The sequence below is a fragment of the Hemitrygon akajei genome, chromosome 16, assembly GCF_048418815.1.
Source record: "Hemitrygon akajei chromosome 16, sHemAka1.3, whole genome shotgun sequence".
In the NCBI taxonomy this organism is placed as follows: domain Eukaryota; kingdom Metazoa; phylum Chordata; class Chondrichthyes; order Myliobatiformes; family Dasyatidae; genus Hemitrygon; species Hemitrygon akajei.
The window spans coordinates 15,170,257-15,292,152 of record NC_133139.1 but is presented as its reverse complement, the minus strand read 5'-3'; the positions used below and the strand labels follow the sequence as shown (position 1 = coordinate 15,292,152).

Sequence of the window (121,896 nt, the reverse complement as noted above, 5' to 3'; positions counted from 1 at the left end):
ATTTTGAATGAAGTATATTGTCTTCAACAGTATGAATTTCAGAGGTAGAGAAACATTCACTGCTGTGAAAATATTCTGTTTGATGTGTCTAACTAGGGATGAATTTCTAGACTAGTAACTTCGTCTCATTCTGCCTTTTCAAAAAATGCTCTTCAATATTGAAATTATCTGCTGTGCAAATGGAATAAATCACTGGTTCTTTTATTAAAAAAAAATTAAAAAAAATACTTAAAATAACCACATGTACCTGTCAAAATTTCAGATGGATAGGATGCTCTAAGAATGAGTTCATTAAGATTCCCTGCTAACTTTAATTCAATTCCACATATAATAACATCAGTTACATCAATCAACACATAATAACCAATCGGCTTCTGGGACTGATGAGGAAGAGCAAATTAAAAGCAGGAAGGGCAAGCACAGTGGCTGTTGACTGAGTCAACATAGAGTGGTAATCTTGAGGTTTTAGATCTTCGGGGCTTCAGCGAAGAGAGGCTTCACTCAGAGAAAGCAAAGAAAAGCTCAATTTTTTTCCTTCTCTTTATACCTGCACAGCTAGGGACAGTAGAGATGCCAGGCAGGATCATGAAATGCTCCTGATGTGGGAGGGTAGGGAGATCTCCAGTGTCCCTGATGACTATAACTGAGAAGTGCATCCAGCTGTAGCTTCCAACAAACAGTGTTAAGGAATTGGAGCTGGAACTTGATAAACACCAGATCATTTGGGAGGCTGAAGGGGTGGTAGATAGGACATGTAGAGAGGAAGTTACACAAAGTGCAGGACACAGGAAACTGGGTGACAGTCAAGAGGGGGAAAGGGGTTAAGGAGCCAGTGCAGAGTACCTCTATGACCATCCCCCTCAACAACAGATATATTACCTTGGATACTGTTGGGGAGGATGACCTGACCAGAGGAGAGTTGAAGTGCTCAATGTGTTTTTTTTTTAAAAAAAGTATTACAGTGAGTAGACAAGGAGGCTAAGCACACAGCCTTGTGGTGCACTGTGCTGATAGAGATCACTGATGTAAAGCAAGACTGATGTATCCAGATTTGCTGGTACAATGACGGGCAGCAAAGTGAGTAATGAGGACAACTCCGAGTCATTAGAATATGGGCAGGAAGATGCCAAAGGGCATCTGATAAAACTTGGTATCAATTTAATTGGCAGTGTTGCTGAAGCAGTGGTTTGTTGCAGCATGCAGTGGTGCATCTTTTTAAAATAGTTCAGTAATTGTCACTTCCACTTGGAGGAGAAAAGATCAAGGATGCATAGGAGTGTTACTAGTGAAAAAGCAACCCATGAAGAATACACGATTGCCACATGGACATTATTAGAATGATGTTTTGGGAAACACACTCTGGAATAAAATGGAGTCAAGCAGATTGGCTTGGAGCTGCTTCCTACCAGGTGTCTTCAACAACTTCTATTTTTTTTTCCCAGCAATAAAGCTCCACTGCCTTACAATTCTTCATATTGAGAGACAGAATATAGCTGTTGTCTTAGTCTCTATACTGTTTTTCTGAATCAGTGGAGGGAAATCTCTTTAGGCCTCTTATCCCACTCTATCAGTGCAGATTGATTTCCGCATTGCATTGTTACAAACTATATATAGCAGATTGTACAAGTTGAGTTGGGTAGGTATCATCTGACATTGCATTGGTGTTACAGTGAATGCGCACACAGTTCCAAAACTTCCAAATGAATTTGTTGCATAGAATAATATCAAATATACAGCACAGAAACGGGCCACTCACTGTAGCTGATCCATGTTCCATTTTACAATCATATACTCAAAGGAGCCACACACAAAACTGGAAGAACTCAAGTCAGGCAGCATCTATGGAGGGGAATAGATATTTTGATTTTTTTTTTTTGGCCTGTTCATATGCATGCTAAAGAACTAATTTTCCAAAAGCTTCATTGGGATGCTCTGAGTTATGAAATGCTTATTGTCTTTCTGGGTGCTGCAGAATTCCATCCCCCACCCCCCAACTTCAGGATTTCTAGTTATTTTCTGCTGGAATCCTTTCTCATGTCCTTAAGCTCAACTTGTATACTGACTGATCGGCAATCCGGGCTTCATCCTATCAAGGGTGTTGCCCGTTGCCCTTTTGCCATTGTCCCTTACTGAACCTTTCTCCAATTGAAAACTGTTTGTTTCCCTTTCCCAGTCTGACAAAACGGTTTTTTAGCTGAGATCTTTCACTTTCCACAAATCACACCAAAGATGGAGAAAGTGAATCAAATTTATGTCACTCAGAATGGGGAAGAAGGAAATATTTTCAAAAAATGTTTGAAATTATTGAAATTCATAAGGAAATCAACCTTGAATTTCTGTTTCCATGAACCTAATGGGGAATAGGTACAGATGATTCATTGGTAAACCTACCTTGCCATAGACAGATGTTAGTTGCACATGAATAACAGCATAGACCTACTTAGCATAATTTTCCCAACTATTCTGGGCTAAACATTAAAGGTAAGCTAGCACTGAACTATTTGCATATATCATTAATCATTTCACTTGGAGAACAGCAGGCTCTAATTCTCCTGTTCTCTGCATAGCATATTTTAAAGGTATATTTCAAACCTGCAGATACTCTCAAGGGGGAGAAAAAGATTAGCGTTACCTAAAGATTAGCTTTTTTCATATTTAGATTGATACATGCAGTGAAATGCAATGTATGTACAAGTATTAAATAAAGGTAAGGTTTCTCTCCTTAAGACATTGCAAAAGGACTGTTGACTATTAAAGTTCTGCCTACTTAAGAACTTCAGAATAGGAGCTAGCTAAGCTATTCAACAATATTGAAGCTGATTGGTTTATTATTGTCACATGTACAGCAAAAAGCTTGTCTTACATATTGCTCCTATAGATCAAATCATTACACAGTGAATTGAGGTAGAACAAGGTAAAGCAGCTACAGTACCAAATGTGTGAAAGCTAACTAAAAAGTGCAGTGCGGTTGCAGGCAAACGATAAGGGGCATAATAATAATGAGGTTATGAGGTCAAAAGTCCATCATATCTTACTGGGGAGCCATTCAATAGTCTTATAATACTGGGGCTGAGTCTGTGCTTGATCCTGGTAATACTTGCTTCCTTTCGGGCTCCTGTGTCTTCCTGATGGGAGAGGGGAAAAGAGAGAATATCTGGAGTGCATGGGGTCTTATTATGCTGCCTGCTTTACTGAGGCAATGAGAAGTCTAGCACAGTCTACGGAGGGGTTGCTAGTTTCTGTGATGAGCTATGTCCACAACTCTGCAGTTTCATGCAGAGCAGTTGACAGACCAAGTTGTTATGCATCTGGATAGGATGCCCTCTATGGTATGGTGCATCATTGAAAATTGGTAAGGGTCAATGAGTACACTGCAAATTTCTTCAACCTTCTGAGGAAGTAGAGGTATTGGTGAGCTTTCTTGGCCGTGACATCAATATGGTTGTACAAGTGCAGGCTATTGGTGATGTTTACTCCAGGGAACAAAGTTCTCAACCCTCTGTCTCCACACTGTAGATGTAGCCAAGAACATGTCTACATCCTTGAAGTCAATGATCAGCTCTTGATTTGTTGATCTTGAAGAAAGATTAAAGTTGTTAACCTCCCTCTGTCCTCCTACTCTCCAACTCATCATTATTTGAGATGTGACCCATTACAGTAGTATTATCTGCAAACTTGTATATAGTGTTAGAGCAGAATTTGGCCAGTCAGTCATGAGAGTACAAGGAGTAGAGCTGGGGGCTTAGGATGCAACCTTGTGATACAGCTCTGCTCTTGCATTTCAACATCATTTTTCTGTTTAATCTCTCATCCTTGATTCTTCTAAAAATCTAGATATTTTTCTATTCTAAATGAAATCAATAAGCAAACACCCAGAGACTCCCAGGGTAGACATTTCCTAAATTTCATAACTTTTTGGGAGAAGCAATTGTTCCTCATTTCATACTCGCATGCTCATACTCCTTATTTTGAGATCATGATCCTTAATTCCAGATGGCTTATCCATGAAACATCTGTGTTGAACCCATTATGAATTTTGTGTTTTTCCAGTGAGATTATTTTCACACTTAAGACCAGCTTACGCAATTTTTCATGTGACAGACGGTGAATCTTTGATTCAAATTTCAAAATTGTATATTGTCACTCCAGTACATGAGTGTAAAGGTGAATGGAATGATTGCTACTCTAAAGCTGATGCAGGATAAAAAATATAAAAGCAATCCTATAAGAATTAATGTACATGTATATACGACCACACTCAATAATTACAAAAGATTAGCATAACATAAGATTAAACTGTACTTAAGTTATATTAGGTGTAGGAGTATCTGAACATAAGGTGACTCTGACAAGTAATGATAAAGTGACTCCTGCAGCTTCCATTGGAAATATTTTTAATAGGCAAGACCAAAATTATACAGAATACTCCTGGCCCTATGTACTTGTAGCAAGGGATGTTTACTCTTGGACTTTGGGACAACTGCAATTTGAATAGTGAATAATGCAAGCCTATATTTTTTTCCAATAGTAAAAGATTGGACTTGTACAATGGTAAGCATAACAACATGAGGAGGAAAATACTAACTTGTTATGAAACAAGTAGTTAACAGAACACTTAAAAAATAATATTGGACAAAGTCAGCATGTATTTATGAAGGAGACATCATGCAGAGAAAATCTAATGGATTTTGAGGATGTAATGAGTAGAACAGATGAGGGAGAACTGAGCCATGTAGTATATTTGGTTTTGTAAAAAGCTTCCATATGTCCTCAGGAGAAAGTAACACCCTGCCATGATTGGGTGATAATCAGGAAATGGGGAGTAGAAATAAGCATCCTTTTCTGGGTGGCAGGTAGCATCTACTGTGGTGCTACAAAGATTGGTGCTTGGGTACTAGATACTCACAATGTACAACAAATAATTTAACTGAGGGATCTAAATGTAACAGTTTGCAGGTGACATAATAGTGAGGAGGAGGAAATGAGTGGGCAAATGTATTCCAGCTATAGCTTTAAATCAGTAAATGTGAAGTTATCCACTCTGGTCCTTAAAAACTGATTGACTGGGTGATGATCCAGATGGCGGAGGATTGGGTCTCTCTGTACACTGATTATTGAAAGGAAGTGTTCAGGTAAAGAAAGCAGATAGGAAGTCAGATGTTAATTTGGCCTGCAATGAGTAAGGGAACATAGGGGCTTGGTACAATTGTAAAGGGCTTTGGCAAGGTCACATCTGAGCATTTGTATGATTTTGGTCTCCCTATCTGAGGATATATATTATCATAAGTCCATCCAAAGAAAGATCTATTCTAGGGTGACAAGACTGCACAAGAGAGAACATCAAATACAAGTTAGATTAATTAAATGAGAGGATATTCCTGATATACATAGGGGCGTAATCTGCAAATGCACAAAATATTTCAAAATGTATAAAATTTTGGAAGGCAACCAGACTATCATAGATAATTCCTTTTACTTCTACTTTTGTATAAGTCCTCAAGTTGTATGTTTGGGGGAGGTTTTTTGCCCTGTGTGAACAGCCATAAAGTATTTGTTCAATTGTTCTGTTTCTTAATCCTCCAGTCTCTCATTTTCTGATTCTAGGCAGAATTTAAAAAGAAATTGATCAGTAGCTTTGGACACATGGAAGTAATACTTTATTATAAAGATGCTGAGTATCTGCAAATTAATTCATCACAATTATAAGACGATAAAACACAGCAGAATTAGGCCATTCAGCCCAGTCTGCTCCATAATTCCATGGTTGATTCCAGATCCTACTCAACCTCATACCATTGCCTTCTTGCCATATCCTTTAATGCCCTAAACAATCAGGAAATGATCAACTTCTGCCTTCAATATACTCACGGACTTGGCCTCTGGCAGTCTGCCAGAACATTCCACAGATTTACTACTCTGGCTAAAAAAAATTCCTCCTAACCTCTGTTCTAAAGGATTGCCTCTCAATTTTGAGGCTGTGCCCTCCAATTCTAGATACACCTACCACAGGAATGTTTCCACATGCACTGTATCTAGTCCTTTCAACATTTGGTAGGTTTCAATGAGATCCCCACACATCCTTCTAAATTCCAGTAAATACATACCCAAAGCTGCCAAACGCTCCTCATATGTTAACCCCTTCATTTTGCGAATCATTCTTGTGAACCTCCTTTGCACTCTTTCCAATGACAACACATTTTTTCTGAGATATGGTGTCCAAAAATGTTGACAATACTCAGTGTGGTCTGTTTGTTTCAGCCATCTGAGTCTTATAAAGGCTCAGCATCATCTTTTTGCTTCTATATTCCATTCCTCTTGAAATAAATGTGAACATTGCATTTGCTGCCTTTACCACAGACTCAACCTGTAAATTAACCTTCTGGGAGTCTTGCACGAGGACTCCTAAGTCCCTCTGCACCTCTGATGTTTGAACCTTCTCCCCATTTAGATAATGGTCCGCACTAGGATTCCTTTTACCAAAATGCATTATCATACATTTCCCAACATTGTATTCCATCTGCCACTTTTTTTACCCATTCTTCCAATTTGTCTAAGACCTGCTGCAACCACATCGCTTCCTCAGCGCTACCTACCTTCGTATCATCTACAAACTTTACCACAAAGCCATCAATTCCATTATCTAAATCACTGACAATGAGAAAAGCTGCAGTCCCAATACTGACCCCTGAGGAAAACTTCGTACCTTCTTAGAGTGGAATGACATTTGCAATCTTCCAGTCCTCTGAGACCTCGCCAGAATCGAGTGATTCTTGAAAGATCATGACAAATGCATCTTTTATCTCTTCAGAACCTCTCTGAGGACTTTGGGATGTAGTCCTCTGATCCAGAGTATTTATCCACCTTAAGACCTTTGAGTTTGCCTAGCACTTTTTCCTTTGTAATAGCAATGGCACTTGCAGGTCTCTGGTGCACTGCCTGTGTCTTCCGCAGTTATGTACCCACTAAGTTCATCAACCATTTCTTTTGTCTCCCATTACTACCTCACCAGCATAATTTTCCATTGGTTCAATATCAACTCTCACCTCTTGTTTACTCTTAATATAACTGAAGACACTTTTGGTATCCTGCTTTATATTATTGGCCAGTCTGCCTTCATGTTTCATTTTTTTCCCTTAAAGATTTTTTAGTTGCCTTTTGTTGGATTTAAAAGCTCCCCAATCATCCTACTTCCCAATCACTTTTGCTACCTTGTATGCCCTTTCATTGGCCTTTTATGTAGTCCTTAACTTCCTTTGTCAGCCCTGGTTGTCAAGCCTGCCATTTTGAGAACTTCTTCCTCTGTGGGACATCTCTCCTGCACCTTGTGAACTATTCCCAGAAACTTCAGCCATCTCTGCTCTGCCATCATCTCCACCATGTCCCCCTCCAATCCACCTGGGCAAGCTCCTCTCTCATGCCTCTGTAATTCCCTTTATTCCATGGTGATACTGATGTACCTGACTTGTGTTTTCTCCCTCTCAAATTGCAGTATGAATTCAATCATGTTACAATTACTGCCTCCTAAGGGTTCTATATAATTATCTATACAAGTTCAAATACAAAATCAAATTGAAGCAAAATTAAGGGAGTAGAAGAACTCAGCAAGTCGAGCATCTGTGGGGGGGGGGGGGGGGAATGGATGGTTGATAGTTCAGGTCGAGACCCTACATCATGATTGAACAGAGAGGGACAATAACTTGCGTATAAAGTTGAGAGGGAAAGATGAGATAAGTGGCTGATAAATGATGGGTAGAATCAGATAAGAGGGATGAAGTTTATTTTTTTCTGCTAGGTTATAATCTCTTGTCTCTAGAATCAAACTGACAACCACCATTATAAAACAGAAAACTGCTTACTCTGTTAACTGGTAGAGGAAAAGTGCAATGAAAGCTTGCAATTTAATTTTTTCATCAAAATCTTGCAGCAATTTCAACAACCAGTATTTGTTTTTTTTTTCTTCTCTCTTCCCCCCCCCCCCCCCCAACCAGGTTCTTAATTCTTTCATTAACAAAGTTCTACTGAAACCTGAACTACATAATTACAGAATGGTTATTAGTCATTTTGATAGCATATTTTTATTACAAATAAATAGAATTTCTCAGCCATGAAATTTTATGTAAGACAAAATTCATTGCAGTTTAAAACAAGAAATGCAACAATTTCTGTCTGAGGTCACAATAGGTTTTAACTAAATTTGTAGTTATGAAAACGAAATGGCCATCTACATTTTTAAGAGTATAATACAATTTACATTTTCTTCAATGCACAGTATATTAGAGGAATAATATCTCAAACCCAAGATCTACAGAAATTAAATGAAAACAATCTAGGAAGCCATGAGGGTGCTCTATGCTACCCCAAGGGACACTCTGCTAAGGACCACCACCCCCCCCCCCCCCCCAAACTCAGATTTTTGTTTCATCACTATGGATATTGTCACTTTATGTTCACCAGGTTACTGAACCATAAATGATGTTACCTACATCAAGGTCAATAATTTAACAATCTTGTCCGGCCTCAAATCAAGAAATGGTACCAGGAATACCATGGAAATAGATTGAGATTACCTACGGAAAGCAGTTTCCTATTGTTCAAATGAAAGCAAACTAGCTTAACTCATTTTTAAGACAGCCAAATCATTTAAATTGCAATTTAGCAAGATGGAATGGGCCTTCATGCACTTGATTCACAGTGCTCCCATAATCAATACCCAAGTGGAGTGTTTGGTCTTCCAAAGGATAATGGCTCCTACTGGCCAAGAATAACCAGTATCAAAGTAAGAATTTAAAAACAAAATGTATATTGCAGCAAAGCATACATAATTACACAATATAACAGATTTTCCTTTACATCAACAATTTATTCCTTGAGTACAAAGGGAGCTCAGCTGTATGGGGTAGTTTAAGTTTCTACTGTTCATATGAGAAATATACAAAGATTTACACAAGTCCACTGTATATTTTTAAAAAAAACCATTTCACTGAAATTACTCCTCAGCAAAGGTCCAATGGGGGGGGGGGGGGGGGGGAAGAGAGGAATTCCACTGGGCATTTAATGCAGATGATGTCAGATGGCTAACCCAGCATTCTTTACGTTCAGCTGAAGAAATAGGTGGACTCTTTTACGTTCTCTAGATCAAATTCACCTGTAAAGGAAAAATGAAGATGATTTGTGAGTCCTGATGCAAGACTAAATCAGGAAGGAAGAGCTGCTACAAATGACTCGGTGTATCAGGGAACAATTTCTGTTTCATAGCTAATCATGGAATGTGGTCACCAATGGCAAGTTCAGCATTTTTTGGTCTTGTCACTCCTGCACTGAGTGCCTTGCTTGGCTATTATATAGCTAATAAGATTGGCTATGTTCCAGTTATAATATGGAACAGGTTCAAACAGCTGACAGGCCACTTGCACAGACAAATTTAATGCCTATATATTCAGAAAATAAAATATTCTAACATGCCTCATTGATATAGTAGACCCATTAGCTTGGAATTCCCTTGTAATGGCGTATGATTGACCGACCACATTTTACGCAGTGTAGATCCATCATTTAAGACTTCTGTGCAAAAGCTGACTTGATCCTAACTGGTTTCCAGGAATAACTTGGGAAGATCAGTAAAAACCTCACCCACAGCATTACTTTTTAAAAAAAAATAAAATTAAAAAAAAGAATTGTCAAGAAGCTCAAACTGTCTCTGATACATTTAAACTATTAAAAATGATCTTGTTATTTAAAAACTCAGAAGAACAATCCACATTCCTTAGATCTAACCTAACAAATTCCTACGTGACTTGTGAAAAACAGGTTGACTATTACTTTACCATTGGATAGAAATAGAGTTATGAGCCTCTGAGGTATTTCAACAAGATTATCCAGTGAAAAGCAATCCACAGGGCTAGTGTGCCCTATGTTCAATCTATATTGTTGATCAGTAAATCAAATTTAGAATAATGGTAGGGGAACATATCTTATCCATAACTTTATTGGCAAGTAGCTAGTATTCTAGTGATCCTTCTGGAGACATCATGCATGAGTTTCAAGTTTTCCCCACGGGAAATGACATGCAGACAAAACTGTCAACATTCATGGTTTAGGTTGTAGAACAAATGGGATCAGTATCTACACAAAAGAGGGAGAAATGAAAAATGATAGTGTTACGTACCCGTGACACGTGACAGTGGTATCCTTGTCACGTGACTGGGGTTGAAGCTATACTGGACTTGAGGTAATGGTCTTGTGATGGTGGAGTGATGTCATTTTCCCGCCAGTAGAGATCATGTGACAGGTTTTTTTTTTTTTACAGGGTATAAAAGGAAGACCCCACCCTGTGAGGTGGGGCAGTTCGTGACTGAATTTGCCAAGCTGACTTCATGTCACTGCGTGATTTAATGTTATGATGCAGTTTAGTTGAAAGATGAAGTTTTATCTAATGCCTAAAGTTTAAAAGGTCATTGCCAGCAGTTTCTTTACAATACTGCTAGTGGAGAGTGAAGATCAGAGTTCGGGAGTTAAAGATCGAGGAGAATCGATTTTCGACAGTGAAACGGGTTCGACCTTGTGTGATCCTCATTCGGAAGGATTTCGTTGACTGTTCTCATGTTAATCTCTGCGGGATAGCAGAAGATTGAGGACAGTGTGATAAAGGAAAGGTCAGTGCCTTTAAGCCGTTACGTTTCATAAAATTCTTCGTGGGAAGAGTTCGACTTTGGAAACTGAAGGAAAACGACGTGGAAGAGAATTTAAATCGCCTTAAAGTCTCTCCTTTTAAATGGACTGTGAGCATTTTGAACTTTTGGCACACCATTTTTAAAGAACTGTTTTTACAACATCGCTTTAAGAACTGTTAAGCTGCCGCACAGCAGCTGATTTCCGGTTACGTTAGTGTTTGTTTACTTTTGGGGGGTTTGTTTTCAGTGGTTAATAAACGTATATTTGTTATAAAAACCCTTGCCTAACCCACATATATTTATTGTTGCCTGAATACGTAACAATAGCAAAAATCATTCATGGAATCTTCATCTAGCAGTTGTTATTGAGTTCTTTTTGCTTTTCTTGAAAGAATTTAATCAAATTTTAATTGCATCTCCTTTTGTATACTCATCTCTTCCCATATAAATACTCAACATACTGTAAAACATTTGACATTAGGAATGCATGTATTATCCCCTTTGTCATTTTGCATAGATTCAAAAGATAACCTAATGCCAGCCTTAAAACAATTTTCTTAGTACCTGTCTTCAGAACTTTGGACAGCACCTGCAGCATTCTTTTGTATTCCTGAAGCTGTTTAGGTTTCTTGTCAATACTGCAAAGATAAAATAGCATTATTTGAACAAATTAATTTAAACTGCTGAAGTGTCTTAACTTTTATGAATGTTTCTTTGGGTGTATAGAATAAAAAAAGTTCAAAACTCACGGAATGTTATAACGATATTTATTTACAAGGAAAGTAGAAAGATCTTGAAGAATAGGCTGGTTGTGTAGGGCAACAAACTGCTCACGGCAAATCTGCAACATGTGCACATTTATTAACAAATCATTCAAAGTCATCAAAAATGGATTTAATGTGTCTAATTCTGTACTGACCACTTGAGCTGGAAAAAAAACTAAAGGAAAATAACACCAAGGGCCATTTAATTATATTTCAGAACTACTAAAAAGGCACAAAATAATTTGAGAATAGTTACCTTGTTCATGATATCAACTGTCATAGCATGTGTCCAGAAGCAGTCGTGGACAGAGACAAATGTTATGCCAGCTCTGGGGGGTGAATAAAATGTAGAAAGTTATGATTAACTTTTCCTATTGGCACAAAGACTTCCAAGATTATTTCTATTTAGTTTGCCATCTAGAAAGCATGGTTTAATTTTCTGGACTTAAGTCCCCAAACTTGCTTAAATTGAAATCAGTATTTTTACAAATAACATTCACCAGCCTGCTTTCTTTCACCCACCAGAAGCATTGTCTAATTCAAACCCTCACAATCACATCTCCTCTCTCAGGGCCACGTGTGCAAATCATCACTTCTGCCCCACAACAATTATTTTCTGATTATTGCTAATCTAAGTTTGTACTTTTTGTTGAATTCCAATTCTTGTTTGTTCACGGGATGAAATGCACTTGACTTTGTATGATTACATAACACTGTAGAAGGTTATGGTATTCCAGTGTTCTGCTTATTCTCAGTTTTGGCCTCTGCAAATTAAGAACATCAATGATTGAAATGATGCCGAGAACTTTAATCAAACAAATCTTGGGATGAGCTTAAAGCAATATAGTTATTTAGCCTGCATAAACACAATCTGAAGGGAAGATTGAAAATTTTCTACAAATGATTAGAGAGTATATTTTAAACTATGTTGGCAGGTTCCAAGGCCATAAATACATTCAAAGACAATTAGAGTCAATGCCAGGAAGTATTTATGCTTGCAGACCATCATTCTCTGAAACAAGCTGAAATTATTATCCTTGATAAAGTAACATAAGTTTGTGAAAGTCATATTTCCAATTAGATGGTTAAATTTCTATTTAGCTGTGACTGCTAAAAGTCATGTGTAACATAGCTTGCTTGGATTGTCTGATGGATTTGAAAATTTACCCTTCAAATTAATCATTGGATTTTAATCTTTATTTGTTTTGTTCCAGTAAACCACTAGTAAGGGTAGCTTGTTGATTGCAGCTTTGATTCAGACCACTGTGAAGAATGAGCCAATTTTCTTAGTGTGGTATTGTGGGAAAGCACTTAGCTTGCACCATGCCATAAATGAAAAATAAATACTATTTAATTCCACTTTCCAGAGCTCATCTGCAAAGCCATTTTACTATTTTGATCAAGGCAAGTCTTTCCAATATTCAACAATCCTATGCTGCCATCAAGTTCAGGGATATTGTTCAACTGTACTTAATGCCATCTGGTTCAAAATTACAGTAAAAGAAATGGAGCAAAGTACTTCATAATGTATTAAACAGGATAGCAAATTAACAGCCAGTTCAAGTTAACTGTGCTGATTCTGGTGGAAATGGAACTCATTAGTTGAGGCCCTCCTTTGGTCAGGGTTGACAGTTTTTACGTCCCAGCTATCTACATGATCTGCAAGCCAGGGCAGGACGATGTGGAGAGCAAGCTGTTCATGTTCCAAGCACCACCTCTCCATGCAGCTAATAACTCCAATGGAATGGCAGTGTCCAATACAGTTTGACACCAGTGGCATAGTAGGATTTGCCAGTTAGCCTAGAACTCAGCATAGGACAGCTTTAGGGACTCCATATCTGGAACTTTCCTTGGGTTTTACTCAGTCTTCGTGCGTGGTGTAGCCGCAAGGCAGAGGAGGTTTGAGATCAGAGTTTTCCTTCTCCTAGATGAACTGTCAACCATGGCCAAAGCAACTGCTTTTAAGGTGCCAGTAAGCCACCTTTGCCCCTTCTGTCAGTGGAAAATGTTCTGCCGGGTTTAGTAGGTAAGTCAACGCGAAGGTCAGGAGCTAGACTTTGTTGTCAGAGGCTATTTGAGACTCACATCCTTAGGAGCATTTGCAAGGTAGTGGGAGGGGCCACCCCCACTATCACCCGGGGCTATAACAACCTTAAGGAACCAACTCATCAGTATAGATTTGAATAAACAAACTTCTGTCAGCAAAAATAAAAGGCAAAAAACCACCTTCTGCAAACCATGACTGATAACAAGTCACTACATTTTTGTTTGTTGGCTGAAACCTGTATAAAGCTCCTTGGAGCATGAAGTCATCAATTTTAATTTTACAAAAAAAATAATACTTCTACACTATGTATGTATAACTTCTGAAGGAACCCACATGACTGAATAAGTCTGTATTGATTTTTGTACAGGGTAAAGTTTGCTTATCTTACTGCAGCAAAATATAGTTATTAGAAGAATGAAAAATGTAAAATTTGTAAGTGAATTTAATAACTTAAGGATTCATAAGTATCAGTGTTTTAAAATGAGCTTACAGAAATGAGTTCAAACATTTCAGCTGAGTAAGGTTGTCAGTCAATACCTTACCTGTAGCAATAGAGTGCTGTTAACATCATATGAGTTGAATCAAGAGAATGAATGAAGTTCGGTGGAAAAGCATTCTTCTGCTTGACTGTGTCAGGTTGCCTGTAGCAAACATCAAAACTATATGGTCAGAATTTATTTTAGACTGTGATCCATTTGATGTTAGAACATGCATTTGAATCAATTCTTAGCAGCAATAAAGTTTGCTAATTACACATATTACCAGACATCATAATCAATAGAATTCAATGCCAATCTTAAATCTATTCATTGTACATGAAAAGGTACATTTATAGCTTTCCCATATGCCTTGAGCTTATTTTCATAAATAGATGTCACAAAAAGATGACCCAAGAAATAAGTATGGTAGTGTAAATGCATAAATATTTTTAATGATGAAAACATTTCACTAGTTGAGTGTGCTAAGGGGCCTCCTAGTGTGTAAATGGATTCTTGACCTCAATCTACCTCATTATGACATTGCACCTTATTGTCTGCCTGCAGTTCATTTCCTCTGTCACACTTTATTCTGCATTATTTTGCCTTGTGCTACCACAATGCACTGTTATATAAAACTGATCTGCATGAATGGTATGCAAGTTCACTGTATCTCAGTATGTGACAATAATAAACATTGAACCAATCATATTCCATGCCTGTAGGAACAAAACACCTCCAAAATGAGAGGAGGCCACAAGTTATCTATCTGCTGTCAAACACTAACATCCCAGCAAAGTGCTGCCAATCTCTAGATCAGGGGTTCCCAACTTGAAATCCACAGACCCCTCAGTTAATGGTAGGAGTCCATGGCATAAACAAGGTTGGATTCCCTGCTCCAGATGCACCATCTATGTGGTAAAACTTGGGCCAAATTCATCATCCTCTTTGCACTGATAAGACACTGGCAAGCTTTTGGATATCATCTTGTTGCGTGCACCACCTTCTTTACAAATGCTGAGGGATAAAGATGAAAGGCTTGTGAAGATTTTTCACAGCATAATGAAATTTTCAAAGCTTGCTAAACTTCAAAATTCTGTATCTAACAATAAAAATATAGTTAGATTTAGTCATTCTAAATAAGCCATGATAAAGGATTGTGAATCCTAAGACTGTCCATTCTCCAACTCACTTGGACCAACACTAGAGGGAAACTGCTTGGGCTCCGTTGAAGAATACAATCATCTTATCAAAGAACATTATTAATTACAACACCATCTTCAGCTTAGTACGATTTAATTTAGAGATAAAAATGTTACCATGTAATCAACTGGGTTTGCAGAAATGTATGTTAACCACAGATATTTAAAAAAAATTAAATTCCCACCACAAATAATAAACCTGACCAATGTATATTCATGTGGAATGAAACAGGTATTTTTAGTTACTCTTATCTAAATGAAAGAGGATGCAAGACAGGAAATGTTACAACCCACAGGGGACCCCAGTGCAGTGATTCATAGTAATCAAAAACAGAAGCACAGGCCGGGGACACAGAAGATCAAAGGACTGAAATGAAATCATAACAATGTGAAGAAATGCAGCAGAAACTAGAGCTAATACAGAGGACAATATACTCCAGTTGAGATTGAAATAAATGAGTACACTATGAAGGCAAAGATTTTGGTGCAAACCAGTGCATATTTTTATAATTGAAAATAAATCACCCTCTATAGTAAACAATTAATCATTTTGGAATTCACACTGGTACTATTTTAGTTGACAGGATGACAATTTTAACCATTAACAATGATAACATCTTCAATGCTAACCATGGACTAAGGCACTGAATAACTCATATTAACATTCCTTTTCTCTGCCTAGATTTTAAGGCAAACCACTGCATTTATATGAAACCATCAAAGTCCAGCTTGGGAAATTGCACTAAATCAAATGGCAGCTACAAATCAAATCAACATTGCTACTTTCACATTTCATGTTACAGCCAAGCAGAAAACACTTCACAAAATTAAGTCACAAACATGAGAAAATCTGCAGATGCTGGATTGCAGATGCAACACACACAAAATGCTGGAGGAACTCAGCAGGCCAGGGGACATCCATGGAAAAGAGTAAACTGTTGGCGCTTGGGCTCGGATCTTTCATCAGGACTCATGAAGGGTCTTGGCCCAAAACGTTGACTATACTCTTTTCCATAGATGCTGAGAGGCCCGCTGAGCTCCTCCAGCATTTTGTGCGTGTTGCTTTGGATTTCCAGCATCTGCAGATTTTCACTTGTTTGTGATTGCAACATTAGTTAGTCACTAATATTTGAGGTGAAGACTTATGACTGTACTGGAGTACAGCAAATACCTAAAACCTAGGTGAACTGAAGGCCAGATCTGTGAGGGAAACAATCATACTCAATTTACATAAAAGGAATTATTTCAGGCATCTGGTCTTCTTGGCTTCTTTTCTGATCTTCTGATCCAGTGCCGAGTAGCTCAAGGCATTCTTGGTAGGTTTTAAGAGTGCACTTAGCAGTATTGATATGAAGTTGTTCTACTCCTCAACAATGCAATGGACATGGTGCAAGTGCAACTGATTCAGAATTGGCTGCACACTGAGAATGGAGTGAAACAAAGAAAATGCACTACCAGCAGGAGGCAATCTCACACTGCTTTAGCTAGGGGTTGGGTTGGATCTCTTCACAAATGAGCTTTGCAACAATGATAAACTGTAATGCAAATGGGGTGAGTGCGGATGTCAAACTTCTAGTCAAATACCATACCAGTAACTTGCAAGAGATAGAAGACCATGAACGTCACTGGCAGGCTTAAGTAAAATGAAGTTAAGTACATTGCTGTGAATTTTTCAGTTGAACATTACAGCCCCATAGGCTTGTACTGACATTTCAAATTTATATTCAATTAGTGGCTGTATTGTGCTGTAGGGGCACATCAAAAAGCTTTTACTTCAGTTATTTACAGACAGCATACATAAATAATTTCCTACTAATAAACATTAATTTGATTTTTAATAGATAAAAATGTTGACTAAAATTTGCAGTTCTCTTCTTTCATTAGGACTGGGAAAGGTGTGTGGGAAGAATTGCAGGAGATTGCCAGTGGCAGTAAGTAAAATAAGACAGAAGTCAAAATTATAGGTGAATACAGAAAATCTTTGAATTTCTTTTGATAATTCAGCATACTTGCTAACTAGAGTGATAACACAGTAAGTTTAATAAATTTATTCACGATTATCATAATGCCAGTGCCTTTATTTAAAAAGTAGATTCTGTTGAAGATTCAACTTGGAAATGAAAATGGCAATCAGATAGAGGTGCTATGGTGGTAGAAAGATACAATTTTACTTTTAATAATCTAGGATTGCTTGATCATCAACAGGAGCTACACTCAGAATTTCATAGACAGAAAATAGCTTTGGAACAAAAAACATTATTTTTGTCTTATTCTTTTCCAGCCCAAGAATTGACACTTGAAAACTTCCTAATTGGAGTGTATTCACATGCAATGCACATCCATATATTCAATCCTGCATAGGTTACAAGAATGTTATAAGCATTAATAACTGACACTTTCCAAACTAGGCTTCAGCTGGAAGTGATTTTATTGAGCTCTACATGAGAAGAATGAAACACAAATTGGAGGAGATGAATCAATACTTTACTCATTGCATCAAGTCAAATATTTCCAGATGTTATGCATTTGCTCAATTTACAAATCATGGAGGATTTCAGAGATTTGCACAATCAGGGTTTATCAAAGTCTCTCAAAATAAGATGCAAACACCAAGACACTTTAAGGGTAGAAGTGAGTGCTGTGCCTAAATTATCAATACAGCAATTAACAATAAACATCTAGTAGAGTTAACTAATTAGGTCTTTGTCAGGAATCAAATGCTTGTACTGAAAGTCAAAGTGTCACGTAACTATTGGCCCTTCAAATGTTTATATACGAATAATGAACAAAACTTATGTTTAGGTGCTTTGTAATAATACAGGCAAAGTGTTAGAAATACCATATTGTCAGCCATTCACTAGCAAAGTGAATTATTAATTCTGAAGGAACATTAAATTTCCCTCTTTTGATATGTAGGGTTGCAAAATATTGAAATGCCCAGCATATCAGATAGGTGTTTCATTATCTAACAATCTTTAACCAGAAAATAGATAAATATACTAATATTTTAATTTACCATCATGTATATTCAAGTATTGAATGTTGCAACAATGTGTTAAATTAAGCATGCAGCTTTAAGAGTGAACTGACCAGATAGGGGCAAAGAGTACCAAATCTTCAATCACAAAGTGTAAGATGATGCATTTAGCAAATAAGGCAAGGGAATACACAGTAATTGGGAGGATACCAGAAGGATAGTGTAACAAAGGGATCTTGATACGAATATCCACAGATCAATGAAATTAGTTGGGCAAGCCAATAAGGTGATTTCAAAGTCATTTAGGACACATGGCTTTAAGTGAGACACAGAATATAAGGAGAGTAAAATTATACTTGAGCTTATCTGAGAAATTGCGCTATAGCTAGAGAGATGCATACAACTAGCACAATATAGCAATATTGTGAAAGCTGCAGAAAACCACCCGGTACCAGATGTACAGATTCAATCCTGATCTCAGATGCTGACTGTGGGAGTTTTCATGATCTCTCCATGAGTGTGTAGGTTACCTCTAGGTGCTTATGTTTCCTCCCACTTACCCCAAAGTCCTGCAGGTTGGTAGGTTCATTGGTTACGGTAAGTTGCTCCTGGTATGTAGGTAGGTGGTGAAATCTCAGAGGTTAGATTGCGGGGAGAACAAACTATGGGATTAATGTAAATGGGTTGATGGGTGGCGCAAACTTGGTGGGCTGGAGGAACTTTTCCATGCTGCTGCTCTCTGTGACAATGAGAATTCTGGGGATGGACAGCTTCAATTATGAGGTGAAACTCTGATCAGGTCGCTTCTTTTGGAATAAAAGAAGATGAGAGGAAAAGTACATGAAAATATCAAGGCTTAAACAAGATTAAAAGGGAATACCAACTTCTCCAAACAGAGGTAAATTATTTTGTGAAATAAAATTGAGGTAATTTCTGGATAGGAAGGAAGATGAGATTTTCTTTTTCACTACCCAAGAATGATAAGCATTTCAAGCTGCCTGCTTGAAAGAATATGATGGAAGCAGAAACTCCCACATGTTTGAAAAATTCCTGGATGAGCACAGAAGTGCCAGAACACATGCCCTGACATCTGCTGTGTACAATGCTTTTTTAAACTTGTGTTCAGTAACTACTTTGAGCATTAACCTTTGAATCTACATGATGGGAGCATAAGTATACTGTCTTACATTTAAATTTAAATGCAGATACAATTAAACCTTCAATTTCTATAACTAAAGGTCTTCAGTAGAAAAAAAGTGAAACACTTACTGAGTTGCATCATGACTTATCTGCATCTTTAAGTTCTGAAGGCTGCTTTTGAGCTGTAAAATGTAATTCAATATTTTTAGAAATTAAAGAATACAATTCCAAAATCTAGAAAATTGAAACTACAGTTTATGTATTCCATTATATTGTATTTAAAATACTACTTTAAAACTGTACTAAAATTGAGCTGTAAACTAATAAACCCAATAGAACCCAAGCTGTAAATCTCTATTTTTGAGGAAAAATCATTAAGTTTGAAAAATTAGTCTATATTTCATTCAGTTTTGATCAAAGCCTTCTAGAAATGAAGATGTGCTTAGATGCTGAACTCTTCCTAAGAAACTGTTGTGACACTCATTCAAGAAGCATTGCTGGGAGTTAAAACAAAATATTTGCATGTATCAGCTGAAACTAGGGAGTGCAAACAAATGCAATATTCTTTTATTTACAAACAGCTCAGCAACACAAACTAGTTTTATACCTGAAGAATGGGGAATTTGAGAGAACAGCACCCAAACAAGTCAGTGGCTTCCAAAGAAAGTGTAGGGATGGAGGAGTGGAATAAAGGAAAAGGGGGCAAAACTGAAAGCTAAATAATCTTGTAAGGAAACATTCAATCATCCTTAGTTACAACAATATTTACAGTAATGTGCAGCAGCCTTAGAGCGCCTAAGACATTTGTACTGTACTCTATTTGTCAATGTGGAGCGGAGAGCAAGGTTGTAATTCTGCTGGGAGGAAAGAATGTTGGGAATAGCAAAGGTGGAGTGCGACAGGAGGGGTACGGGACAGGTGACAGGAGTGCTGAGGTGGTGGGTGGGGTGGTATAGGAGTAGGCACACCCAGCTCTAAGACACCAAGCAAAGTCATTTGATTCCAAACAATTGCTTTATTGATTATTATAGAATGTCTCTCTGGTACTTCCCGTTCCCTCCCCTCTCCCTTCCCTTTTTCCCCAACCACGATTCTCCTCGCCCTGCCCCATTTCCCAGTCTGTAAATAATAGAGACCCATATCAGAATCAGGTTTATCATCATTCAATAATCATGAAATTTGTTTTTTGTGGCAGCGGTATCGTGCAAAAATCTTAGGCTCCCTAGATATGTGCCCAAGACTTTTGCACAGCACTGTACTTTTGATTGCCCATGTTTTAATCAGATAACAAATGATTTATTGTTATATTTAAGAAATAGTTGTTGTTTGGATGTTTTTATTCATTTATTGCAATCTATTCCACTTAGCACGAGTCACCTTCGAGAGGATATTTATAAGCATTTCCTTTTCTTGAAATAGATGTTCTTGAATTTCAAACATAAATAAAAGATTTTGATTTAAAATAGGTCATTGGTTGATGCTGTATCAAATTCTGACAGCAATGTCAAAATATCACACTGATTACATTAAATTCCACGATGCAAAGCTGAAATTTTGTTGCTCTGTTCAGTAACTAGGGGCAACACTCTGGCAAAAGTCCATCATGTACAACCCAATATATTGGACTACACTTTAGGTTAAATTTTTATCATATGGAAGTTAAACACTAATGTAATACAGTCTGCCCCCCAACACCAACCCTCCAAGTGTTCTTAATCTATAACAAGTGAGACTGTCAGTGCACAAATCTCAGCTCCAGTGTTACACACTGAGGGCAAAATCCATAAAACAAATCAATCTGTTTATTATCGCTTAAAAAAATGAGAAAGGTATAAATGTCACCAAAGTGGCCCATGGGCAATAAGATTAGAAGTGAAATGCTAAAGGTCAATAACTTGACTATCCCACCTAAAAATAATCCTAGGTCTGATTTACAATTTTGCTGCATAATAAATTAAACACAAAAGTCATAATCTGCTTTTCTAATTTGCACAGGCCACTATGATTTGACACAGCATGGTGGAGGGATGACTGAGTGATATTACACCTAAATTTGAAGGGTCTCATGATGGGGAAAGAATTAATCTAAGTTTTGCAATAGAAATTATGATGAGGTAAAAAAGTGATCATAATATCAAAGAAAATAAGACATCAATTTCCAAATTGATAATAAGCTGTTCCTTGAGAGGACATTCCATAAAACTGCCAACTAAAGAGAGAAGTCATGGCTGGGGTGTTTTGGAGTGAATTAATTTTTGGTGTTGAGCAATATCTGCTGCTCAAAGCCTCTCTAAAGAGGATGTGTCTTTGCAGGGGAATCTCAAACTAGGGTTTTAAACAAGCAAGTTATCTATTTAAGACAGAAATGAGGCATTTCTCTCTCTCTCTCTCTCTCTCTCAGGTCATGTGTCTTTGGAATACTCTTAAAGCAGAAGATTTTAATATTTCTAAGGCAGAGGTTGATTGGTACTTTAAGAAATATGGAGATGAAAGTTTAATACGTGGGGTTGATATAACAACTGGATCAGTCTGCCCCTCCTCCCAATTCATATGTTTGTATAGTTTACTTAATTTCCTTACTGGAAATAAGATGCTACAAAACCTTACATTTATCAATAAGTACCTGTAAAAACATTTATTTTTACTTTGCATATTTGATCACAGTGCATATTTCCAGAATGAGGTTTATAGAAACATTGGAGGGACTATCTCATGATTCCAGTACAATGAATATGCTAATGCACACATATTGATTAATCATCTCATCTCCAGTGTTATGAAAGCTGGACTGGTGACTGCATTCCCACTCTGTTACCAGAACACGCCCTTGAGGACCCAACTACAGCTTTCTTGAAATCCAGTCAACATTTATTAACTTATCTCAAGAAGAAGATGCAGTTTAGACAGATATACTTGGCTTCTTTGAAATAGTTTTAAAAATCTCAGCTTCAGATAATGCTGCTGCAATAAAATTTGCTCTTTTGGAGCATTAGTAATCCCTATCAACAATTAACATTTTTCATTAAATAATGTGCATCAAACTCCAAGGTGGGTGTTGAAAACTCTCATGGCACTTTAAGGCATAACTGGAAGATTGGGGAAAGGAGAAGTATTAGCTGTTCCTTTTGAGTGGCACGATAGGCTGGAACATCCTATTTTATTTGTATTCATCTTCTGATTCCATGGAAAATGAGTACTTCACTCAAAGGAGGTATTGTTTTCCTTCTGAATATGAGTATGCTGTATATATTAGTAGATAATTGTACTAAGTGAAAGTTAAAGTCAGATCTGTATCTGTCCACATGCTTTCTATTACAGTTAGGGATGGATATACTAGTACATTTTCATCTTCTTAAAGCAATGTTCCCAACATTTTTATGCCATAGACCAACACCATTAAGCAAAGGGTCTGTGGATCCCAGGTTGGGAACCGTCGTCTTAAAGCAAGATATGTGGCTAATTATATACCCTAGTCCTTGATCTGTCTGACTGAGTTAAAGGTAATTCTACACAAAAATGAATCTGGGGCTATCCAGTTGTTTGGTTCATTGGATACTTTCACTGAGCTGAACTAAAGAAGCATTGGGTTAACTGACAAAAGGTCAAATTAAATAATCCAAAATCTGATTAACAATCTTAGAAATAAGGATCTTGAAATGGATTTATTAATGTATGGACAAAAATAGCAAAGTCAAAAGATGTATCAATTTTTGCAATAGAATCATCTTGCCTAACTCAGCAGAATGGTTTGGTAATTCTTAAAGGCAGTTAAAAACATTTCAACAAAACCAATCAACTGTATCTCAGAAACGTGTTGCCTTTAAAAATGACCAAATAACTTGCATAAATAATTTTAACTTTGAAAGTAAGACTTTTGGAAGTAAATTTGTCAGATTATAAAATCTTAATTGGTACTTGTAGAGCTTGGAGCAATCCAAATAGTTCATTCCCCTGATCTTCCCCCTTTGACCTGTAACTTTCCCCAGGTAAATATTTAATTAATTTTTTGAAATGTACCATTATATCTGCTTCAACCATTTTTCAGGCAGCACAATCTAGAATTCACTATTAAAACAAATGTTTTCTTGTGTTGCCCCGGGTACTTGTTTAAATCTGTCCCTTGCATGCAATTTTTTTTTGGCTAATCTATCAAGATGATTGAAATTCTGAATCAAGTCAACTCAGTCTTCTCTGTCCCATGCAGATCAACTCTAGTTTCTCTCAATATGGAAGGTCTCAGCATCCTAAAGTCAGATGCTCAGCATTGAAAACAATGTTGTGGTTGATGACCAGTGTTTTATAAAGATTTAGTCCAATTTTTGTTGCTTTAAACTTGATGTCTCTATTAACAAAGCCAGTATCTGACAATGATTGCATCCTATATGGACAGAATGTCTGAACCAGATCAGATGAAGATTCTCTGCCAATATATGGACCTCTGTCCATTCTCAGTTCTGGTTGATATTGGTTTCCACCATTTTTTCCAACCACTATTAAATTACTGATATACATTACTGTGCAAAAGTCTGAGAGAGAGAGAGAGAGAGACACACACACACACACACACCTATCTATATATATATATATATCTATATCTGGTAAGTCTAAGACCTTTGCACAATACTGTAGTAGTTTTATCCACAAAAAAAAAATCAAAGTTCATGACGTATGTGAGTGATGATGATCCCGATTCTAATATGGATCTCTATCATGGACTGAGTGAGAAGACGGCAGGGAGAGGGAAATCATGGTTGGTGTGTTATGATTAAAAAGCCAACTGTTTGGAATCAAATGACCTTGCCTGGTGGCTCAGAGCTGGGCGTGTCTGCACCCTCACCATCCCACCACCTCTGGCGCTCCTTCTCTGCCATCTGTCCCACACCCAACCTATGGTGCTCCAACCTCACCATTCCCAACATCTCAGTTTCCTGCCAGATTTACAAACTCGCTCTCTGCTCCATGTTGACAAATACAGTACTGTGCAAAAGTCTTAGGCACCTTAGATATTTATATGTGCCTAAGAGTTTTGCACAGTACTCTATATTGATATCTATTTACACTTAAAATGTAGTGACATTGTCTGGACATTGTATCTGGTTTTGGATATCAAAAAGAAACTGCTGGAAAAACTCAGAAGGTCAAAGTGAAGGCAAAGTTTAGGGACGAGACCAAGAATCAAGACCTTAAGATTCTCAGTCCGAAGCATCGGCCATCCCTTTGACTCCATATTTTTTTTGTGCTCCCGATTCCAGCATCTGCAGTCTCCTGTCTTTTTTGGTTAGATACTTTGTTGTCATGCAATGACAATGGTCAACAATCTTCTTGTTGGTTATAGGAATACCACCAGAAGACTGAAATGCTGTTTACGTTGTAGCATGGGTCAAGAAGGGACAAAGATATGAACCAGGAAACTACAGCCCAGATAACCACACTTTGGTGACACAAAAGGCAGCATCTGTAGAGAGAAATGGACAGTGTGAAGGACCAGGGTAACCATAAAACTGGGAGAGCAGGTAAAAGTGAAAAAAAATAGGGGTTTTATTTACCCAAAATGTTTACAAATAGAACTGTTCTGGAGTCCAAACTTGAATCCGCTAAACAGAACCGAACTTGGTTACAACAACATAGTAAATACTCCTCAAACCAAGAGACACCACTCATCTCCTGACTGCGGGTTTATATCCAATGCTGGCTAGTCCATTGTAAATTGCTGGGGAGAGAAAACATTTCTGTCCTTAAAAAGATAAGGCATAAATGAAGCAGCTCCAGAGAACACCCCTCTGGCTGCAGCAGAACGGCACAATCCAATTATCCAGCCCCATCTACTTAGGCTGGTGTAATGCAACAGCTCAGTTGTTTGCCAGATTATCAGGAGCTACAGGAGCTATCATGGTCAGCTACAGGACACTTTAATATGCCCGGTTGATGGTGCGGCTGGTAACTGCAGCTGCCACAGACAATCAGTGCTTCGGTTTGAGACTCTACAGCTGAGTTGGTTCAGACATTCAGCCCAGATAAAGCACCACAGTAGCCTAATGGTTAGCGTGACACTACTACAGTTCAGTTCAGAGTTTGGAATTCAATTCTGACACATCTGTAAGAAGTTTATACAATCTCCCTATGACTAAGTGGCTTTCCTTCCAGTGCTCCTGTTTCCTTAAACAGTCCAGAGAGATACTGGTTAGTAGGTTAATTGGTCATTGTAAGTTGTTCTGTGATTAGGCTAGAGTTAAACAGGTGGGTTACTGGGTGACGGAGCATGTTGCCCTGCAAAGGCCTGTTCCGCGCTATATCTGAAAATAAGTAAATAATATCTCAACCCAAAATATCAACTATTTCATTGATGCTGTCTGATCCACTGAGTTCCTCCGGCATCTTCTGTGTTACCTTTACTTTTGTGGTGGGGAAGTCATGGGAAACCATTTATCAGCATCACATAGATGTTCATTTGGAAGGTATCATCCAATCAAGTAGGTCTGTTAACGGTAAACTGTAGTCAAGTGATCTGATGGATTTGTTTGCTGACAAAATGGAGAAATTTGTTCTAAATAAAGAGGCTGCATTTCATAGAAGATTAGGCCTTCATTGGTTGAGCAGTCCTGAATTTGAGAGCCAAGTCTCAAAACTAAGCCTTTTAGGAGTTTAAGAGTAAACACTTCTACAAGTAGAATCTAGTAAAATCTTAGAACCAATGAAAATTGATGCTGATTCCTTGCTAGTTTTAAATTGTCGATGCTAGACTTCCGTTAACCTCTGACAATAAAAGATGTGAACCCAAGACAGGTTAATGGAGTTATGTCACTGACTAGCAGCGATCTCATTAGATAGCAAAAGAGGCTCAATGGCCAAAAAAGTACTGAAATAGCAATCTGGATTTTTCCAGATTATGGAAGAACAGATTCTTTAAAATATACCATTTACCATACTTGTGGTTAAACAAAGAAATCTTCTAAACTGATTTACAGATGTTATGAACATACTGTACTGTTCAATGAAAAAGGAACTCACTCCTAAACAAAAGTGAAAACAGTTAAAGTTTAAGATTAGGATAGACAGGATAACCTTAGATGTTTAAAATGATGAGAAGATTTAGTTAGGCGGATAGATAATAATGTTGAGTGTAGTACTTACTAATGTAGTTCTGGTCCTGTGGTATGGTTGTACGATTGGCAAACCAAGTGGAGTCACCCACTCTACTGAGCTTCCTGATTGTGCGATTAGTCGGGCACTTTCTGTTAGCCAGTCCTAAAGGCAAAGGAAAAAATTACATTGAAAGTACCCAAAGTACATGGAAGCACATAATTACTAACAGCAACTGTTTTTTTTGTTATATGCCAATCAGCTCCTCGAGCCTGGTCTGTCATTCAGTAAGATCATGGATGAACTTCTCCCTCAATCCATAGTTGCTTGATCTATTATCCCCATATGCCTTTTAATATCCAGAAATGTACCAATCTCGCTTTTGAATATATTCAATGACTGAGCCTCTGCAGTACTCTTTGAGGATTCCCAACCTTTATCTGAAAATAAATCTCAAATAGCAATGATGGGATAGTTGAGGGGTCTGCGCACACCAGGTTGCGAACCCGTCTTAAACTATTCCAAAGAATCGTCACTCTCTGACTGAAGAAATTTTTGTCCTAAGTGGCCTAGTTCTTATCTTGAGACAGCAACTCCTTTGTTCTAGACTCCTTTGCCTGAAGATCATTCTTCCTATATTTATTTTGTTGATTACCTCTGAGAATTCAACTGCAATGCTTTGGAGGGAGTTTTGAAGACGGCATTGATATGAAAAATTAACTTTGTTTGCCTCTCTCCAGATGCTGCATGACCTGCTTTGTGTTTTTATTTTAGTAAACTACTTCACTACCAGCTCATCCTCAGGGATTTTAAAATGTAAAATTTGTCACATAAGATGTTGTATCTAGACAATCTGGGAACACTTACCCACTGCACCTTTCAAGTAAGAAAAAATCCAATTCTACAGCAACCTATAAATCACAGTATGTGTAAGTGACCAACTAAATGTTTGGACTCCTAAAAGAATTTGGCTGTATTGGCAAGCACTATGGCAATGAGGCAATTTGGAAAGGACTATATGCAAATATACATACATATATATATTTTTAATAAAAACTGAATATTACTTATTTTAACATTGTTCGAGATTTTCAGAATGCAGAAACTAAGTGGTGGATTGTTAACAACATCTTATAGACTCATAGAAACATGCAACACAGAAACATTGAAAACCTACAGCACAATACAGGCCCTTCGGCCCACAAAGCTGTGCCGAACATGTCCTTACCTTAGAAATAACTAGGCTTACCTATAGCCCTCTATTTTACTAAGCTCCATGTACCTATCTAAAAGCCTCTTAAAAGACCCTATTGTATCCGCCTCCACCACCATTGCCGGCAGCCCATTCCACGCACTCACCACTCTCTGAGTAAAAAACTTACCCCTGACATCTCCTCTGTACTTACACCCCAGCAACTTAAACCTGTGTCCTCTTGTGGCAACCATTTCAGCCCTGGGAAAAAGCCTCTGACTATCCACACGATCAATGCCTCTCATCATCTTGTACACCTCTATCAGAAATGAGGCTTTTTAGCTCATCTCAGCCAGGCCTATGGTGATGCCTGTCTAAGTTGACCCCACTTGCCTGCATTATGCCTTTCCTGTCCAAGTTTCTGTTTAAATGCCTTTTCAATATTGTATTTGTATCTCCCTCCACTACCTGGCGGTGGCACAGCAGCATAGCAATTAGCACAATGCTTTACAAGGCATTGGATTTCAATTCCTGCTGTCTGTAAGGAGTTTGTATGTTCTCCACATGACTGCATGAGTTTCCCTGATGCTCCAATTTCTTCCCACATTCCAAAGTTGTACAGATTAGCAAGTTGTAGACAGGCTACGTTGGCACCAGAAGCATGGCGATACTTGCAGGGTGCTCCCAGCACATCCTCAGTCTGTGTTTGCCATTAATGCAAAGGACGCAATCCACAATGTGTTTCTATGTACATGTGACAAATAACCAAACCTTTACAACCTTTGACACTGAATTCCGGATCTTCCACCAGGCTTTGTGTGGTACACTTTCCCTTTAGATCGCCCTTCAATTTCACCTCTCAAAGTTGTGCTTTCTCATTCCCTGCCCTGGGTAGAAGTGATTAACCATATAACAATCACAGCACGGAAACAGGCCATTCCGGCCCTCCTAGTCCGTGCCGAACTCTTAATCTCACCTAGTCCCACCTACCCGCACTCAGCCCATAACCCTCCACTCCTTTCCTGTCCATATACCTATCCAATTTTAACTTAAATGACACAACTGAACTGGCCCCTACTACTTCTACAGGAAGCTCATTCCACACAGCTATCACTCTCTGAGTAAAGAAATACCCCCTCGTGTTTCCCTTAAACTTCTGCCCCCTAACTCTCAAATCATGTCCTCTCGTTTGAATCTCCCCTACTCTCAATGGAAACAGCCTATTCACGTCAACTCTATCTATCCCTCTCAACATTTTAAATACCTCGATCAAATCCCCCCTCAACCTTCTACGCTCCAATGAATAGAGACCTAACTTGTTCAACCTTTCTCTGTAACTTAAGTGCTGAAACCCAGGTAACATCCTAGTAAATCGTCTCTGCACTCTCTCTAATTTATTGATATCTTTCCTATAATTCGGTGACCAGAACTGTACACAATATTTCAAATTTGGCCTTACCAATGCCTTGTACAATTTTAACATTACATCCCAACTTCTGTACTCAATGCTCTGATTTATAAAGGCCAGCGTTCCAAAAGCCTTCTTCACCACCCTATCTACATGAGACTCCACCTTCAGGGAACTATGCACTGTTATTCCTAGATCTCTCTGTTCCACTGCATTCCTCAATGCCCTACCATTTACCCTGTATGTTCTATTTGGATTATTCCTGCCAAAATGTAGAACCTCACACTTCTCAGCATTAAACTCCATCTGCCAACGTTCAGCCCATTCTTCTAACCGGCATAAATCTCCCTGCAAGCTTTGAAAACCCACCTCATTATCCATAACACCTCCTACCTTAGTATCATCAGCATACTTACTAATCCAATTTACCACCCCATCATCCAGATCATTTATGTATATTACAAACAACATTGGGCCCAAAACAGATCCCTGAGGCACCCCGCTAGTCACCGGCCTCCATCCCGATAAACAATTATCCACCACTACTCTCTGGCATCTCCCATCTAGCCACTGTTGAATCCATTTTATTACTCCAGCATTAATACCTAACGACTGAACCTTCTTAACTAACCTTCCATGTGGAACTTTGTCAAAGGCCTTGCTGAAGTCCATATAGACTACATCCACTGCCTTACCCTCGTCAACATTCCTCGTAACTACTTCAAAAAATTCAATAATGTTTGTCAAACATGACCTTCCATGCACAAATCCATGCTGGCTACTCCTAATCAGATCCTGTCTATCCAGATAATTATAAATACTATCTCTAAGAATACTTTCCATTAATTTACCCACCACTGATGTCAAACTGACAGGTCTATAATTGCCAGGCTTACTTCTAGAACCCTTTTTAAACAATGGAACAATGGAATGATTGTATCTATCTTTTCCATGCCCCTCATATCACTCTTCAGCTTCCTATAGTTCAGTGAGAATAAACAGAGCATATCTAATCTCTTCTTCTAACAGCTCCCCCATTCCAGGAAACATCCTGCCAAATCTCTTCAGCAGAGAAGAGTTAGATTGATCTCAGAGTAGGTTAAAAGATCGGCACAACATCCTGGGTCAAAGGGCCCGTACTGTGCTGTAGTGTTCTATACTTGTTCTATGACTCTATTGTTAGCCCATCCTTCCTGCAGTGTGACAAGCAGAACTGTCCAGAATAATACAAGAGTAATTTAATCACTACTGGGTGAAAGGGTGGAGATATGTCTTTCCAAAATAAGGTGCAAGGCACTCCTTCCCTCTGCTAGCCTACAGATCACCCTTGGGCAAGGTGTGGCAACCTGTTCAGCTCCGTCACACCACCCCCAATCAGAACTGTGTGAAGCCATAGGAGCAGGTGGAGGATTCGTCACACGAGAAGCTGGTGCATATCACAAGTCCTGGTTATGCGACCACAGACGCCAGGCAGACGATATCTGACGAGTATTGAAATTGGCTGGGTTCATCTGCCTTGTAAAGACACTGCTCAGAAAAAGGCAATGTTGAAAAAAATTTGCCATGACCACGATTGTCCTTGGAAAGACCACAATCGCCTACATCATATGATATGGTATATAAAGAACAAACAAGTCTTATTAATGTTTTGTCATCCAATCTCTAAATTGACATTGAACCCATGAACATGACCTCACTATTTTTAAATATTTATTTCTATTCTTGCACTACTTACATTAACTTAACTATTTAACATACATACATATATATAAATACAAAAATTCAGGATTTAAAAAAATATTTATCATAGTACTGCTGCTGCAAAGTTAACAAATTTCACAACTTATGCCAGTGATATTATATCCGATTCTTATCTTCAAAAATTGGTCCAAGTAAAAACTGATAGAGGAGCTCAAGACACAATACTGTAGTTCAAACAAAACCAAACAGTATGATCATATACTTCCATATAGATCATGAATACTCAGCATCAAAGTTACCTAATTTGGAAAAAAGTTCATTCCTAACAAAACTGAATTTTGTTCTTAACCATTTAAGAGCTGTTTCATTTCTAGCTTTTACATCATTTATTGAAATAATTCTATCAAGAAAGCAGTTTTAAAAGAAAATACTTTCATTTTTGATTAAATATCAAGTTCAATCAAAGTCAATGCTCGTGCTAAAATGTTAAAACATTTATGTTCCATATTGATATATTTGCCTATTGTTTAGAGCTGATCATAGTTATCAATATAACCGTATTTAGTGAAATTACCTGAATTTCCCTGGTACCAGTAAACATCTCCTTTAAGCTGTTAAACACTTGCTGCACCAAGTAATATGAAGCATCCCACACGTATTCCTGAAAGTTAAATTAAATATAATTATTGTAATTAATTTTGCACTTTCAATATTGAAGTCAATACATAGAACAAAAGAGGAGACCCATCACTATTAAAGGAATGTAAAGAATTAGCCATTTGATATTATTTAACAAATGGAATTTCCCCACCATAAATTTAATAAAAGATATTTTGTTTTTTGGATAAAACATTCAAATAAAAATTTAATTGCATTTTAGTTATACAATGTAGGTGTTGCACACAAGATAAAGTGTTACATTTTTATACATTATTTTTCTTACACAGTGCCTGGAGAATGAGCTGTTTCTACTCCAGTTCTGTGGGATCTGACATATTGGGTTGAGCTTGAGCCCCATATTCTACCTGAGATAAGCCAGCTGATACCTGAAAAGACCTACAGGTTCATAGCTTGTGAGGTAATGGGCTCCTTCTGCTGTTCACACTGGGCTTCATGTGCTTCTGACACATAGGGACAAGGCCCTCTATGTGATGCTCAATTTCTCTTCCGTCTGTGAATGGGCCAGGAATTCCTGACTGTCACTCAGGTTTTTGCAACTTCTTAAGAAAGCGTTGCATCTTTGAGAGTAGATCAAATTACCATGTAAATAGAGGAAGGCTTTGGACAGAGCTGAAGCCTAGTGTCAGGTATACAAATGTCACTGCTTGACTAATACAATCAACCAAATGTTACTGGACTACAATGACAGAAATAGTAGCTGGTAGACTGGAGATAGTGTTGGTAATCTTTCTGATGCTTGCTGTAGGCAGTTCTACAATCAGATGCAATTGGGGTTTAGGAACTGAGGTGAACAATAACTGCCACAGGCAATGATGCCGTTTTACTCGACAGACCTGATTTCGGATTGGCTCTGTTGAGAAGAGTTGGTTAGGATCACAGCTTTCAGGCAACTAAACTTGAACAGTGTGCTCCACAGTCCTTTGGAATTAATGTCAAACTATTTTACTGAGATTGAGACAGGTATATATGCAAGTGGTTGATGTTGCTTTGTGCATAGTACATCAAAAGCTATTTTTAGAATCAAAACATCTGTGTTTTGAAGTATTACTTTTGGCTAAAATAGCTTTCTAATTTTTATATGAAATCGGCTCTTATTGATTTAGTGACACAGTGTGGAACAGGCTGTAGGCCCTTTGAGACACATCCCCCGACAAACCTGATTAACCCTGACCTAATCATTGGACAATTTACAATGACCTTTTCAGATCTCTGGTACTTCTTTGGGCTGTGGGAGGAAACCAGAGGACCTGGAGAAACCCTACGCATTCTATGGAGAGGACATACAGACACTCCTTACAAAATGGCACCAGAATTGAACTCCAAGCTCTGGGACGTCCCAAGCTGTAATAGCGTTGCACTAACCATTATGTTACCGTGGCATCTATATAACAATCAGATCAGAAACATGCTTTATTTTTGGAGCAATTTCTTATTTTAATATTCTTTCTAAAAGAGACTGGAAAAATAAAGATAAAAACATACAAGATATATATCCTCCATTCCACAAGGGAACCTTGAAAAGAAGAACGGAATAATACAAAAGGTGCAAGGGTTTTGAAATCTGATTTGCCTTGCAGCTTATACACACAAACTACTGGAGGAACTCCGCAGGCCAGGCAGCATCTGTGGAACAGAGTTAAAAAGAAAATCGATGTTTTAGGTGGAGACCCTTCATCAGGATTGAAAACAAAGATTAGAAGTCAGCTTATGACGGTGGAGATGGAGAGGAAGAAGTACATGGTAGTAGATGATAGATGAAACCGAGAGTGGGGGGGGGGGGGGGGCGATGATGTAAAGTACTGGGAAGTCGATTGGTGAAAGAGATACAGGGCTGGAGAAGGGGGGAATCTGATAGGAGAGGACAAAAAGCCATGGATAAAAGGGAAGGAGGAGTACCCCAGGGAGGTGAGAGGCAAGTAAGGAGATATGGTGAGAGGGGGAAATGGGAATGGGAGGGGCAATTACCAGAAGTTCAAGAAATCGATGTTCATGTCACCAGGCTGGAGGCTACACAGATGGAATATAAGGGGTTGTTGCTCCAACCTGCGTGTGGCCCCACCGCAGCAGTAGGGAAGGCAAGGACTGCCATGTCAGAATGGGAACTGGGTGGCCACCGGGAGATCTCAATTTTTGGGTGGATGGAGCATAGGTACTCAGCGAAGCGGTCTCCCAATCTACATCGGGTCTCACCAATATACAGGAGGCCACATTGGGAGCATCGTGCTTCTTTCTCTCCTTGCCCCACCTTCTTACTCTGACTTCTAATCTTTTTTTCCAGTCCTCAGGAAGGGTTTTGGCTTGAAACGTCAACTGTTTACCCTTTTCCATAGATGCTGCCTGGCCTGCTAAGTTCCTCCAGCATTTTGTGTGTATTACTTTGATTTCCAGTATCTGCAGATTTTCCCTTGTTTGTCTTCCAGCTTATTACCCTGAATGACATCTATTTTAATAGACTGGTAAAGTAAAAGTTAAACAGAGATCACACAAATCGTGCTTTACAGGACATCGAATTATGTGAAAATATAGATGAGAAATGTACAAGCACATTAGTGGTTATGAATTCTCTTCACTCACTATTTTGAATTTTCATCTTTTATCTACACCTCTAGAATTCTTACCCTTTGCTTAATTATGATCTGCTCAAACTATCTGTTTGGTTCATTTCAGTAATACCTATAACTGGCTCAGTGATACTATATTGAGCAAAAAGGGATTACCTAGTAACAAGCAGTGAAAATTCTCATAAATAACATGTTGGCTTGACAATAAAGGCAATGAGTAACTCGAGCATGCAAAAGTCTTCAAGGTGTTCCGCGGGCAAGTCCACAGCTTCTGCTGCCTGAAGCTTTTCTCTGCTCGTGGAATTCACAGTTCCGCCTTGGGGCCTGGAGCTCAAGCGATTCCACCAGCAATCAAAAGGCAGTCTCTCCTCTCTGTAGCACAGCGATCCCCCCAGCGATAAAAAGGCAGGCAGCCGGCGCTCATCTTCCACATTCTCCTTGATGTTTCAATCTCCCTTGTCACTTTAATCGGCGAACAATGGAAGCATTAATCAGTGAAATGGAGTTGAACATTGGCTTGTGCCCCATCCTGCAGCTTTCTTGCCATGAAATTCGCTCACACTGCCTATGCCTTCTGAAATCCTCTTGGAGACTGCGGAGCGCTGAAACATCTGAATGATCGCAAAACTGCAAATCACGGGCTCCGACAGTTCCAGAATCACAATCAAGACGATAAACAAATGTAAAAGACATAAAAGAAGTGAAATATATGGTTTCATGATCTATTCAAAAGATGTCAACCAAAGGAGCGTTGTACGCAGGTGCCATCTTGACCGGAAGGAAATTTATTCAGTTGAAAGTCAACATATTTTGGTTGCTGATTATTAGATTATTCCTCTGCGCATCACAACTGAGAATAATCACAATTCTCATATTTACAATTTAGAAAGCTCTTCATATTCAAAGTTAATTCAGATTAAAATTTATTTTGTGAAGGAAATATTACCATCATATTTAATACCTTTATGATCATTATCTGCTGTAACAATATCTCATTGATAGATGAGTAATTTATGTTTGATGTAGCAAGCATGGATACATCTGATTTATAAGATCAAATTTCTTTTCAGATCATTTATAATTCAGTCATTTTTCAGGATGCTAAAAATCAAACGTTTGTTTATGGACTCGCTTAAACTATATTACCTGATCACTTTGTTTACTTTCACTAAAGCTGAGACTTCTTAGAAATTCAACTTTGAAACCCAAAACCCTTATTAAAACTCCAAGCAGCATTCCACAAGTCTGAAGGTTCAATAATTATTAGGTTCAAACTGAAGTTGACTGAACTGTAGCAGAATTTTATTTCACTTAGATGTTGATTAGTTTGTTGAACGTTTGCATGTGTTTTGGTTTTGTATTAAAATTCACAACTTTCTTTTATATGCCTGTGTACTATATTTCTCACTAAAGATTTAAGAAAGAACATTTTCCCATTTATGTACTGCTCCAAATACTTCCAAGATCTAAATACTGCCAAGTTTCAGCATATGCCACTTTACACCATGTAAGGCTGTATTGGTAGTCTAGCAGTTAGCATAACGCTTTACAGTGCCAGCAATCAGGGTCAATTCCCATCGCTGTCTGTAAGGAATTTGTATGTTCTCCCTGTGACTGCAGAGATTTCCTCTGGGAGCTCTGGCTTCCACCCACATTCCAAAAGAAGTACAGGACAGAAAATTGTGGTCATGGTATATTGGTGCAGGAAGCATGGTGACCTCTTGTGGATTGCCCCCAGCCCATCCTTAGGCTGTTGGTCACTGACGCAAATGACACATGATTCAATGTTTTGATGTACATGTGACAATTAAAGCTAATCACTGTCATATAGTTGCTAATAATATGCCGGACAACAAAATCTGGAATGTGTGTCTAGATTCATCCATTGTGAAATCATTTGTCTATAAAATCAGTTTCAGTTTGTAGAGATGTTTCATCTTACACTGGAGGAAAAATGAAATAAATGCCAAGACTTTGCTCATGAACATAAAACCATTACATTTTTAATACCTTTGGAAAATCTTCAATTTCCTTCAACCTTTTTTCAATCTGGAGTCGCCCACCAAACTGTGTCACACCATATACCACAGTCATCACAGTCTGTTTCACGACTTTACGACAAATGAAACCTTCTAACATTTGAGCAACCTTTACATTTTTTTCAGCATCCCTTTTTCTAAATTCTTCAACCTGAGGAGAAAAAACTCAAGCCGATTAAATAACATATCACAAGAAAATATGCTCAACAATCTGTAGTATTGCAAAATATCCCAAGGCACTTCAGAAAAAACAGATTCCCAGCAGCTCATGGATATATTTGCACATCTGACTAAAAAGCTGGCCAAGATAGGCTTTATGAAGCATCTTCAAAAGAACAAGGCAGAGAGATGGTGCCAAAGACAACTGATAAGAAATGCTTGCCAAGTTCAAGTGTTAAGCAAGACAAATGAATTTACATTTTTTGAGCCATCCTGGTATTCTATTTGATACATAGGGCTTTAATATAAGGTTTGTCCTCCATTAGAAGAGTAATTCTTTTTTTAAATAGTTATTCAAAGCAATGGAAAGAAGCAATTTTCACGTGCTCAGTAAGTATCTTCTGCTTACACTTCTTCACTGATGAAGGAAACTACATTAAATGCCATTCATTGTAATGCATTTTTCCTTTGATCTCCTAAACCCCTTCTAAATAGAGGATCATGGATGTTATTACAAAAGTCTTACAAAAACTACGTAAAATTTGGAATAATTGAATTCTACTTTTGATGGAACATAACTCTAACTATCTAATATTAACATAACAATGACTTGCTACAGTATCAATAATTTATAATGGGGAAAACAAGCTGATCAGTAATTAAATTCTACTTATTTTTTAAATATTTCCAAAAGGTGCAATTGCATATTATCACTGATTTGTAATATTAACATCCTTTTACTTTTATCTAGATTAAAATCTATTAGACAGATTGTCAGATCTCTTTGGCAGCATGTTGCCACTGTATCACCCACCAGGAAGAGTAAACTGTGAATGACAAACAGGTCACCCGTAGGGCACATTCCCAGCTCACCCACTTACCTGCTTTGCCACTCCACTATAGACATCTTGTGGTACCTCACAGGGCATGAGGTTCACAGAGGTTGCACCAATTACATCACGTCCTAGAGCAGCGTAGTGCTGCAAACCATTACAAGACCCGTCCTGGTAAATAATAAAGCAATTCCAATGAATTGATTAAGATTGAATTTTTATTGCACAAGACTATAGAAAATAAGTTTATAAATGCCAAGAATGTCATATAAAACATTTATTTAAAAGGAAAACAAAAATCAACATTATGTATTGACAAATTTGGCTTATTTACCTGCCTCAAAATCATGGACTGTTTGCAAGTCTGTATCTTCCCAGCTTAGAACCTACCACTTATTCTCCCTGTGGTTACTAGCACTGGATATAAATCCTCCAAAAGTTACAGCAGAGTTCTGTTCCTGAGTACTTTCACAACTTGAATAGTTCACTAGACAGAAATGTGACCTACAGCTAAGTTCCCCCATGGCAGATGTTGCCCACAGCTCTGCAGCAGCACACATCCATACTGCCGGTCTCCCAAAGGGTTAGTCATATGTACGGGCTGGACACAACTCTCATTGGCCTAAAGCATCTTGAACACCAATGACAAGGTCTGAATAGCAGTGGGACATCAAGTAACACACCAATGAATCCCAACACAAAAGCTTTAAAAGCAACACGCACAAAATGCTGGTGGAATGCAGCAGGCCAGGCAGCATCTATAGGGAGAAGCACTGTCGACGTTTCGGGCCGAGACCCTTTGTCAGGACTAACTGAAAGGAAAGATGCTGCCTGGCCTGCTGTGTTCCACCAGCATTTTGTGTGTGTTGCTTGAATTTCCAGCATCTGCAGATTTCCTTGTGTTAGCTTAAAAAGCAACTGAAGTCCTATTCTCAGCTCTGTCATTTGCAAAAGCTGATTTTTAAAGGAATTTAAAAAGTAATAAAAATTAAATAATTCAAAAGTTTCCCAAATATTAATTATAATTTATTGAAAACAATTCACTAAACATCCAAAAAGACTAACTAAAAATCATAAACTAAAACGTAGCATCTGTTTACCATCTCTGATCTAAAATTCATAATTGAAATCAATGGGGTCATGGATTCTCATTGTTTCTAATCATTCATTAATTATAGGACTTCTGTATTTGGCAACACTCATGGGCAAGTCCAGGTTATTGCTTCCATCCAGATAGATAGTAAATGCCTGTGCTTCTGTTTCAAAGTGCTGGTGTTCATCAGCACTATCTGGGCCAACACCTCTGAGTAATACCCACTAGTACTAGACCAACACTGACATACTTTTTCAGGATAAAATATAAGAAAATACTTTCCAGAATTATACAAAACTTTAAGAATTATGAGCAGCAATAGGGCCATTTGACAAGATCATGGCCATTCTGCTGCCTTAGCTCCATTTTCATGCACTGCCCTCTTTAATGTCCAGAACCTATCAATTTCTATTTTGAACATATTCAATAACTGAATCTTCGCAACCCTCTGGGATAGAGAATGCCAAAGATTCATGATCCTCCAGTGAAGAAATTTCTCATCTCTGTCCTAAATGGCCTACCCTTCATTCTACAACTATGACGTCTAAGGCTAAGCCTTCTCTGCATCTAGCCTGTTCAGCCCTGTAAAACTTGTGCAAAGATTACCTCTCATTCTTCTAAACTCTATAAACATAAGAAAATTTGAGAAAAGTAATGGATTTAAAGACCTGGAAGGTAATTTCTGTTACTCTTTGTCACAGATGCTGCCTGACCTAGAGCTAAACAACAGGGAAACAGGTTATTTGGCCCACAAGTCCATGCTGATCATCAAACAACCATTTACATTCATTCTATTTTAACTCTATTTTAATCTGCTTCAACCCATCAATTTCTGCAGATACGACCACTCATCACATGCTGGTGGCAATTTGTAATGGAAACCAGAACACTGGAGGAAACCCATAGGGATACAGAAAGAACATGCAAACTGCACAGAGACAGGTCAAGACAGAACATATTTACGCCATGATGCTGTGGTTCTACTAGCTACCCCTCGGTGTGCCACCCACAAAGCTGTTGAGTGTTTCAACATTTTTCAATTTTTATTTGTTTCCCTGATTCTGCAGTTTTCTGAAAATTTGAAAATTAACAAAAAAACTTTTTTGTTCCATCTGGGGAATACAGGCTCAGTTTTTTCTCACAAGACAAACCAAGTACTCAAGTCACTTCCTAATGCCATTTGCTTTCTGAATTGTTTGATGCACTTGTATCTTAGCTTTCAGTCCTTTTGAACATTATTTCCCAAACTACAGGTGTCTCCCCACCTCCTTTACAAAGGTAGAGCATTCCTATGAAACCTTTCTTACGTTGAAATGGCATAAAGCGAAGAACCATTAACTTATACGGGAAAAATTTTTGTAAAAGAGAAAATTCTCTTTGAAATGCGAAAACAGGTTACTAATGTAGGTCTTTTGTAAAAGCGAAGTGATGTAAAGCGAACATTCGTAAAGCAGGGGACACCTGTATTGCCATTTAAAATTGTTTCTCAATGCTCAGTGCATTGAATTGACTGATACATTTTCTTACATTATATTCCATTTGCCATGCCCTCGCTCAATTAGTCCGTGCAGATCCTATTGAAGCCATATTACATTTTCTTCCCTTCTCACAATTTCACCTAACGTTTGCATCATGAGCAGATTGGAAATATTATCTGATGTTCTCAGCTAAACCATTTTCATGTTTACCAACAGCTGGGGCCCAAGCACCAATCCTTTTAATACGCAAGTTGTCAGCCCACTGACATGAGTATGACCCATTATTACTTCCCTTTTCTTTAGTTATCATAATTAGTACATAATCTCTGCCATCACATGATCCTCAACCTCCTGTAAGGATCCTTTGCACTAGTCTTCTAAAAATCTGAATATATGCCATCCACTAGTTACCCAGGTAAACCTGGATCGACAACATCAAGAAGTGGACCAGCCTCACCGCCAGAGATGCAAGAGATTTGACTGCTGACAGATCGCAGTGGAAGAAAGTGGTCACTGAAGCTCTGGCAGAGTATGGCTCATGATGATGATTATCCATTATCTATTTTACAAGTCACATCCTCAAAATCCAACAGATTAGTCCAACACAATTTTCCTTTCATTTCTGTGTGCTATTTCTGAACAGTCCTATTTATTTTTAGACATCCTACTATTCCTCAGCCTTCATTTTCAGAATTTTCCCTAGTACTGATGTTGGGCTGCCCATTTTCCTCAGAAACCCTATCAGAATCTTACAGAAGTTCCTACCGATGATAGCCTAACTCTATAGCCAACACTTCAGTCTCAACTTCCCTAGTGCAATTTTTTTTCCCCTGGAAATAATTCCTTCAGTTCCTTATTCTTTGCCAGAATCTTGGCTCTCCAGTATTTCTGGCAAGACTTTTGTATCGTCAGTTTATTACAATTACATTTTGAGATTTATTTGCACTATTGGCAGCACAGTATTTATGATACTTTACTAGAAATCCAAAGGGCCAGGGTAATAAATCAGATTTGAGTTCAAATCCCAACACAAGTTAGGAAATTTGAATTCATTCAATTGCTGCAACCAATGCCAATAATAGAGAATAAATTAAGGTTTAATGGCAAAAACAGAAATGATTTCCAGATTGTGCAGTTTTGTTTTTGACTTCCATTTACTGTGGTGCAGCAAAAGTGGATTTCTGGTGAGGGAGAGTAGCAAATCGGAATAACTTAGCCTATCGAGGGACTTCCTCCTTAACTTGTAATTGCTAGTTTTATAATGACAGGATTGATATTTTTTGATTAATTTCTGATTAGATATCACTGCAACTTTCTGTATATTTGTTTTAAAGCACTTAAAATTGCCAAATAGTAGTTACAGTTAAAAAAATAGTAGTTACAGTTAAAAAATTGATAAATTGCAACTTAATTGATAAAAGAATCAAATCAGGATAAGAGTAACACACACAAAATAGTGGATGAACTTAGCAGGTCAGGCAGCATCAATGAAAAGGGATAGAGTTGATGTTGGGGATGGAGACCCTTAATCAGGATAACGACATTTTTCTGACAATGTTTCTTTCTTAGCATTATTATTCAAAATATTTTTTTCCTCTCAATGAAACCCGGGTGAGAATTATGTTATTGGTAATTCAAACAATGGGTCAGGTGGCTGCTATCCACACTTCCCACTATGCTATTTTCCAGGCTGGACATACCTTTGCAGGTTTCACAGATCTGATCACCCTGCAGGTTGTACTACCACGCCAGTTGCCCAGAGTTGGAGTGCTTTTGAGACATCAGGATGGATACATGATCTCGAACTGAAACACCGTACTTTGTCTCCACATATACTGCTTGACCCTCTGAGTTCTCCCAACACTTTGGTTTCTATTTTGCAGAGAGATGGAATCTGCTGTGGACTCTTTGCTTAAGGTCCTACTTCACATGCCATCATGTAGCAGATTTACATGGAGGTAATATTTTATGGCCAATTAAGTTTGAGCTGGATGCTCCACAGTCCTTCTCAATTGATAGAGTCTGAAGATTTTTTTTAAGGTCAGAAAAATCCACCCATACAGAACAAGGAGGCATTCACTTAGTCACTACATTTAGACTTGACCACTTTCTTGAGAATTTATTAATGTATCTGCTCCCACAGATGTGGGAGATGAGGTTATAAATGTGTGTCTGAAGTTATCTTATGTCAAGTTTTAGAACCTCAGCAAGGATACTACCTCCTCCCCAGGTCTTTTTTATCACAGGGTTTTTAGCTTTTCCAACTCAACTCCTTGCCATTTAGGAGTGGCACTGAGGTTATACTGGATAGTGTGTGTGGAATGAATGCTCCTTCTGTTGAAGGCTGATGGCCTCTGTTCCTGATAGCTTCATTTCTATTGTTGGCTCCAAGGGCATTGGGAGAGAAACAGTAATGGTTACGTATTTCAGCCTTCAGACCATATATACCTCGACAGTTCTGAAGAGTGCACTTGATTAGTATTAGAGAGATCTTGTATTATCTTGGTTATTAAAGGACCCCTTGTATGTTTTTCACCCACCACTTGGTCTTATGAGTTTTCTCTTGCTCATGTAAGTGTTTCTTTTACTTTGAGGTGGTATAGTTGGAGTTAATTTTCTCCAAGATTTCATGACTCATCAAACTAGTCTTGACATTTTCTGGTACAGAAGTCAAGTGCCTCTTTAAATGTACTAATCGTGATGGACTAGAGGACAGTCAGGTGCTGTGGACATGTTAGCTCCAGTTGTTTGTGTTTTCAGGTCATCTGTCTGGGAAGATGTATCTTTGCTGGTCCTTTGAGGCTTTTTAAATTGTTTTTCTGACTACAGAGTTTCTATTGCATCTATTATTTTGCAGCCAGCTGATGGAGACAACAGAATGGATTAGGATCAATTGTTGGTAACAACCATGCTGTGCTTACAGCCTTTCATGCAAATGATGATATAAGCTAACCAGAGCGGTGCCAGTCCCTGGATCAGTATGTTCTTATAATATCTTGTGTTCATCTCTTTGGAAAACACTGTGTTGGCTATGACAAAACTCTGCTCTGACAGCTTTGCCAGGAGGACAAGTCTGTTAAGAGTTAGCATGCTCTTCTTTCCAATCACATCTTGCCAGAAGACTGCATCTTTTCTGAATTTGGCATTGATACTGTCCAGGTATTTTAGTTTGTCTCATTGGAGATATGGCACAGGATATTTGTTTTTCTGAGCCACATACACAACTTGCAGACTTAGGCAGTATATGTTGATAACTGCATTCAGCTGTTCCCATGTTCAAAAAACGCCACCAGGCTACGAGATGCTAACATCCCACAGTGTAGTTTCCGAGATGAATGACAGACTTGTTCAGTCATAATGGCATAGCACATCCTATGAGGGTGGAGTGTCTCTTCCAGTTTGCCTTTCCAGCTGGCCATCTCCTGCCTATTGTGTCTCCCTCATGGCTGTAATGATAGTGTTTGAGCTTCCCAGGCTGTGATAGCAAAACAATGGTTAATCTGTCACTGCTGAAGTTATCTACCAGCATTCTGATGTTCCAAATGCTGAATTTTACATTGAGGAGTTTAACATTAAATACAACTAACACATGGACCTGACAAAGTCCTTCATCCAGAGGTACTGAATGCATGTATTCATGTGTGCAGTCAGCATATCCATAGTCAGACACACACATTTTTGGGGTCAGGTATGGACGCCTTTACCCATTACCTACAACCCTCACCCACCCTTCCTTAAATCCCTTTCAGCTAGATTTCTCCCCGTCCCCAAATCACTTGCCCTCATGCTCTTCTCACAACTGACATCCAATCTTACAATCTCCTTACTCTCTATTGCATACTGCCCTCTTCATCCTTTCCTACACAGTCCGTTTCAATAATCTGATCACTATTCTCCATCCATCACATCTTCTCTCCTCATTGTCCAGCACAAAGAAATCAATCACAACCAGGTACTGTTGCTCAGCAGCCTTTCCCAAACAACAGGCAATGCAAGACGAGGCATGGCCAATGTCGACAGTGGAGTCAGGGCGTGGGTATTTTGGTTGATCTTCTACACTCTCTGCTCTTACTTTAACCACAGTCATATTAGCTTATGCCCTCCTATGTAATGTGTATTACACAGTCCTGAACCTGGCAGAATAGTGGCTAGTACATTGCTTTAGAGCAACAGCGATTACTGCTCAGAGTTTAATCCCATAAGGAGTTTGTACGTTTTTTTCCCGTGACTGCGTAGGTTTCCTCCTAAATTCCAAAGATGCATGGTTAGGATTAGGAAATTATGGGCATACTATATTGGCATCGGAAGAGTGGGAGCATGTGGACTGCCCAGCACAATCCTCAGAGATTTGATTTGATGCAAATGAAGCATTCCACTGTATGTTTAAATGTTTTGATGTACATGTGACAAATAAAGCTAATCTTTTTAAAAGATCTTTTAAATCTTTTAAAGAAAAATAAAAATGATGTGATGATATTATTAAGGAAGATAGAACAGTATTTTTTACATCTCCAACAGTAATTAAAATCTAAAGGAATCTCCTCTCACTAAATTTTCAGTGCTAATAGATAACTTGACAACATTTAAGACATCATTCCATGTCATCTCAAACACTTCAACCATGATTTTACTTTTTAACAAGAACCATGACTTTGAAAGTTGAAAGCAGCTATTATTGCCTGAACATCAAAGGTTCATTTATTATCAAGGCATGTATCTGCATACAACTCTGAAATAGGTCTTCTCCAGATAGCCACGAAACAAAGAACATGAAAGTCATTCAGACAGAAACATCAAACTCACTTCCCCTGTACAAAAAAGAATGGCATCCCAATCATCAACCCCCAAAACCCCCTTTCCCCGCAAAAACAGAACATGCACTGAATATAATTTTGTAGAATGAGTTATTTGGACTTGGCTTATGAAATTAATTCCCTCTATCTCTCTCTTCTCCAAATTTCTTGAAATCAACAAAGATTACAATGAGCTGGAGATAATATGACAGTGGTGATTCCACTTAACATGATGGCAAAAATATTGCAGGAAGTTATTACACTATTTAAAGGAAGGGCACTTAACATTCAAGACCATAATTCATCATATAAGATTGCAGCTTCTTTATGCATGCTCACATTTAGATAATGTCATGGTAATTACATAATTATTTTGAGTATTAACTCTACTGTGAAAACATGTTAAAAATAGTTAGGAAATCAGCAATAATAGTAACTAATATGGAAACACTTACAAATACTGTACATCTACTTAATGTTCAATATAGTTTAGAAATTGATAGAGACCTTGTGTTGAGGCATGGGATTAGCTGGCATCATGATCAATACAGACATGCAAAGTGCAAAGGTCTGTTCCTGCGCTGTACGTTCAAACTAACAAACCAATTTGGATTTAATTTTGTTTTCAGTTCTTCAGTCTTCCAAAGCAAGTAACCATCTTGTCAAAACAATGTTTACTGCAGGTGCAAGGTATATATAGGAATTATTTTTCTAAATATTTTAGAACTTACCTGATGGACTGGGAAATAGCAGACGTATTTAGTCGGATCAGGTGATCTCACAGCATGTGCTATCTCTGTGCAACAGGCTAAAGCTTGCCAAGGCTCATCTGCATTCATCCACCACTTCCTCCCCTGAGGGAAGCAAACAGTTTAGATTCACTAACATAACTTCTTATGTAAACAGCATTCATCAAAGGCACATGATACTGATAGTTCTACCTGCTTTATTTTAAAGAAGACCTTTTAAATTGAAAATATATAAACTGTTACTGCAAAAATGAAGATTCTGTTCTTCATTTAAAACAGCATTAATTTTTATGCAATGTCTTGTTAATTCAAGACTTAATTAATCCTAAATGCGAGAAATTCTGCAGATGCTGGAAATCCAAAATAACATATACAAAATGCTAAAGAAATTCAGCAGGTTAAGCAGCATTTATGGAGAAGAATAAACAGTCGATGTTTCTGGCCCATGTCCTTGCCAACTGCCCTCATTCTACACTCTGTAACTTTAATATCATCCAAAATTTTAGAGTCTCGGATAGGCGAGGTTTCTTGTGACTACAACTGAATTATCTAATGATACCAAAGAGTACAGCACTTGTCATCTCATCCTTCAAGTATAAAAGATTTTAGATAACTCCAATGCTGTTAATAATTAATCGAAGCAAATAATGCAGAGGTTTTATCCCCCCTCCTGGGGATAGCTTCACATGCAGAAGTAGTAATCACACGATACTCCTTTACCGCATATCAACAGAAGTATTCAACTCTGATTTTTAAGATATACAACTCAAACAGTCACACGGAAAATTATAACATGCATATGCAATGAGTTAGCCACATAAAGACAGGCACATCTGAGATATTTTCACTCACTGTTAAAGGCTTATCGGCCGAATCCAAGATGTCGTCCATTACTTCATTAGCATAAGAAAGTCTCTCTTTGAGGGAGCATGATTTTTTAAACCCAGTTAAATTAACAAGGTGAATTTTCAACCAATTTAATCCATGTTCTCCCAAAGGCTTTCCTTCTGCAAATAATAATATGGCACGAGTAACATCGCTGCCTAGGTGATTGAAGTATGGAGGGCAAGGGTATGTCCTTCCTCGAAAGTCCATGTTGTGAGGAAACCAGAATACATCGTCTCTGACATGATTGGCTATGGAAAGCTTATAAAGGGCATCCATTCGAAGGCTGTGCATTTCAGCTGATCTTTTCCTGACCCAAGCCATTTTTCTTTTCAAGACAGATTTTTCTGCTGGAGTCATGTCAGATTTTGAGTCATACTTGGGCATATCTGGAGCTTCAGTGAGAGGAGGTGGGATATCCAGCTTCTCACTTCCTTTGTCATTAAAAATAGAGATAATTAAATCAAGCATTGGTTTGTTCACTTTCCAAGCACAGTTTCCAAGTTGGTTAAGGGAATCTAGTACTGCATGTAAGTTACTGCTTTTACACTTCTCCAAAAGCAACTGATGCTGTAGGGCTCCTTCCAAGCACCGCATCAGTTTTGTGGGATTCAAAACATAGGCGCCAAACTTAGGTGAAGTCCATGGGATGGGTGGGCACATCATTGGCATGACACTGGAGTCAAAGGTCAGAGTTGTTTCTGCAGCTTCAGAAATCATTTGAGTTAGAATAGGATGTGGTTTGATGAAGCCAATCTGCAAAAGAAAGATGCAATTCAAGCAAAAAAAATCAGCATCATAGGGCACTATAGAAAGCGGCCCTTTGACCCATCTAGTCTGAGCTGAACTATTATTTTATCCAACCCATCGACCCGCACCTGAACCATTGCCCTCCCGTCAACGTGTTTATCCAAATTTCTCTTATGTTGTAAATTAACCCGCATCCACCACTTCCACTGGCAGCTCGTTCCAAACGTACACCATCCTCTGAGTGAAGATCTCCCACATGTTCCCATTAAATATTTCACCTTTTACCCTTAACCCATGACCTCTAGTCCTAATCTCACCCAACCTCCATGGAAAAAGCCTGCTTGAATTTATTCTATCTATACCCCTCATCATTTTATATCCCTCTATCAAATCTCCCCTCATTCTCCCACACTCCAGGGAATAAAGTCCTAATTTATCCAATCAAACTTACATATAACTCGTTTAAATTTTAGAAAAGTGCATAGTTGCAACATATATTTTTTTAAATAATGACAGTATCTATAGCTAAATATCTATAGATATACCATTGCATCACTGTGTGGAGGGGCCAGTGCACAGGATCAGAAAAAGCTGCAGAGGGTTGTAAACTCAGCCAGCTCATCATGGGCACTAGCCTCCCCACCATCGAAGATATCTTCAATAGACAATGCCTCAAGGCAGTGGCATCCATCATTAAGGACCCTCACCATCCAAGGCATGCACTCTTCTTACTGTTACCATCAGGGGGGATAGTAGCAATGAGAAGACAGCATGCCTTGGATGATACAGGAGCCTGAAGACACACACTCAATGTTTTAGGAAAGGCTTCTTCCACTCTGCCATCAGATTTCTGGATGGACCATGAGCCCATGAAACTACCTCACTTCTTCTATTTCTATATATTTCTTAGTGTAACAATAGTATTTTTAAATATAATCGCACAGTACTGCTGCCCCAAAGCAACAAATTTCACCACATACAACGTGTCAGTGATATAAACCTCATTCTAATATATTCACTATATCATTATCTTTACATTAATTAATGATCTACATTTCTTTTTTATCTATAAATTTCTACTCCTGGGTTAAGAGTTTTCAAGCACCTTGTAATTTACTCCCCCTCTTCACGCAGCTCCATTACTACATAAGACAGGTGCCTTTTGTAAAGTAACATGAACAAAGTCAACTTTTCTTTTCCCAGGTCACTACCCGCATGATTCAATTATCCTATTCTTATGTACTTTGCCTGAGGAACCAGTTGAAAATTGAAGGCACTTATACACTGACATCAAAGGTGAGAGAAGCCGAGTGGAAAGAGCGCCACTTAGAAAATATTCACCACCAAAAACGTTTCCACTATTACTTATACGTTATTCTCCATTCATAGCTGAGAAAGAGTTTTTCATTTTGTGATCTTAAAAACAATAATATAAATGGGTTTTAGATTTAACTAAATTACAAATTTCTTGACAGGCTGGGTGTAGGGGAACCCAGAACCAGGTGGGATCACGATTTAAAATTATGACAGAGGCAAGGCAATTTTTTTTGGTCATGAGTCTTTGGAACTCTTCCTCAAAAAATGATAGAAGCAGTGCCTTTGAATACTTTAAGATCGAGTTATGCATCTTGACTCTATCCGAACCCTTATGATTAGATGCAAATGAATGTACTATCAGTTCAGCCATGAATGAGCAGCAGACTCAAGCAAGGGTCAAGTGATCTATTCCTGCTCCTAAAATGAATGAGCAAGTAGTTTAGATTATAATAAAAACACATTTGTAAAAACTGTCATCAGTTCATAAGATCTCACTATTTGCTATTATACGATCAGTTAATAAAGATGGATGAAGTCACAATTAGCTATTGAGTGAAAACATTGTTCTAAAAGGAGTGGTTCATTGACCACGATTATAGTCTAAAGCCTTGCTCCTCTGAAAAAAATATTGAATCTCCCTTGGAGAAAACAGATGCCATCAAGATTATTTACACTGCCACAAGCCCTGTGGAATACAGTTCTCATGACACACATGGGATGATCAGAATGAGCTTGGTCTGGTCCATCAAGGGAGTGGTGACAAAAGAGGTAAATGAATACAGTACCCTATAATGGAATATTTTCTAACTTTACCTATTGGTATTTTACTGTGATACAAGACCAACCTCAAAAAGATTTCACCCTGAGCTGCCAACCCAGAAGATAAAAAGGTTAAAAAAAATAAATTAACAACCATGACCACGATAGCCATATAATCACCTTTCTTTTAACATTGCTGGGTCAACACCCTGTAATTCCCTACTTCATTGAAATGTTAACTAATTAGCTAAAGTAACACAATACTCCCAAGCCTGAATGGATGTTAAAAAAAACCCTGCTTAAATGGTTGTGATGAAGCAGGAATAGGAGCAGGAGAAACCCATTTGGCCCTCTGAACCCACTTCATCATTCAAAGTTTTTTTTAAAATTCTCCTATTGCTTGATTTCTTTTAGTCTTAAGAACCTTGACAAATATATATTTACTGATGTGGCTTTAACTCATTTCTGGTAGGGAATTGCACAGGTCTACCACTCTAGTGAAAACATTTTTTGTTTCCGGTCCATCATCATTTATTCTTTAACCTTAGATTGTGTCCTTGATTCTGGAGCTTCTTACAATGGAACACTCCACTTGTACCTACTTCTGTCCAGCCTCATTAAAACAGACAGGCCTTCTATAACTGCAGTGTGTTCATCATGTATCGCGTCAGACCACGTGGGCAATCATGGCCTTTCCATGACCATGATTAATCGTTGCAAATTTTTCTACAGAAGCAGCTTGTCATTGCCTTCTTCTGGGCAGTGTCTTTACAAGACAAGTGACCACAGCCATTATTAATATTCTTCAGAGATTGTCTGACCGGTGTCTGCGGTCGCATAACCAGGACTTGTGATGTGCACCAGCTGCTCTATGACTGTCCAACAACTGCTCCCATGGCTTCACCTGACCCTGATTGGAGGAGGCTGTAACCAGGTGCTACACCTGGCCCAAGGGTAAGCTGCAGGCTAGCAGGGGGAAGTGGGGATGGGGGAGAAGTACCTTACATCTCCTTTGGTAGAGACGCATCTCCACCCTGCCACTTGAATAACTACAGTACCATGAAAAAGTTTTAAGTATATATATATATATATATATATATATATATATATATATATATATATATATATATATATATATATATATATAGAGCTAAGGTGCCTAAGACTTTTGCACAGTACTGTAAATGTAAATGTGAGGGGAGGGAGAATTTGAAAATCTAATAGGAGCAAAGGATGCTGGGAATGGTGAGGGTGCTGTGCTTTGGGAGGGGTGTGGGACAGATGGCAGAGAAGGAACTGGGGCAGAAGTGGCACGGATGTAGATACACCCAGCACTGAGTCACCAGGCAAGGTAATTTGATTCCAAAAAATTGGTTTATTGATCAATACAGAATGTCTCTCTGAATCTTCCACTCCCTTTCCAACCATGATTCCCCTCTCCCTGCCCCCTTCCCACTCTCAGTCTACAAGAGACCCATATCAGAATCAGGTTTATCATCACTTACGTGTGTCATGAAATTTGTTTTTTTGCAGCAGCAGTACAGTGCAATAAGTAAAATTACTACAGTACTGTGCAAAAATATTGAGTACCCTTGCTATACATGTGGCTAAGACTTTTGCACAGTACTATATATATATTCCATATTTAATATATAATACCTAAAATGCATAAAATATATTCTTATTTTACTAACATATTTATCATATTTTGTTTTAGGTGCTGTGTGTGGTCCCGGCAGATTGGAAAAATGCTAATGTAACTCCTTTATTTAAAAAGGGCAATAGACAGAAGGCTGGGAATTATAGGCCAGTTAGCCTAACATCTGTGGTTGGCAAAATGTTGGAATCGATAATTAAGGAAACAGTAACAGGGCATTTGGATAAACATAGCTTAATAGGACAAAGTCAGCATGGCTTTACAAAAGGGAAGTCATGTTTGACAAATTTGTTGGAGTTCTTTGAGGACATAACATATAGGGTAGATAAAGGGGAACCAGTGGATGTGGTGTATTTGGACTTCCAAAAGGCATTTGACAAGGTGCCACACCAAAGATTATTACTTAAAGTAAAAAATCATGGATTTGGGGATAATATTCTGGCATGGGTGGAGGATTGGCTTTCTAACAGAAAACAGAGAGTTGGGATAAATGGTTTATTCTCAGACTGGCAGTTGGTGACTAGTGGTGTTCCGCAGGGGTCGGTGTTGGGACCCCACTCTTTACTATCTATATTAATGATTTGGAGAAAGGGACTAAGTGCAACGTATCGAAGTTTGCTGATGACACAAAGATGGGAGGGAGTGTAATGAGTGCGGAGGACATTGAAACCCTGCAGGGGGACATAGATAGGCTGAGTGATTGGGCAGACATTTGGCAGATAAAATATAATACTGACAAGTGTGAGGTCTTGCACTTTGGCAGGAAAAATAATAGAGCAAGTTATTATCTAAATGGAGAGAAACTGGAAAGTGCTTCTGTGCAAAGGGATCTGGGGGTCCTGGTGCAGGAAACACAAAAAGTTAGTATGCAAGTGCAGCAGGTGGTCAAGAAGGCCAATGGAATGCTGGCTTTTATTGCTAGGGGGATGGAGTATAAGAACAGGGAGGTCTTTCTGCAGTTGTACCGGGTATTGGTGAGACCACACCTGGAGTACTGCGTGCAGTTCTGGTGTCCATATTTAAGAAAGGACATACTGGCTCTCGAGGCAGTGGAGAGAAGGTTCACTAGGTTAATTCCGGGGATGGGTTGGTTGATGTATGATGAGAGGTTGAGTAGATTGGGACTCTACTCATTGGAGTTCCGAAGAATGAGAGGCGATCTTATTGAAACATATAAGATTGTGAAGGGGCTTGATCGGGTGGATGCGGGGAGAATGTTCCCAATGATGGGTGAAACTAGGACTAGGGGGCATAATCTTAAAATAAGGGGATGCCGTTCCAGGACTGAGATGCGGAGAAATTTCTTCACTCAGAGGGTAGTGGGGCTGTGGAATTTACTGCCCCAGAGAGCTGTGGAAGCTACTACACTCAATAAATTCAAAACGGAGATTGACATTTTCCTGGATAAAAATGGCATTAGGGGATACGGTGAGCGAGCAGGTAAGTGGACATGAGGCTAGGTTTAGATCAGCCATGTGATCTCCTGGACCAGTTTTCGATAGCCTGGATGGGTCGGAGAGGAAATTTCCAGAATTTTCTCCTCAATTGGCAACACGGTTTTTTTCCCCCGGGTGATCACATGGGTTTGGGCGGGATGAATAATAAAATAAAATGGGCGGCATGGTGCCCTGTTGGTTGGCATTGTTGCCTTGTGGGATTCGGTGAAAACTAGAGTTAAGATTGGATCAGCCATGATCTTGTTGAATGGCGGAGCAGGCTTGAGGGGCCGATTGGCCTACTCCTGCTCCTATCTCTTATGTTCTTATGTTCTTATGCATGTTTTGTGGGTGCACTGTGGTCCAGAGGAACATAATTTCATTTGACTATATACATGTACAGTACAGATGACAATAAACTCGAACTTGAACATACTCTCTCACTGTTCTAACCTTTACCAAATATATGCATAATTGAATCAACTCACTTCATTCATTAATTCTATCATCCCAGATCTACTGATCTCTTATACTGAAAGCCTTTTAGGAATCTGAATACAGTATATCACATCCACTAGTTCTCTTTTGCCAGATACACCCTCAAAGAATTTCAGTAGATTTGCCAAGTCCAATTTCCTTTTTGCAAATCCATACTGACACTCTGCAATGATCTCACTCTTCTCAAAGCACTCTGCCATTCAATCTTTCATAATCTTACATACCCTACTTTTACCATTTTCCCCTCTACTGATGCCAGGCTACAGTTATATTTTCTCTTCATTTAATTTATTCTAAATAGTGGGGCTTTATTGGTGATCCTCCAGTACATTGGTAATTGGCTTATTATTGTCACATGTACGGAATATAGTCAAAAGTTTATGTTTACAATCCAGGCAGATCATTCCATACAGACGTATATTGGAGTAATATTAAAAAAAACACAGAATGTAGAGTCAACACGAGTGAATCTGCAGATGCTGGAAATAAATAAAAACACAAAATGCTGGCAGAACTCAGCAGGCCAGACAGCATCTATGGGAGGAGGTAGTGACGACGTTTCGGGCCGAAACCCTTCATCAGGAGTCACAGAAAGCAGAGTATAATGTTACAGTTACCAGCATCATAATGCTTCGTCGACAGAGACCTCCAGGTTCACTGATGAGCCAGAGAAACAAGTAGATAAATAAAGTGCAAGGGCCAGGATGAAGTAGTTTGAGAGATATATTTTCCAAGAGTCTATTGAGCACTGGGAAATAACCAGCAATGGGTCCATCAAATCTTAGGCCATTTCCTAAACACTCTGGTTATCAGGTCCTGTAGATGTAAAGGCCTTCCATCTTGTCAATTTCCCTAACACCATTTTTCTATTAATATAGAAAATGAATTATTAATATTCATTTTCCCCTTCTCAGATCCCGTCCCCAAAATTATCCTGGGAGTTATTTGTGCTCTCATTTCGGAAGAGGGAGACTAAATGTGCATGTGATTGGTCTGCTATTTATTTTTATGGTAGAAAAACTAAGATTCTAGGAACAAGTTCAAGAACAGATGAAGAAAAAAATGGGTTTCTGTGATATTGAAGGCACAATTGGCTCCGAATCAGAAATTTGTGAATGGTCACATTTGCTTTCCTAATGGGCAGAAGAATGTTTCTGAAAACAAGTAATATTTTTAACATTTTTAGTCCCTTTGTTTTTGTTCTCACCTACTGATGCAAAACTGACATTCCAACAATTAATATACTTGAACAAAAAACAGCAAAAGAAAATTGTTCTACCCAACTATTGCTGCTTTACACATGCAACGTTATTTATAAAATAAGCTTTTCATTCTTTGGGTTATTAGCATTATCTAATTTGGTATTAGTGAAGAGCAATATTTTCAGTTGGCTTAGCTGAGTTAGGAAGTTTTATATTGATATTCCAAGGCTGTTCAGATGAACTGCTGCCCTGTCAGGTGAATCATTTTTCAGATGAGGTATTGCAAAGCTTTATCTAAGCTGGGTGGAAAACATCCTGAGGCATTATTCTGAAGAAGTGCCTTGGGTGTCTTGATCAATATTTATCCTTCAGTCAACATTAAAGAAATCTGAATTTTAATCACTCCTCTGCAAGACAGGAATTCATATATACAAATTATCTACTGTGCTTCCCGCTTTATAAAAACGACTAAACTTCAAAAAGTACTTAATGGGCTGTGAAGTACTTCAAGATACTCCAAGATCATAAGAGGGAAATATAAATGTGAGTTTTTTTCTCTTGCTCTGAAACCTCATTAATTAATCTTAATATGCAAAATAAAACCTGTTCTCACAATTAAAGATGCAAATCAATGGGCTAATGCATATCCTTCAAAATAACAACAAAAATCTATGGAAAATTCAAAAGAAAACTGTGCCTTACCTGTTTGTTACTGCGAAAGCTGTACATGTGATACAAGACGGGAATAAGATTTTTCTGAGCTTCATTTTGGGTGTATACGGGGATTTTAATTTCACGAACCATCAGATTCACGAGATGAGTTCCCAATTGTACAACCAGGAGATGTGGCCAGGAAGAATCCTCACTGACCAGTGAAGGACCCAAGTTCATCTTTCTTTCCAGATGCATCACGTACTCGCGAGGCAGGAAATTGTTTAGCTAGAATTGCAGGATAACTTACAATATATTCATAAGAAACAATCAATTAAATAAAAAGGTTTGAAGCATGTTAAATTTACCCACTGAAAGGTTCCAAATATTACTGCTTATAAAATCCAAATTCCTACTTCTGCTTTATCTAACCTATGGACTGTCTCCACTTCTCATTGCTTGTATAATCAAAGACCACACCCACCCTAGACATTTTCTCTTCTCCCCCTCCTATCAGACAGAAGATACGAAAGCTTGAAAGCACGTACTGCCAGGCTCAGGGGCAGCTTCTACCCCATTGCTATTCTTGAATGGATCTCCTGAAGGACACTTGACTTCACAATCTATCTTGTTATGATCTTGTACCTCAATATTTACCTGCACTGTACTTTTTCTTAGCTTTTACACTTTATTCTGCATTGTTATTGTTTTAGCTTGTTCTGCCCAATGCACTGTGTAATGATTTGATCTGTGTCTTTTCACTGTATCCTGGTACATGTGACAATAATAAACCAATACCAAATTTACATTCAATTATATTCTTGCAAACTACTCCTAACATCATTAAGGTAACATCTATCATTTAAGGACCCCCCACCACCCAAGACATGGCCTCTTCTTTCTCATTACTACTGTCAGAGGTGGTATAGGAGCCTGGAGATGCACACTTAAAACAGATTACTTTCCTCTGCCATCAGATTTCTGAATGGACAATGAACGCATAAATACTTCATTTTTTTGCCCTTTTTACACTAATTATTTTTTAATATATTTTTATTGTAGTTTATAGTATGACCTGATGGTGTGAATATCCATTATCCATCCGGTATTTCTTCCCCCCCTAAACAACTCCTCTTCTTTTTCCCACTCTGGCCTCTTACCTCTTCTCACCTGCCTATCTCCTCCCCCGAGTTCTCCTCCTTTCTTCTCTCCTATCAGATTCCTTCCTCTCCAGTTCTTTACCTTTTGTACCCACCTGGCTTCATCTGTCACCTTTTATCTATCCTCTTTCCCTTTCTCCCCACCGTTTTAATTCTGGCTTCTTCTCTCTTCCTTTCCAGTCCTGAAGAAGGGTCTCGGTCTGAAATATTGACTGCTGTCTGATCTGCAGTCACTCCAGCATTTGTGGTGTTGCTATGTTTAGAGTATATTTTACGTAATGCACAGAATGGGTGCCGCAAAACGTATTTCATGACATATGTCCGTGATAATAAACCTGATTCTGAACTCAATGAAAACCAAAAACACTGCAGATGCTGGAAATCTAAAATAGAAGCAGCAAATGCTGGAAACAATCAGCAGGACAAGCAGAATGTGTGAAAAGAGAAACAGGGATAATACTTCAGGTCAAAATAAAAATGTCTGAGCTGCTGAATGTTTCCAACACATTCTGTTCCTTTCCAAACATTTGTTTTGAGCTTATATCCCTCATTGCTCATTTCTCCTCCCAAAACACGTTAGTCCACACAGTTATACAGCAAATTACATCTGTTGTTTCTAGTCCTTTATAGTATCCCTCGGTTTGCTAAATTGCATTTTCCATGCTGCCAGAAAAAGGATCCAGACATCAAGATATGTCATATCATTACAGCTTAACCGTCTTCTAATTGAAGAAATATTCATGAACGCATTCTATTCCTTATGCTAGTCAATTTCTATTTATGTTGCTTTCTTTTCTCTTAATATATTCATGAGTATTTGTAATTTAATAATATTTTGCACACCGTTGTGCATCATGCAAACTATAGTCATAACAAGTATCTATACATTTTCCTATATATTAGCACTCATTTTCCCTCGTTACATGGTTATTTCAAAATGCTTTAAAGCGTTATGCTTACCATCTGCTCTGCAAGAGAGACAAATGTTTTACTGCAAGAAGAAGACATGCACTCAGTGGCCAGTTTATTGTACACCTGTATACCTGCTTGTTAAAGCAAATATCTATTCAGCCAATCATGTGGCAGCAACAATGCGTAAAAGCATGCAGACATGGTCAAGACATTCACTTGTTGTTCAGATCAAACTTTGGAAAGGGGAAGAAATGTGATTTAAGTGAGTTTAACCAAAGGATGATTGTAAGTGCCAGACGAAGTGGTTTGAGTATCTCAGAAATTACTGATCTCACAAATTTTTCAAGAAAAAGTCTCTAGAGTTTATAGAGCGGCGGTTTTGTGGGTGAAAATGCTATGTTAATGAGAGAGTTCAGGGGCAAAAGGCCAAACTAGTTCAACCTGGCAGGAAGATGACAGTGAGTCAAATAACCACAAATTACAACAGTAGTGTGTAGATGAGCATCTCTGAACGCAGAGCATGTTGAACCTTGAAGTGGATGGGCTACAGCAGTAGAAGAAAGCAAACATACAGTCAGTAGCCACTGAGTATACAATATTAAAATATTTGTAAGCATTGTGATGGAGCACAACATAATTATAAAATCCTTTCTTGATGTGGTTCATTGAGAAAGTTTTGATAAAAATTGATGGGAAAGCATCAGTTTCACTGGTTACAATTTTAGTGTGGCAAGGAAATATTCCAGCAGGATTATATTGAAGCAGAAAAGTAATCATTTTAATACATGTTACTGATCAACTGTAACCTTCAATTCAAAAAATTGCCAATTTGACTGCTTTCTTGTAAAGTCTAGAAAAACATATTTTCTTAATTACTACTTTCCACTTTATTACGAAAATGTAATTTCACTAGAAACAAATTATTTAATCAATACTACCTCTGTATCCTTCGCCAACAGTTCAACGTAGCCGTGATAAATGTCTTTCATTTTGTCCACCATCTCATTTTTAATTTTCCTTCGTATTGAATACTTGTTGTAGACTCTGTTGCCTAATTCCTTTGCAATTATCACCAATGCCTCTCCATTTGGAGGGATACTGTTAATACACTGAAAAAGATACAAGTTACATTCAAACATCACCAATTTGTCAAAAAAAATCTTTTCATTTTGGCTTAGTTGTTCAAAAACATTGAGGTTCAAAATTATAGCATCACCATTTCTTGCATTCCACAGAAGTGCCCACTTCATTGTTCAGAACGATTATAAACAATCAGAGATGTCTTGCAACATTTACGTACTTCCTTGCATACAATTCCACTATGTTTTAGTGAGTTGGAATGGCTTAAAAGCCCATCTAGTCTATTTTTGCCCAATGTACGTTAGTGATTACATGAGGAAATCTGCAGATGCTGGAAATTCAAGCAACACCCACAAAATGCTGGCAGAACGCAGCAGGCCAGGCAGCAACTATAGGAAGAAGTACAGTTGTCGTTTCAGGCCGAGACAATTCGTCAGGACTAACTGAAAGAAAAGATAGTAAGAGATTTTATAATTCGAGGGGAGGAGGGGAAATCCAAAATGATAGGAGAAAACAGGAGGGGGAAGGGTGAAGCTAAGAGCTGGAAAGGTGATTGGCAAAAGGGATACAGAGCTGGAGAAGGGAAAGGATCATGGGACGGGAGGCCTAGGGAGAAAGGAAGTGGGAGGGGAGCACCAAAGGGAGATGGAGAACAGGCAGAGTGATGGGCAGAGAGAAAAAAAAGGGAGAGAGAAAAAAGGGGGGGGAAAAAATAAATAAGTGATGGGGTAAGAAGGGGAGGAGGAGAATTAACGGAAGTTAGAGAAATCAATGTTCATGCCATCAGGTTGGAGGCTACCCAGACGGAATATAAGGTGCTGTTCCTCCAACTTGAGTGTGGCTTCATCTTGACAGTAGAGGAGGCCATGGATAGACATGATCAGAATGGGAATAGAATGTGGAATTAAAATGTGTGGCCACTGGAAGATGCTGCTTTCTCTGGTGGACAGAGCGCAGGCGTTCAGCGAAACAGTCTCCCAGTCTGCATCAGGTCTCACAATATATAAAAGGCTGCACCAGGAGCACCGGATGTAGTGTCTAACTTCCGTTAATGCCCCTCCTCCCCCTCTTACCTCATCCCTTATTTATTTATTCCCCCCTTTTTTCTCTCTTCCTTTTTTTCCACTCTTTGCCCCCTCACAATCACTCCTTGCCTGTACTCCATCTCCCTCTGGTGCTTTCCTCCCCCTTTCTTTCTCCCTAGGCCTCCCGTCCCATGATCCTTTCCCTTCTCCAGCTCAGTATCCCTTTTGCCAATCACCTTTCCAGCTCTTAGCTTCACCCCGCCCCCTCCTGTCTTCTCCTATCATTTTGGATTCCCCACCTCCCCCTCCCACTTTCAAATCTCTTACTATCTTTTCTTTCATTTAGTCCTGACAAAGGGTCTCGGCCCGAAACGTCGACTATACTTCTTCCTATATATGCTGCCTGGCCTGCTGCATTCCACCAGCATTTTGTGTGTGTTACATTAGTAATAATGTAGGTTAACATAAACCATTGCTGTGCTCCAATTTCTGCTTTGACATAAAGCAATTTTCAATTCTAACTGATGAAAAGTTTAGTATTAAACAGTGCTAAATCATGTCCTGGAATGCAGCCCTTATAAGGTATATTTTATAGGCAGATACTTCAGTACACATTTAAAAGAACTGTATTATATTTTTGTTGCTAGACACAACAGTAGAGCTTCCATTTTATATACTGCCACTTCAATATTTTAAAAGCAGCATTCAAAAATAAACTTCATTTATTTTCAAAAGCTAATTTTAAAATTAATACATTTGAAATATATGACTAAGAATTATCATTAGTAGAAATAAATACACAGATGATACTAACAAAATTGCAGATTAGGAATGTAGATTACATTCTGTGATATTTTCAAGTAATGAGCTTTTTAATTGTAACAAAACTAAATTTTAGAACATTTTGTTCCTCTCTGCATGCCTTAATTTTGACTTCCAAAGTACTCAGTGAAAGAACCACATGCATCCAAGTCACCAAAAATATCCCACTGCAAGCTCATTATCTCTCCTTGTGCACTTCCAATCATTTATCGATGATCTACATTCCACAATACCATCTTTACTTCATTTTCTCTTTATTCATTCTCAGACAACCACATGCCTACAATAATAACTTAGCTATCTTTAGTAAACCCCTTAATTGTATTTCATCTCTTCTTCGATCCCTAGTTTGCCCATCATTTCTCGGTAGCCTTATCTAGAAGTGTACTTTATCATATGTATTATCATGTGCACGGTGGGTGCAGATATGTCTCTACCAACGGTGTAAGGAGCTCCTTCCCTTCGCTAGCCTGCAGAACACCCTTGGGCAAGGTGTAGCACCTGCTTCGCACCCCCCCACCCTCCCCGGAATCAGGGTCACGTGAAGCCATGGGAGCAGATAGTGGATTGGTCTTACGAGCAGCGGGTGCATATCACAAGTCCTGGTTAAGTGACCAGTGATGCTGGGCAAACGATCTCTAAAGTGTATTGATAATGGCTGGAGTCATCTGTCTTATAAAGACACTGCCCAGAAGAAGGCAATGGCAAACCACTTCTGTAGAAAAGTTTGCCAAGAACTATCAGTCATAGAAAGACCATGATCATCGACATCATACAACACATAATGAAAGAACAAACTATCCTGAGCCTCAGTGTTACCTTCCTGTCTACATCGTACCACACTGCCCTGAATAATTAGCTGCTAGGCATCCTCTAATCGACTATCAGCAGGCCTACATTATCCTGTTTGGTTTTCGTCAGTATCTCTGGCATTGATCCAATTTAAAACACATGTTTAAACAGGACTCACCAGTGTGGAACTTTGGTATTCAGCTTTATCCTAGGATAAGTTTCAAAGATCACATATTGTACACTATAAACAGATACAGAATATTGCATACTCTGAGTAGCCATATTTTTGTATTTTCAAGTTATGATTTTGTTTTTCAGCCACTACTGAGCCCCAGATGAAAAGAAATTTCTAGATCCCACTTTGAATCATGATTTCTATGATGCCATTTGCCCACTTTTGGTCCATTGGGCAAAACCTTGGGGCATTTTCTTCTATGTCAGAGTCCAAGTAAAAGTGCTTCACGAATGACCCTTAAATAATTGCTTACCTCTCCAGCTTATCTCCAAACTTGCCCATTTAAAAGTGCTTCCTTTGCACGACTTTACCACTGCCTACTCAGTAAGCATAACCTTCCTTTGCAAAGTACCATGCAACATTTCAATACATATTAGTCTACACTCGCTCACAAGGATGTAAAATACTATTAAGATTGCAAGAAACAGGAAATAAGTATGTAATTTTATGGTGAAAAAATGTGAAGTTCACTGAATATATAAATGGTCTAATCTGTCTTTGGCCTTTTTGTTCTTGACCAATCATTTTCAGATATTGACAGATTAATAATCAGGATGAAATTTCTTTTTTCTCTCCCCCAAAAAGGAAAATAACACAGCCTCAGCAATGGGAAACCTAGAATTAGTCATCTGGGATTAACATCAAAATCATTAGATAGGGTAAATGCAAGCAGGCTTTTTCCACTGAGGTTGTGTGGGACTACAACCAGAGGTCAAGATTTATGGGTGTTAAGTTAAAAAGTTCAAGGGAAACATGAGGGGAAACTTCTTCACTCAGAAGGTTGTGAGAATGTGAAATGAGCTGCCAGCATAAATGGTGCACGCGGGCTCGATTTCAGCATTTAAGAAAAGTTTGGATAGGTACATGGATAGTAGGGATACGGAGAGCTATGGTCCTAGTTCAGGTCTATGGGAGTGGGCAGTTTAAATGGTTTCAACATGTACTAGATGGGTTGAAGAGCTTGTTTCTGTGCTGTACTTCTATCACTGTAGTGCTGATCCTTTTCCCCCTCTATCTCATTCACAGATCTCTCTCATGTCCTTCTGCTTTAAGCCAATTGTTTCATTGTGTGGTGAGAGAAACTTTTGAAGCATTGATCTGGCTAATATTTTGCTTGATTCCCTTGGTATGAATCTCTATATTCAATTCCATCCAACATATTTAAAGCTATTTTTTATGTTTACTATCGATAAAAACCAGGACACACGTACTTCCAGGTTCAAACCAGAGGTCATTACATCACTATGCAGTCCTCAACTCCTTCAAGAGCTTAAATTCTTGTTTTAAATTAATGAATCAGATAAAACTTATCTCTTATACCTGTAACATGATGTCCACGTACTCTTTATCATCCAGAAGGCAAAGAAAAGGATAGAGGTTCATTTTCCAGGAACAATTTCCATCATCAGCCAAATGAAACTTGCTTTCTCGGAATGCCCACAGAAGATATTTTTGCCACTTGGCACGCAAACCTGTCAGGTTTTTCCGCTAATTTTAACCAATACAATGTTAGTTAGTGTTTATCAAATAAACAGGAAAAGAAAATATTTTGTTTTACGAAGTAATTAAGTATCATTCAAGTTACCACATACACTCAGTGGCCACTTTATTAGGTACACCTGTTCATTAATGCAAATATCTAATCAGCCAATCGTGGCAGCAACTCAATGCAAAAAAGCATGTAGATCATCTCTAAATTTGCAGCACAACAAACCTTGAAGTGGATGGGCTGCACCAGCTGGGTACCTAATAAAGTAGGCACTGAATGTAGATTTAAAACACTCAATACAAATATATTACTCTTTCCTGAATCTTAAAAGTGGCAGAGTAAGTAGACTAAAAAAAATCTTCTCAAATTTCAAACTAAAAAATGTAATAATTATCACAAAATCAATTATAAATGATGGATTTAATTACTGAATATTTAAATGCATTTATATTAAAAAAGGATCACAAAATGAAATCTGACATAATCACAAACATGAGAAAATCTGCAGATGCAGATGAGTCCAGTCCTGTCGAAGGGTCTCGGCCCGAAATATCGACTGTACTTTTTTTCCATTGATGTTCCCTGGCCTGCTGAGTTCATTTTGTGTGTGTTGATGACATATTCACATTACTTATAATATTTTGTGCCACAATAACACCCTAAAACAGAGCTGAGAAAAACAGATGCACTACTTTCATCCTTAGCAGTTAAAAGCAGCTCTGTAAACACAAAGATCTCCTAAATTATCAAAGAGTAACAACACTTAGGCCACAGAAAACATTTGATTTTTGTTAATTACAGAATTGGACCAAGATCCAAATGTAAAAAAAAATTCCAATTTTTCCCTCCTTTATTACATTATTCAAAAAGGGTAGCAAGAACAAGCCACAGAATTATAGGCTGACAGCCTGACATCAATAGGGAGGAAGTTACTAGAGGGAATTCTGAGGGACAGGATCTACCAGCATTTGGACAAGACAGAGTCTGATTAGTGGAAGTCAGCACGGCTTGTGTGCGTAAGTCATTCTTTAAGAATATTTTAGATAGATGTGGGTAGGGCACGGTCCTGCATGGTAGCTGGTTGAGAAGGTTAGGTCCCATGAAATCCACATGAACTAGTTAGGTAGATTCAAAACTGATTCAGATGTAGGAAGCAGAGGGTGTTGGTTGAAGGTTGTTTCTTGGAATGGAAGCTGATAACTAGTGGTGGGCCACAGGGGTCAGTATTAGGACCCTTGTCATTCATTATTTACATCAATAATTGCAATGTGAAGGCTTGACTAGTAATTTTGCAGTTGACCAAAAATTTAGTGGTGTTTTTGATTGTGGAGAGCTTTACTGTAGATTGCAAGGGGATCGTGACCAGGAAAGGAAGTGGGTCAAGGAATGACAAATGGATTACAATATAGAGAAGCATGAGGTGAAGCATTTTGGAAAGTCAAACCAGCGTAGGACTTATACTGTGAATGGTAGGGCAGTAGGGGGTGTAATGAAACAGGGAGCCCAGGAGTAAAGGGCATAGTTTGTTTTAAGTAGTATCAAAGGTGGACAGGTGGTGAAAAAGCCAGTTAGCATACTGGTCTTCATCAGTCAGGGCACTGAGTATAGGAGCTGGAATATTATGTTGCAGTTGTACAAGCTGTTGTTGAAGCCACACTTGAAGTACTGAATACAGGAAAGATGTAGTTAAACTAGGAGTGAAGAAAAAATTATGAGGATGCTGCCAGGACTAGAGCTGAGTTACAGGGAGAGTTTGGCCAGGCTATTTCTTTCTTCTTTGGAGTAAAGGAAAATGATAGATGACCTTATAGGGTTTATAAATTTGTAAAGGGCATAAATAAGGAGGATGGTAAGCCACATAGGAGAGTCCAAAGCAAGGGGGCACAGATTTAGGGTGAGAGGGGACTTGTTCATGCAGAGAGTGACAAGCATATAGAACAAGCTGCCTGATATTGAGACAATTGCAGTTGTATTGTTAAGAAGCATTTGGATAGGTAAATGCAGAGGTGGAGCTTAGAGAGATATGAACCAAACACAGAAAATTGAGAGTAGCTGGGTGGGACCATGATCAGCATGGACTAAGAGTCTGTATCAATGCTGTATTGCTCTATGATGCTGCCTGAATGCGTAAAATATACCATTTTTATCATCTTCTCTGTAATGGGTTTGATAACTTCAACGGAATCAATAGAAACAGTATCTGCTTGCTCCTTCCTTAGCTGTCTGTCAAATCTCTCCTTCAGTTCTGCAAAACTGAAATCCAATTTGGGGTATTTGACAGGACCAACCTAAAATGAAGCACAAATTTTAATCACTACAACTTCACAATGGAATCACTTTTTCATCACAATGTGTTAGCTTAATAATTATGACAATGGCATAATGGCAGAAGTTATAAAGTTAATTCAAAAATCTTGTTATTTAGTAGACAAGCAACTGGAGAACAGTATTCACTTAATAATGTGAACACTAAATTGTAATAGTTACTCCACTATTGTACATTTTGCCACCTTTATGTGTTTTATTTCTAGAATTACAACTGGTTATATAATCAAAGCCTTGTTATAAATGTTAAAGCAATAGCACCAATAAATATAAAATAATACTGGAATACACTTTTGAATGTTAGCACTTTTATTTTGCATCACAAACTGAAGGAATGAAGGTCTGTATTCTAAGACATCAGAAGTTAAAGTAAAAATTTCATGACACAGCACCACTTCATCCTGCTTCTTAACTGTAGTTAGCAGCCAAGTGCAACTTGTCTCACAAAATGTGGAGTTGTTTTAGAAACTCACTGAAAAGAAGAAATTACTTTGGGGGGGGGGCATTAAAACATCTATACTGTGGATTCCAGTTAATTGGGATACATTGAGACTAAGTAATTTTGGCCCAATTAAGCTAAAGTTTCATGGAAATAGTTAAAAGGTAAGACTACTATTTAACTGAGTAACAAATTGTGTATTTAAATGAAATACAGAACAAATTAGAACACTATGAATACTATTACAGTAGTATAAAATTGTTTATTAGTTCCTAATGGTTATCAGAGGAATTTGTCCAGTGTACGCTGGTATGTTCTTTCGATTGACGCAAATGAACAAACTTAGCGGAGATACCTAATGTAGATAATGGACTGCCTTTATACAATGAAATTGATGATTGCACCCTCCAAATCTGTATTTTCATTATAACACATTGATACCCATCAAATTCTTTGCAGTTCCTAAAATGTTATAGTGAAAACATTTCATTTTCCACTCCCAGTTATTCCTCGCATCTCTAATTGCTTGAAACCTCAATGAGCAAAGCAGTTCTGAATTGTCTTACTGCTTATTTCTTCCCAACGATCAGAGACAAAAACTGTTGGATTTTGAACACAAGCATGTGCAACTGATGCTATTTACAAAATGTTTGCTTGAAGCATGGTGTAGTGTCTAACGGCCACACGACATGCACGTGACTGACACTAGTTTATAACTGTTCAGCAACAGTATCCTATCCTAATTAAGTGATATAACATCCCAAACAGACAAAGGGAATCTAGGCTGTTTTCTCGATTAGATTTTTTTTAAAAAAAGAGTTGTCCCAAATAAGCGGCTGCTACGTTTAACCGATGATGCAAATAACTAGAATCTACTGTACTTTGTAAAGCTGAATTCAAGGTACAATAGAGATAAATAAATCTTTGTACTAGGCATTGAGGAATTAAGAGCAGTTAATTTGAGAGAATAAATTAATAAAATGATTTAAGTGTGGTGACCCTAACACATCTATATGGCAGTGAGAAGTAGTAGTGGTGCTGGCTAAGAGCTATCACTGTATGCTGCAGACTTTCGATACTCCCCTTTCAAACAATTCTTTAAACATGCTTTACAAGTTTGCATTCAGACAATTCATCAGGTGAATCACAACATCTCAGAAATGACCAATACAGTTTCAACTATTTCTTTCTGTAACTGGGTTCAATAAGTTTTCAGAAACATGATAAACATACACGGTGACAAAAAGCATGTTTTCAAAATACATAACTTGTAATAGATGTTATAATAGTTACTTTGAAAATACTTTCTGATGTAGAACAACCAGTTCAGAGTTAAATTTTATAATTATACAACTTTATAAAGCGACTTGCAGCCTTCACTATTAAAGAAATTAATTCTATTAACATTTCCTCAACACTTTTGGATAGCATTCAGATTTGAAAATGCTCCCTAGATCTCGAGTTGGTGGTGGTATCATTGTCAACAGCCTACAGGTTATCAATTCTGCTTGCCGGTCTGACTGACACACAAAACAATTTAGCATTTCCTGTCCACCAAATGCCTAAGAACACAGTTGCTTTTCTGACACAAGCTACTGAACTTACAATGCTGGCTGTTTGAACAATGATATTTGCCACAAACTGGCTAATTGAGAGCATGCTCACTAAGTTGTTGCAAGAGAGATATTTCAGTTTAGGTTTTAGTTTAGTTACATTATAGAAGAGTCACCAACTATTGACTTTATATTTATTATTAGTACTTACAGTCAAGGCAAACAACAAATTAAATAAGCTTACTAATTACAATTCTGTCTAATAAATTGATCTGGTGGAAATTCTTTTCTCTTTTGCCATTCTCTCTTCCATACCTCTGAGTAAAAACTTTTCACCAATGGAGACTGGGAGATGTGCAGTTCAGGTTCAAAAATCGGCTGGAAGTTGGGGTCTACAACACGAATGGCTTTCATTACCATTTCTCTCTCATCTTTATGGAACATGCAATTTTTAAACATATCTTGAATTTTGAAGCCACTTTCATTCAGCTGTTGAATACACCTAGGAGCATAATTTCATACAGACAATGAGTAACTTTATAATCGAAAAAGACACTGGAGAAAAATTTAATTGTGAAGATTCAGACTTAATGTAATGTATTGTTCAATATAATATTAAGGCCATTTTAATCTATCTTTAAAGCATAAATGTTGGTCATCACAAAATGATGTCAGAGTGCTTTTAAAATGTAGACAAACTGAAAAATTATGATGGGAAGTATCTCTCTGGCATTTTCTTCAGGAGAGTCCAAAACCACAGACTCCAAATGAGAAAAGTTGCCAGATTCTGTTGTTAACAAATGTAAGACACCAGCAGAAAACTCTCAAAAGGCAGCACTGGGGAAAACTCTGTGACTCACACGCAACCTGACAAGGTGGCAAACATTGGAAATGGACCTGATAGAAGTCCTTGTAAGTTTGCTTCACTGGTAAATTGACACCCGAGGATTGATAGATTAAGAGCAATAATGTACTAAAAAGGGTCTGATTCAAAATCCAAGCTAATGTTGTGTTGTAATATTAAAATATACTACCTCTGTGGAGGGAATATGGGTGTAAAGATTGACATATGAAAAGCAGGAAACTTTTCCACTGTTCTGAAAAGATTTCTCTACAACGACTATCAAAGAAAAAAAGGTAATTCTTTTTACAGCTATTTATTGGAAGTTGCTATACATGGGAATATTTTAACTCCACTGCTATTGCCTCATTTTTATCTCATTAAAAGACTCAAAACTTATAACAGCATAACACTGGATAGTGATTATAACCTGGTTCTGACTAAAGAACCAAGTCAACACATTTAAGTATTGAACTTTAGTTTAATTAATAAAAACCATCAATATGCCACATTTTCCCCACTCAGATCACACAAAGCAGTTTTTATACATTCCTTTTGTCAATATTAAACTGTACACAAGAGAATGGATGAACCCTGCTATCAGACATATCAGGGCTCGCTGAGTTGTGTTTCTGTGACAGTCCTGTGATACCTTGGTTCTTGCATCAATGGCTATAAGCCCGGTCTAACATACATGCCTATCAGACCTTGGACAGTAGTCAGGACTGACATCAGTGAATATCCTTGACAATTAACACTGAAGTGCCTCCATCTCCCTTGAGAGTACATTTTTCTTTTTCTTTCAAAGTGTTGCTAACAGAGAAGGGCACTGGAATCAGGTATATTGTCACTGACACAAGTCATGAAATTTATTGTTTTGCGGCAGCAGTACCGTGCAGATATTAAAAAATTACTATAAATTACAATAAAAAAGTAAATAAAGTGTAACCCTCAGGTTCGGCCAGCTTGCATTAATCTTGGGGAAAACAGCCTCTGGCCCAGTCAAACTGAGAAATCTCGTTTGTGTGGATGCTGCGTGATGTGTTGCCTGGTTACAAATCCGTACCACAAAATATCAGACAGTACACCATATGCAATTAAAACAATTGAGCTTTATAATTCTTAATTTGACTATAGGGTTAGTAAACAAAAAGAAAAAGGGCCCATTTTAATGAAATGGTCCAAAGTGCATGCTGGAGCTCACGATTTTCAATCCATTTATTCCCCATTGACCTCCTACAAGTGTCATCAACTCCTGGACCTTCACTCCAAGTCCACTCCATCCTGTGGTCTACCAACTCTCTCCACTTGCATCTTCTCTCTTCATCTCTCACCAACAAAAGACCACAAATACCTTCTCTCAGACACACCAAGAAAGAAACATGCCTCTCATTGGGTGACGCACATTCCAAAGCCACCGTCATCTCTAGTCATAACCCAAACACTGCTGCTACAGAGAAACCATTACATTAGCAGTGAAACGTTAGAGGTCACTACATTAGCAGTGAAACCTTACAGAGCGTTACAAAAGTATGACAAAGAGGAAGGTAATGTTCCTAAAATACTGAGTGTGGATCTTCTGACTCCTATATCATCTCCTTGATGAGACCATGTCCTGGATGATGAGGTTCTTCATAATGGATGTAGTTTTTTTTGAGGCACTGTCTTGTGATCTGGTAAGATGGTGGCTCATATACACACAGTGGTCCCTCAGGGGCCAACCAAACGTGCTTTTTTTTCCTTGTTAAATGTGCTTTTATACAAGCAAGACTATTCTTGACTTCAATAACTACCTGTATAACAGGTCCACTGCCTCAGTGAGCTGCTCATTGTTCAGAGTAGCCGGCCGAGGTGTGGTAAGAGTTCAGAAGAGCTGACCTGGGTGCAGACCATGCTGCTGCGTGCTACTCCGAGGCACCAGAGTTGGTGTCTTCGAGTTGGCACGAAGGTGGCGTGCAATGAAACTGCGAGTGACTGTCCTGGATGTTTCTTTTGCGATCACAGGACCCTGGTGGACATTGATTGCCGCAGGCCTGCTTCCCCTGTTTGATGGTGAGGCAGCTGTGTCGCCTCGGTTGTAGCTAGGACTAGGCCTCAGTCCTTGGGCTTGCACTGTTGTGTGGCGTCCGAGTTCGGTTGGGGGGTGGCTTCTTTCATTGCTGCCCTCCAGTGTTGGGTCAGTGGAATTACAGGCTACACTGCTGGGAACTATGAATTTGTGGGACTTGGACTAAAAATTTGTTTTCTTACATGACTATGTTCTTTTTTCCCCCCTTCCTCATTATTCTGGAAGCACGTGTTCGTTTTTGCACCTTGGCCCCAGAGGAATGCTGCGCCATTTGGCTGTATCCATGTATGCTTTAAATGACAATTAAACTTGATTTAATTTGGCACCCTCAATGGTGAGGGGTTTTGTTCCCATGACGGCGCTGGCTGAGTCTACAACTCCGAGGTCTTTTACGATCCTTTGCACTGAAGCCTCCATACTAGAGTGTGATATAATTAGTCAGAATGTACTCTAACTGTAAAAATTTACTAGAATCTTTGGTGACATACCAAATCTTCTCACTCTTAATGACGTGTAGCTGCTAGTACACCTTCACCGTGACAGGTCCAGGATAGATCTGAAGGGTATAGAGGGTAACTAACAGTAGGTTTACCTTGACTTAATCAAAACTCACCTGGCAGGTATCAGCCAACTCTGGATGCATGTTCTGCTTTTCTAAGCTGAGTTTCAACAAACACCATTAGGAAGCTTTGTGTAATTACATACTGCGAGAGGAGTTGATAATTATGATTTAGGTTATGGCTGGTACTTTTCAGAAAAATCTAGAACCTTTTAGCTGGATGTGCAATGAAATAAATTTTGCATTCATGAACATTATTAGAGAACTGTTTCACTCTTTAAAAATTCATAAAAATGGCAAGGAAATGTAGACTATCAGATTTAATTTGCTGAGTCACTGCTCAGCATTCAAATTACAAACATCGAACTGCTGCTAAGTCGGAACACTGTTTCCTGTGCAATGCAAATCTATAATTTGGCACAACATTTCACAGATACAGATTGGATATTGTAGGAGATGGATTCTTCTAACATTAGCACAGATTATTACTTAAGTAGTGTTCTACTTAAAATGAGGTTGAACAGATTCTGGAACCTACAATTTCAAGAATCATCTGAGGGAAGTTTTTGTTTTAGATCAATAGATAGAGATCATTTTAGCTTCAAAGCTAGAAAATGCTAGAGATACTCAGTACTTGTGGGAAAAAGGAACAGAGGTGATGTTTCACATTGATAGTGATTGGGTGAACAGACTTCAAGCTCCGGAGTAACCAAGGAGGCCAGATATCTGGATGGTACTTTAATGAAAAATCCTTAACCTGAATCAGTAACTCTTTCTCCCCAGATGCTACCTAACCTGCTAATTTCCAATTTCTGGCTTCTTCAGTTGAGTTTTTGATTTTACATAAGAAATAGGAGCAGGAATTGGCCATCTGGCCCATCGAGCCTGCTCTGCCATTCAATAACATCATGGCTGATCTGGCCATGGACTCATCTCCACCTAGCTGCCTTTTCCCCACAAGCCTACTATGCAATGATCTATCCAACCTTGTCTTAAATATATTTACTGAGGTAGCCTCCACTGCTTCATTGGGCACAGAATTGCACAGATTCAACACCCTCCGGGAAAAGCAGTGTCTCCTCGTGTCCATCCTAAATCCACTCCAAATATTTTGATTATAACATGCTGAAAATGGATTGTGGGTTCTTTCGGTTTCTAAAGATTAGCTTTATTTGTTACATGCACATCAAAATATAGTGAAATGTATCATTTGTGCCTAATCAAATCAGCAAGGGGAAGAAAATTACATTGTAGTAAAATATTTCATTAACTCCTTCAAATTCTCTGCAATTCATTCAGTAAATGAATTCTATAAGGCTAATAACGGAAACCAAAAAAAAACCCTTGAGGAGACAAAGAAATTGGTACTGTGCACCAAAGAATCAGCAGCTGTTCAGTGATTCTTAGCCCCATTAAGAGTTAAGGGCCCCCATCACCTAGGACATGCCTTCTTCTCATTGCTACCCTGAAGGTGGTGGTACAGGAGCCTGAAGACACACACTCAACACTTTAGGAATAGCTTCTTCCTCTCCGCCTTTAGATTTCTGAATGGACAATGAACTCACGCACACTACCTCAGTATTTTCTGTCCTCATGCACCACCGATTCTATTGCCACAGATCAGCCTTGCAGCAGGATTAAAGCCACATCACGAGCATGTGCAACTCATTTAGGTGGTTTTCGTTTGGTCATCACTCCATGGTATATGCAAAAATATGTTCAGTCACCTCATCAATGAAATATTATGCTCCCAACTACCTGTTGATCATCAGCTTCTCTCTTCAATCTTGCAATTTTATTACATTCCATCCATTTTTGCCAGCCTCATTTTCCTCCAAAAGCTTTTAACCCTACTTTAGTGACTTCCACATCCTGGTCCCACCCCCTACTGTTTTTCTTCAGCCACCTCGGAGACACCTTTCAGTCCTTCTTCAATTATTACCTGCCATTTTCCCCTGCTCGCTCTTAATACTGGCAGTGTGCAAACACACAGGACCCCAACTTGTACATTAAAAGCATAAAATTAATGTCACTGAAACATCCTGGAAGAACAAATCAATAATTAGTGCATAAAGAAATATATATCATGCAGATCCAAGTCATTTTAAATACCTTCAATGATTAAAATAATTCCCTTGTTTTAAGCATGAGCATTCCTACAAGTAGTCACTTTTTATTTAATGTGGAAAACTGGCTATTCAGTGATCTTTAGGTGTCTGTTTAGGCCTGAAGTAAACCTTAAATTAGAACTGTAAATGCTTAATGAGGTGGCTGCTCTCCAATGTTTTATGATCAATAAAGCACACTATATGCTTTATGACCTTGCACAACAAGTTAAAAAAGTCTGATGTATTCACCAGTAAGAGTAATTTAGATCAATATAGAATTATTTACTATTCAAACAGCTCAGAAATTAATTTTCATCCAGAATGCCATACTGATTGCAATAAAACTGAGAATTCTGCAATCATTGGCATTTGCACTGATGCTTCTCTCCCGATGTCTGGGCTTAAATTAATATGCACGAGATCACTCGTGAAGCAGGGTTAAATACTGCATGCGTCAACCCCTTCAACACTGAAAAGCAAAGACATGAGTACATAAACAGAACAGGAGAGAGTCTCAGGTAAGAGTACGTAATGACCTTAAATTCAGAATCTTTGGGGTGACACATAGCATAGTGGCTAGTGTAACGCCACTAAAGTGTCAGCGACATTTACTTGGAGATACAACACAGTACCAACCCTTCAAGCTGCACCACCCAGCAGTCCCCGATTTAAACCTAGCCTGTTCACAGGAGCATTTACAATGATCAATTAACTTGCTAAACGGTACATCTTTGGACTGTGGGAAGAAATCGGAGCAGCCGGATGTGTTGCAATAAATTCTAAAATAAAAGGTTGTCAAATTCAGCTCTCTCAAAAATCAATTCCAATTTTATGTGGAATAAAATCATAAAGTAGAGGGAGGACATGCAAACTTCTTACAGAGGGCACCAGGACTGACCTGCAAACTCTGATGCCCCAAGCTCCAACAGCGTTGCACTAACCACTACACTGCCACGGCACCTACTGTGACACGGGTTCAATTCCGCCACTGTCTGCAAAGAGTTTGTATATTCTCCCCATGGGTTTCCTCAGGATGCTCCGGTTTCCTCCCACATTGTAAAGACGTGTGGGATAGTTGGTTAATTGTTCACATGGGTGTAATTTGGTAGTGTGGGCTCTTTGGACCGAAAGGCCTGTTGCTGTGCCCTATTTCTAAAAAGAAACAAAAATTAATAAAACCTTTCTTTGCGTAAAAGGGGTGTCAGGAGTGTGGAACATTCTACCACAAGAAGCAGATACAAACTCTTATAAAGGTTTGAAATCTTAGACAGATTCATTTTGCTCGGCAAGGGAAACAGAGCCAACATGAATGGCTTTAATGTTCTTCTGATGATCTGTGACACTAAATCAGTTTCTTTTTACAAATGCTGCCAGACCTACTAAATGTTTCCTCTACTTTATGATTTTATTCCACATAAAATTGGAATTGATTTTTGAGAGAGCTGAATTTGACAACCTTTTCTTTTATTTTAGAATTTATTGCAACACATTTGAGCATTAAGAGACTTTTAGGCTGATACATGGATAGAAATGTGCCAAATGCAGGCAAATGGGAATAGCACAGAGAGGTATCTAGGTACCGTAGGCATGGTTGAGCTAGGTTAAGGGTCTGCTACTGTGCTTTCAGATTCAACAGCTCAATTCTTTGACATTATTGATGGCAGTTGCTTCATTGCTGCATTTAAAATTCTGGGTACACAATTTTGATAGGTATATTTGTTATTTACAAAAGGAATAAAATGTAGCAGGAGAATCCCAAAGAGCTTTATCAACGTCAATTATGGGTTACAACCATATGACATTATAGACAGAGTACAATAGCATAGAAACAGGCTCTTCAGCCCATCTAGTTTATTACAGTATGATACTGTAATTTCATAAATTTCAGGAATACAGAATACTTTTTACTTCATTAAAGTTCAGAAGATAAAATGGTCAGGAATATATCTAATTCCCAAGTGAACAGACATTGCAGGTTTATTATATAATTAACAATTTTAAACTAAAACTGCCCGAGGAAGGCAAGCATCATATTAAAAATAAACCTTTCAACCTCTACTTACAACCCATTAGACTATCTATAGAAACAATTAGGCAGGGGCACTCAATAACATACACAACTTTTAGTAGTATTTTAGATCAGTGCATGCTTCATAACCTTAGTTTGCTACATGCTGGATAAGTTGACCAGCCCAAGAGATACAACTACAAAATTAGTACTAGGAAACCTACGTGTGAGGACATTAAAACATCAAGTAAAACAGTAGGTTCTCATTATTGAGCCCTCTGCATAAATATCATATCTAGTTAATACAATAACATCAGATTAAAGACAACTGAATGTATCCTAACAAATAATAAGCCCAGATCACCTTTTTTTTAAAAAAAAAACACTACCTCTAATACTCCAAATACTACCAGCTCTGCACCTAACCTCACCAGTCACCATGCCCTGTAATCACTGTGCCCCTCCAATTCTAATCTCTTGAACATTTTAATGATTTTTATCATTCCTTAAATAACAGCCATGCATTCAGCTAAGTTCTCAGCTCTTAAAGGTGCATCCTCAAATCTTTCCAACTTCATTTTTTTTCTTGTCCTTTAGCCAGCTTCTGAAAACCTACTGCTTTGATCTGGTTTGTGGCCAACTGTCCTCTTCTATTCTAAATTTTGTATGATAATATTCCTGTGAAAAGCTCGTAAATTTAACTGTGTAAGATGCTTTAGCAGATTAATTATGGATGACATAGTAAAATAAACCACTAGTATTCAATAGCTCAACTACTATGAATGCCGACGAACATATTTGCTATTATATTTAACATTACTCCTCTGTTTACCATCACATAGAAATTATTAAATTAAATACCACAAAAAATGCACAGTGACACAGCTAATGCTTTCCAGGTCAACTGCCCCCTGCTGCTGCTATTGTAAATTTTAAGTGCACTAAAATCTAATCGTGTGCTCCTTCTAAATAATACCTAGCTCTCGGAGTAAGAAGATTCCCTTCAGCACTAAGCAGGTTATCCCTCTTTCTGATACATAGTACTCTGGGTTTAAGATAATTTTTTAAAACAAAATATACTTTATTCCAAAATAAAATTATATACAATAACCATTCAAAGACTTTCAATTCTTTAGTTGGTACCATTACTGTCTTTACATTTTCAAAGTTCTAATGCTTTGCCACCCACATGGCACTTTGTTCTTTCATATTTACATTCAGGGGGTATACCTCCAACCCCCCACCCCCCACGGCAGAAGGACCCTAGACTGTGGTCCTTGATATGACTTCCTACAAACATTGTGAAGCAATTTGTCAATTCATAGTAAAGTCCCACAACATAATCCAATTCAGACGGGGAGTTAGCTGTGCATACTCACTGAACTCATTGTGGGCATGAAGAGGATATTTCAAATAGTATTAAAATCTAGGACCAGAGGGCACAGCCTCAGAATAGAATGATATCTCCTTATAACAGAGATGAGAAGGAGTTTCTTTAGAAAGAGAGTGGAGAATCTGTATAATTAATAGCCACAGACAGCAGTGGAGGCCAAGTAAACAAGGTCATGCATTATTCCCATTGCTACCATCAGGAAGGAGGTGCAGAAGCCTGAAGGCAAACACTCAACGATTCAGGAACAGCTTCTTCCCTTCTGCTATCTGATTTCTAAATGGGCATTGAACTCCTCAAACCCCTCACTACTTTTTTTATTTCTATTTTTGCACTACTTGTTTAATATACATTTACTGTTCACAGTACACAGTTTTTTTCGATTATAATATATTGCATTGTACTACTGCCGCAAAGACAGCAGCCTGATACTGAATATATTTAAAGCGGAGATTGATAAATTCTTGATTAGCAAGAACATCAAAGGTTATGGGGAGAAGGCAGGAAAATGGCGGTTTGAGAGGGAAAATAATCAGCCATGATAAAATGACAGCACAAACACAATGGGTCAAATGGCCTAATTCTGTTCCTATATCTTTTGGTCTTATGGACTAATTCAAAGCTCAGTCTAGAAACTACATTCAGATGTCTGGGATTGAATTTTATGTAAAATTATCAAACTGTGTTCAACCTTCCACTTTCTGCTTCTCCAAAGAACAGCCTCTGGTTGCTTTGAAAATGGAAAACAAGCAAGTTAAACAATATAACCCGACATGTGGATAAACAGAATAACTGATAGAAACAGTGGCCATTAAATTCTGAAGAACTTCAATGAGGGGCAGCCAACTTAAATATGAGGTGAAGAGGAATTTTTAGTCAATATGTGAAGTTGTATGAAATTATTAATTTGCTAAGCATTTTCAGCTTTATCTAAATTTATTGAAATGTTATATATTAACTTCATTTACATTTCTAATCATATTATGGTAGTACTTCTTTTCCCCCCAATCAACCCTCTTGCATTAAAATACAGATGAATGGTGGTCCTCCATTGGGAGACACGATTTCTGCATCTGGGAAGGGTGAAGAAAACTAGGGTATACATAAAAACTGTATGATTTATTGAAGTACAGAGGAATTGGTGTGATGGTGGCTACATATCACTGCAGTTTGCTGGATGGGTTAAGTAGGCATGCATCATTCCTGACTTTATTGGACAAAGCATGGAATAACGTTTTGATCTGAATAAAATATTAGTTAGGCTACCTTTAAACAGTCCTGTTTAAAGTTCAGATCACAGCATAAAGATAACACGAATGATGATTATAAAGGAAGGATGCTGCAATGGGGAATTATAATAATCAGAATAGAGTGTTTACTTTAGAGGGGAAAACTGACAGATTTCATTCATTATGAGAAGCAGAGAGGTTAATATCCAAGTAGCACAGATTTAACTTAATTGGTGGACGGATTAAAAGAAAGTTGTTAAAAATACTTCCTGATGAATGGAGAAGATCTGGAACTCAATGGCTGAAAGGATGGCGGAGGAAACAACCATTTAAAAAGTACTTCAGCACTTGAAGCCCCACAATCTAGCAACAATTGATCAGAAACAGAGAAATGTGATTATTCAAAAGCCATCTTTGATAGAATGAGCTGAATTGGCTCCTTCCATACCAAATATTTCTATGATTCATATATTTGATTTTTATTTTTGAAAATAATTTCTTGAAATTCTCCTCATAAAGGAGTATTTTTCAACAGTCAATGATACACTTTTGATACACAGAACATAATGGCCTCCCATCTCCTATCTATTTATACACCATCCTGACATGTCCCATATCATTTCCTTTATCATCACTGGATCTAAACATTCTTTCCAACAACAAGATGCCTTACTAGAAGGACGACGACAATTCAAATATCATCTTTGCAAAGGAAACTAGTGATGAACCATCTATGTTCTTTAAAATGATAAACATTTTTTAAAAAATCAGATATTATCTAGAAAGGTTACAATTTCTGAAGTACAATTAAGACATTTACCATTCTCCAGCAATACTGTATTATTTTGTTCACTAAGACCTGGGTATTCTGTCAATACACAAACTCATTTAAGATAAGAAAACTACCAAACGTACCTTACATTTAACAAGAGAATATCTGCAGATGCTGGAAATTCAAGCAACAAATACAAAATGCTGGAGGAACTCAGCGGGCCAGGCAGCATCTATGGAAAAAAGTACAGTCGATGTTTCTTTTTTCCATAGATGCTGCCTGGCCTACTGAGTTCCTCCAGCATTTTGTGTCTATACCTTACACACATTTCGTCACCGTCACTTCTTAAATAGTTCTACAGACTTAAGTTATTGCCAACTTAATTTTTAAGAATAAGCTTAAAATTCAAAGTATGAGGGAAAAATATTTCATTAATCAATTACTCCCACGAGAACTACAAACCATGCAGAGTATGTGTTCAAAATGCTTTACCAAACTCAATTCTATTGACTTTATTTCTTACATCCTTCACAGATATGAGTAAAAATCTTTACGTTACATCTCCGTCTGAATGTGCAATGTGCAAATTATAGTAATTTGTAATAAATAGTATGTACAACAGAGAGTCAATATAGCATAGAAATACATTGTATCTGTGTGAATTAATCAGTCTGATGGCCTGGTGGAAGAAGTTGTCCAGGTGCCTTTAATGTCTTAATGATTTGGAAATATACTATATTGAGTTACAGTTGAACAGACTTCAATCCTTTGATAATGAGTTTTGTGCTGGGTTCTCAATTTAAACCCACTATATGTGGTGCACCATTGTTTATTGCAACACTTTTCAGAATGATAACATCAACACAAGGTATCATGGTCTGCTCTTAGTGCTTGGCCAATCATTTTGTACATCTGCAAATGTATCAACTAAAATCATTTGTGCTTAGCTGAATAACAAAGTGGTTTACATCTGACATTAAAATGGTTGTTATGAACACATCTTGTGTTTTACATCAATGGAATTTATAATTACAAAGCAACTTTTTCTCTAAGACCAGTACTGTTATTTACTGTATCTTACTACCATTTTTTGTACTCCTTCATTACAAGTCCAACTACTTGAAATTACAGGACAGTATGTTGGGAGAACACCCAAAACACAGCTTAAATTTAAAAGTCAAAAGTATTCTTTGAGATATCTGCTAAAATAGAACCTTGACTGCCATACATACTGATGTACTCTACGAATGCTAAACTAGATACTGCAAACGGTCAACAGAGCCATCTACTGGATAACACAGGTAATTACTGCCATGTTGATACTTATCCCCAGCTATATTTCAATTGCAATACTGGTGGTTTTATTGATCTGACTGGCGCACTCCGACAAAATATAACAGTGAGGTGAGGGAGGTAGGAAAAAGACTGCAAAAATAAGATCCAGACGATGCTTACCTTTTAATCACATGGGGTGCGCAATTTTCCATGCGCCCCATACACTCCAGTGCTGCCACGTAACAGTCTAAATTGGGCTTCAGTTCTGCTTCCTCCACCAGGCTGAAAAGATGGCCAATCTGTTCTAATGAACCCTACAAAGATATCACACAAGGTTATGCCCCAGTATTAATCTTATCTAACTACCCAGCTCTATTACAAAATACTAAATGAATAACAGTGAAAATTGGGAAAGAAGTGCAGATATATTTGTTCTAAAAAACTGAAAGCAATAAATTTAACAAGCACTACTAAGGATTTACCAGATGCTGAAAGATGCTTTGGGAAGCGAGCTGCCAAACTGGCATTGGGACAACAGTATCAAACCATTCTTACTAAATGCTAGAAACAAGTAATAATTAAATCAGCCCAATAAACATGTTATAGCTATAATTCCCCTTACAATTTTCTGAAATGTGTTCCAGTCAAGGGAGCTAAATAAAAACAAAACAGAAGATTTCCTCTTAAACTAGAAGGGTAAGAGCAATTTATTTAAAGTTTTTAAGGTAATACATGGAGGTGACAGGTTAGACACTTATAAGTTATTTCCACAGTCTGCATACTGACCATGAGACAGGTTTAAAGTTAGGAAGAGGGGCAGAGAGTATACAAAAAGTTGTACTGTTCCCCCAGTGCTGAAAAAGTATTCAGCTCCCAGAACTATTTTCACATTTTACCGTCTCTTTTTCTAAATTTAAAATATATTGAAGTTGGATTATTTTGGGCTAATCTACAAAAGATTGTGAATCATGTCAAATCAAAAGAAAAATTCCAAAACCTGTCAAGAATTTACTAATAATTAAAAACCTAAATTGTAAGACTAAAAATGTATTCATTCCCTTTGCAATTATTGCATTAACTTTCCTCAGGTGCAATACTATATATTACCAATTTGTTGGTATAGAAAATTGTTGGATCACTTGAATAAATAGCCCCTCTCTCTGTAAGATCCAACAGCATGGTAGATTTTCAATAGACCAAACCAAAATTAATACAAAAGAGTAATCACAACAAGTCAGGGAAATGATGATAGAGAAGCACAAATCTGGGAAGGGTACAAGACCATCATAAAGGTACCAATCATACCTCAGAGCTCAGTGCAGTCCATCGTCAAAAAGTGGAAAAAATTGAAACCATAGCAACCTGCCTAAGTCAGGTCACCCCTCTAAACTCAGTTGTCAGAGAAGAATGACACTTGTAAGAGATGCTACTGCGACACAGTCACTCAGAGTGAGCTGCAGAAGTCGGTGGCTGTAACTGGAGACGAAGTTCATGGCTCCACAATCTCTACGGCCTTACACAAAAAGGACATTTATAGAAGAATAGCAAGGAAGAAAACCTGGCTTTAAAAAATAGCATATCCTTGTAAAGACTTTGCAAAGTGTCACTGAGAAGATACCATAAAGATGTGGATGGAGGTCTAGTGGCCAGATGAGACTAAAGTGGAACTTCTTGACCACAACACTAAATGGCATGTGTGGCATAAATCTAATTCCACACATCAGCCAAGTAACACCATTCCTTCTGTAAAGTATTGTGCATGTGGATGTAGCATCATTCTATGGAGATGCTCTTCATTAGCAGGAACTGGAAATCTGGTCAGGGTTGATGGGAAGGTGAATGCTGTGAAATACAGCCTCTGCCAAAAAGTTTAAACTGGGGAGGAACAACTTCTTTCAGCAGGACAATGACCCAAAGCACGTTGTCTGAGGAACCATGGAGTGGCTTCAAGGCTTCAAATGAAGAAAATGTCCCTGAGTGGCCCAGTCAGTGTTCTGACCTCAATCTAATTGAACATCTCTGGCAAGACCTCAAGATTGCTGTCTACCACCACTCCCCAAATAACAGGCACAGCTTGAGCAATTTTGCAAGGATGAATGGGTAAATCTTGTTCCATCATGTTGTGCAAAGCTAATAGAGACTCATCCAAAGACCGCTAATTGCAATCGTTGTGAGGGATGGCTCAATAAATTACTGAGCAAAGGGGGGGGGGGGGGGGGAGGTGAATACTTTTGAATTGTGGACAATTTATTTTTGACTTTTTAATTTTTCTTGCTTTACAATTTTCACTGATTTTTGGACTCTAGTGAAAAAAGGAGCATATGATTCACAAATAAAAATTCTGTTAAATAAATCAAAATCCCTGGTTTAATATTCATTTATGTGAACAAAGGGTTGGGGACAGAATACTTTTACAAGGCACTGTAAATAGGTTAAGTGAACATACAAGAATAAAGACGGATAAGCAATGGTTTGAATTTTAAAAATAATGAATGTCAATAGTAGGAACAGTTATGGAATTATAGTGTTAGGTCTCCTTGCTGGAAAAAAGGGATACACCTGCCACTGAGAGAACACAGAGAAAGATTCACTGGAGTTAGTGAATTCACCACTCTCCGGCTAAAGAAATTCTTTCTCATCTCCATCCTAAAAGGATGCCTCTCTATTCTGAGGCTGCATCCTCTGGTCTTAGACTCTCCCACCATAGGAAATATTCTCTCCACATCCACTCTACTGAGGCTTTTCAACATTTGATAGGTTTAAATGAGGTCACCCCTCATTCTTCTGAATTCCGGTGAATACAGGCCCAGAGCCATCAAACGCTCTTCATATGACAAGCCTTTCAATCCTGGAATCATTTTGTGAACCTCCCTTGAACCCTCTCCAATGTCAGCACATCCTTTCTTAGATAAGGGGCCCAAAACTGCTCACAATACTCAAAGTGCATCCTCACCAGTGCTTTACAAAGCCTTAACATTACATCCTTGCTTTTAAATTCTGGCATTCTTGAAATGAATGCTAACATCACATTTGCCTTTCCCACCACTAGCTCAACCTGCAAGTTAACCACATCTGACGTTTGCTCCTTATATTTTTACAATGCATAGAACTGGGAGAATATGCAATTGGTATGAAAAAATGAAAAACAAAACACATTAAATGGAAAGAATGGTACTGAGCAGATGGTTGAAGTACCTCGGCATGGGTCCCTACATCCTAAGGACTTTCTACAGGGGCACAACTGAGAGCATACAGACTGGCTGTATCGCTGCCTGGTATGGAAACTATATTTCCCGAACTCACAGGACTCTGCACAGAGTGGTGGACAGCTCTGCGTATCTGTGGACGTGAACTTACCCACTATTCAGGACAATTACAGCGACTGGTGCATAAAAAGGGTCCGAAAGATCATTGGGGACCCTAGTCACCCCAACCACAAACTGTTCTAGTTGCTACCAACCAGGAAACAGTACTGCAGCATTAAAGCCAGGACCAACAGGCTCCGGGACAGCTTCTTCCACCAGACCATCAGACTGATTAACTCACACAGACACAATTGTACTTCTAAGCTATATTGATTGTTCTGTTGTATATCTTACTATTTATTACAAATTACTATAATTTGCACAATGCACATTCAGGCGGAGATGTAATGTAAAGATTTTTACTCCTCACGTATGTGAAGGATGTAAGAAATAAAGTCAATTTGATATGGCTATCCTGTGCAGAATTCACAAAGTTAGCATAACAATATTACTTTTATTCTAAAGCTGATGATGCAGCATGTAAGGAAGTTTAAGGCACAAACTTGTTGAAAAGGAGAACAGGTTCAAGCCACGGAATACTCCTCTTTCTATGTGCTTATATACAAAAGAACCTTCTCAACTCATTATTCTTAACTGTTTCCTCAGACAAACTGTTTCAGAAAAGAGTTCTTCAAAGGAAACAGTTAAGAATAACAAGCCAAAGTTACAAAGTACATTAATTATCAAAGTATGTATGCAGTATACAGCCCTGAGAGCAGTCTTCCCACAGACAGCCACAAAACAAAGAAGGAAAACCATGGAACCCGTTCAAAGAAACACATGCTCAAAATGCCCAATGCATAAAAAAAGAACAACACGCAAACAGCAAAAGAAAAAAAAGAGCAAAAAACACAAAAATATAAAAAACTAAATCATCCAACTAGTCCAGGCATATCCAGTTTAACTCAGTTCAATCTAGCTGAATCGCTCGTTGACTGCAGGCGGCAGAGTTAGTCTGCCCCTATCAAAAACACACAAAATAGCAACAAAAAAAAGCAACCAGAACCATATCATAATATGAACTACAGAGTCCAATCTACAAACTGCTTCAATTACACCTTGCTCAGGAATCAGGACTCTGGCAGCATCAAGCAAGAGGGAGAGACCGACCATTCAAATGCATTATAACAAGTTGGAGAAGGTTTTTTTTGTATTTAAGCACATAGGAAGGAGAATGGGATTGAAAGGGATAGTATATCAGTTATGATTGAATGGTGGAACAGACTTGATGGGCCAAATAGTCTAATTCAGCTCCTATGCCTTATGGTCTTTCCATCAATACGAAAGTGGAGAAAAATGCCATTATGTGGCCTCTGGCCAATAAACAAATGAAAGCAATCTTAGGACACTTTCACTGTGACCATTAAGACTTGGGTTGTAGCTACTAAGTTTAAATTTACATATAAAATCTTAAACTTTTTTGCTGAGGTCAGCCATATTCGTATAAAATTATTCTAATTTCATGAGAAACTAATTAATGTGACACTGTTAATACTTTGAAGTTAATTAAAAAATAAGGATATAAAGGAACCCAAGAACAGTATCTCAGTGTTGTGCACACAGTAATTATAAATTTACTAACCTTTTTAGCCCACAGGTGCATTAAGGTACTGTAAGTCTTAACATTCAAATGTTTCCGGCGAACAAGAACGCGGTGATTGTACATGACACACTGATGAGCTCTGTCCAAGTCATTGTTAAACCCACAGGCCTCAATGTAAGATAATAAATGCCGCTGGGTGTCACCATATTTATTTCCCTCATCATCTTCAAGTAGCTTAGCTGTTCGGTCCCAGTTACTGAATTGTTTTTCAAGATGTTCCACTTCAGCAAGAACAGCATCCTGGGAGAACTGAGATTCTGCTTGTAAAGTACTCAATGCAGAAGATTTAGGTTTTCGTGGTTTTGAATTGCCTTTTGAACTACTTTTTCTGCCTTGTTCCACTTTCTTAGCATTGTATACATTTTTATTCTTGCATTCTTTTGGTTTTTTCACAACACTGAGCTGCCTTTTGGTTTTGTTATTTTTTTCTTTAATTAACTTTTCCATCCACTTCTTGGGAGCAAATGTAGACTTGGGATGTACTGTTTCTGCACAGCTTTTTTTATCCAGTTGGTTTTCAACTGTTCTTTCCTCTCTGAGTGCTGCTGTATTTGAGTTAAGAGAACCGTCAAACTCTCTGGCCGGCAGAAAACTGAGATTCGCTGACCCAGTGTGATTTTCTTGAGTAGTTATATTTATTCTGTTCACAAATTGTACATCTGTGCATTGCATTTCAGTCACATTATCTGCTTGAAGTTGTTGTATTCTTGCTTCAAGTACTGGCATTTGGAGCAGAAATATGGAAATTTAAAAAGTGATCAGAAACTGTCATCAAGTAATTCAAATTTGCACATAAGAAAAAAAAAGTTTTTGCAACGGTTAGTAACACACACACACACACACACACAATGGTGGAAGAACTCAGCAAGTCAGGCAGCATCTATGGAAAGAAATAAAATGACATTTTGGGCTAAGACCTCTCATCAGGATTATTATTCAATGGTTGACATATTTGAAAAGACTTCCTACTGATATGAGATACCAACTCATGGCAATGTTACAAAGCTTCATATCGCAATTCCTGGGCTTACTAATCCAACAATATCATAAACTGAACACCCCATCATTTACAGTGCCAGAAAATTAAACACCAATTTCTCTAGACCAGGGGTTCCCAACCTTTTTTATGCCATGGCCAAATACCAGTAAGTAAGGGGTCCACGGACCCCAAGTTGGGAGCCCCTGGTCTCGAGAAGAGGAATGAGAGATCAGCTTCGAAAGAGGGCAGGAAAAAGAGGCCATGAACATCAGAAAGAATGAAATGAAAAGGAGACTTAAATTAGGATGGGTGAGCAAAACTAGGCAAAGAGATGAATATTTTTTTGAAATGGGATAAAGATCAACACAGCACAATGATGTGCAACAAAACTGATCATTTTTAAACACTCTGAATTTACAGTAAATAAACTTTAGTTTCAAAAAAGTGTTGCAAGTTAAGTGACAGCAATATATATTATTCAGATCACTGGTAGCATACACAAATATTTTCAAAGTATATCTAAACTTTATGTTAAACTAATTTACTTACAAAACAAATGACAAAAATTAATAGTTTGGTATCGATATAGGAAGTACCATAAAAAGTTGCTCCTGGCAATCTATAAATTAAAAATATGTTATTGAATCATGCTTAATTTCTGCACATTCCTGCCTCAATTTTCTCCCATCATCTTACCCTCTAACAGATGAGCCTTCTCACTAGTTTGAGTCTTTCCATCATCCTTCTTAAATATAACAGAAGAGTAATTTCTTCTGAAGAATTCCCAAGGATGCTCTGGAAGTCCAAGTGAAAACATTCAGTTACAACAAACATAAAAACATGACTTGTTTGATCATAACGCTGTCATATTTTGTTAAATTCAACACATTACAGAACATCTACAATAACAGAGTATTAACTTTTTGATAGTCATTCAGTTTTTGTCCATTAAGTTACTTGAATTATCAAATTATGAAGGAATGGATTTGCAATTTCACCAGTGAGTTTACTAGTAAACAAATGTTATTTACACTATTAATGTTACTATTTGTCTGATAAATATTACTACCAGAGAGAAGGTAGAACTCCGCCATGGACAGTCTCAAGCCCAGCTGCGAAAGGAGACGGGTTGGGCATTTCAGAAGACTAGGGTTGAGCACAAAGCACTTTAACATCATGTGACAACTGTTGATCTATAACATGAGACCCTGGGTTTCTAACCTGGGGTCCATGGACCCCTTGCTTAATAGTATCGGTCTAATGCATAAAAAAAGATTGGGAACCCCTGCTCCATTTGACCAAAGCAATTATACTACTTTGCCAACAATTCCAATGCAGCAGTCACAAAGAAAGTATTATACAGACCATATCTATATTACAGCAAAGAAACTGTAAAGGTGTTTATGTATAAAATTAAGACAACTAACAGATAAAGAAATCTATATCAATTTCATTCATATAATAGTCGTCCTGTGGGACAAAGCAGTGGTTAAGTCTGTACTATCAACCAAAATATACCAACATAAATAACATATTAAATTCTGTGCGTGTTGCTGAAGATTTCCAGCATCTGCAGAATTGCACATTGAACCTTTCATAATTGCCGTGATTTGGAGGCTTGCATGCCTTAATGACCTGGGGAGCTATGCTGGCTGGAATTAGGGTTTTATGCTTTGGCTCTTGATAGGGTCATCCATGCCAAACAGGTCAAAGAGTAGAGGCCAAACTAGGAGTGGACCATCAGTCCTCGAGGTTTGGGGATTCAGTTTAGGGCTAACAATCTGACTGGTAAAACAAAACTGTTAGGGAAACAGCAATGAAGAATAACTTCTGAGTTATTCACATCTGAGTGCAATGGTATTCCTGAGTCTCCACCTGCAACTTGCATGACTGACAGTAGTGAAAACTGAGAGGAAGCTACTGACACGATGAAGGAAGCCCTGAACTCTTCCAGAAATGGAGGACCTTCATTACTGCCCTAAATGCCACCTCCATAATGGGTAGTAAGTAAACTGTGACTTCAGATTTATAACAATGACATTAACTCTCAGGTGACTCCTAGATTCTAGGGCAACTTGAAATGAGCAATAAATGCAAAAGCAATGACTATATCCCATAAATAAAATAAATTGTACAACTAATGGCAACATTCTAGTTATCCACTAAAATTCATGCAGAGGACTTTTAATTCTGTTTCCTGTTTTTTTTATTGCAATGAGAGGAGTTTAGCAACCAGATGGAAATGAATAAATAGTTCTTCTTCAGGACTGAGAAGGGGGAAGATGCCAGAATTTAAAAAAAGTGGGTGGAATGGGAAGGAAGCTAGCTGGAAAGTGATAGGAAAGGTCAAGGGCTGGAGAAGGGGGAATCTAATAGGAGAGGAAAGTAGACCATAGGAGAAAGGGAAGGAGAAGGCGACCCAGGACTCAAGACTATATTCCCCTGAACTTGCACTAATGCCATTATGTTTATTTTTTAATGTGTCATATAAACTATACCGAATTTACGGTAACTTAAAGGTTATACGATTTATGTTCCTCGTGTTTGTAACGTATGGCACCGCTGGTGCAAAAAAGCTGATTTTCATCCTGGGTATGACAATAAAAATGAGACAGTGCTACAAGTCATTGGTTTAGATGGGTTTGTGTGTGCATAAGCAATCTGGAAAAGGGCAGCGATTGTTACACCAGATGGGCCGGGGTTGGCAGCATGCTCAGAATCGGTGGGAGGACAACGGCGGTGGAGGGTCACCGTCCCAGGGCTGCGGGAGCCCGGCCTCCGGAACAGGCTCCGACTGCAGCCCGTAGCGAACCACGAGTTTACCTGAGCTTCTGGTGGGCCGGCTCCTTAGCTGCAGGCACCGGTGACAGCCCGAGGAGAGAAGAAGCAACTTCCTCAGAGGGAGAACACCAGCGTTCCGGGACGCGCAAAGCTTTAACACCGACATCTCTCCGCTGGTTGTCAGGAGCACATCTTCCGCCACAGCCACAGAGCATGCGGAAAGCGCTCGCAGTGCATGAAGGGAATTGAAGGCAGCGGTCAAAACTACAAGTCTCAGAATACTTCGCGCACAAGCACTAGATGTAACCTACGTTATTACGGTACTCTCTAGAATACTTCGGATTTTGAAACGTCAAATATATTTCAATACAAAGGTGTGGGATTATTTTGTGCAATCTAAAAGAAAAAGAGTGCTAAAATCTGAAAAAGAATCAGAAATCAGAGCAGGTCTTACGTAGATGTGTTAACATTTCAGGTTAGAGGCACTTCTTCAGATTTGGAAAGACCACAGGGGTTCCCAACCTTGGAACTACAGATCTGGTGGTTAATGGCAGGGATCCATGGCATAAAAAAGGTTGAGAGAGGACCCCTGGGAAAAAGATGCACAATTTTAAACAAGAGAAGACCTGCAGATGCTATGTGTATTGCACAATTTTAAATTGCAGAGATGGCTGTGTTTTTTTTAGTGTGTAATGCGTTCCTAACTGTAACACGATGCTACCAGTGCCAATGCTCACCATCATAATTCAGTATACTGTAAATGACATTTGAGCTGTGCTTAGCCACACAGTCATGAGAGTAGAAAGAGTAGAGCAGCGGGCTAAGAATTTGATATTGAGCCTGGAAGGATACAACGTACCCAGATGGAGGATGTGGAATTTATTGAGATACAGCACGGTATAGGCCCTTCCAGCCTTTCGACCCAACAACTCCTAATTTTAGTCCTAGCCTAATCATGGGACAATTTACAATGACCAATTAATTTACCAGACTGTGAGAGGGCCCACACGGGGAAAACATACAAATTCCTTACAGGCAGTGGTGGAATTGAACAATGGTCGCTGGTACTGTAAAGCGTTTGCGAACCACTACACTACTGTGCTGCCCAAATTGTACCTTGCACTGGCAATGGACATCATTAAGACAAGGCAGGAAGCCACAAATAAAAACATAGAAACATAGAAAACCTACAGCACAATACAAGCACTTTGGCCCACAAAGTTGTGCCGAACATGTCCCTACCTTAGAAATTACTAGGTTTATCCATAGCCCTTTATTTTTCTAAGCTCCATGTACCTATCCAAGTCTCTTAAAAGACCCTATCGTATCCACCTCCACCACTGTTGCCGGCAGCCCATTCCACGCACTCACCACTCTGTGTAAAAAACTTACCCCTGACATCTCCTCTGTACCTACTCCCCAGCACCTTAAACCTGTGCCCTCTTGAGGCAGCCATTTCGGCCCTGGGAAAAAGCCTCTGACTATCCACACGATCAATGCCTCTCATGAACACATGAAATTGGAGTGGGGTGAACTACAGTAACATAGAACATAGAAATCTACAGTATATTACAGACCCTTTGGCCCACAAAGTGCCGACCATGTAACCTACTCTAGAAACTGCCTAGAATTTCCCTAGTGCATAGCCCTCTATTTCTCTAAGCTCCATGTACCTATCCAGGAGGCTCTTAAAAAGACCCTATTGTATCCACTTCCATCACCGCCGCCGGCAGTGCATTCCACGCACCCGCCAATCTCTGTGTGAAAAACTTACCCCTGACATCCCCACGGTACCTATTTCCAAGCACCTTAAAACAATGCCCCCTCATGTTATTCATTTCAGCCCTGGGAAAAAGCCTCTGACTGTCCACACGATGAATGCCTCTCATCATCTTACACATCTCTATCAGGTTACCTCTCATCCTCCGTCGCTCCAAGTAAAAAAGGCCAACTACACTCAACTTATTCTCATTAGGTACTCCCTCCAATCCAGGCAACATACTTGTAAATCTCCTCTGCACTCTCTCTATAGTATCCACATCCTTCCTGTAGTGAGCTGACCAGAACTGAACACAGTATCCCAAGTGGGGTCTGACCAAGATCTTACATAGCTGTAACATTACCTCACAGCTCTTGAACTCAATCCCACAGTCGATGAATGCCAACACACCAAATGCCTTCTTTAACAACACTGTCAACCTGTGCAGCAGCTTTGAGTGTCCTGTCGTCACGGACCCAAAATCTCTCAAATCCTCCGCACTGCCAAGAGTCTTAAAGTTAATATTATATTCTGTCTAATAAGAAGTATATATAAAAACTGAAGTAAATTAAAATTTGGGATGGTGGGATGAGGGTACGTCTCTATCAAAAGAGATGTAAGGTGCTCCTTCTCTCCACCAGCCTGCAGGTCACCCTTAGGCAAGCTGCAGCACCTGCTTAGAGCATAAAACATAGAAATCTACACAACATTACAGGGCTTTTGGCCCACAATGTTGAGCCAACCATATAACCTAGTCTAGACACTACTTAGAATTACCCTACTGCGTAGCCCTCTATTTTCCTAAGCTGTATGTACCTATCTCTGAGTCTCCATCTTCTCTTTTTTTTATGATCTATTTTGATCATTCTTTGTTGTTCCACTGTCTCAGTGGTTACTATATTTTGACATATATAAAATCTCCTCAGACAGTGGAGGTGTTAGTGTGCCTTCTTATTCAGGGAGGTGATATTGAGGTATTGAGGAACCATTAGCTTTCCATGAGCTTTCCGGTTTTCTTGCTGTATTTGCATGTTACCTGTTTACTACCACAAAAAAAAAACACAAATATCATGATATATGTGAGTTAAGATAAACCTGATTCTGATATGGGTCTGTATTGTGGACTACGAGTGGGAAGTGATCAGGGAGAGGGGAATCATGGTTGGGAAAAGGGAAAGGAAAAGTGATAGCAAGAAGCACCAGATCTATAATGATCAATAAAGCAATTGTTTGGAATCAAACGACCTTGCCTGGTGTCTGGATGTGGTGCAAAGCGGGGGGCAAACATAAGTGGAGATGTGGAGAAAGCGAACCAGCTGAACAACTTCTTCAATAGGTTCGACAGCACAATCTCACCCTCACTGCAGAACTCCACACCAGGCTTACTTCCCTCACAGGAAAATATCCACTCACAGGAGACCTGGCCCACGCCCAGGTTTACGGCTGCACAGGTGGAAGGTCAACTGAGGAAGATCTGTACCAGCAAGGCGGCTGGACCGGATGGAGTTTCCCCACGATTACTGAGGGCCTGTGCGACTGAACTGGGAGAACCACTACAGCGCATCTTCAACATGAGTCTAGATCAGAGAAGAGTACCCAGACAGTGGAAAACATCTTGTATTGTCCCGGTACCGAAGAAACCACAACCAAAGGAGTTGAATGACTTCAGACCTGTTGCCTTGACGTCGCACGTGATGAAGACCATGGAGCGGCTGATAATACAGAATCTGAGGCCACAAACCAGGCACGCCCGGGATCCGCTTCAGTTTGCGTATAAGGAGAAGGTGGGAGTGGAGGATGCTATCACGTATTTGCTGCACAAATCACTCTCTCACCTAGATGGGGTCAGTTGTGCTGTGAGGATTACATTCCTTGACTTCTCTAGTGCCTTTAACACCATCCAGCCCAAGATCTTAAAGCACAAACTAACGGAGATGGGAGTAGACTCTCACATGGTGGATTGGATAGTGGACTACTTGACAGATAGACCTCAGTATGTGCGGTTGGGAGACTGTAGGTCTGACACAGTGGTCAGCAGCACAGGAGCGCCACAGGGAACCGTACTCTCTCCGGTCCTGTTCACCCTGTACACATCTGACTTCCAATATAACTCGGAGTCCTGCCATGTGCAGAAGTTCGCTGATGACACGGCCATAGTGGGGTGTGTCAGGAATGGACAGGAGGAGGAGTATAGGAAACTGATACAGGACTTTGTGATATGGTGCAACTCAAACTACCTGCGTCTCAATGTCACCAAGACCAAGGAGATGGTGGTGGACTTTAGGAGATCTAGGCCTCATATGGAGCCAGTGATCATTAATGGAGAATGTGTGGAGCAGGTTAAGACCTACAAGTATCTGGGAGTACAGTTGGACGAGAAGCTAGACTGGACTGCCAACACAGATGCCTTGTGCAGGAAGGCACAGAGTCGACTGTACTTCCTTAGAAGGTTGGCGTCATTCAATGTCTGCAGTGAGATGCTGAAGATGTTCTATAGGTCAGTTGTTGAGAGCGCCCTCTTCTTTGTGGTGGCGTGTTGGGGAGGAAGCATTAAGAAGAAGGACGCCTCACGTCTTAATAAGCTGATAAGGAAGGCGGGCTCTGTCGTGGGCAAAGTACTGGAGAGTTTAACATCGGTAGCTGAGCGAAGGGCGCTGAGTAGGCTACGGTCAATTATGGAAAACCCTGAACATCCTCTACATAGCACCATCCAGAGACAGAGAAGCAGTTTCAGCGACAGGTTACTGTCGATGCAATGCTCCTCAGACAGGATGAAGAGGTCAATACTCCCCAATGCCATTAGGCTTTACAATTCAACTGCCAGGACCTAAGAACTTTTTTTTTTTTTTTTTAAAGCTATTATTAATGCTTTTTGAGTTAGTGATTTAGATGCATATCATATTATTACTGAGTTAAGTATTGTATGTAATGAGTTTTTGCTACAACAAGTGTATGGGACATTGGAAAAAATGTTGAATTTCCCCATGGGGATGAATAAAGTATCTATCTATCTATCTATCTATCTATCTATCTATCTATCTATCTATCTATCTATCTGTGCTGGGCGTGTCTGCACCCATACTACCCCCACCCCTGGCACTCCTCTGCCAACTGTCCCACACCCCTCCCGCAGTGCTCCACCCTCGCCATTCACAACATCCTTTCCTCCAGCCAGATTTACAAACTTGTTCTCTGCTCCACATTGACAAAGACAGCACTGTGCAAAAGTCTTTGGCACCCTAGCTATATATACAGTGCCTATCAAGGGTACTCAGCCCCTTGGAAGTTTTGTTTTATTGTTTTACAACATTGAATCCCAGTGGATTTAATTTGACTTTTTTTCACACTGATCAACAGAAAAAGACTCTTTTGTGTCAAAGTGAAAACAAATCTTTTCAAAGTGATCTAAATGAATTACAAATATAAATCACAAAATATCACCTCCCTGCACACTTCACCCCCTTCAATATGATACACCAAATCATCACCAATGCAGCCATTGGTTTTAAAAGTCACATAATTAGTTAAATGGAGCTCTGTTTTTGAAGAACTGTGTGCAGTCAAGGTGAATTGATTGAAGTAAAAATGCACCTGTATCTGAAAGGTCCAACTGCTGGTGAGTCAGTATCCTGGCAAAAACTACACCATGAAGACAAAAGAACACTCCAAGCAACTCCACGAAAAGGTTATTGAAAAACACAAGTCAGGAGATGGATACAAGAACATTTCCAACTTACTGAATATCCCTTGGAGTGCAGTTAGGTCAGTCATCAAGAACTGGAAAGAATATGGCACAGCTGTAAATCTGCCTAGAGCAGGCCGTCCTCAAAAACTGAGTGACTGGGCAAGAAGGGGACTAGTGAGGGAGACCACCAAGAGACCTATGATAACTCTGGAGGACTTACAAAGCTTCAGTGACTGAGATGGAAGAGACTGCATATACAACAACTGTTACCCCAGTGGCAAAGAGAAAGTCACTGTTGGAAAAAAAACCTCACAGGAAATCTCAGCTAGAGTTTGCCAGAAGGCATGTGGGAGACTCTAAGCTCAGCTGGAAGAAGGTTCTATGGTTTGATGAAACCAAATTTGAGTTTTTTGGTCATCAGACTAAACGCTATGTTTGGCGGAAGCCAAACACCGCACATCATCAAAACACACCATCCCTACCATGAAGCATAGTGGTGCTGCATCATGCTGTGGGGATGCTTCACTGCAGCAGGCCCTAGAAGGCTTGTGAAGATAGAGTGTAAAATGAATGCAGCAAAATACAGGGAAATCCTGGAGGAAAACCTGATGCAGTCTGCAAGAGAACTGTGATTTGAGAGAAGATTTGTTTTCCAGCAAGACAATGACCATTAAGCCAAAGCTACATAGGAATTGCTTAAAAACAACAAAGTTAATATCCTGGAATGGCCAAGTCTGACCTCAATCCAATTGAGAATTTCTGGCCAGACTTGAAAAGGACTGTTCACTTACAATCCCCATGCAATCTGACAGAACTTGAGCAGTTTTGTAAAGAAGAATGGGGGAACATTGCACTGTCCAGATGTGCAAAGCTGATAGAGACCTATCCACACAGACTCAAGGTTGTAATTACATCTACTAAATACTGACTTAAAGAGGGTGTATAATTATACAATCAATTATTCTGTGTTTAATAATTGTAATAAATTTAGACCAATTTGTAGAAATCTGTTTTCACTTTGACACGAAAGAGTCTTTTCTGTTGATCAGTGTCAAAAAAGCCAAATTGAATCCACTGTGATTCAATGTTGTAAAATAATAAAACATGAAAACTTCCGGTGGGGGGTGGGGGTGGTGAATACTTTTTATAGGCACTGTATGTGCCTAAGACTTCTGCGCGGTGCTGTATATAAGTAATGCTCAGCACAGTCTCCTTGTTGTTTCACACATCACATTCAGCTATAAAAGGCAGAATTGTATACATCACAACTGATCTATGCTAGTATCTCCTTTTATTCCATCTATCTGACCTCAGACTTTCACCAATTTCATACCTTAAAGTTCCTTTTGAAGCAAAGGGCAGCTATCTGTGGATGCTTTGGACTTATCCATATCATCAACAAACATTGGTGAAGCCACCAATGGATTCATAATGTCAATTATAAAAAGAAGGCTGTTGGCCCATAGTGTAAGCACTGGTTGAGATCTAAAGTGATCCAAAGCTAATCATATGGCTCCCTTTTCTCTCTAAAGCAGTCTCTTTCTAGTTCAAATGTCTGCCTACTTTTCCTGTAAGCATAATTTAATCGTTCCCAACGGCAATAGCATTTTACGTGCCAATAACTATGAAATAAATATTTCCTATTTTTCCCCCTTCAGTCTTGTTAATAGGCTGATGTGATTTTTATCAATAAAATTATAGACATAGGAAATTCCATCCCTGTATTAATACAGTCTGAATCACAGAGGAGCCAATGAATCCCACAGGGCTAAGCATTAAACCACTCATGAATTGATAAAATTCAGGAGATGAGCAGATGCAGGTCTGGGGAAATAGACAGAGATAATGGAGCATTACTCAGCAAGTGGCTGTTTTTTTCAAATATATTAAATGCTTCTATAAATCAGCAACTCAAAGTAAATCCAGTAAATAAAGAAGAACATCCCTAGATTCGTTGAGGCTGTCAATTGGTCGGGGTCGACTATGGATGTTGCGACTTAGTTGGCTGCGTGATTTGCAAGCCAGAGCAGTATGATATGCAGAGGAAACTGGTGCCCATGTAGCAGGGCCCCCCTCTCCCTGCAGCCGACAAATACCAAGGAACAGCAGAGACCGAGACAGTTTGGTACCAGCAGTGACCGAGACACTTTGGTACCAGCAGCGACCGAGACAGTTTGGTACCAGCAGCGCTGCAGGATATCCCAGTCAATGTTGAACTCAACATAGGACAGTCTTGGGGACTCCAGCTCCAGAATTTTCCTTGGAGTTTACCCCCAAAGCCTTCCCAATGAGTGGGTATAGCCGCAAGGCAGCAGAGGTTTGAGATCAGAATTTTCTTTCTCCTAGATGAGCTGCCAATCATGGCTGATGAGCCCCATCTGCCAAAGCGACTGGTTTTAAACCTGTCAGTAGAAATGGTTCCGCCGGGCTTTGTAGCTAAGCCACACGTGAAGGCCAGGGGCTGGACTTTGTTGTCAGAGGCTATTGAACCGCATGCTATTGGTACCACTTAATAGGTCGTGGGAGTTTATCGCCACCACAACTCCAGCTGTAGCAATCTTAAAGAACCGATTCATAACAAGTTATTGGATTAAGCCAGGTTCATTCAGCCCAACATCACCCTCACTTAAAGTTGCACAAACACTTCTGAATCCATGCACTCAACCTTCAACAAAGTAATTTCAATCCAGATATGAAGTCTAGAAAATTGAATGCAATTTATAGAAGTCTTAAACCCAATGGAAAATCCTTAGTTTTTATCTTCCAATATGCTTATGGCATCTCAGAATAGTATCCTCAAAACCATGGGTGATGGAGATCCTTGAATGCCAGATATAATTTTTTTTAAAAATCTCCTTTGTGTGCAAGTGTAGTAATAGACCATATACCTGATCCGCAAGTGGGGAGCCTTAAAGCGATTCACTCTGCTCCTCCTGAAGCATTTCCCTGACTAAACCAACTGTAAAATGATGTTTGCTTTCTGACATTTATTGGCCCCGTAGAAGTTGTTTAGTACTGTCTTTAATCAAGGAAACACCAGGTGGCAGTCTCTGTTTGCAAATGTAGCAGTTTACTTACATTTATTCCAAATAGAGCACTTTTAACATTTTGGGGCGTAATGACTGAAGGGTGACTGCAGTTGTAGAAAAATGGAAAATAAAATATTAAAAAATCTGAATTTAGCTATGCAAAGTGTTAAAATAACATTTTGAAATGTAATTCATTGTCACTGAATGACAGGGTTTGAAATATTGACGCAAGTATGTTTGTTTTTTGAACTCTCAGTTGTTTCCAGAAGACATAGGAGCAGAATTAGGCCATTTGGCCCATCAAGTGTGCTTCACCATTCAATCATGGCTGATCCTTTTCTCTTCCCCTCCTTTACCCCACTCAGAATCAGAATCAGGTTTATTATCACCGGCATGTGACATGAAATTTGTTAACTTAGCAGCAGCAGCAGTTCAATGCAATACATAATCTAGCAGAGAAAAAGAATAACAATAAGTAAAATAAAACATAATAATAAATAAATAATGTATATTGAATAGATTATTTAAAAATATGCAAAACAGAAATACTGTATATTAAAAAAGTGAGGTAGTGTCCAAAGCTTCAAAGTCTATCCAGAAATCGGATGGCAGAGGGGAAGAAGTTGTTCCTGAGTCACTGAATGTGTGCCTTCAGGCTTCTGTATCCCCTACCTGATGGTAACAGTGAGAAAAGGGCATGCCCTGAGTGCTGGAGGTCTTTAATAATGGACGCTGCCTTTCTGAGACACTGCTCCCTAAAGATGTCCTTGGTACTTTGTAGGCTAGTGCCCAAGATGAAACTGGCTAGATTTACAAACTTCTGCAGATTCTTTCGCTCCTGTGCAGTAGCACCTCCATACCAGACAGTGATTCAGCCTGTCAGAATGCTCTCCACGGTACAACTATAGAAATTTTTGAGTGTATTTGTTGACATGCCAGATCACTTCAAACTCCTAATAAAGTACAGCCGCTGTCTTGCCTTCTTTATGACTACATAAATGTGTTGGGACCAGGTTAGATCCTCAGAGATCTTGACACCCAGGAACTTGAAGCCAGCTTTCTCCCTGTAACCTTTGATGCTATGTCCAATCAAGAACCCATCAAGCTCTGCTTTAAATACACCCAACAACCTGACCTCCACAGCTGCCTGTGGTAATAATTTCCACAAATTCACCATCTTCTTGGCTAAAGAAATGTCTTCGCATCTCTTTTAAATGGACGCTCCTCTATCCTGTGCCTATGCCTTCTTGTCTTAGGCGACCCCACCATGGGAGACATCCTTTTCACATCTACCGTGTCTACGCCTTTCAATGTTTGAAAGGTTTCAATGAGATCCCCCCTCTTCATTCTAAGTCCCAGTGATTACAGACACAGAGACACAAACTTTCCTGGTATGATAACCCTTTCATTCTTGGAATCATCCTTGTGAACCTCCTCTGAACCCTCTCCAATGCCAGCACATCTTTACTTACATGAGGAGCCCAAAACTGTTCGCACCACTCAAGGTGAGGCCTCAGCAGTGCCTTATAAAACCTCAGTATCACACCCCTGCTCTTGTTTCACACTGAAGTATCAGCCTACATTTTTGTGCTCAGGCCTTGGAGTGGGAGAAAGAACCCAGAGCTTCCAGCTCAGAGGTGAGAGTGCTGGCAACTGAAGCACAGTGCGGTAGCGTAGCAATTAGTGTCATGCTTTACAGTGCCAGCAATTGTGATCAGGGTTCAATTCCCACCACTGCCTGTAAGGCGTTCACTCTGTGACCCCACAAGTTTCTGCTGGAGAACGTACAAACTCCTTATAGGCAGTACGGGTTAGGGATCAGGGTATTATATGTTGGTGCTTAAGGCATGCCCACACGTGCGGGCTGCCCCCAGCTCTGTGTTGGTCGTTGGCACAGGCGACACGTTTCACTATGTGTTTTGATGTTTCAATGTACATGTGACAAATAACTGTAAATAACAGTATCCCCCCTATTCGCAATCCCTTATTGTGTTGACCAGAGTAAAATAAATTCATGATTAAATAAATGCCTGTAGGGGGTGCTGCAGCAGCAGAGGAATATTAAGAGGAATAGACAGAGTGGACAGCCAGCACCTCTTCCCCAGGGCACCACTGCTCAATACAAGAGGACAAGGCTTTAAGGTAAGGGGTGGAAAGTTCAAGGGGGATATTAGAGGAAGGTTTTTCACTCAGAGAGTGGTTGGTGCGTGGAATGCACTGCCTGAGTCAGTGGTAGAGGCAGATACACTAGTGAAGTTTAAGAGACTACTAGACAGGTATATGGAGGAATTTAAGGTGGGGGGTTATATGGGAGGCAGGGTTTGAAGGTCGGCATAACATTGTGGGCCGAAGGGCCTGTAATGTGCTGTACTATTCTATGTTCTATGTTCAGATGAATTGCCTTTCAATCCACTTCTAATCAAGAAATCCAGGTATTCCCGAGAGTGCCCTGCTCACAGGAGCCTTCTCACTCCATGCAGGGTTCTTCCTAAAAACTGGCAAAATTTTGTGAAGTTATTTATTTATTCAATCATTCAGCGATGCAGAATGGAACAGGGTCCTTCCGGCACAATGAGCCACTTAGCCCAGCAACCCATCTATTTAACCCTAGCCTAATCACAGGACAATCTACAATGCCCAATTAACCAACTAACCAGTACGTCTTTGGACTGAGGGAGGAAACCGGAGCACCTGGAGGAAAATCATGCTGTCACAGAAAAAAAAGAACGTGCAAACTTTCTTACAGAGGGCGCAGGAATTGAGCTCCGGACTCCAAAGCCCCGAGCTGTAATAGTGTCCCGCTAACCCACTACGCTAAACAAAATGGCTTGTATTGACATAAAGTCTTTCATCATCTCACAGTGGTACATAGCAGGTCAACTTCAATGAAGTAAGACCCATATAATGGAGTGGGAAATCGAGCAGCCGACTTTCACATGGAAATTCCCCTAAACAGCAACATGATCAGAAACACACACAAAATGCTGGTGGAACGCAGCAGGCCGAGCAGCATCTATAGGGAGAAGCACTGTCGACGTTTCGGGCCGAGACCCTTCGTCAGGACTAACTGAAAGGAAAGATAGTAAGAGATTTGAAAGTAGGAGGGGGAGGGGAAAATCTTCTATCATTTTGCATTTTCCCCTCCCCCTCCTACTTTCAAATCTCTTACTATCTTTCCTTTCAGTTAGTCCTGACGAAGGGTCTCGGCCCAAAACGTCGACAGTGCTTCTCCCTATAGATGCTGCTCGGCCTGCTGCGTTCCACCAGCATTTTGTGTGTTTTGCTTGAATTTCCAGCACCTGCAGATTTCCTCGTATATGACCTGAAAGCCTTTTCCGGGAATATTGATGGAGGGATAACTGTTGACCTGATGGCAGGTTGGAAAGGAATAAAATGGTACTGATTGGAGGATTGCAATGCATCATGTAGTCAGGGAGCCATACAATACAGTAACAGTCCTGTTGGTCCACAATCTCCATGTGCCCTTTGCAGTTTTCCATATTAATCCCATTTACCTGCATTGGATCACTAGCCTTCTCTGCTTTGATGAGTCAAGTACTTCTCTAGATGCCATATAGACTCAATAAGAAGAGGCCAGAGTGGAGAATAGAAGAAGAGGGAAAAGGGAGGGAAAAATTACCAGAGGGACACTACATATTTAACAAATAGATTAAATGTTACATATGCCAATGCAAAATTAAAGGCATTAATTCCTGGGCATGAATCAGTCACGTCTTAAACATAACATTTAAGGTGGATGCTAAAGTTCCTATTTGTTTAGTTGCCTTGAGACTCTTTCATAGTCTTCTGCTTAATTTTGACATTTCTTTGTCCTAGAACCCAACATAAATTCGAGGTATTTCAGCAATGCATGGGATTAGAAGGGAAATAGGAATACTCACCAGGTCAGGCTGCATCTGCAGGAAGAGATATGGAGTTAACATTTTAGATCAAAGAAAATATTCCATCAGGAGAAGACTTTGTTTGTTTGACCTATCAATGGATACCAAGATAAGATAGTCTAGCTCAACAGTTCCCTGATTCTAGAAATAACGATCTATCAGAATCTTCTGCCCCATCCAACGCCAGCTGCTTGTCAGATGGGAGCTCATAAGAGCTATGGAATCATACATCATTGAAGGGCATTCTTCTTCAGACCCACGCCCTTGCTCTTTCCATTAAACTTCCTTCAAGATTTTCATGTCCAATTTTTATCCAATCCCCTTTCTAAAGTCATAATTCAATTTCCTTTTGCCTTCCTTACAGACTGCACAACATAGAAGGGCCGATTTGTATTCAACATGACACGCGTTAGAGCTGGTCCTGAAAGGTGAAGAAATGTATTTGGTCCTTTACTAGCAACTAGCAGAGAATGCAATCTTGAAGTGATGAAACTTGAGTGTAATTAAGCATAGCTAAGTGGTCAAAAAAGGATATAACATCCATCAGTCCCCTGCTCTGTGCTGACTAGAACAAAGCACAAATGCATAACTTATTCCCTTTGCTTTTAACATGCCCCCACCCATGTGACTAATTACCATAATAAACATGCAATACAGAATAGAATGCAGATAAAAAATCAGATGCATGGCTCCTATAATCAGTAAGGGCATCAAAGGGTACAGGGGAAGGCAGGAGAATGGGGATGAGTGGGGTAATAAATCAGCTATGATGGAATGGTGGAGCAGATTCAATGGGCCGGATGGACTATTTCTCCTTTCATGTCTAACGGTCTTATAATTTATATTCTATGCATTGTCTGAATCTATGTGCTCGTGATAATACGCGAGTAAGTTTTGCATTGCAACTGCATGTCTCCATTCTTGTGCATATTTGAAAATAAAGTCAACTTGACTTGCAATTCAGCATTACTTTATTCTAGAAAGGATCAAATCCCCACTTGGGTTTGAAGTCCATTTTTTGTTGTTACGTATTGAGCTATTGCACAGCAAAATCACGCAAGTGGATATTTTTCTCCACTTGTGATGTCAAGAGGGCAGCAAATGTTAGCCAGGATAGTCGAAGAACTCCCTGGCTTTTGATCCAGAAGTTTCACCTGAAAGTGTAGACAGAGCCTCATCTGAAAGGCAACGGCTTCTCCACTTATTGAAGAGTGATCTTGGCCCCTCACACTATTGTCTTTCTCAACATTGACCTTATTGGATTGGCAGGGGAAGGACTTGTCAGATCAGATGTAGAAACCAGTATTTTACACTCCTGAGCAGGTTCTCACGCTGAGGTTTCTCCGCAGGACAGCAACAACAAGCAAATGAATTGATGTTTTCTTGTGAGAAGTACACCATACTGCACCTGAATTATTTAATATAAGCGTTGGAAGTCATCATTCCTGATTTAAGAGCTCAACCACTAAGTTATCTAATAATAGAGCACAAACATAACCACATTATTATCATATGAATGATCCTTATTTTAAACTGGTGTCCCACAGGACAGGGCTTAAATGCAAAAATTTAAACCGTAACCACAGACCCATTAAATAAACAGAGAAAAAGGATTTCGCAGACATGCAGTAACCACTGCTTTTGTCACAAACTTTTTTTTACCTTTTCTACTGGCCCCATCATCCCTTTTCTTTCCACTCCCCTGCCCACCACCCACACTTTCCTCCTTCAAGTTCCCCTGCTCACTTCCTTCTCTTTATTCCATTGACTACTATCCACTCCTATTTGATTCCAATTTCTTCAGCTTTTTGTAACTTACATCTATCACCTCCCAGCTTCTTACATCAGTCTCACTTCCCCTCTAATTCACATACCTATCTTCCATCCTCTCACCTGGATTCAACAGACACCTTCTCACTACCTTTTTATACTGGCCTCTCCCCCCTTTCTTTCCTGATGAAGGGTCTCAACCTGAAGCATCGACTGTCCATTTCCCTCTACAGATGTTTCCTGACCCATTGACTTCCTCCGGAAATCTTTGTGTTACTCCAGATTTCTGGCATCTGCAGACCCTTGTGGAATTAGACCCCAAGATTCACCCTGAAGTAGAGCTTCTGCAATCTGATGCCTTGTCAATTGGCCATAACTAACTCGAATAGGTAGCGGCCGTAGAACTCCCAGACCTTCAGCTCACACAGTGTGATTCAGCTGAATCATAGACCACCTGAATACTTCCTGAATCAAAGCTTTTCTAGTGACACTAAAGGTCTTTTCAGAGGTTACAGTCCCAAAAAGATATTTTTTAAAAAATTGCATTCACAAGGAGTTATTATGAACATTAAAATGTGGACATTGATGCTATGGTCAAAGGTTCATGAACCAATTCGAGGGTAATGGGGAAAAGATCCAGAAACAAAATGAGGAGAAGTATTTTTACACAGTGAATGGTAGATACTCAGAAAACATTTCCTAACATAGAGGTGGAGGCAGGTTCAGATGAGATGGAATTGAGTCAGTAGCATATTTTTTTTTAAATACAGTGCTTCTGGGGGAGGGCAGGTGAATAAGACTGGCTGTATTGCTGCTACAAGCAGCTGGCATAAAATTGAAAGGCTATAAGACCATTTCCTTTGTTACTATCATTCCATGATAGGGTGTATCGGGAGAGGTAGGGGTTGGGGTCTGGTGAAGGGGTTGTCGTGTCTATTCCGGGGAAGCTCACTCGGACACCCAGCTCTCACCTGTGGCTCCAAGTAATTGTGCGCATGTGACAGTGGCCACACCCGATACACCCTTCAACAGGCGGGCTAAACCAGGTGAGGGTAGCCAGTGGCCTTGCGCCCCCGGTGAGATAGGGACATACCTGTCCTAACGTACAAAGTCAGTTCCGGCAGACTGGGGCAGATGAGACCTACAATGAAATCCAACGGCCAGGCAGGCGGTACCGCAACACTCCGTGGAGAGCGAGGGGGGCATGAAAGGCACCGAAGATGCCACGGTTACCCACTGCAACCAAGGAAGACCCCCATTTGTGACGCCTGTTTGTACCACTGGACCCCAACATCTGAGGTCGAGAGAGTGGAACTGTCCCAGTGCAAAGGCTCTCCCACACAGGTTCCCTGTCATTGTCAGACAAGATGGACAACCGCCACCACCATTCCACGATTCCAAGAGAGGGAAACTTAAATCAATTTATGTAGGTCTGAGGAATCTTTTACATAATATGGTACTGACTGTGCATCAAGGTCGACAATATCTATTCTGAGAATTGGGGAGCAGCCCATGAGGGGGGGCAGCTGAGGAAGACCTTGGTATGAATTACAAACACGAGAAAGTCTGCAGATGCTGGAAATCCAAAGCAACACACACAGAAAGCTGGAGTAACCTGCCTTCCCCTATTGCTTTCCAGCTAGCTTTTTTCTCCATTCCCACCTTTCTATTCTGGCATCTTCCCTCTTCCTTCTCAGTCCTGAAGAAGGGACTCAGCCTGAAATGCCAACTGTTTACTCATTTCCACAGATGCTGCCTGACCTGCTGAGTTCCTCCAGCATTCTGTATGTATTGCTTTGGTATTAATTTGGGAGACAGTATAGTTTGACAATCTTTTTTCTTAAAGTTGGTTGTGATTAAGGCTTCACCGAGGCCCCTATATATCACAATACTCCTGTTTGTGGACAATGAGACTATTGTTGTTTTGTAAGATTGTTGTTGTTATGGAAACACCAATGCAGAAAATCCTACAAAAGGTAGTGGATTCGGCCCAGAACATCATGGGTAAAACCCTCCCAACCATTGAGCACATCAACGTGAAATGTTGCCGTAGAAAGGCAGCATCCATCATCAAAGATCCACACCACCCAGGTCATGCTCTTTTCTCACTGCTGCCATCAGGTAGAAGGTACAGGAGCCTCAGGACTCACACCACCGGGTTCAAGAACAGTTACTACCCCTCAACCATCAGGCTCCTGAACAAAAGAGGATAATTATACTCATTTAAAGACTCTTTTATCTTGTTACTTTATGCATGTTATTTATTACTATTTATTTATATCTGCATTTGCAGTTTATGTTTCCTGATGTTTACAGTTTACAGATCCTGTTTACAATTACTGTTCTATAGATTTGCTAAGTATGCCTGCAGAAAAGGAATCTCAGGGTTACATGTGGTAATGTGTATGTACTCCGATAATAAATTTTACTTTGAACTTTGCACTTTTTGAGTGAAGTTCTTTACCACTGGGCAGCATACTGGTGCACTGCCATGCAGTTCCAGGATCCTTCTCTCAGCTGCTTACTGTGTGAAGTTTGCACGCTCTCCTGGTAAGCACGTTAGTTTTCAATTTCCTCTCACATCCCAGAATCCTGAAGCCTGGTCAGCTAACTGGCCATTTCAAATTGCCCCGACTATAATTGGCTGCTAGAAGAACTTGGAGGGAATTGTTGGGAATGTAAGAGAGAATAGATTATATGGAAAATAAGTGTGGAAATAGAATGGCGTGAGAGCTGGAATTAACTCCATGGGCTGAATGGTCACTTTCTGTATGGTAAGGAAATATTACAACAAAACATCTGTTAAAACATTTGTTCTTAGTTCTTTAATGTTATTGGGATATGGCCTGCCTGTATCCTTGTCAGTCAGGCCCAAACACGTTGCTGTGCGTGAGGTCAAGGGCACTCCGTCAACTGCAGAGTTGCAGTTGAGATCTGACCTACCTATAACTCCAAGCCCACAGCAATGAGGTTTGCTCTCTGAAGTGGCCAAGCAAGCCACTCAATTGAAGACAGATTACCATGTCTGATTAGAGATGGGCATCACATGCTGGCCTTACCACACAAGTGATGAAAAAAAATGATAGTTACTTGTTGTGGGTGTGCATTGAGCAGATTTCAAACAATTGATCAAAGGTGAAGCCTTGGGACATGTTTTTACATTTGAGGAATGATAGTAATGATGCTAAGAGATTGTCGCAGGTGGTGGGGCTGACGTATCTCTGAATTGGCTTCTAATGGAGGAAGAGTTGGTAGCACAATTACACAGCTGCTACAGTTACTGCTGTACAGCTCCGGTGAACCAGTTCCAATCTTGACCTCTGGGTCTCTCTGTGTGGAGTTTGCATGACTAAATGGGTTTCCTCCCACATTCCAAACATGCAAGGATTGAAAGATTAAATTGCACATAGTGTGCAGGTGAGTAGGATCTGCAAATGGGATATCTGGTGGAGGGGTGTGGTGTGGAGAATGGAGGGGCTAATGGAAATTTAGGAATAATTAAAGGGAAAATCAGTGGTGGATGGGGTTGTCCTGTGAACCAGCGTAGATTTGATGGACTGAAGTGTCCCCCAACTATGGTATAAAGAAATATGGAGATCTCAGTTTAAAGTTCAAAGTAAGATTATTACCAAAGGACATATATGTCATCATATCTGAGATACATTTACTTGCTGGCATTCACAATTGAACAAAGAAATACAATATAATCAATGAAAAACTACACACAAACAAAACTGACAAACAGCCAGTGAGCAAAAGAAGGCAAGCAGTGTAAATACAATAAAACAAGTAACAATACTAAATAAATAAATAGATAACTAAATCACACTAAGAACATGAATTGTAGAGCCTTTGAAAGTGGAATCAGTTCAATTTTGAAGTTACCCATGCTGATTGAAGGGTAATAACTGTTCTTGAACCTGGTAATGTGGGGCCTAAGGGTCCTCTACCTACTCCCTAATAGCAGCAGCAAGGAGCGAGCATAATCTGGATGGTAGGGTCCTTGATGATGGATGCTGCTTTCTGATGACAGCACTCCTTGTAGATATGCCCAATGGAGTGGAAAGCTATTTCCGTGATGGAGATGGACTAAGCTGCATCGACCACTGTTTGTAGTCTTTTCCATTCTTGGGCGTTGTTGTTTCCATTCCAAGGCCATGATGCAACCACGCAGGATATTCTGTGCATCTATAGAAGTTTGTTAAAGTTTTAGATGACGTACCATATCCGCACAAACTTCTAAGAAAGTAGAAGTGCTGCCTTGCCTTCTTTGTAATGGCACTTTCATGCTGGTCCTAGACAGATCCTCTGATATGATAATGGCAAGGAATTTAAAGTTCTAACCATCTCCTTTTCTGATCCTTTAATGAGGACTGGCTCATGGACCTCTGGTTTCTTCCTCCTGTAGTCAATAATTGTTGTTGTTGAACACTATTGAGTCATCATCAACATGGCAACCTTATGAATAGTGCGGTTGTCCATAGGGCGTTCGTGGCAAGATACAGAAGTAGGTTGCCAAGCCTTTCTTCCGTGCAGCTACTCCTGCTGCCCATGTTGGAACCCAGCCGGAGTTGAACTCAGGATCATCCACCTCGAAGCCCAGTGCTGATGCCACTACACCAGCAAGTGGCCCATTAGCTCTTTGGTTTTGCTGACGTTGAGTGAAAGGTTGTTGCTGTGGTGCCTAGAAAAGGTAACTTCTTGCAGAGAGTAGTGTGTACTTCAAAAGAGCTGCCAGCTAAAGTTTTAGACAGGTTCAGTAACAACATTTAAATATATTTGGATAAGTACATGGACAGGAGGTACTTAGAGTGATGTGTGTCAAACATGTGTTAATGGAACTAACCCAGTGGGTACCAAGGCTGGCATGTATGAGTTGGGCCGAAGGATCTATTTCCATATGGTACTTCTCTTTGACTTCAACATCTTAAGTTTTTTGAATTTCAATTTTCATGGAATTGATCTCACTTCTGCTTTACGAAGAACATCTTTGAAAAAAAGAACTGCTGCCCCTCTATCCAAAATGAAATCGGTCTGTTTTCTTTGCCACGTTCCATTTTCTAGTTAGGGAAGTGGACAGTAAGATAGTGATTAATGCATCAATTTACAATAGTAGGAGCAAGATCACAGTTCGTTACCCATCACTTTTTGTAAGGACTTCATATGTTCTCCCTGTGACCGTGAGGGTTTCCTCCGGGTGCTCTGGTTTCCTCCCACATCCCAAAGATATATGGGTCAGGGTTAGCGAGTTGTGAGCACACTATGTTGGTGCCTGAAGCATGGCAACACTTTGCAGGCTGTTCAGCAGAATCCTTGCTGATTTGATTTGAAACAACCAAAGTATTTTACTGTATGTTTTGATGTACATGTGTGACAAATAAGCTAATCTTTATCTTTAGTTCTGATGAGGTGACTTCAGCCTGAAATGTCAACTCTTATTATCTTTCCACAGTTACTGCCTGCTCTGCTATTTCCAGCATTTCCTGTTCTTTACATTTGACTGGTAATGGAAGCATTGCTACTCCTCCAAGTTCCCCAAGTATCACCTGTTCTGATATGATGCAGAAAATCTTCAAAGTAAATCCCCAGCAAAAGTATCCTGATCTGTCTTCCTTTAGTGCTTTAAGAGGCTGACCATGATGCACATCGACTCCAGCTCCCAGAAAACCTCGATCTACTGCAGTTGCCTACCACTGAAACAGGTCTTCCCTGGCCCTGCAGTCATCTCTGGGTTACTAGGCATTAAAGATACCCATGCTAGACTATTGTATATTGACTACAGCTTCACCTTCAGTAACATAATTCCAAGCAAATTCATCTCCAGACTCTTTGACCTGGGACTCAGCATCTCTTTGACTCAATTGGATCCTTGACTTTTTAACCAACAACTGGAATCATAAAGATAGGCAGCAAACAAGCCTGCCACAATTATCCTCAAAGGGCTGCATCTTCACTCCCCCCCCCCCACTTTACTCCCTACAGACTCACAACTGTACGGCCAGTTTCTGCTCTAATTCCAACTACAAGTTTGTGGTTGACACCACCATACTGTGCTGAGTCTCAAATAATGGTGAGTTAAAGCATGGGAAGGAGATAGAGAGCCCAGTGACATGGTGTCATGATAACAAAAGTTGGTTTGTTGATTTCAGAAAGAGGGATGGTGCACATGCTCAGCGTCAAAAGTGCTGAGGTAGTGAGGATTAAGAACTTTGAATTCCTTGGAATAAACACATCACCAACAGTTTGATAGAGAAGCAGGCCCTAGTCATCTGTCAAAAGCTTCTGAAGAAAGAGGTCTTCTGGATGTCATTCATGTCATACTATTACCATGTTTCCCGCTTGGTGGCACAATAAGATCAGCGCTGGACTCCGGAGCGAAGGTTCCCAAGTTCAAATCCAAATTAGGTTGAGCGTCAAGCTAGCATCTCGGCCTCGTGAAAACAAGAACAGCTTGCTACGGCAACATCGTCACAACGGTGCCCCCATAACTCCACTACTGAGTTAAGGGCTATTTACCATGTTTGAGGCCTTGGCAACACTCAGAGCCCCACTGTTTGACCTTTGAGACCACCCGGGCCTGTGTGATTGGGTCTCTGGACTGGGACAAGAAACATTTTGGGGGAACTGTTGGTGAATGAGGGTAGCGGGTCTGGTCAGGAAAACCCAGATCATTACATCCTATCAATGAACTGGCAAACGAAACAGGTCAATGGAAAAGTGGCTTATTTGTGGACAACCATCTCTTGGAGTTTGTATAGTCAGAGCAGGATAGCTAAGTAAAAAAGATGTAAAACTGCATCCTTGCATTAGATAAATAGATAAACAGATACCAAGCTGAATCAAGGTTCTACCAAGTACTTGTCCTTACCCTTTTACTCAAATAATTTCTAGAATTTAGTAAATGAATGGTATCAGGGTTTTCTGCATTCTATTGCTATTGAATCATAAACCCATTCATAATAAGAACATCTATGATTTGTCTACAACAGTAACACTGCAAAAAAATTACCTTATGCCATGTTGATACCGTGTAATATTTGCATGGTTTAAAAATTACTAGTTTGCTACTTGGGTATGATATATAGTACTATGCAAAAGTCTTAGGCACATATATATAACTGGGGAGCCTGATGTTTGCACTGTACCATATATTATGTCTTTCCAGTTACCAGTTATTTAATACTACTGAGCTAATATAAAGCTAAGTACTCCTATTTCTGTTTCCCAACCACCTTCCTATTTTAACCAATATATAGTACTGTGCAAAAGTCTTAGCTATAGATAGATAGATAGATAGATAGATACTTTATTCATCCCCATGGGGAAATTCAACTTTTTTCCAATGTCCCATACACTTGTTGTAGCAAAACTAATTACATACAATACTTAACTCAGTAAAAAAAATATGATATGCATCTAAATCACCATCTCAAAAAGCATTAATAATAGCTTTAAAAAGTTCTTAAGTCCTGGCGGTAGAATTGTAAAGCCTAATGGCATTGGGGAGTATTGACCTCTTCATCCTGTCTGAGGAGCATTGCATCGATAGTAACCTGTCGCTGAAACTGCTTCTCTGTCTCTGGATGGTGCTATGTAGAGGATGTTCAGAGTTATCCATAATTGACCGTAGCCTACTCAGCGCCCTTCGCTCAGCTACCGATGTTAAACTCTCCAGTACTTTGCCCACGACAGAGCCCGCCTTCCTTACCAGCTTATTAAGACGTGAGGCGTCCCTCTTCTTAATGCTTCCTCCCCAACACGCCACCACAAAGAAGAGGGCGCTCTCCACAACTGACCTATAGAACATCTTCAGCATCTCACTAGGCAGTCCATGTACCTAAAACTTCTGCACAATACTGTAAATGCATAACAAAATATATTATTTAGTTATTGAAATACAGTGTGGAATAGGCCCTTCCGGCTCTTTGAGAGCCGCCAGCCAGGAATCCCCTGATTTAATCCTAGCCTAATCATGGGACAATTTACAATGCCCAGTTAACCTGCCAAACCAGTATGTCTTTGAACTGTGGGTGGAAACTGAAGGACCTGGTAGAAACCCACACAGTCATGGGGAAAAAATACAAATGCCTTACAGGCAGCAGTGGGAATTGAACTCAGGTCATTCGTCCTGTAAAACGTTGTGTTAACCACTGCGTTACCATTGCCGCACATAACTCTGAAATATCATTCTTTAATTAAACGCACATATTTTGAGCTAATCTGTAATTGGTGCAATTCTTTTTAAAATCTTTTTTTGAATGTGATTGTGGAGAAGGTGTGACTTATATTTCTTGAACATTGCAGCTTTTTGATGTAAAATTCCAATGAGATCAGCCATAACCGAGTCACTCCTGTTTCTATTTATTTATTTGTTTGTTTAGCGATACAGTGTGGAGTGGGCCTTTCCAGCCCCTCGAGCCACACCACCTCTGTGACCCCTCCACAAACCTGATTAACCCTAACCTAATCACAAGACAATTTACAATGACCAATTAACCTTCCGGAGAAAACCCACTGCATTCTGCATGAGGACGTACAGAGACACTTTGTAGAATGATGCTGGAATTGAACTCCAAACTCTGGGGCACCCCAAGCTTCTGACCGTGACACAGTGTCCTTTATTTTCCGCTTAGAAGAAGTACGACAAGATCTCCATTGTGGCCGCGCGATTTTTTTTATTCCTCCGATGTAAGTCCCATGAACCAGCTAATGACAAAGATGGGCATCAGAAGAACAACCAGTTGTATAAACCTCTATCAATTCATCATTATGGAAATTCAAGAATCAAAAACATGGCGCATAGTGCCTGCACCACTAAGGATAATTCAAAGCAAAATTGAGAGAGGTGGGATCAGTAATAACAGCAACAAGCAAAAGAAGATAAAAGAATTAACATCAAAGGACTTGCACTGAAAAGGCAAATACATTAGAAATCGTTATTAAACCCAAATTGATTGGCACATTCAGAATATCTAATATTGTCAATTACCAACTAATGATTATGTAAGTGCATTGCCCTGACTTTGAGAGCTCTGTATCCTCTACAGCAGAACATACAAATGATATATGGAGGAGTAAAGGGGCAAGTACATGTTACATTCTCTCAGCTAAACTAAAGTTATCAGTTTCCCCTTGTGGATTTATTCTGGAGCCAGGGAATGAGTCTTGAAGGCAGAGGCCAGCAATGAATGTAGAGGAAGGGTCACAATCTCCTGGCTTTGAGCAACCTCTCGATCTCTCTCCTTTGGGGTTATCAGTGATTGTAGTCTGAATGAGAAACGTATTACTTTACAGATTTGTAGTAACAGACAATAAGAGGCAGACCATGTGCAGGAGACTAAGCAGACATTGAATTACCAAAATGGCCACCTTGTAACTAATCTTCACCTTTCCATTTGCTTATTATCTCTCTACAGCAAAGAGCAGTTTCTGACTATGGCTAATTAACACAGGCTCCATTCACAGAAAATAATTATGCATCAATTACACCAATAAACATCCAGATATTAGATGAAAACCTCAAAGTATACAACATGAAGGATTTAAATTGAGATCTGCATTAAAGTCAGAACTTTTGTGGATATTTCTTATCATTTAAACAGGACATTGCATAAGGATGAAATGGCTATGGCGATATTTTAGATGGGGAAACAACAGTTAAAAGAAATATCTCTGAATGCTGTCCAAACTCAGCAATGCAATAATTTAAACAAGCATCACTATTAACAGGTTCAACTTCAAGATTCTAGATTCATTTAGTATCAAAGAATGTATAAATTATACCAACCCGGGGTAGGCACAAAGCAAGAAACCCAAAAGAACCCAATTAGAGAGAGAAAGGAATGAAAATGAAAATAAAAGGCCAACAGTTGATGCACAGGAGAAAGAAAAAAAATACAAATCATGCAAACAGTTGAAGTGAAAAACAGCATTCCAAAACAGAACACATATTTCTAAACTTTTAAAACAGAACCATATTCTATTTTATGAGATTAACTTGCCAATCTGTTCGAAGAGTGAACAAACCAATTCAGGAATTATTATTTATTATAGTAATACAGTAATATGACTCTGAAGAGTTATCACAAAAGATTCTGCAGATGATGGAAATCCAGACGAACATGTTCAAAATCCTGAAGGAACTCAGCAGGCCAGTCAGCATCCATGGAAAGGAATAAACAGTTGATATTTCAAGCCAAAGAGTCCTGATGAAGGGTCTCAGCCTGCAATGTTGACTGTTTATTCTTTTCTACAGATGCTGCCTGGCCTATTGAGTTCCTCCAGCATTTTGTACGTGTTCCTCTGCATTTCCATCATCTACAGAATCTTTTGTGACAACTGTTCAGAGTCATACTACTGTATTACTATAATAAATAATAATTCCTGAATTGGTTTGTTCACTCTTCGAACAGATTGGCAAGATACTTTTTATGTATCACAATAGGAACATTTTAATGTAAAAAACATATTAGGAGGATCAACATTTCAGCAGTTTTACTTGATGTTGTATCACTTAACACACAAAAAAAATCTCAAGAAACTGGACTAGATTAGGTTTGTCACACAAGTCATTTGCTGTATACGCTCTTGTGGGAAAGGAAGGTTGAGCATGGGAGAGTGGATTGGGAACTCTGAAAAAGTCCGTTGTATCTATAGAGTTGTTATGTCATGTTATTGTTGTGCTTCACTGATTTGCATTCTTTATAAGAATATTTTATTCCAACACTGTCTCGAATTCCGAGGGCAGCCAATATCCTGGGCACGGTAATAAAGGCAGGGTCCACTGGAGTTCATCATTGTCAGTTGATATAAGGGCCAAATCATTGCAGTTTATACCATCCTGTGATTATCCAGGGCAGGATTGGATTTTTTTTTTGTGTGTATGCTGAGCTATAATCCAAAAGCTAAACATTGCAAATATTGGAAATCTGAACTGAAATTAAGTAGGACATTCTCAGCCGATCAGGCAGGATCTGCAGAGGAAGAAGAGAGTTATCTTTTCAGACTAATCGGTTTTTATACATTTAGATAAAAGGCTTCTGGGCTGCTGATGAAAGGTCATTTACCAGAAATGTTATTTCAATTTCTCTCTCAGAGGATGCTGCTTAATTATCTATTTATGTATTCGTTATTAAGATGCAATAAATTCTTGGAAATCTCTCTGCTTTTAAAAGTCTAATTTAATTATATGCAGTAGATTGCAATCTCCCCTAGATAAATATTTCAAAGTAATGTAGAATGAACTTTGGTATTTTATTTAAAGACGCAAGAGATATAAGAAAGCCACTGGGCTGCAGGAGCTTGCAGCACCATTATGCAAGATTAAAAGATTCAAAGTACATTTATTATTAATGCATGTATGCAGTATAGAACCCTAAATTTCACTTTTCCACAGACAGCCACGAAACAAGGGAAACAATGGAATCCATTCAAAGAAAAGCACCAAACCCGCAACACACAAAAAAATAAATAAGTTGTGCAAACGGCAAAAAATAAGGTAAAAAGGCAGAATATCAAACTCAAAATTGCAGGAGTCCAGGCATATTCAGTTTTGATCATTTCTAGTTCATGCCGCGCTTTCTACCTCAATATTTTCCTGTCCTATTCACTTACTAGCTGATTCATTTAAAATCTAGAAAGCTACTAATTTTATGCTAGAAAGGTTGTTTCGGATATTTCACCTCTTAAAATTTAACTATTGTAATCTTCATTTCACATTCTGGACAATTGGAATTGGAATTGACTTAACATAGCAGTTAGCATAATGCCTTATAGTGCCGCTGATCAATGATCGGGGTTCAATTCCCATCACTGTTTGTAAGGAGTTTGTATGTTCTCTCTATGGCTGTATGGATTTCCTCCTAGTGCTCCAGTTTCCTTCCACATTCCAAAGAAGTATGGGTTAGTGTTAACAAATCCACTGATTGTAAAAGGTAAGAAGAGAGAATATGACCCAATCCTCACAGGGGTATTAGAAGTGGAGAAAGTGACCAATTTCAAGTTCCTGGGTGACAACATCTCTGAGGATCTAACCTGCTCCAACAAATCAATGCAGCTACAAAGAAGGCAAGACAGCAACTGTATTTCATTAGGACTCTGAGGAGATTTGGTTTGGTACTTAAAACACTCGAAAACCTCTACATATGTACCATGGAGAGCATCCTGACATGCTGCATCACCGTCTGGTATGCAGGGGGCTACTGCACAGGACCAAAAGAAGCTACAGAAAGTTATAAAATTAGTCAGCTCCATCATGGATATTAGTCTTTGTAACATCCAAGACTTTTTCAAGGAGTGGTGTCTCTGAAAGGCAGCATCCATATTATGAACCCAGGGCATGTCCTCTTCTTATTGTTACCATCAGGAAAGAGGTTCAGAAGCCTGAAAGCACACACTCAGCGATTCAGGAGCAGCTTCTTCCCCTCTGCCATCCGATTCCTAAATGGACATTGAACCCATGAACACTGCCTCCCTTTTTTAATATTATTTCTGGTTTTGCACTACTTTTTCTGTTTTTTTTATATACAGTATTTCTGTTTTTGAATATTTTAAAAATCTATTCAATATATGTAATTGATTAACTTGTTTTTTATTTATTATTTTTTCTGTCTGCTACACTACGTATTGCATTGAACTGCTGCTGCTAAGTTAACAAATTTCATGTCACATGCTGGTGATAATAAACCTGATTCTGACTGGTTTTAATTTAACTTTTTAATACACGTTTATATACTTACTGTAATTCATTTATTTATATTTTCCCAAGTTTATCATGTATTGCATTGTTCTACTGCTGCTAAGTTAACAAATTTTATGACTAATGCCAGTGATATTAAACCTGATTCTGATAAGTTGCGAACATGCTATGTTGCTGCTGGGCGTGTAATAAGTGAAGATATAGTGTAAAGTCCTTATTTGCACCTATTCAGACATACACCCGGTGGCCATTATATTAGGTACATCTGAATGCCTGCTTGTTAATCAGCCAATCATGTGGCAGCAACTCAGAAGTAGTTCAGCCATCTTGGTGACAGTTCTGTTGCTGGGTGCTGAGAATGCCTGAACTTATGCCTACTGGCTGTCCAACTTGGAAGTAATGAACCCTTGACCATGAAGATCATTGTGGCAACTCCTTTGAATTGAAAGTTGAGCATGTTGACTACATAATCCAAGGCAGTCATTTTCACATCCTCTTGAACCAACAGTATAGTTTGCAATTTAACTGGGCTGAATTAGGTTGTTAGCCAACTGATTGGATCCAAAGAAACCACGTGTCCCTACTTGCATGCCTTTACATAAATTTCACATCTGCTCCTCCAGCTTTGTACCTATCATACATGCTGTATCTAGTACTGACCTATTTAATGGGACAGAGTTGATGACTTTCATTAAAATATAAGGAAGGAGGTTAAGTTATTGTTATTTTGGTTAATATTTTATTTGTTTACATTTACTCAAAAAGGTTTAAATGAATTTATTATCTTATAGACTTCACGGTCACTTTATTAGGTACATCTGTATACCTGCTAGTTAATGCAAGTATCTAATCAGCCAATCATGTGGCAGCAACTCAATGCATAAAAGCATGCAGACATGGTCGAGAGGTTTCGTTGTAGTTCAGATCAAACATCAGAATGGGGAAAAAATGTGATCTAAATGACTTTGTTCGTGGAATAATTGGAGGTACCAGGTTTGAGTATCCATGAAACTCAACACCAGCTCCATAGCCAAGAAAGCCCAGCAGCGTCTCTACTTTCTACAAAGGCTGAGGAAAGTCCATCTCCTACCCCCCATCCTCACCCCATTCTACAGAGAATATTTCAAGAGCATCCTGAGCAGCTGCATCACTGCCTGTTTCAGGAATTGCGCCGTCTCGGATCACAAGACCTTGCAGTGGATAGTGAGGTCAGCTGAGAAGATCATCAGGGTCTCTCTTCCCGCTATTACAGACATTTACACCACACGCTGCACCCGCAAAGCTAACAGAATTGTGAAGGACCCCCCGCACCCCTCACACAAACTCTTCTTCCTCTTGCCATCTGGCAAAAGGTACCGAAGCATTTGTGCTCTTCACGACCCGACTGTGCAACAGTTTCTTCCCCCAAGCCATCAGACTCCTCAATACTCAGAGTCTAGACTGTCATCTACATCATTTATTATTATATTGTAATTTGTCCTCTACTGTGCCTATTGTCTTGTTTATTAATTATTGTACTGCCCTGCACTGTTTTGTGCACTTTTTGTAGTCCTGTGCAGGGTCTGTAGTCTAATGCAGTTTTTATGTTGTTTTACACAGTCTAGTGTAGCCTTATGCTGTCTCACATAGTCTAGTGTAGTTTTGTGTTGTTTCATGTAGCACCAGGGTCCTGGAGGAATGTTGTCTCGTTTTTACTGTGTACTGTACCTGCAGTCTCTGGTCAAAATGACAATAAACCTGACTTGACCTGACTTGAAACTGCTGATCTCCTGGGATTTTGATGCACACCGTTATCCAGAGTTTACAGAGAATGGTGTGAAAAACAAAAGACATCCAATGAGCAGTAGTTCTGTGGGTGAAAACACCTCGTTAATGAGAGAGGTCAGAGGAGAATGGTCAGATTGGTTCAAGCTGACAGGAAGGTGACAGTAACTCAGATAACCATGGGTTACAATAGTGATGTGCAAAAAAGCACACATGTCAAACCGTGTAGTGGATGAGCTACAACAGCAGAAGACCACAAATACACTTTATTTGGTACAGAGCTAGCTAATAAAGTTGAGTGTATAATGCAAATTAAAAAACAGTTTTGGTATGTTTGTGATCAACAGACATTTTGAAACAATAGTCAAAGTCAAAGTAAGTATATGTTACATAATACTGCATTGAGATTCATTTTCTTATAGGGATTTTCAGAAAAATAAAGAAATACAATAGAATTTACAAAAATACTATACATGGACAAAGACTGGCAAATAACTAGTGTGCGAAAGAAAACAACCTGTGCAAATAAAAACAAATAATACTGAGAAGATGAGTTGCAAAGATTCCTTGAAAGTGAATCTTTAAAGACAGTGGTCCTACTAATAAGCAGTTAGAAGGAAGTACCAGAAATCTAGTTTTTGCTTACAAGCTGATCAGGTTTTTACGTCTGTGGTGGGCAGTATGATGGTTAAGTATGGCAAACCATAAGTCAAACACAATGTCTGGACTGGGTTCAGCAAAATCTATCCCATTATTGTTGCTTTGTAGGCAAATAAATTTGCCAATCTGTACACAGGTAAGATACAAAGATCAACTATTTGAATTACAGTTATTTTGTTGTTATTTATTGGACACTCACCTCCAGCAAAGACATCGTCAAGAGGCAATGGCTCAAAAAGCCGCCATCCATCATTAAGGAACAACACCGCCTAGGACATGACCTCCTCTCATTACTACTGTTAGAGTTGAGGTACAGGAGTCTGAAAACACACATTCAATGTTTCAGGAACAGCCCTCTCCCCTCTGCCAGCAGATTTCTGAACAGAAAATGAAATCATGAACTCTACCTCACTTACTTTTGCTCTTATTTTGTACAATATACAATATTTCACAATACTTCAAAAAACACAATATTTCCTGTTGTAACTTATGGTAATTTTTTATGCATTGTTCTGTACTGCTGCTGCAAATCAACAAATCTTAAACCAGATTCTGATAATAAGATTGATTCTGATTCTGATTTTGACATTTTGACGATAAAGTGAACCAAATATTCTATTTTCAGTGAACAGATTGACAGGGTCTTACGTCATCTGGTAATGGCAGGTCTATAAAGGAACATTGCTTCAGTGCAGTACTAAAGCACTCAACCTATATTCCATGCATTGGTTGGACCTGGGCTCGGGAGCCACAGTTTTCTAAATCAAAGGTTAAGGATTAGTAACTGGGCCAAGGCAGTGACTGGTTGCTTGGTTGACCTTTCAAAATCCCACCACTGTGTATATAGTTTAGTATCCAAGTTAGATTATTATCCCATACAAACAAGCTGGATGAACTCAGCAGGTCGGGCAGCATCCGTTAAAATGAGCAGTCAATGATGCTGCCTGACCTGCTGAGTTCATCCAGCTTGTTTGTATGTGTTGATTTGACCCAGCATCTGCAGTGTACTTTGTGTAGATTATTATCCAGCAACCAGACTTCTGGACTACTGATACAGAAACATGTATTTGAATCTAACTATTAACTGCAAAGTTTATTTTGCTCTGTGCTAAACTGTGGCTGAGGCTCTGGGCCTGCTACAGTTACTCCAGCCTTCATGTTTGAGGGCTCACTTTCATTCTAGATGCTGTTTGCTTACTTTAATTATTTGCACGATGTGTTTGTTACCTCTCTCTGCACATTGGGAGTTTGCTGGTCCTTTTTTTAATGGGTTCTTTTGGGTTTCTTGTTTTGTGGCTGCCCGTAAGGAGCCGAAACTCAAGGTTGCATAAAGTATACGTATATACTTCGATAATCAATGTACTTGAACTTCGAATAGCAGGGGAGTTTAACTTCAAAGAATTAAACAAATCGATATTTAGAGCTGGTCTTAATAAAGGTAAACATGGAACTAGTTTAGTGTTGTGACAACACCTTTGATTTATTGATATCCTTCAAAGCAAAACATGAAGAAGGGTCTCGGCTTGAAATATTGACTGTTTATTCATTTCCATAGATGCTGCCTGAGCTGCTGAGTTCCTCCAGCATTTTGTGTGTGTTGCTTTGGATTTCCAGCATCAGCAGACTTTCTCGTTTTTAAGGCCAATAGGAATTTTGGAGCGGGGAAGGGGGCTGGCCCAAAGTTCAAAGTTCAAAGAACATTTATTATCCAAGTATATATATATATATTATACAACCTTGTAATTCATCTCCTAACAGGCAGCTATGAAACAAGGAAACCCTAAAAGAAGACAGAATCAGAATCAGGTTTATTTTCACCGGCATGTGACATGAGATTTGTTAACTTAACAGCAGCAGCAGTTCAATGCAATGCATAATATAGCAGAGAGAAAAAAATAATAATAAGTAAAGCCATAAAAAAGAGATACATGTAAGGTACAGGACAAGGTCTTTATTTCACTGTCTCATAATTCATGTAGCCAAGCTCTCAAACTGATCAATTAATAGCATACAATCACCCGAGCTTGAACGCTAGCTTTAAACTTACTTTAAGCTTTAACAGAAGTCTTCTTGAGATTCAGATAAATGACATCATCCATTACTTTGATCATCTCTTTAAACAGTTGGTCTTACTGCCAACATCAATAAAACCAAGGAATTTATCGTGGACTTCATTTCAGGAAGGGGAAGTTGATGGAACTCTCACCAGTCCTCATTGATGGGTCAGCAGTGGAAAGGGTGAGCAACTTTAAGTTCCTGGGTGTCAATCTGTCCCGGGCCCAACATATTGATGCATTTACAAAGAAAGTATGTCAGCAACTATATTTCATTTGGAGATTGAGGAGATTTAGTATGTCACCAAAGGCCTGAGCAAATTTCTACTAAAGTATTGTGGAGAGCATCCTGAGTGGTTGCTTTGCCACCCGTACGGAGGCACGAATGCATAGGATCAGAAAAAGCTGCCAGGGGATGTATGGTCAGCGAACTATATCATGGGCATTAATCTCCCCACCAGCGAGGACGTCTTCAAAAGTTGATGCCTCTGTAAAGTGACATCTATCATTAAGGAGCTTCACAATCCAGGACAATTTCTTATTGTAATTTATAAGTACCTCCCTCTTGAACGTTATTGACAAAGTCTTTGTCCAAGTTCTCTTGGTCCACCTATGTCCCTCTAAGTTGCGTTTATTAATTTCACTAGATATTTGACGTGGTCAGTGGAGATGGGATCTTTCAGATCCTCTCTGAAGTAGGCTGTTCGCCAAGACTACAGAGCATGATCAAATTCTTCATGAAGGAGACTACACAGCACAACAACAGCACTTTGGAGCTCTTTGACGTAAGCAATTGTGTTAAGCACGGCTGTGTTCTTGCCCCAGTGCTCTTTGGGATCTTCTTTGTCCTTCTCCTGAGGGACATATTTGGCACTGCAACAGAGGGGATCTACCTCCACACTAGATTAGAAGACAGGCTTTTTAATCTCGCTCATCTAGGAGCCAAAACCAAAGTGTGCAAAGCTAAGATCAGGGACATGTTGCTAGCTGATGATGCAGTCACAACCCACACTCCGCAGCACCTCCAGAGCTTGATAGATCATCTTTCTCAAGCCTGCAAGGAATTTGGTCTATCATCCTGAAAAAGACAATTGTCTTGGGACAAGATATGGAGGCACCACCAGTCATTACCATCAATGACTATAAACTGGATGGTGTTCATTAGTTCATATGCCTGGGGTCCATTATCATCAACAACCTCTCCTTGGACACAGAAATCAACAGAATGCTGCAGCAGCTCTTGCCTACCTCACCACAGGAATCTGAGAGAACATCAAACTCGTAATCAAAACAAAGATTGACATGTACAATGCTTGTGTCACCAGCACACTGCTGCATGGCAGCGAGACATGGACATCCTACATTATGCAGGAGAGAAGGTTCAATGCCTTCCATTTAAGGGGCCTTTTTCACATCTTGGACATCTCCTGGCTGGAGAGAGTCCCCAATGCTGAAGTCCTTTCTCGTGCTGATCTTTTGCCGAGCGCTCCCTGCTCAGGCAACGAGCATGCAGGAAGGCTGCATCTCAAAAGACATCCCCTACAGTGAGCTGGATTCAGGCAAGAGAACCACCGGCCACCCACAGAACTGCACCACAAGGATGTCTGCAAGCGGGACGTGAAGGCGCTGGACATCGATACGGAGTCCTGGGAGGAATTTGCAGTCGACTGCACCAGATGTGGAAACTCCCTGAAACAACATCTTAAGTCAGGTGAGGAGACATTCCTGAAAGCAGCAGAAGACAATTTGGCCCATATAAAAGAAAGTTGCATCTCCGTCAGAGCTGAGAACACTTATAGATGCAACTTTTGCAACGGAGACTGCCACTCTCGCCTTGATCTCATCAGCCACAGATGGTGAGGCACCAACAATGTAGGTGTAGTAGCTTGGACACAACAGAGGCCCTCAAATTATTTATGAGTAGCTGTTCAATATTCTAAAGATCTTTACTCAAGGAAGTGACTAGACAGGGGCAATGCTTAACATAATGTCTAAATAACAGCATCCCTATATAATACTGTATTTCAAGAAAATGCACATATAGTTTCAGAAATGAAAGTATCAATATGTAAAAGCTAGTACCCCTGCAAAATCTCTCTAGTGATTGTGTGTGTCATTGATGTGTTGACCTCATTAGATGCATATCTGCCAGCCTTAGTTTTCAACAGTCAACACTAAGGAAATAGAATCAGAAATCAATAATTTCAGTCTGTTTATGCAATCACAAGATCCTGGAGGAACTCATCTGATCGGGCATAATCTATGGAGAGGAGTAAAGAGTCAAAGTGGGAAAGAGCAGGATTAAACACAGTAATTCGGACATATTCTTTAAATGTATAAAATAGTCCCCGTGAGAAATATGGAGAGAGGGTGTGCACACCACCACATCTGTGATTCTCTTGGTGAAGTCTGAGCATGTTCTATTGCCATACAGGTTTGTGTTAGTGTGTGATTATGAGTGTGAAATAAAATGGTACTTCTGCACATCTTTGTCTATTTTCAGAATTTTTGGAGGGGCAATCTGAGTGTACATTAACACATTCTACAGCATTGCATGGTATGTTAAAAAGAAGAGAAATCCAGTTTCCAAGCACAATCAATACCACTGCTTTGATCACATTGGGTTAAAATCTCTGAATAGGGTATCACATAGAAGGAGATACAGAACCTCATGACCTCTGTGGGGCACCACACATTGGGGTTTCAAAGCCAACATAGGTTTGTAGAGTCATGATAACATGAAATGAAACTATTCAGCCCTTCAACTTCCTGCAGGCTCCCTTTAAGTGAGGTTACACACATCAGCATTTTTGCCCAGACAATTTTTCTTCCTTCAAATATCCAACGTGCTTTCCAAAATCATAAATCATTGCAGGAACTCAATGGGTCAGGTAGCATCTATGGAGAGAAGTGGACAGTCGAGGCTTCGAGTTGAGACCCTTCATTTGAACTGTCTGGGCTCAGTCTAGGTGAAGGGTCTTAACTTGAAATGTCAACGGTCCATTTCCCTACATTGTTCCTCCAGCAGTTTGTGTGTTGCAACAGATTACAACATATGCAGTTTCCTGAGTTCCAGTGCCTTTTAAAAAAAAATGACAGCTTTATTGAAAAGAAATAGCAACCAGACAGTTAGGAAATAAAGATAGCCAAGCATTTCATCTATGGTAATTTCTTACCACCTGCAGGTTTCAGTTAAAGCTAGTCACCATGTAACAAAGTGCAAACGTCTTCTTAACAAGGCTGGACAGGAATATACAATAAAAAAAAATAGCTCTCATGCTGTCTCATAGTCCTGTGATCTGATTTTCAATGCTTGAAATTAGTAATTTTCCCCTCTCTTCCCCAAGATGCTTTGAGTTTCCTAATTCAAAGAGTAAATCCCATTGTATACAGTACGTTATCTTCAGATTGTTATCTTCAAAGACTTGGTCTATTAGCTAAACCACATGTTGGTGCTAAGGGTGGGCCGCAGAAAGAGGTTTGATAGAATTTCACCTGCCACACCGTCAATGTACCCATCTAATCTCCTTCCAGTTGTCACTCACACCCGTGTGGCAACAGAACATGCCCAGACTTTTACCAACACAAGCACAGATCTGGTGGTGTGCACACCATTTCCCCATATTTC

The 121,896-nt window shown here is 39.2% G+C and overlaps 1 protein-coding gene across 1 annotated transcript; it reads right to left on the bottom strand.

The window, feature by feature from the left end:
* Positions 1–8,839: 8,839 nt before the first annotated feature.
* Positions 8,840–87,165, bottom strand: polrmt (polymerase (RNA) mitochondrial (DNA directed)). Its single transcript, XM_073068284.1, has 21 exons — positions 86,991–87,165; positions 84,864–84,962; positions 83,168–83,907; positions 78,461–78,594; positions 66,346–66,532; positions 63,852–64,001; positions 61,545–61,712; positions 57,209–57,379; positions 54,250–54,486; positions 45,896–46,684; positions 45,026–45,148; positions 36,979–37,101; positions 35,910–36,089; positions 31,232–31,318; positions 26,408–26,521; positions 19,406–19,458; positions 14,024–14,122; positions 11,691–11,763; positions 11,420–11,511; positions 11,235–11,308; positions 8,840–9,145 (listed from the first exon to the last, which is right to left on the bottom strand). Exons 1-21 carry the CDS (start codon positions 87,112–87,114, stop codon positions 9,096–9,098), a joined length of 3,867 nt encoding a protein of 1,288 aa, XP_072924385.1. The 5' UTR covers positions 87,115–87,165; the 3' UTR covers positions 8,840–9,095.
* Between the last annotated feature and the right edge of the window lie 34,731 nt (positions 87,166–121,896).

Excerpts from the sequence above, each read along its gene's own strand:
- polrmt (XM_073068284.1), bottom strand. The coding sequence starts at position 87,114 with ATGTCGGTGTTAAAGCTTTGCGCGTCCCGGAACGCTGGTGTTCTCCCT. Across the intron at positions 66,533-78,460 it reads GCACCCCATGTGATTAAAAG|GTGTATTCAACAGCTGAATG; the intron begins GTAAGCATCGTC and ends TTATGCTCCTAG. Across the intron at positions 14,123-19,405 it reads ATAAGTCATGATGCAACTCA|GCAACCTGACACAGTCAAGC; the intron begins GTAAGTGTTTCA and ends TGTTTGCTACAG.